Below are 136,875 nucleotides of genomic sequence, written 5' to 3'. Positions count from 1 at the left end.
CAGCAGAGAGTTGTGGTTCCGTCTTGGCTGCTTCGTAGAGAATCTCCGCTGCTCTCAAGTCGTACGTGGCTTGTTTTAGAAACATCTCACCCTTCTGTTTGTCAGGAAATGGAGTTGAACGTGGAATAAGTTTACCACTTCTGGGGAAACGACGAGACGGAACTGATGTTCTCAGAGAAGACAGAAACAAATCAGTGAAGCCAGATTCGTCATGTAGTCTCACATTTTCGTTGATGAGTTCAATGACTTGTGAAGCGTGGGGGTCGTTTGCCCTACTATACCATTGACGGTACAACCTCTTGACCACTCTTCTCGTTCTTTTACGCGGCAGTCTCCACGCCTCTTCCAACTGGTTCTGAACGTAATCGAAGGGCTCGGTTTCCTGTGAAGATGCCGTTGATGGACGGAGTGCAAAGATCTGATCATGACTTTCTAAATCTTGGACTTCAACGTCATCGAACGAATACAGATCTAATGCGGACACCGTCATCGTTTCGTCTTTTCCGATATCAATGACGTAGTTGGTATGTAACGTTGAGTTTCTTGTTGCCAAACTAGTAGTGCCGTTGCTGCTGCTGTCATCGTAGTCTTTATGCACAATCTTTGCGTAAACAAAGTGTTCTTCTCTCGATTCGTACGCAACCCAGTTATCAGGACGGAGGACGGTATCGTCGAGTGCCTGGTTTAGTAGATCTCGGTGGTCGCAGTGTACTGGCGCTCCAAGCATCACTTGCTGTTGTGTAACATTCTGATCGGAAGCGGGCACGTCTTGTTTATCATTTCCTTCATGAATGTACGCAATGTCGATACTCTCAACAACTTCGCGAATATCAGCAGGATCGTCACACTCCAGAAGAACCATTAGCTCCGATTCGAGCGATTCTGTTTGTAATAGTATCTCGATTTGCTTTGCCAACTGCTTGAGAAAGACGGTCACATGACATCGAATTCGTCCGTCAGAAGAAAAGACGTTTCCGGACAAGTAGAGCGTTGCACCATCGTCGTGTTTGTCCAAGAAACAGTTGATGGTTCTCTCACTGTTTTCGATCACGTCTCCAGAGTCGATGTGCTGCAAACATGTTCTAATCTCATCAAGACATTTGACACGAAGACATTTCTGTAGCATGGCAAGGCCTTGCTGTACAGGGATGGGTAATTGCGTAGTTCGATGCTTGTTAGTGAAAATACTGTAAAAGCCTTGAGCGAAATGAGTGGAAGATAGTAGATTGCTGTACTTTTCTTCTACTTTTTGAAGCCGTGGATCTTGCACGTCATCGTGCATACAATCAGGATGTAATACTTCTTGCACCAGCGCACTGAATAGTTTCGGTCTAAGACTCGGAGGAAGTAAGCAAATAGTTCGCTCTTTCAGTGGCGGTAGATGGCATGTTTGAAGATCCAACAAAAAATGAAATTCGGTATGCTCTGTGTGTTTCTCGAATTCAGGTCTGTCCAAGTAGACCAAATCGGATGACAGTTGCAGGTGCATGGCACGATCAGGCAAGTACAAAGGCGACAGTGATTTTATCAACTGATCCTCACTGTCTGTCGTTTGGAGCTCATTCGGGCGCGTCTTACACGTTTCTATGCCTAAACCGGTTGACGTGCTTGGTAATATCAAGAAAGACAGAGAGTCAAATAGACCGTAAACTGCTTCCTTGATAACGGTATCAGTATTGCCGGTTTCGTCCAGACTCGTATCATGTATGTTTCGGAGAACTTGAGCGTAGCTAGCGGGCGTCACTCTTTCCGCAACCCCGAGATTTAGGAGAAAGGACTTGTACATTTGTAGATACGGTGGAAACTTGAACAGATAAGGCGGTATTTCCTTTTTCAATTCAATTACCACTTGTTGTGGTTTGACAAAAAGTTGTTTTGATGGAAGAAATATGCAGAAATAGTCACTCAGTGCATCGACAATAATCTTCATTTCCTTTGTCGTATTACCGTCTCTGTATGATGTATACGTATATAGGTGTTGTCTACTATCCTGGAAGAACTTTTCTAGATATTCGAAGACTTGGCACACTACTCCCTCGACGGTGCGTGTACAGATATCCAGCTTATCTCTTTCGATGACTTGTTGCGTTACGAAATGAAAATGATCGAGAACAGACTGAACGTTTGGTGTAAGTTTCAATCCTAGAGCTTGGTCGGCATCAGCAGAAGAGGGGGGAACTGCATAATCAGGAAGTATGGCTGCACTGGTCCAGCAAAGCTGTTCGTTTTCTGGTGACGGCTTGATAGCATCACCGAAGCTTGTTGCGTACTGCTGAGTGTTCCGTTTGTAGAACGGATCTGCGAGGTCGCAGAGGGAATTACTGATTTCCCGACACGCAACAAACTTTTTCTCTCGTAGCCACTTGAAGCTGTGTCTGTATTCATCAATCTTTGAGAAAATATGTCGACACAGTAATTGAGACTGTCGGCTCCAGTTCTCCACATTGGCTTGGTCTAAGTCAGTCCATGAAAGTGCGACTCTTTCCATTCGATCAGCAAGCTCTTCGAGAACATTCTTGGGGCAGACAGTCTTTAAACCGAGACTGCGAAGAAACTGCAACCAGTCGTCCTCGTCCTCATCGGTACAAGAAGGCAGAGGAGGGGGAAAATAATCTTTGGGGAAGATCGACTTGAAAAAATTATCCATCGGATCGTAAAAATGCCCAATGGGTTCTACTTTGCCGCGAAAATCAAAACATCTCGTCTCTTGAAGCTTTGCTCTAACATCGAGCCAGGAGTGCTTCGGGCAATCAGCTAAATATATGAGATGCTTAATACGTTGATCCATTGTCATTTTGGGAAAAGAAGGTAAAATGCAGTCAATATAGACTTCCTGACATGTTTGGTTGCTTTTGAGCTGCAATTGACTGTACAATGATTCAAATCGAGGCTTGTATTTTAGAAAGACATGATTTCGTCGTTTGGTCCAGATTTTGCATCCATCGAGGACAATGTCTTGCGGCATAACGTAGCACGTCATGTCCCCAACAGGCGACAGTTTACCTTCGGCTGTTTCAAACAATGGAAGACGTTTGATGAGATGTAACATCTTGTTCTTTTGTAGAGTCGTAACGGCATTGTCGATGTATTTCAATATTCGTTCTGCTGTCTCCACATTCATGGAGGGCCACGACGTCCCGTCTAGATAGAGGTAGCTGAGAGCTTTTAGTACAGACACGTGATTGTCGAGTACGGCAACGTGATCCTTTACTAACGAGTGTAGTCTGGCAGGTGGCTTTTTCGTACGTAGATTTAACACACGGCTGCTGCATCCTGCGTTCATGAGTTCTACATCTATTTCCTTCACTCCTAGTTGTCTAAGTATTTTCACCATGTCTGCGTCGTGGTCTGGTGTATACATCGAGCCAAAGCAGAAGAGCGAACTAAGCAACGAAGCTGGAACAAGTAAAGTACCATGCTGCGCTGGAACGACAGGCCAAGGCTTTAGTAATTCAATAGCATTTTCTTGTAATCTTTCCGGCGACGCCAAATAACGCCAGAACGTCGTTATCCACTCCTTTGTTGGCAATCGGTCAACCGTCGAATCGAGCCATTCCACGTACCGGGAAGTGATACATTCCCAATTGCAGCCGTAGATCCCAGAAGAAGGCAAACACTTGACTAGCTGGTCAAGAGAGAACGGTCGAACGACACTTGCTTTTGCGATGGAATCGTCTGCTTGCGTGAGTACGTCGTAAATATCTGGGTGTACAAATAATTTCTGATGGTTTGGTAACAGAGAACTGTACTGCGATACGTAGACGGGTGACTCTGAAGCGAATTCTCGTACACAATCATCTGCAGTCAGCAAGAGTGGTGCACCCTCCAACTCGTCGACTCGAAACTTATCTTTAGACACAACGTACTTCAACAGTATCACTGCACTGTCTACAGTTCGGAGGATCGTGTTAACGATTCGTTCTACATTCAGTTTGCAATTGACTTCCTGACTACGATGATGACGCAAGAACAGTAGTACGACTGCAGGATCAATTGTCCGCGCTCCAACAGACTGTCCAACAAGTTGTAGACTATTTCGTACGGAAGCGGAAGATGCAACTATAGGAATGCCAATGTCGAGCAAAATTGTCTTCAGCATGTAGTTGTCTACTCTTTCTTCGTCGGAATTGCTGATCGTTGATGGAAAAAAGTAAGAAGGTTGAAGACCCAACCAATTCTCTGGCTCGATTGCTAGCCAACGAATCGTTGATACTAGTCGACGTCTTGTCTTGTCAAAGTCGGTCAACCGCTTTTTTTCCGGGTTCGGTCGGTCTTGCTTCAATGGACTCAGTACAGGACGGTCTGATGGAAGAGAACAACCGACGTATGGAAATAAAGCCAATTTTTGATTTAGGATGAAGTTGTAGACTTTACGAGACAACAATTGCCAGTAAGTATTGGAAGACGAAACGTTTCTAGGAAGTAGATGGTTGAACCAGTCGAGACGTTTGTTTAACTCTTTTAGCATACTCTCGGATTTACTGTCTACTGTTTGCGGTGTAACAGACCTGGTTGCGTTTAATAGAAAATGGCAATAGGCAGGAGCGATTACAAACTGAATGAGGTTGTTATTCCATGCTTGTCGAGAAGAAAGTGGCACATGTTCTCCTTCCCGTGAGTCTTGCCAGAGAGAACGTCTAGACGAGTCTAACGCAAAATGGCCATTGACATAGACAGGTAAACTTGGTTGGACAGATTTAGGCAATGGCAAGAAACAATAGGCGCGACTCTTACCGGCAGGTAGTTTTTCGTCAAGTGGAGCAGCTATACCTGCTCTTGGAAGAAGCGCCAGTTCGCTTTCTCTAGACCAACCATCAGACTTACTACCGATGCACTGATAGACGAGCCATTGCCGGCGACTCCTTTTGTCGGATGATTTAACAGTCATGGAATAAGAAGCTTCTTTGTGCTGTGCTTCTTCTGGTGACCATTTTGCAATAGCAGCCGCCAACTCAGATCGCTGCCGTCTAGCATCTAAGTCAATTTCTGCAGAAACTTCAAACGAATCAAAAACGTGACCTTGTTCATCAACGACAGACAACTTTATTGAGCAAATGTGGTTTAGAAATAATAGCATGTCCGCTGCACTTTCTTTGAATTGCTCAAATAGAAGCAATATGTCTGTCTCCTGAACGGGATCTTTACTGATTTCAGACCATCTAGCCATAGATTCTGTTCGCAAAGGAAATCGAAATAAAGTACCGTTTACGAGTTTTACGTCAGGCAAATTTTTGTAGCAGTGTGTGATGTCGCGGTATCGACTGACACTCCAGACGTTCTTTCTTACGTCGTGTATCAGTCGACCTGGCTTCTCTGGCGTAGCTCCAGGCATAAATCTACAGTGTGGGTCTAAAACACAGAGAGTTTTGTTGTCGGTCACAAACGAAGGGCAATCGGTCAGATGGTAGACGGCATTAAATCCGATGCCATATTGACCGGTGAGGGTGGGGTCTTCGCGCTTGCTTCCTCTGCCCAAATTCTGAATGCCTTCGATGTCCTTGTCTGTAAAAACTCGATCATTGTAAACGCATAGGGCTGGTCCTTGCAGATCTGTCCATTCAGGGCTAAACACAAAGGACGTGCCGTGCTCACGCTTGTCATATATGACATGTAGTAAAGTGGCTCCCGCGTCGTCTGCGTTTTGCAGCAATTCCTTTAGAATCTCCTCGCCTTTTGGATAATCTCTCAAGATAGTGTTAAGCCTATCCGTGAGTTTCTCTGTCTGTCCAAACGCTTCTCCAGGAATGTCAGTCGATGACTCAAGCAACTTGGCGTCTTGCGCAGATCGTGCACCAACATGAAGGAGCGAACGACGAGTAGCGTCGCGTACGCCTAAAGCACAAGCGGTAGCATGTGACACGTCACGATGAATCAACTTGGCTGTCAGCTTGCGATGTTTGCCTACGTCGAGGGGGCTTGTAGCATCACTGTAGATTACTGCAGAAACTGGAGCTAGTTCCAGGTAGTCATCAGGTCCATCAACTGGTACGTAGACTTCACTTTGCACAGAGACTGGAATTTTGTTGTTGTCCTTAGTAAGCAATTTTAAGACATCTAAACAGAGAAGCAAGTCTCGGCGTGCTCGAATTTGTGTGCGAGCTTTGGGCTCGGTGGAGTGGAACTCTCTCACGTCTTTCAGCAAGAACATTAGATCTGAGTCGCTCCACGTTCTTTTCATACCAAGATCCGTGAACAGTGGCTCACAGTCTTTGAGATGGCTAAAGTTTGATACTGAAAATCTCCAATCTTCCAATCTCCAATCATTAGCCTCCAAGACCAGTTGAGATAACTGAACTAATCCATGTGTGGTGTCTAACCATATCCAAGCAATGCCTTGTGAACTCCATTCTTTCAGTTGGTCGAGCACAGACTCAGGTCGAGGTTTAGGTGTACCTAACACATTTAGTATTGCTTGCATCATCTCGCCAAACTGTTTCCTATCATCTTTATCTGCATTCTTGGCATTCCAGCAATGGACTGCTGTTTTTAGATGTCCTAAAACCGTATCGTACGTCAACGGGGCAAATTTGAGAATTTGCACTGTTTCCTCTCTGAGTGTCATGTCTAGTAAGACTTGCTGACTGCCGACCAAGTTACAACATTCGGCAGTAGAGCAACCAGAAGGAACATAGAGTGTTTCCGACGGCTTACTCGTCTGTGAAACTGCTTTCCAAGGAACCGAACTCGGATAGCCGGACGGTCGTTTGGTAAGACACGGTAACCAAGCTATATTCGATAAAGCACTTGCAAGATCTGGATACTCTGGCTGTAAATTCTCTTTCAGTTTGTTGTCCGTCCACGTCTCATTGGCTAGCATTGTCATCAAGCCTTTTGATTTCTGATTATCTCCTTTACTGGCGTCTTGAGCAAGTGACAAAAGCTCACGAGCCGTCACGGAAGATATGTTTTTGAACTCTACAGGACTAGAGCGAATCAGTCTCTCAAGTTCATCGTCTGAAGATAACATTCGTTTGTCACTGAACAGCTCAGTAACGTACGGATCAGCGCTATCAAAGACTTCCGCAGGTGACTTCAACCGTTTTGATGTGACGGGAACAAATTTCAAAGTATTCAATTTCTTAAATATTTGATCATTGGCGAGGTCTTGGTGACTTAGAATGTACTTCACTAATTGTATCGTTTCGTCAATGGTATACACCCTCCTAGGGATGTCAGGCAGCACCACGTTCTCAATGACATGACTGAAGGATAAGTAGCTGTAACGTGACCGGTCAATACATGTGAGCACCTTTTTTTCTTCTGGTCCAGGATATTTAATAAACTTCCTTTTGACAGGCAAAGAGTTCGGTAGATGAGCTAGTTTTGGAGCTATTTGTGAACATTGCTGTATCGATGTTGTGCATTTCTCCCGACTGTTTCGGAGTTGGAACAATGGAAGTCTCCACAGAACATCTTTCTCATCTTCACTTTCGGGTTTGTACATTTGTAGCACTCGAGCCAGGTAGAGGAGTAGAGGTTGTCTTGCTTTGTGCGGCAATTGTGCGACGACATCATGATCAGACAACCTTGCCAAGCAAGACAAAACCTGACATGGCAGCAAAATGTAGTCGGTAATCCTAGGATGGAGTTTCAAGTCGTATAGGTTACTCTGTACAACAACACATCCAAGGCTTTGAAGGCTCTCTACCACTTCATCTACAAGCTCCAGGTCATTTTCACGTTGTCGTCGGAAAATAACAGGCTGGTCTCGAGCCAGCTTTACGAGGCAGTTGTTTGGAGTACACGGAACAATATGACAGTCTTCAAAAGAGACAAGATTTAAGGGATGGCGATGTAGCCATTTCCATAACTCAGACAGCCAGCTGTAGGTTCGAGAACGCAGTGGAGACTCTATCGTGAGAGATCTATTTTTAGGCAGAATTTTCTTAATCAATTTGGGAACTTCGTTAGGTGACAAGAGTTGTATTTGTGTTGTGCTTATCATCTCGATACTCTTCAGGTGAGCAGAGAGGTCGGCATCAATCGATGGCTTTAAGAAGTGCTTCTCAAGACCAGGAAACAAAGACAACGGGCATTCATTAGAACTGACGTAAACAGGACTGGCTGTTGAATGTCTTGTTTCAAACGTCTCCATTGTACCATCAGCCATCGGCAGCAGTTTCACGTCTTGTAACTCTGAATACGCTTTATCCTGAAGGATATACTTCAATAGTTTGAGCTGATGGGTAGGAGGGGTTGCATAGGGAAAAGGGCACACGTCGCCACGCAGATTATTTCTCACGAATTCCGGGCTGAGCCGTTTTACCAGAAAATATTTTGGGTCTGACAAACATTTTTCAACATTAGGCGGCACAACAACGACACAAATGTTTCTAGATATCATAATTTGCTTTGCAATCTGCTCCGATGAATCGTGCGACGACGATGACAATATGACCGCGTCCTCTGCTCGAATCCACGTTCCGCCTTGTGCCTCTGTATACAAGATGCGTTCACGAGAGAGCATTGAAAAGAGCTCGGGCAGGACCTTTTGCTTCCAATGCTCTCTGACATCTCTTGGAACGGGCCAGGCATTATAGACGTCGTGTCGACGAATGTCCCACTTTGATTCTGCTTGACCGGTGCAAATGTAAATCAGACTGGCGTAGGCGACTGGAAGAACACGTTCTAAGAGAAGATAATTCCACTGCGCTTTAGGGTCGTGTTTTCTGTCTCTGGCAGGCCAACTAAGACTTCTGCGGTTATCGGCTAGGGCAAAAGAGCCGTGGACATGGACGGGCAATCCACTCATACTGCTATCGTCATCGCTGGGGGGCAGCGGAAGAAAGCAAAATATTTTTCCAAGGTGTGCCGCATGCTTCGTTTCTTGCCCGACTGGGATAGCGAGTCCAACCCACGGTGACAGATGCAAACTCTCTGCCATTTGTCGAACATCGCTGTCCGTATTATCAATTCTGTGTAACACCATCCAACTTTGTGTGGCTGGAGCCTTTCCTCGATACGTACACATTACTTCCGCACGGAAACATTTCTCTGATGATTGATTCACCCAGAAATTCTGCAGAGCTCGAGGAAGTTTTCGTGCGCATTCCAGTAGTTCACCTCTCTTTGTGCGCACTTCACGTATTGTTCGGTGAGATAGTTCCGTTGAAAAGATGGTGTGGGGTTTTCGGTTAGGTGGTATCCAGTGATACAACGATATCTTCTCTACCGACTTCAAAAATAACAAAATGAGATGAGCATCTTCTTGGAAAGACTTGCATACAACATCCAGTACTCTGTCTGTATCCCACACACTAGAACTGATCTCCGAATTCGAACCTCTCTGTCTCAGTGGAAAACGGAAGAGAGTTCCGTTGTAGGATTCTGATTCAGAGACATTGCATCCAAGAACATTTAGTACCGCAAACTGAGACTCTAGTTCGGGTATCTTTGTTATCCGAAGAGGGTAACGCTTACCGCTCTCTCCAGGCCATAAGCGTTTGTGTGGATCTAGAAATCCAATCGTGTCACCGCTAGTGATTGTGGGAAAATCTGGCAACACAAGCAACACCATCGTTAACTAATTAATATCAGTTGACGCGTGTGGTACCTGTCAGGTGGTACACGCAATTGAATCCAATGCCAAATTTTCCAATTTTTAGAGGGTCTTCTCTTTTCACGCTGCGGTAGAGAGACCGAATACCCGACCAGTCTTCCTCTGTAAATGCGGCATCGTTTTGAGCGTACAGCGCTGGACCTTGAAGGAATGAGCCAAACGGGATGGTCCAAGAGGTACCATGTGCCTGACTTCTACTGTCAAGAAGGAAATTCACTTCCTTTGCACCAGCGTCGTCTGCATTTTGGATCAGTTCCTAAAGTGACATTCTGCATTGTAATGGACTATACATGCAGAAGTCAAGCAGGCACGTACAGAAACAGACAGGTAAACACACTAGCAAAAGGCGGCTGCCCATACAGCAACTCGCAATATTGGGGAGCACCGAGCTAAATGAACGATTAGCAATTGATATGTATGCAGTCAACACTCATCGTTGAGTTAATTGTTTAGTTATCGTCGTTTATTTTTTAGTATTACAAACACAATAACCTACTTTTAAAATCTGTCCACCGACGGGATACTTGTCCAGAATACTTTTGATGAAATCGCACAGCGGTGGTTCGGTCTGTCCAAACTCGATTCCATCTGGAAGTAGTCTTTCAGTATCTACAGAAATCGAGTCTAAAGCAAACCAATCGAAAACGCAAAAATATTGTAAACATTTCATGTTACTATAGTGACACACGTTGCGCTCGTGTACAGTAACTGGGTCAAGGGTCACGTGGTACTAGTGCACGCTACCGACAAAATATTCTGCTGCTGTCTCTCGACACCATGTTGCTCGTTAGTTAATTCTGCTGCTATTACTCATTGGTGTTGTGGCGTCTCGTTTACGCAATATATATCAGAATTTTGCCAGCCCAAGGAAAAGTGAGTCGAAGTTTCCCATAGATAGGCGGATCTATACCATTTTACGGCGACTTGGGCGTGCGTATCACCTCTTTTAGACCTCGTTGATATCTATATTTTGTCATAAATAATTTGTTTGTAGCACATTATGTAATGATAAATCGGAGCCGATCATAATATTGAGTCTATCACAGGGGCAGCCGACCAATATTGGGATTTGGGAGGCGTCACCCGTCCAATCTTGGATGATGATAGAAGAAAATACTTTGAAAGTTTTGTTGCTTGCAAGTAGAAATTATCGTGGGTGGTGTTGCAGTTGACTCGCTTGATACACATTGTCGTGATCATTTGTGTGCATGCTGCTCTGGCTACTTCTGTCACAGATTAGAGATGCCCACTCACGATTCACCGTGCACGTGCAGACACACCCACGCAAACGAAGCAGAACAAGGGAACATGTTCGGGTGCACCTCGTTCTATGACATACAGTCTCTAATTAGACTCCTACTCTAGAGAGAAGGCGAATCTCGTTCTCGGCAGTTTCGCTACTCGGATTTGACGTTTCGATAAAGCTAATGACAAGTGTGCTAGATTCTATATCCACACATTTAGCATTTACCAGTTTGATAGCTTGCTGTTGAACGACCAATCGCTTTCTCAATCGTTTTCTTGTTGCACGTGACCCGGAAATGGACATTGTCGTACTATCGTGATGGCATCCGAAACTCGGAGAATGAAAGTAGCCACAGAGACGTGCAGGACGCCGCCGACAACGAGGATCGCGCATCTCAGAGCTCTGTACGGCTCTGGCGCATCTCAGAGCCCTCTAGGGCTCTGGCGCAGCTGCTAGCCTCGAAGTTCCAGACCCATTTTCGGGTCACGTGCAACAAGGAAAAGATCGAGAAATCGCTTTGTCATTCAGCAGCCACTACACTTTTAGGCTTTAAGCTTTGTAATCCAAGACATCTTTTGTCGTCTGAGACATCTTGCTAATTAGCTAAGGCACGTGGTAATTAATTAAGCTAGGTAGGCGGTTCCACATGCATCTTTGAGGGGACCTGATCAAGTCATGTTCTCTTAGCTACGTATGATTGTTGTGTGATCTACCTTGAAGACCGTATCTTTGATCATTCATGTCTCTCTGCAAACGATTTTACTTGAACTGTAGCTCTACGAAGACAAACTCACTAGCTAGAGGATCAGACGGCGCCGTTCTAGCGGATTGCTTACTTTCAGAGCAAAAAGCTGTACTCTTCTGCAACCGGTACTGCTGCGACACACATGCATGTGTATGCGCCACCAGCATGAAAAGTAGGTTGTGGGAGCTATACCACGTGAGCATGTTACCACGTGACAAACCGGAAAATTGCTGCTGGAAATGCAATTGACTTCTAATAGCTGTACGTGTTTACGACTAAATATTTATTTAAAGCAATTTCTAGTTTGGTTATACGTACAGTACTGCTAATTGATCTAGTGGCAGTAATTAAAAAATTAAATTAATTTTAGTTAGCTACAGATGAGATCTAAATACAGAATTTTACTCAAAAGTTTAAAATTAACATGGATCGTGTAAAATTAAAACATTTATGCTACTATATGCAAATTTCAATGTCTACACGTTTACTGTACCAAAGTACAATCACGGATTCTATAAATTAGTGTTCTGTTTGTACAAAATGCTCTACCTACATACGGTTTTTGTCCAAATGCAGTCAGAGAACGGATAATGCCGCATTGCCGTCAGAGCCATATATATATATATATATATATAGGGCTCTGATCGCAATCACGGCTCATTGTGGTTAAAGCTCTCATTGCGGTTAGAGCTACATATATATATATATATATATATATATATATATATATATATATATATATATATATATGCGCAGCTACTAGCCTCGAAGTTCCAGACCCATTCTCGGGTCACGTGCAACAAGGTAAAGACCGAGAACTCGCTTTGTCGTTTAACAGCCACTACACTTTTAGGTTTCAAGTTGTGTAATCTGAGACATCTTTTGTCGTCTGAGACATCTTGCTGAGGTACGTGGTAATTAATTAAGTTAGGTAGGCGGTTCCACATGCATCTTTGAGGAGACCTGATCAAGTCATGTTCTCTTAGCTACGTATGATTGTTGTGTGATCTACCTTGAAGACCGTATCTCTGATCATTCATGTCTTTCTGCAAACGATTTTACTTGAACTGTAGGTCGACTTCTAGTGCGCTGCAGAGATGACAAACTCAATTTAGGATCAGACGGCGCCGTCCTAGCGGATTGCTTACCTCTCAGTTTGCCTTCTGCAACCAGTACTGCTGCGACAGACATGCATGTGCATGCGCCACCAGCAGGAAAAGTATGTTGTGGTCGCTATACCACGTGAGCATGTTACCACGTGACAAACCGGAAAATTGTTGCATAAACAATCAGCTGGAAGTGCAATTGCCTTCTAATAGCTGTATGTGTTTACACGACTCTACGTATTTAGTAAATATGTAATTTCTAGTTTGGTTATACGTACAGTACTGCTAATTGATCTAGTGGCAGTAATTAAAAAGACTAGATTAATTTTTAAATTTTGTTAGCTAGATAAGATCTAATACAGTATTACACTCAAAAGTTTAAAATTAACATGGATCGTGTAAAATTAAAACATTTATGCTACTAAAAGCAAATCTCATTGTTTAGACGTTTACTGTACCAGAATAGTCTCGTGTAGCCAGACCATCTCCACCTACATCTCTCGCCGGATGGATGTAAACGGAGATGGTCTGGCTGTGCGAGACTAGAGTACCTCACGGATTTTGTATATTAATGGTCTGTTTGTACAAAATGCTCTACCTACATACGGTTTTGGTCCAAATGCAATCAGAGAACGGTTAATGCCGCATTGCCGTCAGGGCCACACACACACACACACACACACACACACACACACACACACACACACACACACACACACACACACACACACACACACACACACACACACACATGTATAGAGCTCTGAACGTGGTCACGGCTCATTGCGGTTAAAAAGCTCTCATTGCGGTATCGCCCTCGGACTGTATCGATTATAAGAACGACATGGGCTAGCGCGCTCTATGTCGTACGGTATGTCGGTAGACAAATAGGTTCGCGCATATGTACGAAAGCGTCAGTCTGGAAACTTTTTACCACAAACGGTTGCGTGCTTGTGAGAGGGCCTCGATTTCGGACATGCCACTTGACGCTGGACAGCAGACTATCTCAAAGACAAAGTAGGGAAAAGAAGCGTATAGCTGCACGTTTACCCTACAGAACGAATGTCTGCAAAATCTTTCTGCACAAGTAAGGTTTGATGTTTACTAGAAATAGATAGACATACATATAGTTGCTACAATTAATTAATTTTAATTACTGCATTACATCGTTTTAAAGTTTGAAGACGCCGAAACAATTTGAATTTGATTTTAATCTGAGTGCTAAATTTCTAGCAATGAGAAAAAATAACCATGCAAAGTATACTTACACAACTGACTGATAAGGTTGAGGTCGAGGCGTTCCTTACCTATCTAGCTTACCTAAGCGCGCCTAACACGTTTCTTATAATTACTGGTAAATAAATTGCACCTTATTTTAGGACACTGCATGCCGTTTGATGAGTTTGTGACCAGGACTTCAAATCAATACAGTATGATTTTTTATTTGCAAAGTAATACTGCAGCTGCAGCTGTAGATGATTGTTGGTTCTAATGTTGGTAATACTGCTTAGGAAGAAAAGTGTTATCTCAGACCATTAGGAGACGACCACAAGAAGGCAAGTGTGTGTGTGTGTGTGTGTGTGTGTGTGTGTGTGTGTGTGTGTGTGTGTGTGTGTGTGTGTGTGTGTGTGTGTGTGTGTGAGTGTGTGTGTGTGTGTGTGTGTGTGTGTGTGTGTGTGTGTGTGTGTGTGTGTGTGTGTGTGTGTGTGTGTGTGTGTGTGTGTGTGTGTGTGTGTGTGTGTGTGTGTGTGTGTGTTGGTTACAATGTCGCACGTTAGGATGTTGGGGTCAATACGTCGATCTACAGTTCTCAGAGCTTGCAGGAGATCTTTCTATTCCGCAATTGTTTCCACAAGAACGGTTTTTGTTCAGCTTAGCTAGCATTAGGCTTTGCAAGGCAAATTTCAACATTAGACTGAGATTGTTTCATTGCTGCAGTGTGCTGCACAAATTATAACTACGAACATTTGAGACGCACAATTGCACACAAATACCACTGAAAAACAAATGTTCACACAAGCAAGGAATATTGTTAATTGATGCGGCAAAGCAAACTAATTATTAGATGAATGTGTATACTGAAGATGCTATGTCTCTACTTGTCTACGTCCTAGAGTGTCATGGTCGTGAAATCTTGTTTAAGTTAATTTATTTGCTCCTGATCTCCTCTATTGTACATGTTCCTTGTTGTAAGCTTCTCTAATTACTACTTGCGTTGCTTGTAGTAATCTTTCAGCTTGCCGATGGCTATACAAATCTCCAGGGACGCAGCATGGGTGGTGGTAGTCCGGATAACGAGTACCCAAGTAGTAGTCTCCTCTTACCACGAGAGCATGTTTGTACAATGCTTTATGTGAGAGGGTAGTGTGCAGAAAGCAATCTAATTCGTGTCTCTTTCTTCTGAAGTCGTTGATGCCTTCTTTAATAAACAGAATTCCTTTAAGGGTTTTCTCGACTGCTTCGTGGCAGTGAAAGCAGACGGCAGCATAGAGTTGCCGGTCCATCCCGGCTGCATCGTAGAGAACTCTGGCTGCTTTCAAGTCAATCCTAGCTTGCGCTAGAAACATCTCCCCTTTCTGTCTATCAGGAAATATGGAAATTGAACATGGAAGAGCAACAGACATCATAACTCTATTTGAGGAACGATGAGACGGAGCTGCTCTTCTCAGAGAAGACAGAAACGAATCAGCGCGGCCAAGCAAGCTTTCTTCCTCGTGTTGGCTTACATTTTCTTTTATTAGTTCTATTGCTTGTGCAGCATTAGCATGAAGGTCGTTGGCCTTAGTAGACCATTTCCAGTACATTCTCATGATTACTTTTCTTCTCATTTCACATGGCAGTCTCCTAGCGTCTTCCAGCTGCCTGCGAAGGCAATCTATAGGCTCGTTCTCTTGTTGACATGCAGCTGACTGACCGAGTACAAGAATCTGGTCTTCTGAACTTTCGAGTTGACGATCATCAAATGAATACAGATCTAATGCGGACACTGTCATCTCTTTGTCATTTCCAATGTCAATGACGTATTTGGAATGTAACGCTGAGTTTCTTGTTGCCAAATCAGTGTCACTGCTGCTTTCATCGTAGTCTCTATGCACAACCTTTGCGTAAACAAAGTGTTCTTCTCTCGGTTCGTAGGCAACCCAGTTATCAGGACGGAGGACAGTATCGTCGAGTGTTGGAAGCATTTGGCCTCTGTGTTCATGTTGTACTGGCATTCCAAGCATCACTTGTTGTTGTGTAACATTCTGATGGGACACAGGCAGCTCCTGTTGATCATTTCCTTCATGAATGCACTCAATGTCAAAATTTTCAAGAGCCTCAAGGATATTGCTAGGATCATCACATTCTAGAAGAATCATCAACTCTTTACCAGGTAATTCTGTTTGCAATAATTTCTCAATTTGTTTTGCCAATTGCCCGCGAAAGACAGCCAATTGAAATTTAGGCTGTCGGTCAGAAGAAATAAAGTTTCCGGACAAGTACAGCGTCGCGCCATCGTCATGTTTCTGCAAGAACGATTCTATTGTTCTTTCACTGTTTTCGATCACAACTCCGGAGTCAACGTGCTGCAAATGTGTTCTAATCTCGCTAAGACATCTGACTTGGAGACTATTCTGCAGCACCTCAAGTCCTTGCTGTACGTGGGTAGGCAATTTGTCGGTTCGATACTCGTTTGCATAAATACTGTGAATATATTGAGCAAACTGGTAGGAAGACAATAGATTGCTGTACTTTTCTTCTACTTTCTGAAGCCGTAGATCTTGCACGTCATCGAGCTTGCAAGCAGGATGTAATACTTCTTGCACCAATGCACTGAAAAGTGTCGGTCTAAGACTTTGAGGGAGTAAGCAAATAGTTTCTTCTTTCAGTGGCGACAATTTGCACTCTTGGAGGTTTAACAGAAAATCAAATCCAATACGTTGCGTATATCGCTCGAATTCAGGTTTATCTAAGTAGACTAACTCTGTTGACTGTCGCAAGTGCATGTTACGATCAGGCAAGTACAAAGGAGACAGTTCTTTTATCAAATCCTCAACATCTGTCTCTGTTTGGAGTTCATTCGGGAGCGTCTCGTGAGCATCTAGGTCAAAGCCGGTTGGAGTGCCTGTTGATATCAAGGAGAACAGACCATTAACTGCTGCCTTAATAACAGCATCAGTATTGCCGGTTTCGTTCCAACTCGTATCATGTATGTTTTGGAGAACTTGAGCGTAGCTAGCGGGCGTCACTCTTTCCGTTACCCCGAGCTTTAGGAGAAAGGACTTGTACATTTGTAGATACGATGGAAGCTTGAACAGATAAGGCGGTATTTCGTTTGTCAATTCAATTACCACTTGTTGCGGTTTGACAAAAAGTTTTCTTGATGGAAGAAATATGCAGAAATAGTCAATCAGTGCATCGACAATAATCTTCATTTCCTTTTTTGCATCATCATCTCTGTATGATGTAGAGCGTCGTGTATGTATACCATCCTGGAAGAACTTTTCTAAATATGCGAAGACATGTTGCACCACGTCCACGATAGTGTGTGTATCCAGCTCATCTCTTTCGATGACTTGTTGCGTTACAAAACGAAAATGATCGAGAACCGACTGAACGTTTGGTGTAACTTTTAGTTCTAGAGCTTCGATGGCATCATCAAAAGAGGGAATTGCATAATCAGGAAGTATGGCTGCACTGGTCCAGCAAAGCTGCTCGTTTACTGGTGACGGCATGATAGCATCACTGAAGCTTGTTGCGTGCCGAGTGTTCCGTTTGTAGAATGGATCTGCGAGGTCGCAGAGGGAATTACTGATTTCCCGACATGCAACGAACTTTTTCTCTCTTAGCCACGTGAAGCTGCATCTGTATTCATCAATATTTGAGAAAATATGTTGACACAGTAATTTAGACTGTCGGTTCCAGCTCTCCACATCGGCTTGGTCTAAGTCAGTCCATGAAAGTGCGACTCCTTCCATTCGATCAGCGAGGTTTTCGATAACTTTCCTTGAGCAGACAGTCTTTAAGCCGAGATTGCGAAGAAACTGCAACCAGTCGTCCTCATCAATACAAGAAGGCAAAGGAGGGAAATAATCACTGGACAACATCAGCTCGAAAAAATTATCTGTCGGATCGTAAAAATAGCTGATGGGTTGTACTGTGCCTTCAAAATCAAAACATGCTGTCACTTTTAATTTAGTTCTAACATTTGACCAGGAGTGCTTCCGGCATTCAGCTAAGAATTTGAGATGCTCAATACGTTGATCCATTGTCATTTCTGGAAAAGAAGGTAAAATGCAGTCAATATAGACTTCCTGACATGTTCGCTTGTTGAGCTGTAATTCACTGTACAATGATTCAAATCGAGGCTTGTATTTTAGAAAGACATGATTTGGTCGCGTCGTCCAGATCTCGCATCCATCGTCGACTATGTCTTGAGGCATAACGTAGCACGTCATTCCCGAAACAGGCGACAGTTTGCCATCGGCTGTTTCAAACAATGGAAGGCGTTTGATGAGATCTAACATCTTGTTCTTTATTGGCATCGTAACGGTATTGTCGATGTACTTCAATATTTGTTCAGCTATCTCCACATTCATGGGGGGACACGAAGACTTTCCTGTAAAGTGGTAGTCGAGAGCTTTCAGCACAGACACGTGATTGCTGAGTACGGCAACATGACCGTCTACTGACGAATGTAGTCTGGCAGGCGGCATTTTCGCATGCGGAATTAACACATAGTCTGCGTTCATGAGCTCTACATCTATTTCTTTGACTCCCAACTGTCTAAGTACTTCCTCCATGTGCACGTGTGCGTCGTGTTCTGATGTATAAATCGAGCCAAAGCAGAAAAGTGTATGAAGCAACGAAGCTGGAACAAGTAAAGTGCCATGCTGTGCCGGAACAACAGGCCACCGTTTTAAAATTTCCATAGCATCTTTGTGAGATCCTTCCGATGAGTCTAAATAACGCCATAGCGTCGTTATCCACTTCTTTGTCGGCAATATGTCAACCGTCGAGTTGAGCCATTTCACGTAGCGGGGAGAAGTGATGTGTTGCCAATTGCAACTGTAAATCCCAGAAGAAGGCAAATGCTCGACTAGATGCTGAAGAGAAAACGGTCGAACGACGGTCGCTTCCTCGATAGAAGCGTACGATGACATCAGTATGCTGTGAGTGTCGGGGTGCACAAATAATTGCGAATGGTTTGGTAACAGAGAGCTGTATCGCGATATGTACACGGGTAACTTTGAAGAGAATTCTCTTACATGGTCATTTGCAGTCAGCAAGAGTGGTGCACCTTCCAACTCGTCGAAGTGAAAATCATCTTTTGACACAACGTACTTTAACAGTATCATTGCACTGTTCACTGTTCGAAGGATCGTGTTATCGATTCGTTCTACAGTCAGCTTACAATTGACTTCCTTTTTACGATAGTTACGTAAGAACAGTAGTACGATCGCGGGATCGATAGTTTGCGCTTGAGCAGACTGGTCAGAAGGTTGTGTAAATGGAGGTTCGATTGTTTGTGCTCGAACAGATTGATCAGCAGCGGTTTGTAAGCCACGTAGTACGTGAACTGAAGATGCAACTAGAGGAATGCCGATGTTGAGCAGGATAGTCTTTAGTATAAAGTTGTTTACTCTTTGTTTGTCTGAAGAGTTTATCCTAATTGGTTCAAAAAAGTAGGAAGGTCGAAGGCTCAAAGAATTTTTCGGTTCGATTGCTAGCCAACGAGTCGCCGGTACACTTCGACAGCATGTCTGTTCAAAGTCGGCCAAACGACTCTCTTCTGGGTTTGGTCGGTCATCTTGCGCTGGACTCAGTCTAGGACGGTCCGATGGAAGAAGACAACCAATGTACAGAAATAAAGCTAGTTTCTTACTTAGAATATATTTGTAGACTTCACGAGACAACAATTGCCAGTAAGTTTCTGATGACGAATCGATCCTAGGAAATAGATGGTTAAACCAAGCGAGACGTTTGTCTAACTGTTTCAGCACATCTTCCGTTTTACTCGCTGTTTCCTGCAATGTAACAAACTTTCTTGCTTCTAGCAGGAAGTGACAATATGCCGGGGCAAGTACAAATTGGATGAGATCGTAATTCCATCGTTGTCTTCCTGGAGGCGGGGCATACTTCCTATTTCGTGACTCTTGCCAAAGGGAACGCCTACTCGAATCCAACTCAAAGTGACCATTGACGTGAACAGGTAGTTTCGGTTGGACGGACTTGGGCAATGGCAGGAAACAGTAAGCGCGACTCTGGTTTGCATCTAGCTGCTCGTCAAGAGGAGCAGCAACACCTGATCTCGGAAGAAGCGCCCCTTGACTTGCATAATAGAAATTTTCATTGTACGGATTACCAATACATTGATAGATCAGCCATTGCCGAGAATTCTTTTCTCCGTCTGAGACAACCGTCATACAGTAAGAAGCTTCATTGTGACGTACTTCGTGCTCTGCAAGTGCTGACCATCCTTTAATAGCAGCCGCTAGCTCGGATCGCTTTCGAGTAGCGTCGAGGTCGATTTGGGCAGAAACTTTGAACGAATCAGAAATGCTATTTCTTTCATCAACGACATACAGCTGTATTGAGCAAATGTTGTTTAGAAACAACAGCATATCCGCCGCACTCTCTTTGAATTGCTCAAACAGACGTTGTACGTCTTTGTCTCGAACGGGACAATTACTTATTTCGGAAAATTGAGCCAAAGCGTCCGTTCGCAAAGGAAATCGAAATAACGTCCCGCCTTCGAGTTTGACCCCGAGTATGGTTTGGTAACAATGTGCAATGTCTGAATATTGATGCCAAAAGGTCTTATTTACGTCATGTATTAGTCGACCCGGTTTCTCTTTCGTAGCTCCAGGAACATACCTACAATGTGGGTCGAAAACACAGAAAGTTTCGTTGTCGGTCACAAACGAAGGGCAATCGGTTAGGTGGTAGACGGCATTAAACCCGATGCCATATTTTCCCGTGAGAGTAGGTTCCTCGCGCTTGCTTCCTCTGCCCAAATTCTGAATGCCTTCGATGTCCTTGTCTGTAAACAGTCGATCATTATAAACGCATATGGCCGGTCCTTGCAGATCTTTCCAGTTATCGCTGAACAAAGAATGCGTTCCGTGCTGACGCTTGTCGTAAATGACGTGGAGTACGGTAGCTCCTGCGTCGTCTGCGTTCTGCAGTAACTCCTTTAGAATCTCTTCTCCTTTTGGATAGTCTTCCAAGATATTGTTCAGCCTCTGAGTAAGGTTTTCTGATTGTCCGAACGGCTCTCCAGGAATGTCGCTGGATGACACACGCAGTAATTCTTGCCTTATCGGTCGAACACCTAGATTCAGTGCAAGTCGAGGAGGAATGGTGTCGTCAACAAACGTTACGTCATCCGCATTGTAAGTATCCTTCATCCATGAAGCATCATCGTACATCAAACTAGTGGCAGGCACCAAGCATTTGTCTTTTGAAAGCAAAGGAACGTCAACCGTTTTCCCCAGTTCTGACACCTCTGAGATATAATTAGATGCAAGAACGCCGACTATTTGTTGTACACAAGACAGATCGTCTTCGTCAAGAATGTCACCGGACGAATTCTTTTGCATCTCTTGAAGGGCCCAAATGAAATCTTTACAGCCAAACGTATGTTTTACACCAACGACTTGGAGCAGTTGTCGTACACTTCTCATGGTTTCAGGAACCTCGTAGAGGTACGGTTTTGCTTGGTTTGTGCATTGAAACGAAAGCTGATGAGGCTTGAGTAAACGGTTTTGCACATATATCCAAGGCCGGTTTTGTAGATGATGTACAATACGTTTGACGTCATCTTGGTTCCAGGTAGCTTTGCCATTCAGAATAGTGTAAATGTTGGAAACCATGTCTACCAATTGTTCATGGTATTGTGTGTCTCTCCTATCAAGGGCTTCAAGAACTAGATCTAGTTGCCGAAGTATGAGATCGACTGCGGGACTGCGTAGAGGCTGCAGTGTTCTTGGTAACTTCAACTCAGCAGCCAAAACAAGCGCCTGTGAACCAACGACGTTCCAGTATTTATTGAAAAACAATGTTTCTGCATTTGCAATTACTTTACGACAAGAGTCTGCATGCCATTTGTCTAATGGATAATCGTTCGGTCTTGGCATGACAGGAAGAAAGTCTATTCTCTTCAGTTTGCGAGCTATATCACTTGCGCATGGATCAGGCGTTTTGTTTTCCAAAATCGTGACCAGTTGAAGGACCGCATTTATCCTGCGTTCTCCAGCAGCATCATCTGTTCTAATTAACTGCTCTACAGTTTCTGCTCTGTTCAGGCAATCTCTCCAAGTCAAATCATTTATGGTTTTCATTCCCAGTTTCTTCAGCGCCCACAGCGTAATTCCACGGTCATTGGACGACTGTATAAGGGGAAAATATTCAGCAGGATAAAGCTCGCTAGTCACATCACAGCGCTCAAGTAACTGCTGAGGACTGCGTAGAAGAACTCCATTAGGTAACGTAGGAACAAATTTGGTACGTTTCAATACTTGTAGTAGTGATTCATTCCCGATCACGATTCGTTTCAAGAGCTCAGTGGTGAGGTCGTTCTTTTCACGCAAAGTTACAGCAGTCGTATCAGCGCCACTTCCAAAGACATTGCTAATGAATTTAGCTTCGTCGTTAGTCAAAGAATGCATTAGGAGTTTGTGCGTTGATTGAAGACTGCCGAATACGTGAGCAGGAATAACGACAAAGTTTTCGTAAACACGTGCTGCAATAGAACATGCATGAGGAAGCGTACTTGCAGAGTCAGAAAGAAATAGACATCGACCTAAGGGAAGCCAAGACGACGGCTTCGTGGCTGTACACATCAGTGAACACTCACTAGACCTCAGTTTGGTATAGAATTCATGTACGAGATTTGCCCACATGATAGACATGTTTTCAGAGTTCGGCCACAAACTGTAATAGTTCTCGGTACGAGTTTCTATGATTATTTGTCGTAGCTTATCCATTCCTTTGATAAGCGCTGTGGCGACTGCGTCTTTGATGAGAGCATCGTTCCATTCAGGTTCGAAACTTCTATGACGATCTGAATGTTCCTCAGAGTTGTACCACCACAATCCACGTCTGTTGGCGAGAACAGCAAAGAAGCCGTTAACGTGAAAGGGAAGGTTGGTCAAATTAGACAACGGCAAGCCACAAAATACTTCTCCTTTGGTTTCTTTCGGTACAAAAGATTCGTCGAATTGTTGAAGCTGTATCGCTACACTTCCAAGAGGCATGCAACCTACCTCTTTGCCCTTGCTGCTACTTGCGATCTTCATTGCTTCTTTGCGTCCAATGGCTGTGCACACTAAATACAGCTCAGTTTGTACAGGCTTGTCAACTGGCAGTGTTTTACTGATTTTAATTACAGCCGCTGTTGTGTCTAAAGATGGACTGCTGGCCGACAAACGTTCGCCTTTTATCAGTAACTGGCAGCGACGAACAAGATCTTGGTAAGAAGGAAGACCGGCAAGTTTTGTCAATTGCAACTCCTTAGATTCGACATGTATTAGGCGTTCCATGTGGTCACGACGTAATTCGAACACCTCTACAGAGCGAACGTGATTTAGAAAAAGAAGGAGCTTATTGGCAACTGCCTCTAAATCTCTAATCAGTTGCTTCACTTTTGTGCGGTCACACGTTTCCCTTTTTATCTCGCTTACTTTGGCTTGTTTTTTGGTGCGAAAGGGAAAGCGAAACAGAGTGTTTGTATACGGTACCGAGGAGTCTAGAGTGCAGCCAAATATTCCACAATAAGGTGCAAATTGATCTGGAAAGCGAACGCAGAGTGGCGTCTTTATGAAATCAATTTTCGCACCCGGCTTGGCAGGATTTTGAATATACTTTCCCAAATGTTTTCTGTGAGGGTCGAAAATAGCAATATACTTGCCACTGACGATGCTTGGCACTTCAGTCAAGTGATAAACAGAAGAAAACCCAACCCCGAATCTTCCGATCTTGCCGAGATGTTTACATTTTGTTGCAGCTGCCAATTTAGCTATGTTGACAAAATCATCGTCTTTGAAACTCGCATTGTTATATGCAAGTAAGGCTGGGCCCTGGCAATCAGCCATTCCAGGAGAAAGAAGAGAGGACGTTGGGTGTTGCCTCCAGTCTACCAGAAACTTTACTTCAGTTGCACCAGCGTCGTCAGCGTTTTGAATGAGTTCTTTGAAAATACTCGAGTCGTTCTTGTATTCCTTTAAAACGTTGTTCAAACGAACAGTAAGCGGTTCATGTTGGCCAAATTCTTCGACTTCGAAGTCCAGCTCTTCGGAAGGGGCCAATCGATGAATGAGAGATGGCACACCCAGAGCGTAAGCGGTATCGTGAGGTACTTTACGATGAATCAACTTACAATTACCTACTAGCTTGTCGTGTTTGTCTACTTTGTGAAGCCATGTGGCATCGCAGTAAGTTACTTCTGAGCTTAGAGCCAATTCCAGTCGGTCTTCGGGGCTGTCAACAGGAACGCAGACTTCTTTTTGCAGGGCTACGGGAAGCACGTCTTTGCCTCTAGTTAGCAGATTCAAGACGTGTAGAGACAGACGCAAGTCTTGCTGCACTCTATTCTTTGTAGGAACATGGCATTTTGTAGAATAAGACTTCTGTATTTCTTTCAGTAAAGAAAGTAAGTCCCAGTCTTCCCACCGGTCTTTCATACCAAGGTCTTTGAACAGTTGCACACAGTTTCTAAGATGACTAAAATTTGATGTTGAAAATCTCCAATCTTCTAGTCTGCAGTCACTCGACTTCAAGACAAGTTGAGATAATTGAACTAATCCATATCTGGAGTTTAACCATATCCAATCAATAGATTGCGAATTCCACTGTTTCAGTTGGCTTAGCAAGTACCTATATTGAGGCTGACTCTGTGCTGAACCTAGAAAATCTAGTATCGTGCACATCATGTTTCCAAACCGATCTTGGTCATCATGAGTAGCCACTCTTCCAGCAGCCCAACAATCGACTGCTGTCTTTAGATGCTCAAGAATTTTATCATACGTTAGCGTAGCAAATTTCAGTTTTTGTACTGTCTCGTTTCCGAGAGGCACGTTGAAGTCGGGAAATACTTGTTGACTGCCAGCTATACTAAACATTCGTTCTTGAAGACGTGAAGCAACATACGTTTCGGATGGTTTACTTGTTTTGATGGATTCTGCTTTCCATGGAATCGAATTTGGGTAACTGGGTGGTCGCTTCGTCAGACACGGTAACCATGGTATCTGAGAAAGAGCAGCTGCAAGACTAGAATATTGTGAATATTGCGTCGGTACTTTCTCTTGCAGCTTGATATTCATCCAGGTCTCCTTTGCTATCATTGAAATCAAGCATTTAGCTTTCTCATGGTTTCCTTCACTGGCTTCGTGAGCAAGCGACAAAAGCTCATCGGCGGTTATCGAGCATAGCTTTCTAAAACGCACAGGGCTTAAGTGAATTAGTTTTTCAAGTTGACGATCGGAGGACAGCACAGGTTTTTCACTAAAAATTTTGGTAATGTGCTCTTCATTTCTATCAAAGACCTCTACAGGTGACTTCAAGTCTCCCGATGAGACAGGAACAAATTGCAACCTTTCAAGTGTCTTGAAGATTTGAGAATCTGAGAGGTGTCGATGTTCCAGAATATACTTTGCTAACGTTAATCTTTCAGGAGGCAAGTAGCTATTAAAACATGGTAACACTAGACTTTGGATGACATCTTTGAAAATTAAGAATTGTGATTGAGCAATAGATCTCAGCACCTTGCTCTCGACTTCATTGGGATATTTGATCAACTGCTGTTTGACAAGCAACCGGTCAGGTAGATCAGCTGGACTCGGAGCTATTCTTGCACATAACTCGATCGATGTTCTTTCCGAGCTGTTTCGGAGTTGAAACAACGGAAGTTTGTACAAAACCGATTTCTCTTCGTTACTCATCGACTTGCTGATACCGAGTATCCGAGATAAGTAAGAAAGAAGAGGCTGTCTTGCTTTGAGTGGCAGTTGTATCAGGGCATCCGAAGTGTTGTCAGGTAGTCTAGCCAAGCAGGACAAAACACGATATGGCGGCAAAATGTAGTGGTTAATCTCGGAATGGTTGATCATGTATTGTACGCAGCTGTCCACAACAACACAGCCAAGGCATCGAAGTCCTTCTACCACTTCGTGGCCAAGTTGTAGATTTGTTTCACGTTGTTGTCGAAAAATGACGGGCTTATCTGAAGCCAGTTGCACGAGGCACTTGTTTGAAGGGCACGGAATTATATGGCAGTCTGTAAATGAAGAAAGAATCTCTGGATGGTGATATAGCCATTTCCATAATATAGAAAGCCAGCTGTCGGTAATAACGGGATTCTCCGATGGCCATTCTATTCTGAGCGATTTGCTTAGAGGCAGGATTGATTTAATCAGAACTGGCACTTTGGCAGATGATAGCTGGCGAATTTGGGTCGCTTCCGTCATCTTGACATTGGTCAGGTGATTATATATGTCACCATCGACTGACGAATCTACGAAATGTTTTTCAAGACCGGGAAACAAAGACAAGGGGCATTCATCAGTGCTGATGTAAACAGGGCTGGCTGTTAGATGTCTTGTTTCAAATCTCTTCATTGTACGATCAGCGACTGGCAGGAGTCTCACGCCTTGTAACTCTGAATACGCTTTATCTTGTAGGATATACTTTAGTAGTTCAAGCTGATCGGGACGAGTAAGAGACAGAAGGCTCGTTTGGCCGCGTAGATTATCCCTAACGAATTTCGGACTGAGCCGTTTCATCGAAAAGGTTAGGTCTGACAAGCATGCGTCAACATTGTGCGGGACAGAAACAACGCAAATGCTTTTAGATATCATGACCTGCTTTGCAATTTGCTCCGCTAAGTCGTGCGATGATGCAGCGTGTTTGCATGCATGTACGATCGCTTCCTCTGCTCGAATCCACTTTCCACCTTGTGCATCAGTATACAAGATGCTTTTGCTAGAGAGCAGCGGAAAGAGCACGGGTAGGACTTTTTGCTTCCAGTGCTCTCTGACATTGCTTGGAACAGGCCAAGCACTGTATATATCGTCTAGATCGATGTCCCAATCTGTACCAGCTTGACCAGTGCAAATGTAAATCAGACTGGCGTAAGCGACTGGAAGAACACGCTCTAGGAGAAGATAATTCCATTGTGCTTTAGGGTCGTGCTGCCTGTCTTCTGCAGGCCAACTAAGACTTCTGCGGTCGTCAGCTACGCTGAAAGATCCATGAACATGGAGAGGCAGGCCACACATACTGCTATCGTCATCAGTCGGGGGCAGCGGAAGAAAGCAAAATACTCTGCCGAGCTTAGCCGCATGCTTGGTCTTTTGTCCGACTGGAACAGCGAGCCCAATACACGGTGTCAAATGCAAAGTGTCGGCCATCTCTTGAACATCACTGTCGCTGTTATCAATTCTATGCAACACCATCCAACTTTGTGCGACCGGATCCTCTCCTGGATACGTACAGATTACTTCTGCACGGAAACAATTCTCTACGCAGGTTGTTTGCATAGAAAGATTTTGTGCGCAGTCCAGTAGTTCACCTCTTTTTGTACGCACTTCATTTCTGTCAGATAGTGTGGTTGAAAAGATTATGTGGGGTTCCTGGTTGCCTGGCATCCAGTGATACAACGATATCTTCTCTACAGACTTCAAAAACAACAAAGTGAGATGAGCATCAACTTCGAAAGACTTGAATACAACATCCAATATTTTGGCTGTGTCCCACACACTAGAACTGATTTTCGAATCCGAATCTTCTTGTCTCAGTGGAAAACGAAAGAGCGTTCCGTTATAGTATGTTGACTCAAAGACGTTGCATCTAAAAACGTTGAGTGGTTCGAACTGAGACTTCAGTTGGGGTATCTTCGCATCATCAAAACTGTAACACGCACCACTCTCTCCAGGCCAAACGCGTTTGTGTGGATCTAGAAATCCAATCGTGTTACCACTAACGATTGTCGGAAAATCTAGCAACAAAAACAAGACGATACCCTTTCTTGTTAACTAATTAATATTTCAATCTCCAATAGTTGAAGCGTGCTGTACCTGTCAGGTGGTACACGGAATTGAATCCAATGCCAAACTTTCCAATTTTCAAAGGGTTTTCTCTTTTTACGCTGCGGTTGAGAGACTGAATGCTCGACCAGTCTTCACTTTCAAATAGAGCATCGTTTTGAGCGTACAACGCTGGACCTTGAAATTTAGCAAGAGATGGATGTAACAACGTGGAATTCCCATACGCGTCACTTCTACTGTCAAGGAGAAAGTTCACTTCTCTTGCACGAGCGTCATCTGCATTTTGAATCAGTTCCTATAAAACGACATTCTAAACTGCATGACTACATTGCAATTAATCACCTAGCAAGCAAGCAGGCCCACAGACAGAACGATAGACAGACTCTAGAGAAGAAAAGGGTACGTGTACACACCAACTTTCAACATTGAAACATTTCCATAGTAAGAGGTCAGCAATGAATGGGTAATCAACACTGCGTATAATATTTATTATACATGTTAGAGTAATTTATTTGCTATGGACTATGAGTATACACAATACTTACCTTTAGAATCTGTCCTCCGACGGGATACTTGTCCAAAATACCTCTTAGAAACTCGCATAGTGGTGGTTCAGTCTGTCCGAACTTCTTTCCCTTTTGAAGTAGTTTGTCTATATTGAAAGCAAACAAATCCAAAGCGCAAAGAAAATTAAATTATTTAAATTATATATATATATATATATATATATATATATATATATATATATATAACATGCATGCTACTACTGTGCATGGTGACACACAAGTGTATAACGTGGGCTCGTGCAAAGTAAACGGGTGACATCAAGTTCGAGTCAAACTGGCGCTCTCTAAGAGGTTTTTCGTGCTCCATACTGGTAGTTGTGCTACACTAAAGTACGTTCATTGAATCAAGCATTGCTGAAGGTGTGGCAAAGTTTTTGATCCTGAGCACAAAGAGCGCTCTAGGGTAGGCGTACCTATTGTGGACACTCCCCTGTAATTTGAGTTTCACAATCACTGTTTTCTCTGGTAGCCTGCACGTAGAGACGGGAAAACATGTCCGATCTACGCACCAATGTCTAGGCTTTGTAACTGTACCTGTACGACTAGAATCACACAACGTCAGCTAGCGCACTAGCACAATATATGGGATAACGTCTGTAAACAGCCTGGACGCGGGGTGTATCCTAATTGTGGACATCTTTTTCTCCATCACAGAAAGCGACTGAGCCTGAGTAACAGCTGGACTAGATACCTGAATGGTTGCCTCACAAGCTGGTATTTTGGGCCGCGATCAAAACCATTTTCTATGGTGTATTACCTCTGTGTAAATGGCGTCGTGCCTTTCAAATTTTGCAGAAACCAAGTGTTCTGTCTACGATACAATGCAGCAGACGATCAATCATGTTTAGCTAAATGAACGTCTGAACTGTAAACTGTGGTTCTAGCATCTTTTTGCGTTGCTGGTGGAGCTGATTCAGACGAGGTAGCTTTGACTTTCCACCTATCCTAGGTGAGTTTCTAGGTTTTCATTTTGTGTCTTATTGTTGCCAGATCTAGTAGCAGTGAAGACAGTCAAATGATTACTAATATCGCTGATATTGACATTCTACCCACTTTGTTCGTTCTCATGTCATACCCCATTGTGGCCAGCTGTACTACAGTGTGCGAAATAACGGCCGGACATCGGACATTTACTGACCAAACGAAGCATTTGTCCGGCCATTCGTGATTTCGCCGGACATTTTGGCCAGTGGCGTAGCGGCAGGTGTGGAATTCCGTATGAGCAACCCACTTCCTTGCACATTCCAGTGTCATGTCAACAAACGTAGTTTCCGCAGTTCGCACACGAAACAAACGCAAACAGCCACGCGTCGTAGGTATACTGTACTGTATAGCTGAACGTGTATTTTGTCAAATCCCGGATGTGGGCGCTCAAGCACACACGCTGGGGCTCCGAGGTGCGCAACAAAAATGCAGCGGACAGGCACGGGCCGTACACTGTGAACGCGGCAGGATAGGAAACTCAGAGATACTTGCGTGGTATGTTTGCTGTAGGGGCTATAAGAACCTGAAGATGACTAGGTTGATAGGATAGCAAGAAGTCCTTGAACTAAATAACTGCCACTAGCGTAGCGTAGTGCATGTTCTTGGAACGATTGCAGTTTTCACGTGTAGAGGTATGGCGTATATGCGGATGAAGATGACGTTCCAAAACTCACTGGGTAGAACACGCCAACGGAAGTCAAGAAGGAGGAGGGGCTGGCTGTGCGAGACCGGGCACGCAGAAATTTACGCGGATGGGTTTGTAGCCATGCAGGGCAGAGTCGAGGAAGCGATGAAAGTCTGTCTCTCTCTTCATTGCTATCTTAAACAATGGCCACTTTGTAGTCAGACTTTTTTAGTAATTGTCAGGTGGATTGTACTAATTGCATGCATATGACTCTTTTATCAAAAGCATGCAACATCAAAGAAACCTAGCACTTGGTCAGGCATCCTCGAGCTAGCTGCGGTGGCAAGTGTCCTTTAATTAACAACCTGTTCGTGCAGTGTATTCCAAGAGATTTCGTTTGGCAACACAAATACATGGAAACGTGTACAAACCTCGAATTACTGCGGCAACCCATGATAATTGTCACGAATTGATCCACTACAGTAACCATCAACTACAGATCTGAATGGGGAAACATATGCCTCCACTCAGACCACTTTGTTCCTTGTGCTTGTATACCCAGTGTGGTGGACTCAGATGTTGGAAAAAGATGTGGTGGGATCAGTGTGTGTACACGTTCCCTTGAACATGTCATTGCTACACTCCTCGAGGAGGTGTTGCAAGGTCTTTACTCCCAAGCAGGTGTCCATTGGACCCGGCAAGAATGTATATAACCCTTGTGGTTGAAACTTTTGGACTTTGGTTGTCTCACAGCCTCGACGTTTCGAATCAATTGCACGGAGATCAGCACTGCATAACCACGTGACCGTTAGCCAAGCCACCTCACACCTCCATCAACAGTTGTCCATCAAACTTTGGCTTTATAATTCTAAGATGGTTTAGAGAGACTAGCATTAGAGAGTAGGAAAGATATTTTTGGGTTAATTTGAGATAGTTGTGTTGGGGTTGAGGTTGGGAAACTATAGTAGAATAGAGAAAATGTATTGATAAAAGAAAAAAAAATATATATATGTATATATATGATAAATTGTAAGTGATAAGTAGTATTTGCCAGGATTGGAATGTCCGACCAGATGTTTCTAATGTCCGGCAAATTTTAAATTGACAGGATATGATGACCAGTGGTCAGTCAAAGACTATTTCGCACACTGTACTAGCAGTGAAAACAGCTAGATTTTGAGTGGATTACTGATGTCTAGATCTAGTATGAGTGAAGATATTCAAGTGTTTACTGGACTGAAATTACACGTTCGTTCCATGCACATAATGCGCTTCTCTAGCACGTTAAATTAAAGTCAACGTAACTAGACTCAAAACTTTACCAAGGTACTCGATAATTGCTTAACTAACGTCAGGGCACTTTCATGATCCAACAAAAGATCGATTCGTATACTTCGAATTTGTGGACGTGATGGGAGGAACCTTGTAGGTTCTAACAGTTTCGCAGGTGAATCGTGGTGACACACAACAGAACATGGTTTTGATTGCGGCCCAAAATACCAGCGTGTGAGGCAACCATTCAGGTATCTAGTCCAGCTGTTACTCAGACCCAGTCGCTTTCTGTGGCGGAGAAAAAAATGTCCACAATAGACGATATTCGGGGGGGGGGGCGGAGCTTCTAGAGCATGCGCAATCTCGAGGGTGACACGCTGTACACAAAGTCCACGTTTCCGGGTCTGCTTCTGAACCGTAGATCATCTTGCCGTTGACTAGGCTTTGTAAGTAAGTTCACTAATTACTATTTCGTGCATCTTGTGAGAGACTTTGCCTGCGTAGAGACGCGTAGGAAGCCAATTCTTGAGTACGGCTTCTCGAGGGTAAGAGACTGCTGTTCAAGCTGAAGTCGCCTGATTCACACTCTGAACAGATATACGTGGAGTGGAAGCACAGACTACTCATTGCCTAGAGATGAATTAGTTTGGCGAGTGAAATCATGCCACCTGGGAACCCATTTCGGGTAGCCAAACATGTACGCGTTCCGCGTTGTATCTGGGCAGTCTAGCTTGCTTCTGTATATATGTGATTGGCCAAGCTTAAGTTCTTACTGTGATAACTTGCACTCGATAAGTACACTGACGCGGATAAGAGCACAGTACACGTACTCTGTAGTCTGTTTACAATTAGCACTGCCAGTCTACAAGTCCCAGCAACAGTTATGTCTAAAGTAACACAACACCTACGCACTATTCCATAGCTGTAATGTCTAAACCAGAAAGCAGAGGCTGTTCTACCTCATTTGCAGTTGATCAAGACATGTGTATAGTAGTGATCTCAAAATTGAAGATGTTAGTTGTCAAAAATGTCACTGAGGCGCTGAAGCTGACGGTTTACGTCCGATAATTGAACAGCAAGCAAATGAAATAGTGGAACTTCAAAACAAGATTAGAGTTCTCGAGCAAGACCTTGTATCTACAGAGTCTGGGTTGCAAGGAAAGGCATTCTCATGATAAAATCAAGTCTTACTCAGGTTTTGTGTAGAGAAATGTGCTTGATACAGTGTGGAGTTCGACTGAAAGCAGCCAAGACAATTTCTCTGTATAGCAAACAAAGAATCAGGCCAAGGTACATCAACTGATGTGTAAGCTCATGAGCTCACCGCCTTCCATGACGAGTTGGATAAGCTAGACAAACTTTTGCTGACTCTAGTTCGACAAGATACATAATTTCACAGTTCCACAGTTCAAGTAGTTTGCTAGATGGGGGAAAAGTACTAGTTTCAGCCACACAGACAGTGACAGTGCGTCACGTTCGGTTACCCCGAATGGGTTCCCCTACCACACAATCTTCATCTGACAAAACTTCCATCACTAAGCAATGAGTAGTCTGTCTTTCTACTCCACGTGTATATGTTCAGAGTGTGAATCAGGCGACTTCAGCTTGAACAGCAGTCTCTTACCCTTGAGAAGCCGTACTCAAGAAATGGCTTCCTACGCGTCTCTACGCAGGCAAAGTCTCTCACAAGATGCACGAAATGATAAGTAGTGAACTTACTTACAAAGCCTAGTCAACGGCAAGATGATCTACGGTTCAGAAGCAGACCCGGAAACGTGGACTTCGTGTACAGCGAGATCGGTGAAATGTGCGTGTTACCCTCGAGATTGCGCATGCTCTAGAAGCTCCGCCCCCGAATATCGTCAATTAAGGAACACCCCCGTTTGAGCTGTTCCCAGACGTTATCCCGTATATTTCGCTAGTGCGCTAGCAGACGTTGTGCGATTCTAGTCGTACAGATATTGTTCTAGAGCTTAGACATTGGTACGTACATTGGACATGCTTCCCTCTCTCTCCGTTGCAGGTTACCAGAGAAACAGCGTTGTAGCTCAAATTACAGGGGAGTGCTCACAATTAGGCACACCTACCCTATATTACGCGTGCTGTTACTGTAGGTGATGTACAGCGACGAAACGGACATCTTTCGAAAGCACGTGAGTAGGAAGAGCCATGTGCTGAATGTAATACGACTTACAGTCTGTTCACATGCATAATTCGCGTTTTTAGATTCGTTGCCGCCCATCTAATAGAACACACCACACCTCCGTTAGATCCTATTACATTCCAAATGTAACACGAAACCGGGTTGAAAACAATTCTTGAACGTACCTAGCTTAGTCATTGTGCTATACTAATTGTGTTTTTTTTGTACGTATATACATTGCACTAGCTGTCGAAGCTACACCTAGATCCAGGCTGCTTCGCTTATGGAGTGAGAGTAACAATTACACGATGCTACTCTATCGGTGGCAGAAAGGGGCTGGATGGTACATATAATCTACACAATGCCGGTATAACACACTCAGAACTCGACTGTAATTACGTAAATTGCAGAATGAAAGAACACCAGTCTTTTTATTTAGATAGAAATCCGAGACATCTTGCTGAGGCACGTGCTAAGGGGTTCGACCCCACGCATACATCTTTGAGGGGACCCGATTGAAGTCATGTTCTATAGCTATCTACCCATGTTGTGCGATCTACCTTGGAGACTGTATCTTTGATCATTCATGTCTTCTGCAAACGATTTTACTTGAACTCTATTGCATTTGTAGAACTGTAAGAGACGACAAACTCGACTTAGGACTTTAGATGGCATGCTGAGTAGTTGCAAACGAATTGCTTACCTCTCAGTTTACCTTTTAGAACAAACGCTAGAGTCTTCTGCAACCAGTTGTCTACTGCTGCGACACACACGGTCTGGTAGACCACGTGAGAATGTTACCACGTGACAAACCGGAAAATTGTTGCACAATTGTATTCTATTATGTGTTTACACGGCTGTACGTCATTATTAGTAGCCGGAAAGTAATTTAGTTTTGGTCCAAATAGTTATACGTCTATACAAACGCATGCATGCAGTATATGGCTGCCAATGTTTTGTTGCGTACAGATGAGATCTACTAGAGACTTTTTCACTCAAAAATTTATAATTAGTATGGATCATGTAAAATTAATTAGTGCTGTAGTATACGTTTGACTAGGATTTACAGGGTTTCGGTAGCCTAGATATCTTCATAGTCTCGCATGGCCAAGCAAGACTAGAATCTCGTAGATAAATAGTGCTATCATTGAAATTTCAATGTCTACACGTTTACTGTACAATCACGGATTTTGTAAATTAGTGTTATGTGTACAAAATGCACTTAGAAGTCAGAGGATGATCGCGTGATCGATCTAGTGATGGCCGCAGGTGGAGACGACGTCTGGGAAAGGCGTGTAATGAAGAAACTTTGAGACTTGGTTAAAGCCTTACGTCCAAGCCTTCTGTTAGATCATCTACGTGCTCGTGAACTGCTTGTTCCTGAAGAGTACCGTAGACTACAAGCAATATTTATTACTAATGACGACAGAAGAAGAACGGTCGCGTGAGCTTATCTTCCAACTAAAGGAAAAACAGCATGCTCTGATTTCTGCAACGTTATGAGTGAAGTAGAAGGCCAAAAGCATGTTCTAACAGATATACTACAAGAAAGAATTCGTCCTAAGCCTGCCAAGCGTAAACTGTCACCTCAACGGTCATCTTTTGATTTCAGACAAACTCGGTCTCGAGCAGCCAAGATCAGCAAACCATCCGACAAAAGGGCAACGTTTGACTTCAAATCTGAGTATGAAGCAATAGTTAAACCTCGAGAAAATGCTCTTAGAAGAGTATGCCAGAATCTGTTTGGCACCGACCCAAACGAAGAAGTTCGTGTATGGTGGAAGTGGAAACATTGAAGACAGCCACTAGGTATCTAGCATTAATTAGTAAAAGAAATTTACTACAATCACATAGATAGTAGCGTAGACGTAACAGTGAGAGGTCGACAAAGTTGCATCATAACCCTAGCGGAGTGATGAGAGATTCTGGGAACTATACTACAGTACTAGATCTGTTTACCATGTGTATTGGTGTTTTATTTAAAATTAGAAAGTTATAACATGTATAGATATTAAAGCGTATCTTCTGTTTCTACTTGTTGTCTCGAGTGTACATACTAAAAGTTTTGGTGGTGGACAGCGGTACCGCCCTCGGACTATCGACTTCATTTAGGCGCGACCCATGGGCTCTAGCGCGCTTTATTCTCTTGACATAATTATGGCAGTTGACAAAATCGGTCCACGTTTACGAAAGAGTCAGTCGGGAAACTTTTTCTGAAGAAACATGCCATAAATGGTTGCCTGCTGTGCCTCGATTTAGGACACGCGACTTGACGTTGGACTGCAGATTATCTCAAAGAAAAAGTAGGGAAAAGCTGCACGTCTGCCCTACAGAACGAATGGACTTTGTCGGCAAAAAACTCTCTGTACAAGTAAGATTTGATCCTATGAGTCCTAGAAATAAATAAATATATTTACTAGTTGATTACAATTAATTAAATAATTATTGTATTACGTTGTTTTATACAAACTTATCGCTTGCAGGCACAGATGCAATTTGCTGTTTTTGTTAACACTTTAACCCGAGTGGTAAATTTCTGACACCAAATTAATAATTATTAGTAATTAGAGTACCTACACATTTATGTGTAACTATTTTACTGAGGGGTAAGTATCCAGTCAGAAGGCGTGCCTTCTACCTAGAGTCCCGGATCTAATATCGGACACTTCCTAGTCTCGGTCACTCGTTCTCTGCCAAAGAGCTGCAGCCAGACCTAGCTGATACGCTAGCGTCATAGCCCTACTGGATAGCAACTAGGTAGAGCGGGTCACGTCAGCATCCGTCGTAACGTTGCTGCTGTAGAACTTGAAAACTGATCGCACCTATTCTCGGTCACAGAGTATCATATCTCGGTCAATGCTTGCCATCTCGTTTCTACAACTCCGTTTGAGACGCAAGTCATCTCTGTCGATTGGCTCACTAGATGGCTTCCTTTCGCCAAATTGTTGGTTTTGTCTTGTCAACGTTAACCTCTACTCTCGCAGACAACGAAGATGACTTACGGGACATAATCTCGGTCACCTGATCTCGAGTGATTTTCTCTCTCCAGACGCAGATCTGAGGCGGTCTTTTGGCTAATGTTATAGTCATCACCGCTGGCTACTATACCTACGAGGTGATGTTGTTGCTCATGGTACTGTTGCTACGGCAGAACGTGAAATGTGAGAGACAAATACTCGGACATCCGGGATCAGTCGCTTTCATCGCGTTTCTACAAGCCGAATTGAGACGTTAGTCATGTCTGTTGAAAGGTTCGCTTTGGATGTTTATGCCACTGAATAGCCGGTTTTGTCTCTTCAGTTTTTACTGTTGCAGGGCGGTGAGAAAGGTGATGGCGTACGGGACATAATCTCGGTCAGGCGATTTTGAGAAAGACGGGTTCCTGAGTAGGTTGTATTGTGCGATTTTTAGTCTACTGTTGTTCTAGAGCTATATTGTCACGAATGTGTCTGTCTAACTTACTATTTTTAGCACTTCAAACATACAACGTGATGACTCTGAATTTTCACATTTTGTTGGCAGTTAACCAGACAGTATTCCTACCTGTTTCTACATTCTTGACTGGCAGATATAATGATTCTTTATCTTGGATGAGATGATTGATGATTTTATCAAGTAGAATTGCACACAAACTCCTTTTTAACATCCCTAGGAGAGGTATGCTGAGAACTTATGAAAATGGTGACATGTTGCCAAAGAGAAAACAATCTTTCTCATGACACAGTTCTGAGTCTCATGACACAGTTATGAAGTTGTGAGAGAGAATGATAATTAGTCCAGTGAAGATATCCAAGGAACCATCCATGTATAGAACTAAGCAGTGCATGTTGTTGATAATAACTGACGTAGCTAAAATCTTACAATCAACAAGATCGTAGTACACAAGTTTACAAGTATGCAGAGTCCTGGCATACTGAAAAGGCATCTTGTGATATTCAACTCGTGCCAGAATGGATTCAATGTAGACTCCATGATGCTAATCTACCAGTCACAAACTTTGCTAATTAGCACTAAACCAGATGTAGTAAATAAAGGTTATCTTAATTATTATTCAAAAACATAGTTTAGACAGAACAACTAACGTTTGCCAACAGAGTCTATCTAGTAGAATCTGCTATAGTTCTACAAATTCACTACAAAATATTTTCAATCAGCCTTAGTCGACTGCGACCGTAGGTACAATGCCCAATGAAGGTAAGACCACTTACCTGAAAGCTGTAGAACCCAACAAGTGCGCTCATACTGTGACCGAGATTATGTCCCGTAGGTCGATCATCTTTTTCACCGTCCTGCAACAGAAAAACTAAAGAGACAAATCCGGCTATTCGGTGGCCTAAACATTCAAAGCGAACCTTTCAACAGACATGACTAACGTCTCAATTCGTCTTGTAGAAACGCGATGAAAGCGACTGATCCCGGATGTCCGAGTATTTGTCTCTCACATTTCACGTTCTGCCGTAGCAACAGTACGATGAGCACTAACATCACCCCGTAGGTATAGTAGCCAGCGGTGAGGACTATAACATTAGCCAAAAGACCGCCTCAGATCTGCGTCTGAAGAGAGAAAATCACTCGAGATCAGGTGACCGAGATTATGTCCCGTGAGTCATCCGTCTTCTTCGTTGTCTGCGAGAGTAGAGGTTGACAAGACAAAACCAACAATTTGGCTAAAGGAAGTCATATAATGACTCTTTCCATTTGATCAGCAAGCTCTTCGAGAACATTCTTGGGGCAGACAGTCTTTATACCGAGACTGCGGAGAAACTGCAACCAGTCGTCCTCGTCCTCATGGGTACAAGAAGGCAAAAGAGGGGGAAAATAATCTTTGGGGAAGATCGACTTGAAAAGATTATCCGTCGGATCGTAAAAATGACCAATGGGTTCTACTTTGCCGCGAAAATCAAAACATTTCGTCTCTTGAAGCTTTGCTCTAACATAGAACAAGAAGGGCTTTGGGCAATCAGCTAAAAATCTAAGATGCTTAATACGTTGACCCATTGTCATTTTGGGAAAAGAAGGTAAAATGCAGTCAATATAGAGTTCCTGACATGTTTGGTTGCTATTGAACTGCAATTGACTGTAAAATGATTCAAATCGAGGCTTGTATTTTAGAAAGACATGATTTCATCGCTTGGTCCAGATTTTGCATCCATCGAGGACAATGTCTTGCGGCATAACGTAGAACGTCATGTTCCCAACAGGCGACAGTTTGCCATCGGCTGTTTCAAACAATGGAAGACGTTTGATGAGATGTAACATATTGTTCTTTTTTAGGGTCGTAACGGCATTGTCGATGTATTTCAATATTCGTTCTGCTGTCTCCACATTCATGGAAGACCACGACGTCCCGTCTAGATAGAGGTAGCTGAGAGCTTTTAGTACAGACACGTGATTGTCGAGTACGGCAACGTGATCCTTTACTAACGAGTGTAGTCTGGCAGGTGGCTTTTTCGTACGTAGATTTAACACACGGCTGCTGCATCCTGCGTTCATGAGTTCTACATCTATTTCCTTCACTCCTAGTTGTCTAAGTATTTTCACCATGTCTGCGTCGTGGTCTGGTGAATACATCGAGCCAAAGCAGAAGAGCGAACTAAGCAACAAAGCTGGAACAAGTAAAGTACCATGCTGCGCTGGAACGACAGGCCAAAGCTTTAGTAATTCAATAGCATTTTCTTGTAATCTTTCCGGCGACGCCAAATAACGCCAGAACGTCGTTATCCACTCCTTTGTTGGCAATCGGTCAACCGTCGAATCGAGCCATTCCACGTACCGGGAAGTGATACATTCCCAATTCGTCGTAAATATCGGGGTGTACAAATAATTTCTGATGGTTTGGTAACAGAGAACTGTACTGCGATACGTAGACGGGTGACTCTAAAGCGAATTCTCGTAGACAATCATGTGCAGTCAGCAAGAGTGGTGCACCCTCCAACTCGTCGACTCGAAACTCATCTTCAGACACAACGTACTTCAACAGTATCACTGCACTGTCTACAGTTCGGAGGATCGTGTTAACGATTCGTTCCACATTCAGTTTGCAATTGATGTCCTGACTACGATGATTACGCAAGAACAGTAGTACGACTGCGGGATCAATTGTACTCTCTCGAACAGACTCTTGTACGGAAGCGGAAGACGCAACTATAGGAATGCCAATGTCGAGCAAAATTGTTTTCAGCATGTAGTTGTCTACTCTTTCTTCGTCGGAAGTGCTGGTCGTTGATGGAAAAAAGTAAGAAGGCTGAAGACCCAACCAATTCTCTGGCTCGATTGCTAGCCAACGAATCGTTGATACTCGTCGACGTCTTGTCTTGTCAAAGTCGGTCAACCGCTTTTTTTCCGGGTTCGGTCGGTCTTGCTTCAATGGACTCAGTACAGGACGGTCTGATGGAAGAGAACAACCGAGGTATGGAAATAAAGCCAATTTTTGATTTAGGATGAAGTTGTAGACTTCACGAGACAACAATTGCCAGTAAGTAAAGCAAGACGAAACGCTTCCAGGAAATAGATGGTTAAACCAGTCGAGACGTTTGTCTATCTTTGTTAGCATACTCTCGGATTTACTGTCTACTGTTTGCGGTGTAACAGACCTGGTCGCGTTTAATAGGAAATGAAAATAGGCAGGAGCGATTACAAACTGAATGAGGTTGTTGTTCCATGCTTGTCGAGGAGAAAGTGGCACATGTTCTCCTTTCCGTGAGTCTTGCCAGAGAGAACGTCTAGACGGGTCTAACGCAAAATGGCCATTGACATAGACAGGTAAACTTGGTTGGACAGATTTAGGCAATGGTAAGAAACAATATGCGCGACTCTTACCGGCAGGTAGTTTTTCGTCAAGTGGAGCAGCTATACCTTCTCTTGGAATAAGCGCCAGTTCCCTTTCTCTAGACCAACCATCAGACCTACTACCGATGCACTAATAGACGAACCATTGCCGATGACTCCTTTCATTGGATGATTTAACAGTCATGGAATAAGAAGCTTCTTTGTGATGTGCTTCTTCTGGTGACCATTTTGCAATAGCAGCCGCCAATCGCTGCCGTCTAGCATCGAAGTTAATTTCTGCAGAAACTTCAAACGAATCAGAAACGCAGCCTTGTTCATCAACGACAGACAACTTTATTGAGCAAATGTGGTTTAGAAATAATAGCATGTCCGCTGCACTTTCTTTGAATTGCTCAAATAGAAGCAATATGTCTGTCTCCAGAACGGGATCTTTACTGATTTCAGACCATCTAGCCATAAATTCTGTTCGTAAAGGAAATCGAAATAAAGTACCGTTTACGAGTTTTACGTCTGGCAAGGTTTTGTAGCAGTGTGTGATGTCGCTGTATCGACTGACACTCCAGACGTTCTTTCTTACGTCGTGTATCAGTCGACCTGGCTTCTCTGGTGTAGCTCCAAGCATAAATCTACAGTGTGGGTCGAAAACACAGAGAGTTTTGTTGTCGGTCACAAACGAAGGGCAATCGGTCAGATGGTAGACGGCATTAAATCCGATGCCATATTGACCGGTGAGGGTAGGGTCTTCGCGCTTACTTCCTCTGCCCAAATTCTGAATGCCTTCGATGTCCTTGTCTGTAAAAACTCGATCATTGTAAACGCATAGGGCTGGTCCTTGCAGATCTGTCCATTCAGGGCTAAACACAGAGGACGTGCCGTGCTTACGCTTGTCATATATGACATGCAGTAAAGTGGCTCCCGCGTCGTCTGCGTTTTGCAGCAATTCTTTTAGAATCTCCTCACCTTTTGGATAATCTCTCAAGATAGTGTTAAGCCTATCCGTGAGTTTCTCTGTCTGTCCAAACGCTTCTCCAGGAATGTCAGTCGATGACTCAAGCAACTTGGCGTCTTGCGCAGATCGTGCACCAACATGAAAGAGCGAACGACGAGTAGCGTCGCGCACGCCTAAAGCACAAGCGGTAGCATGTGACACGTCACGATGAATCCACTTGGTTGTCAGCTTGCGATGTTTGCCTAAGTCGTGGGGACTTGTAGCATCACTGTAGATTACTGCATAAACTGGAGCTAGTTCCAGGTAGTCATCAGGTCCGTCAACTGGTACGTAGACTTCACTTTGCACAGAGACTGGAATTTTGTTGTTGTCCTTAGTGAGCAATTTTAAGACATCTAAACATAGAAGCAAGTCTCGGCGTGCTCGAATTTGTGTGCGAGTTTTGGGCTTGGTGGAGTGGAACTATCTCACCTCTTTCAGCAAGGACACTAGATCTGAGTCGCCCCACGTGCTTTTTATACCGAGATCCGCAAACAGTGGCTCACAGGTTCTAAGATGGCTAAAGTTTGATACTGAAAATCTCCAATCTTCCAGTCTCCAATCATTAGCCTCCAAGATCAGTTGAGATAACTGAACTAATCCATGTGTGGCGTCTAACCATATCCAAGCATTACCTTGTGAACTCCACTCTTTAAATTGGTCGAGCACAGACTCAGATCGAGGTGTAGATGTACCTAACACATTTAGTATTGTTTGCATCATCTCGCCAAACTGTTTCCTATCATCTTTATCTGCACTTTTGGCATTCCAGCAATGGACTGCTGTTTTTAAATGTTGTAAAATCGTGTCGTACGTCAACGGGGCAAATTTGAGAATTTGCACTGTCTCCTCTCTGAGTGTCATGTCTAGTAAGGCTTGCTGACTGCCGACAACGGTACAACGTTTTGCAGTAGAGCAACCTGGAGGAACATAGAGTGTTTCCGACGGCTTACTCGTCGTTGAAACTGCTTTCCAAGGAACCGAACTCGGATAGCCGGACGGTGGATTGGTAAGACACGGTAACCAAGCTATATTCGATAGAGCACTTGCAAGATCTGGATACTCTGGCTGTAAATTCTCTTTCAGTTTGTTGTCCATCCACGTCTCATTGGCTATCATTGTCATCAAGACTTTTGATTTCTTGTCATCTCCGTCACTGGCGTCTTGAGCAAGTGACAAAAGCTCACGAGCCGTCACGGAAGATATGTTTTTGAACCCTACAGGACTAGAGCGAATTGAACTCTCAAGTTCATCGTCTAAAGATAACAATAGTTTGTCATTGAACAGCTCAGTAACGTACGGATCAGCGCTATCAAAGACTTCCGCAGGTGACTTCAACTGTTGTGATGAGACGGGAACAAATTTCAAAGTATTCAATTTCTTAAATATTTGATTACTTTCAAGGTGTTGGTAACTTAGAATGTACTTCACTAATTGTATCGTTTCGTCAATGGTATACACTCCCCTAGGGAGATCAGGCAGCACCACGTACTCAATGACATGACTGAAGGATAAATAGCTGTAACGTGACCGGTCAATACAAGTGAGCATCATTTTTTCTTCAGGTCCAGGATATTTAATAAACTTCCTTTTGACAGACAAAGAGTTCGGTAGATGAGCTAGTTTTGGAGCTATTTGTGAACATTGCTGTATCGATGTTGTGCATTTCTCCCGACTGTTTCGGAGTCGGAACAATGGAAGTCTCCACAGAACATCTTTCTCATCTTTAATTTTGTGTTTGTACATTTGAAGCACTCGAGCCAGGTAGAGGAGTAGAGGTTGTCTTGCTTTGTGCGGCAATTGTGCGACGACATCATGATCAGACAACCTTGCCAAGCAAGACAAAACCTGATATGGCTGCAAAATGTAGTCGGTAATTCTCGGATGGAGTTTCAAGTCGTATAGGTTACTCTGTACAACAACACATCCAAGGCTTTGAAGGCCTTCTACCACTTCATCTACGAGCTCCAGATCATTTTCACGTTGTCGTCGGAAAATAACAGGCTCATCTCGAGCCAGCTTTACGAGGCAGTTGTTTGGAGTACACGGAACTATATGACAGTCTTCAAAAGAGACAAGATTTAGGGGATGACGATGTAGCCATTTCCATAACTCAGGCAGCCAGCTGTAGGTTCGAGTACACATTGGAGATACTATCGTGAGAGATCTATTTTTAGGCAGAATTTTCTTAATCAATTTGGGAACTTCGTTAGATGACAAGAGTTGTATTTGTGTTGTGCTTATCATCTCGACACTTTTCAGGTGAGCAGAGAGGTCGGCATCAACCGATGGGTTTAAGAAGTGCTTCTCAAGACCAGGAAACAAAGGCAACGGGCATTCATTAGAACTGACGTAAACAGGACTGGCTGTTGAATGTTTTGTTTCAAACGTCTCCATTGTATCATCAGCCATCGGCAGCAGTTTCACGTCTTGTAACTCTGAATACGCTTTATCCTGAAGGATATACTTCAGTAGTTTGAGCTGATGGGTAGGAGGAGTTACATGAGGAAAAGTGCACACGTCGCCACGCAGATTACTTCTAGCGAATTCCGGGCTGAGCTGTTTCGCCACAAAATATTTTGGGTCTAACAAACATTTTTCAACATTAGACGGCACAACAACGACACAAATGTTTCTAGATATCATAATTTGCTTTGCAATCTGCTCCGATGTATCGTGCGACGACGATGACGATATGACAGCGTCCTCTGCTCGAATCCACTTTCCGCCTCGTGCATCTGTATACAAGATGCGTTCACGAGAGAACAGTAAAAAGAGCTCGGGCAGGACCTTTTGCTTCCAATGCTCTCTGACATCTCTTGGAACGGGCCAGGCATTATAGACGTCGTGTCGACGAATGTCCCAATTTGATTCAGCTTGACCGGTGCAAATGTAAATCAGACTGGCGTAGGCGACTGGAAGAACACGTTCTAAGAGAAGATAATTCCACTGCGCTTTAGGGTCGTGTTTTCTGTCTCTGGCAGGCCAACTAAGACTTCTGCGGTTATCGGCTAGGGCAAAAGAGCCGTGGACATGGACGGGCAGTCCACTCATACTGCTATCGTCATCGCTGGGGGGCAGCGGGAGAAAGCAAAATATTTTGCCCAGTTGTGCCGCATGCTTCGTTTTTTGCCCGACTGGGATAGCGAGTCCGACCCACGGTGTCAGATAACTTGCTGCCATTTGTCGAACATCGCTGTCCGTGTTATCAATTCTATGCAACACAATCCAACTTTGTGTGGCTGGAAACTTTCCTCGATACGTACAGATTACTTCCGCACGGAAACATTTCTCTGATGAAAATTTTTGCAAAGCTCGAGGAAGTTTTCGTGCACATTCCAGTAGTTCACCTCTCTTTGTACGTACTTCACGTATTGTTCGGTGAGATAGTTCCGTTGAAAAGATGGTGTGGGGTTTTCGGTTAGGTGGTATCCAGTGATACAACGATATCTTCTCTACCGACTTCAAAAATAACAAAATGAGATGAGCATCTTCTTGGAAGGACTTGTATACAACATCCAGTACTCTGTCTGTATCCCACACACTAGAACTGATCTCCGAATTCGAACCTCTTTGTCTCAGTGGAAAACGGAAGAGAGTTCCGTTGTAATCTGCTGATTCAGAGACGTTACATCCCAGAACGTCTAGTACCTCATATTGAGACTTTAGTCCCGGTATCTTTGGTAAACTTGTACGAAGAGGGTAACGCTGACCGCTCTCTCCAGGCCAAAAGTGTTTGTGTGGATCTAGAAATCCAATCGTGTCACCGCTAGTGATTGTGGGGAAATCTGGCAACACAAGCAACAAATTTGTTAAAGCGACACTGTCAAGATTTTAGCCTCGGATACCTAGCGTGTGAACACCTCCGCAAACTTAGATGTAGAAATTTTCAAGTTCTCCAAAACGAGGAATCGTTGGCAAGTGCTATTTCACCCACAGTTATATTGCGTTATCTGCCACGTTTTAGCAATAGATCAACTTTTGTCGTGCTTTGAGTGCCTGACTGCCGTTAGATTAGTCTTGTTTAGCCAGACCTGACCCCGCCCTCATGCTCATGTCGGAATGTTGAGGGCGGGTTAAGGTCTGGCTACGCGAGACTCATCGTACCGACTAGGTCATTGCGCATCGATTTGATATGTCCTGTAAGTTTTGCAAATATAGAGCAGGCATAGCTTTATTTTCGACTTCAAACGATTCCTTTCTACGCGAAAACGGGCCCTTTACAAGCCACCAGTGATGGACAAGAGAGTCCCGGAAGTTGTCACCGATAGGACATCGGTATCTCAGAAGAGAAGCCACGGAGGTGCACGTCAAGGGGCAGGACGTTGTCGCAAGTGCACAGCAAGTGTTATGAAGACCATTCTAGTACGCGTAGTATCTAGTACGCGTTCTATCGCCACGAAACGCCATTCATTACACTGTCCTAGGAGTCCCGATGTAGGTTTGAGCGAAGTGTGACACGCCTAGAGGGCACAAGCATGCGCACAAATCTTGACAGTGTCGCTTTAGCTAATTGCCGAGCGTAGTTAATATTAAACCATTATTAGTTGACGCCTGTGGTACCTGTCAGGTGGTACACGCAATTGAATCCAATGCCAAACTCTCCAATTTTTAGAGGGTCTTCTTTTTTCACGCTGCGGCAAAGAGACTGAATACCCAACCAGTCTTTCTCTGTAAATGCGGCATCGTTTTGAACGTACAGCGCTGGACCTTGAAGGAATGAGCTGGTCCAGGAGGTATCACATGCCTCACTTCTACTGTCAAGAAGAAAATTCACTTCTTTTGCACCAGCGTCGTCTGCATTTTGGATCAGTTCCTATAGAACGACATTCATCATTGTAATGAACTGCATGCAGAGTCAAGCATAGAAACAGACAGGTAAACAGACTAGAAGCAAGGCAGCTGCCCAGCAACTCGGGGAGCATCAAGCTTACTGAACAATTAGCAACATACAGTCGACACTCAATAGTTAATTTGTTAATATATATATATATATATATATATATATATATATATATATATATATATATATATATATATATATATATAGAGAGAGAGAGAGAGAGAGAGAGAGAGAGAGAGAGAGAGTAATATATATTCTGAACACAATAACCTACTTTTAAAATCCGTCCACCGACGGGATACTTGTCCAGGATACTTTTGATGAAATCACACAGCGGTGGTGCAGCCTGTCCAAACTCCATTCCAACCGGAAGTAGTCTTCTAGTCTCTAAAGAAATCGAGTGTATTTGAAGAACTGCTTTATTTAACAATTTGTCTGTCTGTCTGTCTGTCTGTCTGTCTGTCTGTCTGTCAATACATATATTTTCAAACATTGAACTATATTTCTGTCTGTCTGTCTGTCTGTCAAATAACATTTATTTTAAACATACTTCTGTAATACAATGCTAGCAAGGTAACTATATAAAGTTCTGTAACTACGAGAGTTTACTAGAACTAGATTTCAAAAACAAACAACATGTAACACTTAAAGGAGAACTCTCACCAAATACTAAAACTTGTTGAAAGAAAGATACAAAGCCTGGTATCTTCCTGCAGAAAACCTACGGTCCAGACAGCCACAGAAGCTGAGAATCGGCAACGAGTTGTTCAGACGATTCCCCGTATGTACACCAGGTCTTACTCTCTCGAAGTAACTACGTTAGGTTTAACCTTACCAAGTGCTCCAACGCACCCAAAATTTAGCGAGATGTGATCTATGAGCTAGTCTAAGAAGGGCCTCCTTCTGAGGTTGTATTGCCACAGTCAATACTTGCCTGATAACTTTGGGGTCCCAGTTTGCTTTAGTCAATAAATTACAACTTGACACTATATGTCTCACAATTCTTACCTTGAAATGTGCACAGATATCGGTCTTCCTTGCTAACCAACAATCAAAGGTACGGATATGCTACATACGGGTACTAAACACGCCTATGCAGGTAATTTCAATGCTTTATTTCTTCGTTACGGTAAACTTCTGCAGTAAACGATTGCAAAGGGTTGTGTCATGAAGTGGCAGCTTTCATCTGAGAGATTGTTGATTTTGGTGAGAGTTCTCCTTTAAAAGAGAAGAATGCAGACTACCTGGAGTCAATTTAGTGGCTGAAAAACTGGGTAGAGCAATCTACAGTACAGTCAATGTCATTTATGAGAGCTAAGATTTTTCTCATGATGACTTTTGCGTTGCACTTTTGAAGTTGAGTTGAGAATCTCTTTCTCCAGATGTCCAGAAACCCAGCAGCGTTAGGTCGACCAAGTTCATCACGTGACTTATGTCTGTCTGTCTTGTCTTGTCTGTCCGTCTGTCTGTCTTTCTTTCTTTCTGCAGTTTGTCTAACTGTTCATATAAGAATCCAGAAAAAGGTGCATCTACGGTCAAAAGAAGTGAGACCTTGCAGCTGTAGTTGCAATTGCCATACACCGCGTCTGCAATACCAGCTATTAGAGAGGCATTTTCAAATCCTTCTGTTTTGTGTTTGAAGTGTCAGAAGCCCTTTCACTTGCAGTGCGTCAAGACAGAAAATTTGCAATCAAGCACGTTTTGCGCACATTTGCCGACATGGATAGTGTAGTGGTAGCTATGCATGTATAGTTAGATCCCGGATAGATACTGGGGTTGGGGAGTTCTCATAATCGGAGTTGGCGCACATTGTGTCTCGTCTGCTCTCAACAACGTTCACACTACATGGTAACATAAATGGGATCCTGAGAAAGTGACAGAAACGGATGGCAGTGTCGGGTCTCCCGAGAAATTTCATTTCTCTCGACCAGATGTGTGGCCTAGGTGGATCAAGCGATTTGAGTGATACCGCGTCGCGTCATGCAGGTCTAGACGAGAAAGATGAAGCCGTGTAGGTGAGAACATTCATTTACTGCATGGGAACGGAGGCTGAAAACATACTCAGTAGTCTGCGTCTGTCTGGGAAAGACAAGACGAAATACAAACATGTGATTGACAGTTTCGAAAGTCACTTCGTGCCACGTAGAAACCCTTTCTATGAAAGAGCTCGTTTTAGCCAACGCAAGCAAGAGCAAGGCGAAACTGTTGATAATTTCCTCCACAGTCTTGCAAAGTATTGTCAGTATGGCGACATGAAAGAGGAGATGATCCGGAATCGACTGGTGGTAGGCCTTTTGGACGCTAATCTATCTGAAAAGCTACAACTGCACGCAGATCTGACCCTCGCTATCGCCGTGAGGCGTGCGAGGACAGCGAGGCAGTCATTAGCGCCAACAATCTATAGTCCGAGCATCTCCACAAGCAACTGACACACAGACTGCTGTTTCTGCGGACGCAGTACAAAGCCAACGGCCACGTTACAGCAAACCCGAGTCACAACATCGACAAAGGGCTAGGGATAGGTGAACAAACGCCATCAGATAGCCAACCTTCTTCCTCACGTAAATGTCGTTGGTGTGGCTATGATCGACACCTCAGGCCAAAGTGTCAAGCAAGAAACTCAAAATGCCTTCGGTGCGATAAACTGGGTCACTTCGCGACAGTCTGCCTTTCCGCATTAGTGCACTCAGTAAGCGAGAATCCGATGGACGACGCATTTCTCAACATTCTGGACTCAGGGGCAGCTTGCACTCAATTGAAAAGTACTTTTCGGGGACATCCCAGCAGTTATGAAAATGCTCCACCATGAGCGATTCAGTCAGACATATTCGCCATTCTCTCGACCCCATCGTGTTCTTCGAGGTCCAGATGGGAGAGAACTTCCGGTGATAGAATATTTCAAGTCTGTACTGACTAAGTCGTCCGACGGTAACATGTCTACGTCGTACGAGACTTGCAAACACGTCTTCTGGGCTGCCCTGCCATTCACGCTTTGCGCATCTTTAGTCAAATGGGATAAGTGCAAGAAAGTACAATTGCCCGTACGCTGTCCGGTATTAATACTCTCTTCCCTTCACTGTTTGCGGGACTAGGAAAATTTTCTGGCTTGCCTCACGAGGTCTCACTTCAAGGAAACGCCGTCCCATTCTCCCTGTCGGTACCCCGTCGCATACCACTGCCACTTATGTCGCGAGTGTAGGCCGCTCTAGAGCGCATGGAGCACCAACACGTCATTAGAAAAAATAGAAGAATCAACTGACTGGTGTACGGCTATGGTAGTCGTACCGAAAACGGACGGGAACGTTCGTATATGTGCCGATTTTACTCGACTGAACGCGAGCGTACGTAGCGAAAGACACATACTACCGAGCATCGAGCACCTTCTTTCAAACATACAAGGAGCCCGGTAATTTTCCAAACTAGACGCCAACAGCGGATTTCACAAAATACCCCTGGAGGAAAACTCACAGAAACTTACCACATTTATCATCCCTTTCGGGCGCTACTGCTACTGTCGCTTACCGTTCGGCATTGCGTCGGCCTCAGAGTACTTCCAACGCCGCATGTCAAACCTACTCGAAGGCCTGGAATGTACCATCTGCTTAATGAATGATGTTTCAATATTCGGTTCAACACAGAAGGAACTCGACATCCGCCTTACAGCAGTCCTGCGCCGCCTAGAGCAAGCAGGAGTCACACTCAATTAAAGCAAATGCCAGTTTAGCTAAAAGGAAATTCGTTTTTGCGGCCATCTAATTGATGGGATTGGGATACATGATCCAGTTCCTGACAAAGTTCATGTCATCACGTCGATGCCAGCATGCCAAAATGTCGCCGACGTTCGGAGATTTTTAGGTATGGCAAATCGCCTTGGCCGATTTTCTCCACGGTTAGCGTCTTTAACACACCCGTTGAGGAGCTTGCTCAGTAAAGATAGTAGTGCCTGGGTATGGGGTCCGCAACAGCAACAAGCACTCCAGGATTGCAAAAGGGAGTTATCAAGCACCACTGTTCTCGCACCTTATGATGTCAATTTTGAGACGTGCATCTCCGCCGACGCCTCATCGTTCCGTTTAGGTGCTGTGATATGTCAAAGTCAGCCGTCAGGCGAGTGGCGCCCCATCGCCTATCAATCACGAGCCATGACTCCAACGGAGGAAAGTTAAAGTACTCACAGATTGAGAAAGAGGCCCTCGCGGTAACGTGAGCCAGCGAACGCTTCAGCCATCATCTCGTGGGTGTCACATTTTCAATCGAGACAGACCTCAAAGCGTTGGGGCCACGTTTGTCCAGAAAACCTTTCGGCATCCTCCCCCCGTATAAACAAAATAATATTACGGTTTCGCTGAAATTGATGAGGTACCACTTCAATATCTGTCATGTGCCCGGGAAAGATCTAGTTACAGCGAACGCGCTTTCGCGAGCTCCCTCTGGCACTAGTCTACCACATAATCACATACTACAAGACGAAGCGGCAGCCTGCATGTCCGTTGCTACGGACTCCCTTCCGGCATCAGACGAACGCCGTACTGAATTGGCAGCCCACCAAAAGGACGACTCGATATGCAGGGCCATTGCAATACTGTAAGGACGGCTGGCCTCTTGCCTCTGACCTACCTGAACTTCTCAAGCCCTACTGGCCAAAGAGGGGAGAGATCACTAGTAGTCAAGACGACCTACTCCTTTCGGTTCCAGAATTGTGGTCCCAGCGACGCTACGCTTACAGATACTAGAGCAGTTGCACCGAGGACACCAAGGAATAACCAAAACTCGGGAAAGAGCAAAGCAGTCACTATGGTGGCCGGGCTTGAGTAGCCAAATAGAACTCTATATTCGGAATTGTCGGGTCTGTGCACAGAACCACTCTCCAACCACAGAGAACCACTTATCACCACCCAACTTCCTTATCTTCCATGGCAAAAGGTAGGTGCAGATTTTTTCGAATATGCGAAGAGGAGCTATCTACTCGTTATCGATTATTACTCCCGTTTCATTGAGACCTGTTCCATGCCCACTATGTCCTCTACTCACACGATCCAGCAACTTATGTCAATTTTTGCCCGTCACCGATTGCCCGAAGAAATTATTACTGACAACGGCCCTCAATTCTGTGCGAGAGAGTTCTCAGAGTTTACTTCAAAATATATAATTAGACACAACACAAGCAGCCCCCAATTCCCACAGGCCAACGGAATGGCTGAACGTGCTGTGGAGACGATCAAGTCCCTACTGAGTTCCTCACCTGATGCGGATACAGCTCTGCTCTTCTACCGCTCAACACCAATGAAGCACGGTTAGAGCTCTGCCCAGTTACCGTTTGGACGGCGCATCCGATCCACCTTGCCTATGACGACAGAACAACAGCGTCCAACACTACCTGACACCAAGATTTTTCACAACAAGGATAATGATCTCAGATTACGCCAACAATCTAACCGTGACGACCGTCACCGAGCTCGTACGCTTCCTCCACTATCAGAAGGTACCCCCGTGTTCACACCTGATCGCCAGGAAAGTGGCCATATTGTATCTCAGCTCGCATGTCACTCATATGTGGTGTCTACCCCAAGTAGAGAGTTTTGTATAAATCGACGACATATCAACACGTTACCCCTCACAGACATAGAAGACGAAACGGAGTCTTCCGAGACACAACAGGCATCACGTGACAAGGAGAATGATGGGGCGCCAGGAACACCCTTGCACACAACACCCCAGGAGCAGACTGTTTCTCCTCCTGTGACGATCACTCGCAGTGGACGTGCGGTGCGACCGCCCTTCAAACTGGACTGGTAACAATCAATTAATGGAGATGGTGTTGGACAGACGTTGTTGTAGAAGTAAAGTTTGTTGTGTTTTTATTGCGTAACTGTAAGCTTGTAGGTAAAGTGTTGTAATGAACAATAATATGGTTCGGGAGAGAGATGTAGTGTGGCAGCTATGTATTTACAGTTATATCCCGGATAGATACTGGGTTGGGGAGACAGAGTTTCCGGAATCGGAGTTGGTGCCCATTGTGCCTCGTCTGCTCTCAACAACGTTTACACTACAGATAGCGCATGATTGTTTATTCGAAGTTGACATGTTTGTTTGTTTGTGACAGCCGATCGACGTATACTACCATGTGGTATTGCCGTCAAGATTTTATCTAGTTAAAGTTACACACAGCGATAGCTATAGAGTTGTAAGCTAGCGCCTGAGCAAGCATGTGCCTCAATGACTTGCAGTGCTCGGCTTAGAGGGACTGTAAATCGCAGAACGAAAGAATACCAGGCACTCTCTACGACATCTTGTTGAGGCACGTGGTAAGGACTTCTACCCCACGCATGCATCTTTGAGGAGACCTGATCGAAGTCATGTTCTACCGTAGTAACGCCCTGGGCGTATAGAAAAGAAAATTTTTTCTGGGCGTATACTAGGGCATGGGCGTTATTTTGGTTCTAGGCGTATAGATGGTCACAAAATGCTGTCATTTGGCCAGTCATCATCTAGATACTTGAAGACAGAAATACCACAAATGCTTGCAATTATCCATTTGCAAGATCAAAGGTACTGGTATCCATACAGCATCAACATACACGCAGAGACTACACACTATACACACGTGGTCGCCCTGGAGCCTGTCAAGAGCATCAGGGTCGGTAATTGCAACGAAGACACGAGTCTAGCGGCAAGCACTTTCACTCAACATTGACACCAGCTCATCAAACGCACACAGACGAAGACGAATGTCTGCGGACCCGTTTTGTTTTGTCTGCGCATGCGTATCCTGGGCTTATACGTGGGCATGGGCGTATACGTGGGCATGGGCGTATACGTGGGCATGGACGTATAGTTGGGCATGGGTGTTTTTCAGGCTGAAAGTTCTGACCTGTCGCACAAGGGCGTATATACGGGCATGAGGGTTATTTCAGTATGGGCGTTATTACGGGCGAATACGGATATCTACGTATAAGATTGTTGTGTGATTTACCTTGGCTTTGATCATTCATGTCTTTCTGCAAACGATTCTAGACAGACGACAACTCGTTATAGGATTAGATGGCATGCTGAGTAGTCGCAAGCGAATTGCTTACCTCTCAGGTTACCCTATAGACAACAAACACTTCTTCTGCAACTTGTACTGCTACGACGCACATGCATGCACATATGCACATGCATGCGTCACCAGTTGTAGCCGCGTCCCCAGACTCACGTGAGCCTGGCAGTGTCCGGTTCCCGTATGAGACTTTCAGCTACGTTAGGCTGAAAGTCTCATACGGGAACCGGACACTGCCAGGCTCACGTGAGTCTGGGGAGGAGGCTAACCAGTTGTATGTGTAGCTATAGATAAATACCACGTGAGCACGTGACAAACCGGAAAATTGTTGCATAATCAACTGGAAGTGCAACTGCCTTTTAGAAGAGGTGTTTACACGACTGGACAAAAGCAATTTATAGTTTTGGTCCGAATAGTTACGTAATTACGGAAAGCATTATGATACGGCTGCATAAGTAGTCTATTGGCAATGAGAGCAGACGTTCACTTCAAAATTAAAATTAACAGGAATCATGTAAAATTAAAACACTTATGCTACGTTTGAAGGTAACAAGACAACTAGTCTACTAGACATGATAGTTAGCTAGACGACTCTAATTAGCTAGACGACTGTCTAATTAGCTCGATCGCATGTATTCGTACTGTTGTCTCTACAGTCTCGTGTGGTCAAGGGAGACTACATTTAAATTTAATGTCTACACGTTTACTGTACCAGAGTACAATCGCAGATTTTGTAAATTAGTATTCTTTGTACAAAAATGCAGTAGGGAGTCAGGTGATGATCACGTGATCGAACTAGTTATGGCCGCAGGTGGAGACGACGTCTGGGAAAGGAGTGTAATGAAGAAACTTCCACAATTAGTTAAAGCCTTACGTCCAAGCCTTCTGTTAGATCATCTACGTGCTAGTGAACTGCTTGCTTCTGAAGAGTACCGTAGACTACAGGCAATGACGACAGAAGAAGAACGGTCGCGTGAGCTTCTCCACAATTATCTTCCAACTAAAGGAAAAACAGCATACTCTAAATTCTGCAACGTTCTGAGTGAAGTAGAAGGCCAAACGCATGTTCTAACAGAAATACTACAAGAGAGAAGTCGTCCTAGGCCTGCCAAGCGCAAACTGTCACCTCAACGGTCATCTGTCGATTTCAGACAAACTCGGTCTCGAGCAGCCAAGATCAGCAAACCATCCGACAAAAGGGCAACGTTTGTCTTCAAATCTGAGTATGAAGCAATAGTTAAACCTCGAGAAAATGCTCTTAGAAAAGTATGCCAGAATCTGTTTGGCACCGACCCAAACGAAGTGAAGTTCGTGTATGGTGGAAGTGGAAACATTGAAGACAGCCGTCCATGTCACTGCGACGCCGAGGTGAAGCTACTAAGTCTGGTGATTTATGGAGTGGCGGCAGAGAAGGTGCGAGAGATGCGAGATCATTTGATCGATTGTGTAATGACATTTTTGAGGAAAGAGAAAGTAGTAGTGGATCGTAACGACGTTGAATTTCTGGAAGCGGCAGAGAGCTCGGCATTCGTTGTACTGCGCATGCCCTTTAGTGTCTACTTTCCTCTACTGTGCATCTTTGCAGAACCAGGTAAAGAGCACCAATTTGGTAGCATACTTCAAACTCTCTTTCCTGATATGACAAAGGCAATGCTTTGTGTGGGAGGCTTGCCTTTCATTCTCCTACAAGGTGAACGTCCAAGTCAAACAACGTCTGCTGGTATGGAAGTATCGGAACTACCTAGTGAGCAGAAGACAGCAAGTGATTACGAGCAGTCTCTTACGACTTCTCAGCATACGACCAAAGTAGTTGCAGGTTTCAAGCTTGAACGAAGTGATCACCACAGGGAGCGTTTTGAGATGCTGCCTCCTATAGCACGAGACATTGCAATCAGTCAGTTACCCGAAGAAGTCCGTCTTTCTCTCACTAGAATCTCTGATAATAGTACTGCAAAGAATGAAACTTGCCAGCGTTATTTGATAGATCATTTTCCAGACTACTTTGATACCGAGCCTAAGAGACTAAACTTTGACCAACGTCAAACAGGATTTATGGATGATTTGATTCGATTTCTAGGAATGACGGTCAACGGTTCAATAGAAGATCTGTACGCCGTGCTTCACGATTTGAGATGTACAGATGCATGCCATGTACTGCAAAAATATGTAACAGGTACAACAACATTGTGCGTCGTTTCTATGTGGATATGTTGCACTAATTAATTAAGTAATATTATTTGACAGGCCACAGCACGTCCGTGAAAGAACAAGAAAACTACATTGTATTTGTACGTCTGAATGACTTTATTTCACAAAAACATTTTTGACAATTTTATTTTTTAGGATTGCGTTGAGAAACTACCACACGCCGTCACACAGAGACAAGATGAGTTAGCGATGGTCAGAGAAGGATTTGACAATCTTCGGTCGCAGTTGGGTGAGCACAGTTTACACTACGTGTGCATTACTGGTCATCTAGCTTCTGGCAAGACAGAGTTGGCTCGACAGTATGTCAGCTGGTTGCTCAACAGGTGGAGAACAGACGCAGAAACAGATGGCAACAATCGATATTTGGCAGTCATACTGAAATCGAGTTCATTGGAGGAGTTGGAGTCGGGTCTTTGTTGCTTTTGCTACCAGATGGGATGGCCTATCGTTGCTGAGACGGTGGGACGCATAAATAACAAAGTCCGGAGAATCAGCATGTTGTTAGAGAACGTCGGTCACGTGTTTCTTAACAGTAAGGAGTGGATTCTAGTTCTCGATGATATGCAGCAGTCCACGTGGGATGCGATATCTCCACTGTTGCCTCGTCTCGGATCCGACTCTTGGGGCAACGGTAACGTCTTAATTACTACAGAGAAAGCACTTGGCGATACCGGAGACAGAATGAGAGTGACGGAAATAACTCCTAGGATAAAACACAGTAATGCTGTTCAGCTGTTTACTTCTCTATCGGGAGTAGCAGACAAATCGTTTGCAGAGAAGGTAAGCAACTTGCTAGATTATCACGTCGCGGCGATAGCCATTGCAGCGCAGTATTGTCGTCGATTTCCCGAGATATCACCCAATCAATATATCAGTTATCTGGAGAACGAAATCACGAAGACAGAAGAAGATACTGTTCACGAATTACCGCGAGTTCTCCAAGCGTCGTTGAAGCTAATGCTGTCGGCAGCGGCTGAAGCGGACGACGCGTTTCGGTCCGTTATACAGTTGTTGTCGGTTACCGGTCCGTATTTGATGCCCAACAAGCTACTTGAAGAGTTTGTGCGTCAGTGGCGTCCAAAGGGCATGCTACCGGCCTTGCTGCGATTCGTTCAACGTAAAACGGTGGCCGGCGACATGGAAGACTACCAACTGTTTCTACGGTCTCGTATGCCTTTTGATGCTAAAGAAGCGGACGAGTCGATTAGCGCCATATCTCTGCATTCGTCGACTCGCCATGTCGTGAACAAAATCGAAGAAGAAAACGATGCAGAGACCGATCGGTACAAACTCTGGCTGTCGGCAATTCAGTCATCGGTTCAGTGCTGCGATGTAGTCGATCTGATATCGGGTCGAAATAGGCGCGCCCAACTGCGCAGACTCCTTCTCCCGCACATGCTACACATGCTCTCATCGAGTCATTACGACGCGTCCACTGCAGTAGAAACCGTGGGAGATGCATGGCTCATATGCGCGGCAGGAATCGAGGCTATGGGAGGGCCGTGTAGAATCGGTCACTGGACGACGGTCGAAAACAAATTGGAACAACAACGAGATTGCATCGAGAACGCGCTGGCAGTCTACGACAATCTGACCGGTATACTTCCGGCTAAAGTAATCGAATGTCACCATTTTCTGAGCGAGATCTACGAGGGGTTGTTCCAGATCGACGAGGCTAGAAGGCACGCTGATATGGCCGTAGAACTGAGCAGAGCCGGTCAGAGCACGCTGCGCCCTACCAACGTCGCTCGGGCGCTGAAAATACTGGGACGGATCAATTTGGACATGGGAAACAGCGAAGAGGCCGTCACGTACCTTCAAGAGAGCAGACGGCTGTTTCGACGACGACGGAAAAACCTTCAAGAGGCATCCGTCGTCACACTCACGGCCCGTGCTTATCACGACTTAGGAAAAAATGATGTATCCCAGTCTCTTCTCAAAGAGGCGAATACATTGCTAGCTAGAACTAACACAACGGCAGTCGACGAGACTTCGCTTTGGATTCGCTCTCAAATTCTTGCCAGTCTCGGACGATCCTACTTGGAACCGGATTTCACCGAGGCTGCCAAAGCCATCGAATTTTTAGAAAAGAGTCTCGACATCCGACTGCGCATGTACGGATATCAACACTCGATGTCAGCATTGGCAATGACCGCGCTAGGCAGAGCATATTTAGTAAACCAACAGCATCTCGTTGCTAAAGCGAAACTCGAGAGAGCGCTCGAGATTCAAAACCTCATTCTTTATCCGGGCCATCCCGACAAGGCAATGACGATGCAAGTGTTGGGCAACGTCGAACGGAGATGCGAGAACTTGTCCGAGGCGGTTCGCCTTCTCAAGCAGAGTCTGTCGATGCGACAGCGGGTCTTCGGTCCGTCTCATCACGATGTGGCGTTCGTCGAGACCGATCTGGCCGTCGTTCTACTGGAGATGTCAAAAACGGCGGAGGCTCTTACCCTGTTGCTAGACGCACTCAAAATTAAGTGTAATCGTTTCGGAGAGCGTCACATCGAAATGGCCATCGCGTACGGTTGTCTGCGAGATGCGTATCAAGCGATGGGAGACGAAAAGAATGCACAACGGTGTAAAGACTTGCATTCAGACATCATGCAACAGATAAGAAACGGAACGAGTAACACCTCGTCATAACAGAGCACATGTCTAGACGCCATTTTAGTGATGTTCCTTATTGTGGAGTGACGGATAGACACGCAACATACATTATTTTGTAAAACCGGTTTTTTGAAGACAACATTTTATATACTGATGATGTCACAATTTACTGTGACTGTGTCGTTTTGTCTATTATATTTTGGCTGTATTTTTCGGCTGTTGCGCAGACTATGTTACTATTTCTATGCGATGTAGACGGCGTTTGTACGGCTGTTTTGATGCCGCAACGTAGAACGATGAAGAAATACGCAGACAAATACGTCGTCGTTCCAATTTTTTTATTGACTAATAAGATATGTAAGATACGGTGCGTCTGTGTAAGTGTGCTAAATTTAGTTTAATATGATTGCGCATAATATCATACATCGGAGGTGGCTTGAACCCTCGTGCACGCGCTAGTCGGTATCTCGCGATCGGTACACGTACACGTACTTACACCGGGTGTCATGGTGCATGATTTGGTAGTTTGGTGCCCGCCGGTGTTTTGGTACCTAGGGTACCATATTACCGGTGATATGGTACCCACCAAAGTGCTAAGAACAGTAGAGCTGTCCCAGCAGGATGTAGGCGGAAGGGTCAGGCTACTTGAGACAAGCTTGTCGGTACCGGAGGGATGAAGGCAGAACAAAAATGCTTTCAGAGTACAGCCAAAGGCAGCTTGATGGAAGGTATAGGTTTCTAGCAACGTCGCATATTTTCGCACAGTGACTCACAGTCGATCACTTTAGAATGAAAACAGGAGCAAGTTACGTAATGAAGAGAAAGCCCAGAGAGATGAACATGACGTGGAGAAATGAACGGATGAACACCATCAGACGTTGTAAATTTGAGTTGCAGAGTCTATCTAATAGAAGGTACCATTTTACAATACCGCGTGCACGTGGTATACCGTTTGGGTAGCATAGTACCGGAGGCGCTTACTACCGGTATCTGGTTGGGACTCCAAGGCACAACGGCGTCAATGGTTTACCAGAGCTCTTGGCGTTTCCTGATATTTTCTCTGAGGTGAGTACGACACTTTTTCCCTTTTCTTGTCGCAGAGTCGAATGCGTTTTCTTGTAACGGTATTCTTGTTCTAGTGTCGCTCTGTATGGCTCTCACGTCGTTCTCATCAATCTATCGAAGGACGACAACGACCGTGTTACATTCAACTCGGCTACCGTCGTCTTGATGATCGAATTCGGCAAGGTGACTGAACTGTGTCTAAAAAGTCAGATACCACGTGCACATATGCATACATCCTCTCTACTATCACTAGTTTATCTCTTCTCTGCTGGCGTATTTGATGGAGTTGTTATGGATGCCGGAAAAGTCGACGTCCAGACAGATGTGGCAGCGTGTAGCACCTCTGTTTGATGTTGCCAGTTGGATTCCTTATGTTGTCCCGGCTGCTCTTTACTCTGTCAATAACAACCTTGTTGTACACATTCAGCATTACACTGATCCGGCGACCTTTCAGGTACGCAATGTGCTTTGGTTTCAATTTGGCGGGCTTGACGGTATCTTTTTCCTTGTTCCGGTGATGTGAAGGTTCTCAGTAATATGAAGATCCCGACGACTGCTTTGCTCTACAGACTGTTGACTGGACGGTGAGATGATGTGGTACTTAGTTGTTGTTTGATTTCAATTGTATCTAACGTATAGTTTCTTATGTTTGCATTGATCTACAAATGTCTTGATCTTGATCAGTTGGTCAACGTTATAGGAAGATACCTCGCAATAAACAGGTCGCTCTTCTATTTTTGACTATTGTAGGAATGAGCTGCAGGTATTAATTAATTAATCAAAGATGGTTTTGTATGTCAGTTGAAATAAAACTTTGTTGTGTTTAGTTACTCTGGTATCCAGGCTGAAAAGGAGATAACCGCTGCTAAAGGATACGAGGACACACATCGGCAGGAATCAATGAGGCAACATCTTTCTCTTCTAGGTCTGCTCCTAATTTTGATCTATTCATTGGTGTCTGGATTTGCTGGCGTATCCATAGGTGAAAGTTTAGAAAAATTTTTTCGTGTTGGAATATGAGTGTGATTTGATTGGTTTTAGAGATGATAATGAAGAGGAGAGCTCATGTACGTAACGGCACCAGTGTTGCTTGTATATTGCTAATAGAATATGATTTGCGTAGATAAATATTAAAGTTCAAAATGTTCATCTTGCCTCTTTCGGGATCATGATCAACCTATTGATGTATCTGACAACTGCTGATGCAGGTACACATAGTAGGTAGATAATTTTTGTCCATCTTTACATTTTGATTTCTTAGCATCATGTAGCCATACATACTACACTTTCCTTTTTGTTCTTGATCTGGCATGAAGGTGAAGGTGGGAAAGATGTGTGTAGTATGGCTGCATGACACTAATGATTACTGACATATATCTACAAATTAGATTTCCGGATGAGTAATAGATAATCAGTTATTCTAATCTTGGCCAAAGTTAACCAGCAATACAGTGACACTTTGTTGTTGGTTGAGGTATATTTGAGAATGCTTTTGTAGAGTTGTCGTTCTTCAGTGGCTATAACATTTGGACTGCCTTGATTATAGTAACACAGGTTGGTATACATGTCAGCACAAAAGCTATTGGTCATGTTTGATATCTTGAATTCTCGGCCTGTAGATTGCCAATGGAATGATCATCTCATTTGTGTTGAAGCATTTGGGCAATTTGACTCGATTGCTCATTATTTCGTGTTCAGCAGTGGTCACAACATTTGTGTCCCATTTTCTATTTGAATTGTCTCTAGATCTCTACTTTAATCTCGCCGTTTGTCTATTATTTCCTACATTGTATCTTTATGGAAAAGACTGATTCCCACCCTTGATCATTCACGTAACACAACAATGGAATGAGGCTTTTACTTGATACAGAATATTTTAGTTAATATATTGAGGCGTAGACATTCAGATGTATAAGATGTCTGCTTGTGTAGTTCAAATGTGTGTGCTATGTCTCCAGTTCCTCGGTGAAATCAGATCAATTGATGGGGTCTTTACATATATTTCACATCAGTGCAATAAGACTATTAAGTTGTTTCCTTTACATCATGTTTGGGCTATTTTGTTGTCACGCTGTTTGTGTGTGGGCGGCTATTGGTGTGATGATGTTCATCAAGTGGACAGGTTGCAGCAATGACTTTATTATGCACTATCCCATATACACACATCTGCACACCAGTTGCTTTGCAAGAATACTCGGATTTTGATGGTCTACATGCCATCCAATGTATTGCAAATACCTGCTTTCTGTGGTCATCTAATTCAACTAAAGTGACTAGAGGTGCTAACTAATATATTTCAAAAAAAGTAAATTTAAAAATTTCTAAACCTACATATAGTTTTGGTTACTGTGTTAATCATGCTCATGCAACTTGTAGAGCTATGCATAGAAAATGACGATGGATAATATAAAAATATATAATAGAATATAGAAAATGCCAGTATTGGTTCGGATCTGAAGAATTCTTGTCAACAATTCTATTAACTGAAAGAGCTTAGCAAGGCATTATTTAAAGCAAACTGAACAACTAATGAACACCTAGGAGTCCAAGCTGTGGCATACCGTATAATAACTAACTGTTAGAACGTTTTCATTAAACTTACTTTAGTGGAAAAGTCACTTTAAGTAGGCTGACAGCTCTCTGCAATGCTGCTGCAGCTCATCTAAATCAATGACAGATACGGTGTGAATAAGTTCATTTTCCAGTTTGCCGTACAACTCTCGAAGAGGCGGAACGTCCTCACAACTTGGTACGTTCAGCAGAGAGTCAAACACGTCCAGCCACACTCCACGTTGCCAATTCCTAAGGAAAACAACACGCATTGACTTCGGTAAACTACATGCTAGCTGTTTGGCTACCGTTTGGGCTTCTTTGTTGTCACCCAACGACCGGTCTGTGGATGTTGGTATACTGAATCTGCTTTCAGATACTCGTTGTATATCAGACAGTGGATTGTTGCAGCGATGCCGTACATATCGAACTGCTCATTACGACGAGTGAGAGAAAGGAATCGTGGCACTAAGATTGTATATTGTGTACCTGCTTAGTCCATGGCATGTTCTGTCTCATTTCAATGCATTCAAAGTCGTTGGTACCTGCTTGCCCACGAAATGTTGTTCCAGCAGGAAGACATTGCATGTCTATAGCTCGACCGAAGTCTATGAGTTGGAGGCCATGACCTGCCCAGCCACTCGAGCCGTTCGAGCAATAAGTTTCAGACCAACTGGAACAACTATGTACAACACAGCGTAATGACAGTGTAAGCACATCAATGTTTTTGAAATTGCTCACTCTCTGTCGTGAATGATGAGGAAATTGTCCGGCTTTACGTCACAATGAAGTATCCCGCAGAAGTGAATGACATCAATAATCTTCAGTATTTCAATTGTATAAAACATCGCTATTGATTCAGGTATAGTGTGAAGATTGCTTCGGTAGCAGTTGACAACATCCTGTAATCAAGGCATTTCGTCACTCGCCAGAGTCAACTAGACAAGCAACCTTACCAGAAGTGTTCCATACGGATAGAACTTTGACACAAGAAAACTGACATTGCTCAAAACTGTAAACGATTGGACAGACATGATACTTTGTCTCTAGACATTTCAACATTATTAAAGGGCAGTTTTGAAAGTAACACAACGCATGTTTTATCGTATACCATGTTAGTAACACACTGGAGTGTCTGGAGTCGTTCTTGCAGTGTTTCAAGGACGTAGAATTCGTATGAATGTGGAGGCGTCTGAACCTTCAACACAAATTCAATATTAATAGCAACAATAGATGAGAGTAAAAAAGCTGCAGTTGACGAAGACTTAGACATATCTATCAAGTCTTTCTTGATCTTGATTTGGACTAGTTTACAATTTCAACAAAAACACCCACACTTTTTGATAGTTCGGATGATGACACCAACATATATCAATGATATTCTATTCTGCTCATGATAGGAAAGCACCTACACAGACATGTGCAGAGTAGCATCCCGTATAGACAAAATTTGATTTCTTTTCTTCTGTAACAGTATCTGACAGTGTTCCTTTGCCAGTTGTATCTTATCCCCTAATGGTGTACATAACGTGTACAAGCAATTATAGTAGTTGGGCAATCTATATCAAGGGCCAGATCCACAACCTCATTGTTATTACGTTACATTACATTGCATTACTATCTCTGGCCACCGCAACTTCAGAAAACGAGACATAGTAGTTAAGTTGATTATGTCAATCCCTCCCACAAGCATTAATTTGTCTGAGCATATAGCTTTGGTCTGTTACTCAGCACCAACCTTTACTGCTACTTGGTTGTCTTCATATTCATCCTTGTTATCATTTTCGACCACTTTTGCCAGGTATACAGAAGCATAACGACCCTTTCCAATCTTCTTTTCAATTTGGCACATTGAGTCACCTTAAACAAACAAACTAGACATACTAAAGTACTCAAATATATTGTCTGCTTTACCCAAAGTAATGAACGTTCCCTCGTCCAATTTGTTGAGGTGTAAGTCAGACTTCCACTCCTCACAATTGTAATACTTTGTGTTGTCTTGCCAAAAAGTTCCAGGTATCGATTCAGTCACGTTTGTTAGAAACGTTTCACTAAATGGGTTGATGGGTTGAGGTGAGTCACTTAGGGATTTACTGCTTGAGCCGCTGCTGTTCTCTTTGCTATCTACTTCAGGAACTGGACTCAGCTGTGGCCCAGTGTAAGCCCTTCGTTTATCTACAACATCTGTACAAGCTTCCTTTTGACTTTGAATTCGACTGATTGACCAGTTCATGGCAATATTCACATCACACGGTGTTGACACTTTAGGATCACGAATTGAAAGCTTGGTTTCTTCAAAGGGTTCATGATTCTCAGCTGATACAACAGACGTTGAAGTGTCCTTGCCCTGAGAAGACATTTTTCCGGCTAAAATTCTGTTTTTAAGAGAATAGTTAGACATGTCAAATTTTTTTATACCAGTACAGTTTTTGCTTTATTTGTTTTTTTGCATGTGTATTGCCCATTGCTAGGATGTTGTTTGGTGACCCAACTGCATTAGCATTATTCCTATATGACCATCAATAGTGGACTTGTGCCTGGTGTTGCCACGAAGCTCCTTCCTCCACATGACATTGAAACATGTTGTAGACACTTTCCTGCGTGACCTACTTACTACCTGACATAACACTTCACCAACCAAACCAGAAGGAAACCCTTGCCAACATGCAACAAATAGTAGATAACTGATATTCATGTTCATTGGACCTTGGTCATCAGAAGCTTTCTTCTTGATAATTAGCTTCGACTAATTATTCACCCGGGAAGCCCCTCATAATCAAACTGGATAAATTAACATCTCCCTACCATGGGTTAGTTAACTTACACGTAAAGGACTACAATATGTAGACTATGAAATCCTCTTGTAACTTTATGCTCACTGTTGACTCAAGCAAATTTGGATCTCAGTTGATATTGATGTGATTTTGAGATGTACATTTATTGTTTGTGGACAATGGACACAACAGAATGCATGCAATGGGATTGTGCCAGTCCGAGCCAGCACATCAAATCTCCCCAAGCCAGGCCAGCATGGCTCAGCATGGCTTGGCCCACAGTCACATAACATTCTGAAACCCTGTCGACCCACACCAGCCAATGCTGGCCTGGTTGCCTGTGCTTGTTTGAATGGCTATTAGCTGGTTTCATGTGCTTAATTAGAGGATGATGTGCTGAAAAATCACTTTATTAAATGGTGATAAGTCGAATTTCACTGGCAGTAGGTCATCACTATCAATTAGCCAATTTATTAATTAATCTGCTTTAATACCTGGATGGTCTGATATCCGTGACATTTCCAATTGCTGTGCTCCTGTCATCGTCTCCTTCTTTGTCACAGAAAACAGAAAACACTGGTGGATTAGGACTCCCTACCCTCTCTGATAGCTTGAATTGGTCCTCAAATGATTTCTGTTCTTCTGTTAGTGCAGCTGGTTTGTCAAGAGCAAGAGAGCAATCAAACATCTTCTGAACAGCTTCCATAGCATTGCGAGTGTAGATGGTCATTGTTGGTGATTTCTCTAGATTTGGGCTCATTTCCTCTGACATTTGGTTAGGTTCTTTTGGGACTTCCTCGGCTCTCTCAGACAAGATGGCAACTTTTTCTGGAACAGCATACTCGGGTGGATTTGGGATGGATAATTTACTACTGGTCAGCTGTTGGGTAGATAGATTGAGATATGAATCATCGAGTGTTGGATCAGCTCTCACACCAGTACCGTCTTTGTTCACTGACACTGAGTTATGCAGCAAAGTAACAAGTTCCCGGTTACTACTATTTTGTTGAGAATCTGTGTGGCAAGACACCGGAGATGGTTGAACAGCTGTAGTCGATGATGGTTTACTGAGACAGCTTGCAGTGTCATCATCTTTGAATTGCAAGCATCGTGTAATAGTCCCTTCCCTAATAGCAAATAGTCTTCAATCAGTGCATTTGATGACTAACTTTATCCAAGAAATTGCTTTTCAAGTTAATCAACTAATCAGCAATACTAAATTATCTTGTGTCTAGAGTGTATAACAAATATGTGGAATTTATAAAAAATAATTTACCACCCTTCCATTTCAAGAAACAATACAGCCTATGTATTAATTGTCTGTCTCTTATAAGAACACTTCGCCACTGGTAGAACTTTAAACTAGCCATAAGTACAATATACTTGATATCTTTTTCTGTCCTCAGTCCTACCAAAGTTATTCCCTCAGTACGTTATCTCTAAACAGTCTTGGTAATGTGTGACTGCCTTCTAATGGCATCACACAACTGGTAGTCAACGAGTTCGTGCAAAAACTCAAACCCTTCCTTCCTACTAAACGCCTTCATCTGCTTGTACTTTGTGTCATAGTTACATTTATTTTTAAACTACATGACTGCAAACAATGACTCACATTATATAAACTACGTCTGCGGCTAGTCGGTAGAGTCACATACCTGTGTTGAGCTTGAACAGCACATGGGATTTCAGTTGGGTTGACTTCTTCTATTTCAACATCACTGCCAGTCTCTGCATCTTCAGCTTTCTGCATTGTGCCTACTACACACGTGAACTCCAAACTGTCGTCGTGCCTCTCAACTGTGTCCTCGTTGTACGTGTACTTTGGCAATAATGCTCTTAGCTCTTCAAAGCTGACTTCATCGAGTTCAGGTGGGTGAAAAATAATTCCTCGTCCTTGAGGGTAAATAACTTTGTGGTCATAGGCAAGACAGATGTCTGACGGTAGGTCCATCGACACACGTGTGTAGCCATAGTCAGGCTATTGACAAGACACAAACGGTGTGTTCATTACCATAACTGACCAGTTTCCAGCCATGTTTGGTGGCAACCACAAATATGGTGTATACTTAGCACATGGCAATATAAAGTTTTTTTTTCTAGAAGCGACTCTGCAACACCAAATTGGCTTGCTTGACATTCCTGGTGCTACCTACATTCTATTGGAAGTGCAGCAAGGCTTCAAAGCTTCACACGTAGCTTTTTGTCTCGAGACCCATTTGAGTGTTACGATACTTAGTGCAAGGCAAAATGTATTTATTGTTTAACAAAATGCTGTAAATCAATAAATGTTCGTAAACTATTTAATTTTGTAAATTTGCAAAGAATTTACTAACTTATTAAATCGCTTACTAACTTTCATAGCCCAAATATCCATGCACATTTGGTAGCCCAAATATCCATACGGATGCACATACAATGCTGTCTGAATGATTGCCTTCATTGTTTGGGTTGGGCAGAAAGCTTTCACGGCTCAGGGTAGTGTCCTGCCAACAAATTGGGTTTGCAAGCCAAGAAATCAGAGACATATTGAGAATGAAGTAGGCACCACGTTGACAGACCTACCTGGATGTTGATTGAACCTCGTCACGTCCACACACGTGTTCAAGACGCATGAGAGAAGTTTACAAACATTTATTAATTTACAGTAGCTCGACAGGCAACACTAAAGAACTCAAAGAGAGCACGCCACACAGACGTGGAAGGTTGCTGGGCATGCAAGCAAGGGTGTGTTTTACAACCAAATATGGTTACTACCAAACTACCAGGAACTGGAAAGCGGTCAATTAGAATAGTACTGTGTTGCATGTTTGCCCTATTTGTCAGAGATGGACACAAATTTGGAAGACTGCAGCGCATGGAATAGGTCGTATACGTATCAGTACATCTTTGTTTCTTACATGAAAATACACTTCATTGATGAGTGGGTTATTTGGTACTGCTGGTAGCTTTGTCTCCCTATAAATGAGATGTATGATTTTACAACAGCAAATACACACACACACACACACACACACACACACACACGCATGCACACACACACACGCACACACACACACACACACACACGTGCACGCACACACACACACACACACACACACACACACACACACACACACACACACACACACACACACACACACAGACAGACAGACACGTGCACGCATGAGTATTGTGAACCATCTGTGATATTCATCCACTACATCGATCCATCCATCAGTTGATCTATACTATAACTTTCTTTTCGTGGGGAAGCCCACACATAGTGTACTCCAAAATCATCAGCTGTAATTGTCTTACTAGTGTGGCAGCCCAAAGTGTGTAAATTAGACTCTTACTTGAGCGCTTTACATTGAGAATGCAGTTTTGTCCCTACAGCTGCTCTGTGAAGAAAGAAATGTTTACACTGACCACAGTTCATACAAATCATATTAGACGCATTTGTTTCCTCACTTGCCATCGTTCTCTTCCGGATCTTTGTAAGCCTGAAATCCCGTTGAAATAGATGGTTGTTTCACAGGTTGTTGATTGGCTCTCCCAATCTAGAAAAGAGCACAGTGTCTATTGCTCATTGTGATGATGTTGACATTAATACTTTAGCCTTTGGCCATTTGCTGGGCTTCTGAGTGTTCTCTTTCGTGTGACTACTGTCAGGAAAATGCCTCATAGGCAGTCGAGGCAGCTGTTGTGGCTGTGTCTTCATGTTTTCATCTTGATAAACGTGTAGATTGTGAGACTTCTGCTTTGAAGCAGCAGTAGGTAGTTGCTGTTGGGCAGTTGATCGAATGCCACCTTGTCCAGCTAAGGACACAATATCTACATTTAATTTTCTAGTCACTAAATAATCAGGCAGTTGTATACATATAATACCAAACTGTTGGCACATGTGTGTGTGTGTGTGTGTGTGTGTGTGTGTGTGTGTGTGTGTGTGTGTGTGTGTGTGTGTCACTGTGTGTGAATGTGTACCTAAAGTTTCATCGAGTGTCTTACCACTAACTGCCACTCCAGTTCTTATCGTTCCCACATAACCTCTTTTGGACATTCGAAGGTCTACCAATGTAGATCTCTCATCTCTTCCATCAGAGACGACAGGTTTTGCTTGCTTTTCTTCCATCCTTTGACTTTCCCTCGCCATAAATTCACTAAATACACAACACACTTCACCTTGCATAACTTATAGTATGTACCCTCCTTTCCTAAGTTATCGTTTTCTTCTTGTGTTTGTTGTGAGACAACAACTAATGCACAACTTCAATACTGCAAATAATTTCCAGATCACTGTGCATTGGCCTTATGTTTTGGAAACAGAGCAATCTGTTGTGTAAATGTATTCAGATGGTCACAAATGGAGGTTAAATTGTACAGGAAGACCTACTGATGTCAGAGTAACAAGGAAATATTCTCTAAGGCAAGACAATGTCAAGAATACAAAAACCAATTTTTTCAGAACAAAATGACTAATTCATTACTATTTGATACTCAAAGCAACAGTAGTAATGCACTAATTATATATAAATAGCATAAACATCAAATACGTGTGTTTGCCCCAAGATGTGAACTGCACCAGTACAGTGTACCTGGTGTGATGGCATTTGAGTTCACTCTGCTATGCCTACACAACTTACTAGTAATGGCGCTGAAGTCTTCTGGTTGGTTCCGCATTTCTGTGAATGCCTAGACAATAAATTTCTTTGGCCCGCGTCCAGTTATGCTTGAGTTCCAGCACAGCAGCCCACGACTCATAAAACAAAGCTAATTCCTGAAAATATCCATTAGACTCAAGATAGTCAAATATTTGTAAGGGATTTTGTTTCAGGTGAATCTACGAACACGCACCAATGTCTTAGACACAGGAAAAGAGTGCATAGCTTTGAGTCTTACAAATTTCAAACAGATGTTGAGAAATGTATGAGAATTCTTGAGTTTTTCTGGTGCTGGTTCCAATCGCATGTACCCTTTGAGACACCGAATAGTCGCTGTTTCCAGTTGTTGTCGTCCACCATTTGGATATGCTTGCTCTATCCAAGAGAGATATCTAGGGATAAACACTATGTTGCCCCTTTAAATGAACACTTGTGACAAATAAAGTTACATTCAAGTGTGACAACCCTATGTTTTAGAGTTCCTACTCAGTGCAAGCTCGTCTAGCCATGTCAAATAAAGAAATCATAGAAATGTAAAGAAATGTTGCACAAGCTATATATAGTCATGTTTATAGCACACCCTCAGGTGCAGTTCCATTACTTTCGATTGACAATGTAAGGTAGGTGTCACTCAATCATACCAACACACACACACACACACACACACACACACACACACACACACACACACACACACACACACACACCATGACAATAACATGGATGCATACAACACATTCACACAGTGACATGCACACAAACAGACATGCAGAGAGTGAGACAGACAGACACATAGAGTTATTTTAGTTTCTTTAAGTTTTGCTTTGAGTTTAGTTTACTTGTACTTCCGGACACTGATAGTTGGACAGCATAGATAGACTTAAATAAATGTGATTGACAGACAGACAGACAGACAGACAGACAGACAAACTGACATACACACACACACACACACACACACACACACACACACACACACACACACACACACACACACACACACACACACACACGCACAAACATAATTTAGCTCCTGAATAGCGAACCTCTCCCAAGTTGGCAAAGCATGGACATCTGTGGAACCTTGTCTGAAATCATTAGCAAGGGCGTCTTCAAACTGTCTAAAAGACAAGTTGATTTTGATCTCGACGTTCAGCAGAACACTTGCGGCGACCTACTTCTTCGTTACTTCAATCTTATCATCGACTTCTTGATTGCTAGACAAGCCTGCTGACAGGAGGGCCATTTTCCGACCTTGTTTGAGAGGTCTGATGTTTTCCTTCACCTTCTCCCAATCGCCGTTCATTTCCTTTTGTGAAGCCCGATTTCAAACCTATTCCGCGCTTGATTTTGACGCATGCGCATAATCAAACAACCTAAATCTTTATACAACGCGTTTAAACTTTAGTACGATTAAACTTATCAAGTTTTTGCAATTGTCTTTTTTATGTAGCATCCGAGTAAAACCGTTTCTAAGTGCACTGTAGATCTCTTGAATATGACGAAGATACTCCGAGGCCACGATTACCACAGCGACGCGCAGGCGCACAGCGGGACGTGCAAACCCGATGTCGTCTCTCGATAACTTCGGTCGAATAAGTGGCACAAGTCAGCGCGTCTACTCTAGAACGTCGAAGCGAGCAACTGCGTCCTCAGAAAAGGTGGGGCACGTGCTGTCGGAGCCATGAGGAATTTACGGTTGTAACGAAGATTTGATCGATTGCCTCATTTGTTGTTGGTAGTTTGGCTGTCAGCGATACGGGGGCGGAGTTAACTTTGTGTCGCCTTCTACTCAAGAGCCAGTGACCGGTATTGTTACTGTTTGTTAGCCAAACTACATTGTTGGCTAGAAAATGGCTTGTCTGTCTGTCTGTCTGTTTGTCTGTCTGTTTGTCTGTCCGTTTCACGGTTTGTCTGTGACAGTGTCTATCACCACATTCATTAATTAACCGATTAGTCTTGTTTAATTAATAGTTTTAAATGTGTGATACTGTACTTTAAAGTTTGAGTTGTAGTAAAGAATTCTGTTATGCTGTCTGTCTGTCTGCTTGTCGAGTACTCCTGCTGGCCTGCCTTCCTGCCTGCCTGCCTGCCTGCCCGCCCGTCTGTCTCCCTGTCTGTCTGTCTTGTCTAGCCTGTCTGCCTGTCTGTCTGTCTGTATGTCTGCCTGCCTGTCTGGTGTGGTCTGTCCGTTTATGCTTCCATGTTCATGTTGTATTGGAGAAAAAGATTTTCTACAATTCTGCAAAGATGCAATGCCAAAGTTATCGTTAGAAAACTTTCAAAACTGTCACCTAATCATGGTGATTTAGATAGATTATTTGATTTTGACATTCAAAGTCAAGTCCATTAGTTAATAACTTTGTTGTTTGCAACGACTGATTTGTATTTAAGAATCCTAGCATATGTACAAGTAGAATCTGTATGAGAATAAATTATCTGTCTGTCTGTCTGTCTGTCTCTCTGCCTTCTTGTCTTTCTGTCAATGGTAGTATATTTTCATAAATCGACACCAAAACATCCACATATCATGAACTAAATGTCCAGCAACTACCAAGTCCACAAACAAAACACAGCTATCTAGCTAACAACTGCTCAGAATACGAGTCAAACTCTACATGTCCAAGACCAGAGAGTTCACTGAGTTTTCTGTCTGTCTGTTAGTCTGTCTGTCCTTTCGTTTACTGCTATACCTGTTTGTTGATTTCTGTGTCAGTTTACTTGCTGTTTTCATGCTTGATTGCATTACACAAAACCTTTGTACTAATCTTTTTCCTTTCTATACATACTTAATTGTCTGTAAGTGACATCTATGATGTTTAGCTGTACTTGATGTTGCTCGTTTTGAGCCAGCGGCGAAAACAATTCAGCAATGGTACCGGAGAGTGATTGCAAAGAGAAGTGAAGCCAATCAACAGATAAAGGACATGCTGAAGAAAAAGCAATTTCAAAGGGCATCTGATATGAGATTATCAAGAAGCATCGCAAATCAGCAAGTAAGTAATCAGCGTCATTTGAATGTCCGATCATCATATAAATGTTATCTGGCTGCATGTCTATTGCCTTTTCAGTGTTTACTGGTCGCATGTTGTTAGTGGAGAAGGATTTGTCGTGGCAATGTTGTTTGAGTTTACATTGAAAATTAATGCTCATTTAGTCAGTCCTTCTAAAGTTGATTAAGTTGTTGAATTGCCTACTTTATAGTTGACACATGGAATTGGGTCTACAAATTACAATACATTCGAAGTTTATTAGCTCATTTTACAAATCTTGTTTAGAGGCTTTTTTTTGTGCTCTGTATTTTTACTTTGTTGTATTGGTTGAATGGCTAAACTATGTAGTGCTAGTTGAAGCACATGAAAGTCAGTCAAGGCGATTTTGGGCTTTTATACAGTATAAACAGAAATCATCTCAAAACCTTTTTGTTTGTGGACCTTTGTCAGTGAATACAAAAGGTGACTTGTACAGTATGCAACAAGTAACCCGGATAGAAGTACATTGTCCTGTATAAGAATCTACAAGTGGATCACAAGTGTCCAGGATATTCTGAAGTTGGTATGATGTCCTGTTTACTCGTAGCTTTATATACGGGAAAGTTACTTCTATCAAGGGTACATCTTGTATCAGGGTCAACAGAGCCACTGCAGCAACCATAGGCACCCCACTTTGAAATTTTGACCTTAGCCAGTTATCTATTGTCTGATATTTTAGTCTTGGAAATAACTGATTAAATAGAATAATATATTTAGAGATTTACCTAATGGTGTTTTGTTTTGAAGTTATGTAAAAATGTCCTCCATTTACCTGAATGACTGCTACTTTGTAGTAGTAAGTCCTGTTAATTAATTTAAGCAGCTGCTTGTAGCATGCATTAAATTATGTCCTTTTAATGTATGTTAGGCCTCTCCACTTTTAAATTGCTTTTGTCTGCTGTGTGTATGCGTCATTTATATCACAACAATGAGGCTGTACAACTTTACAGACATATGAAGCTGTTGCAGCTAAATGATACTTCTTTTTCTACGTTGCTTTTACTCTTCTTGTTGACAAGTGTGTGTGTGTGTGTGTGTGTGTGTGTGTGTGTGTGTGTGCATGCGTGCGTGCGTGTGTGTGTGTGTGTGTGTGTGTGTGTGTGTGTGTGTGTGTGTGTGTGTGTGTGTGTGTCATGCACAAGAGTGCATTTGCAGGTGTGTGCATGCATCCATTTGTGTTGCCTACTCTGTTTACTCATATGGCTGCTGTAGTAGTAGGGATTTTATTTATTTATTGTTTTAGAGGAAGGCAAAGGAAACCAGTCGAAGTGAAAAGGAGCGAATGGCTCGTCTTGCTGCCATTGAGGAGCTAAAACGAAAACGAGAAGAGAAACAGATAGAACAAAGAAAGAAGGCTGAACAGGAAATGGTGAAATTCGTAGAATAACTGATCAGCACAGAAAACAACATTTTTGTATTAATTTCTCAGGTTTATCTTGAAGCAAGTGGTAAAGTAAGGAAACAGCCTGTGAAATGGAGAACAGGTAAAGCTACAGGGAAACAAGTTTATGCTAATTCAAGGTCAAGATTACAACAAAACAAGAAACAAATTCAACCGACTGTTGATAAAGTGACTGAGGTCATGTTGAAGACAACCAGTAAGTAGACTGTTCAGTATCATTTTGTTGCTTTCATTCTATTTGTTTTAGTGGTATTTTATGTATGCTTGTTCTCTCTTATCTTTCTGTTTTATGGTGTGTGTGTGTGTGTGTGTGTGTGTGTGTGTGTGTGTGTGTGTGTGTGTGTGTGTGCGTGCGTGCACGCGTGTGTGTGTGTGTGCGCGCGTGCGTGTGTATGAGCATCACGTGCCATTGCGTCTTACTGGGTATACGTTTGAACATACAGATGAGGAATCTGAGCCAACAGAAACTGCACTGGAAGAGACAGCGGCGCTTGATGGAGAGAGTCAGAGTGATGCACACAGCATTACTAGTGTTTATTCAGACATGAAGTCTCAAACTTCTAGCCACTCTACCCTTCATGAAGCTCTAAAATTGTTGGAAGCTGAGCCTGAGCCTTTAGAATATCCCAATGCAACCAATCATCAGACAAGTGAGCTGTCGCAGTGGATGGACAACAAGGGAGGACTGTCAAGTGGAAAGCTTGGGTCAGTGTGTGTGTGTGTGTGTGTGTGTGTGTGTGTGTGTGTGTGTGTGTGTGTGTGTGTGTGTGTGTGTGTGTGCGCGTGCGTGCATGTGTGCGTGCATGTGTGTGCATGTGTGCGTGCATGCATGTGTCGAATAATGAAAATTCATTGGTTGGAAAGAGTGACAAGCATAGAAGTTTTGCAGAGCTGAACTAACAGGAATTGAATACATTTTGACTCGACAGCAACTAAAATTGGTAGGTCATGTTGCAAGAAGATGAGAGACGTTTACCAAAACAAGTGCTATACGGTCAGTTGTTAGATGCACCGAGAAAATCTGGTGGTCAGAAGTTGAGGTTTAGAGACATTCTAAGACACAATTTACAGAATGTCGATATTGATAACAAAAATGAGAAATGATAGCATGTGACCGTTCAATGTGGAAGAAAAATTTAATATTAGGTTTAGATCGTTACGAGGAAGGTAGAATTGATAAAATTGAAGAAAAGAGACTAATGCGACACAAGTATACACCACAAAACGTGACTACTGGTACAAAGAACGTTTGAAGTATCTGTCATTGAGTATGTCGTTCTAGAATTGGACTCTTTGCACATGAACGTGCTCATCAAAGACAAATTTTAAACAACTGCTGAATGGAAGTCGTGGACTCATTGTTGAGTAGCGAAAAAGAAGTGTGTGCTCGCGTGCATGTGTGTGCATGCGTACGTGCACAAGTCTGTGTGTACATGTGTGTGTTCTTTGTTTCTAATAAACTAGATATCAGAAGTGTCATTGTTATACAGGGGTGTTCCCAGGATTTCTGTAAGGCACGGCGGAAATAACCACGCCCACCTTAAATTTTGGCCCCGCCCATTCCGATTTTTATGATCAACCCACAAAAGCTTTGATGCAGGTTTGCTTATGCTGACATGCCACTAACTGTTGTCACAGAATGCTCAGGCACAAAAGGAACGAAGTGGTTTATCTTTTTAAAAAAGTTTCTCTCTGTCTCAGTTCACTGTGCTTGACCACATGATAGCTATATTAATGCGAGTGAGAAAATTTCCAGACCTCAAGAAGTTGAGAACCTCCCTTTATATAGGATAGGAAGGCCAGATATCTACAGACTTCATTTGTTACCATCAGATACTGACCTAAATAGTGGGCAGAGTGCAAGACAATCACTGTTGAGCTCTGAGTGCTTGTATTACAATTAAGTTCATACCATATGGCAGCCTTTGTCCTAATTGGTCTTATCTTCAAACCAAGCATCCCAGGAACTACTTGTTAGCCTGAAACAACTTCCCACTTTTCAAAATACAAATACAAGTCCATTGTCTTCATAGCTAATCACTGCCTACTCATACAGCAAAGCATGACGGGCCTGTACCAAGTGGAAGCCAAGGCATGGGGGAGTGCCGGTCCTTTTGTATGCTGGGGACAACCTGTTATACATCTTTACGCTATTAAACATCAACAATTTTGTCAATGATTCTAAGAGAGTTGGACTATGCACTAAGTATGCAGACTTAGATGCTGTGTTCTTGTTGATGTGTTTCATGTCATTTTAGGAGTATATTAGACTTTTTGGCAGAGGTGGAACGAGAGAATCCTTCTCCTATACCTTCAGATGTATATCAACAAACTTTGCTTCTTGTGTGACTTGTGTGTATATTGTTTGGTGCATTATTTAGTTGAGTCGAAGGTCTATGGTGGTTGAGGAGGATACTCAGAAAGAGTGAGGACGTGTGTCACATTTGCTGGTTGTGCTGGCAGTCAATGTTTCTGTGATGTCATTAGACTGGATGCAGTATCTGCTGTGACAGCTGACATAGCTTCAACAATGTGCAGTCAGAAGGAAGCTCTGGATGTGACGAGGAAACGGCTGGGAGCCGTAGAGAGAGAAATCGTAAGTTTTGCGTGTTTAGTCAATACGTTGCAAGGGAGGGTTAGAGAGTTTGTTGCACTGTTGATGTGTTTTCTGTAATTTGAACACTCAATGCTTACTTTCTTTATTATTAATTTACAAGCACAAACTGCACAGTATTGACACTACACTGAATAGAGACAATTATCGAAGCTCTTGTAGTGATGGCATTTAGTTTTTTGTGCTAGATAGTTTTGCATAGCTATGGGCACTTGCTATGGTGGTTCAAATTGATTGCTGACTGTCAACTAATTAAGCAGTAAGTTTATGTGATGTGAGGTATTATTAGTACTTCAAACAGTTGGAGAACTAGAATAGTGTTATGTCAACGTTTGTTGAATGTGCTAAGCACATTTAGTGTTGTTACGAAGTGTGCGCGCACGTGTGTGTGTGTGTGTGGGGGGGGGGGGGGCGAAAGTCCTCTCACTGAACCCTCCAAGAGGGTACCCCACGGGACCTTGTATTTCTGGTAGTTCTCTGGCCAGGGGGAGGAAATGCATGCTAACTTCAGCTTTGGCAAGCTGAGGATGGTGTGAGGCTAGGATGCGCTATCCCAGCAAGCTAGTCATCTGACTGTGTATTTGCTACTACTTGCAGAATAGAGCGCGTTCTTCTTGGCGAAAACTTCTGCAATGCTGAAGCCCATAGTGGGTATGGCGGAATTCCAGGTTCCAGGTGTGTGTGTGTGTGTGTGTGTGTGTGTGTGTGTGTGTGTGTGTGCACGTGTGTGTGTGATTTAGTTTCATTGTCAGTTTGACAGTTATGTTACTTGGGCATTGGAAAAGGTAGGAGGTCATTAGACATATGGATATTTAATATGTTGAATATCGTGCAAGTTAATGGTCTAGCATGTTGATAAAACAGTGCAATGAGTGAGTAAATTAAATGGTCAAGTGAGGCAATAGGGGATTGAATATTACTTAATCGGTTTTTGTGATGTAGTGACTGTGATTTACAGGATGAGCAGCGGCAACTGAACATGTATCAGATGCAGCAACAGCAGAGAGAACATAAGCACAAGCTCACACTACAGAAACAGGAATACGAGCAGCGTCTCGAAGGATTGCAAAAGGTCATCGATCAAGTAAGGGATCAGTGTCTTGTTCAGGAAAGCTGCGATTCATACATTCTGTCTGAATTGTTTAGCTTGTTGATCAGAACGAAAAGTTATCTGCTCAGTGTGAGTCTCTACTGCAAGCTATGAAGTCGACCGACCAGAAATACACTCGTAAGATCCACGAGATGGAAGAAAGGTTTGTGGTCACGTGATGTTTGGTTGCATGCATTGTGATGCTTGATATGCACTTGAATCATAACAGGGTGTTAAAGCTTCTGTTACAGCTGAGACATTTGTAGATTTATTCATGTCTATAACTCAGATTTGCTGTCTTATTATTATCTTATTGGATTATTCATCTTTATGTCTCAGACAGGAGCACATGTGCAAAGAGCCAGTTAAAAGAACAAAAAACTGATGATAATAAACAACACTTAGTCAGACTTTGAGACTCTTTAATACCCATTGTAGTCATCCAGTGAACTTGTTTGCTGACAAGAGAATATTTCATGCAGTGTTTGTCAATTTTGTATTTTGTCTACAGGCACTGGTAATTGAGTTTATCTACTGGGAATAGTTTGAGTTATATTTGCTTTGTATGGATAGTGATTTTTTATGATTTTTCTGTTTCTGTATTCATACGAGTAACTTTAGTTGTTATTGATTGTGGTAGCTGTTGGTTTGGCATCATTACTTGTCGCTTAATTTGGTCTTCTTCTGCAGCCATGCTCGCGAATTAAAGCGGCAGAAAGATATTGATGCTGCTGCAGAAAAACTGAGAAGAGAAAAATGGATTGATGAGAAAACTAAACAGATTAAGGTGTGTCTTGCTTGCATGTCAGTTGGAGGAAACACAAGCAACATTAGATTGAGCGCTTACTTTTTATAATCTCTTTTGACTTACAATTTTCATTTGCAAAAGTTGTTATTCATTGTTAACAAAGGATATGACAGTCCAAGGACTGGAACCGGAGATTCAACGTCTCATATCCAAACACAAAACGGAGATGAAACGAGTGTCTGTCATCCATCAAGACGAGTTGGCAAGAGCAGATGAACGTGCTAGTAGTCGCTTTGTTCAACAGACTGAAGACTTGCGAGAGCAGCTTGCCAGAGAGAAGGAGGCTGCGTGTCAACGGGAGAGAGAACTAGCGAGACAACGATATGAGAAGCAAGCAGAGCAAGATGAAATGGCACTACAGAAAGAGCGACGACGGTTACACGATGAAGTGGAGCACGAGAAGCAGAGGCTTGCCGATATGGTACGACAACAAAAACAAGAAATAGATGGATTGAAATCGAAATTACAGACACAATATGAGGAAAAGTTTAGTGCAATAGATGAAGACAAACAAAGAGCTTTAGAAGAGCTTGAAAGAAGACACAAAGTCAGTCATTATCTAGTTAGTGTGATGTCCATGCATCACATTGCTTTTTTATCTTCATGATGGCAGTCTGAGCTTAGAGAACTGAATGAGCGTTTAACAATAGAGAAAACTGCTTGGCAAGAAAACATGATCAAGAAACAAGTATTTGGTATATGTATGTGATCTCGATGTATGCTTATTTTGGTTTTGGCAGGATGACATATTTGCTACTAGAGAAAGAGAGCTGAGGGAGAGTATGCGGAAAGAAAGAGATAAGGTAAGATGTAGATTCCTAATTTTCTTGCTGGTGTGGGTCTTTCTGTGGGTAGCTTCAGTGTTAAATCAAATTTGGTATTTGTTTAGGTGTAATACCTACTTTATTATTACCGGACTGGCTTGTGTACTTGATGGCAGGCTGATTGATTTTGTGTCTGATCTTGTTTTACTTTACTGTGACTTGTGGCTTTGTTGATTAATTTATTTTTGTGGGTTGCTTGCTCATAAGTTGGTGTTGCCTGATTGTTGTTTAGGATTCACGATTTTGTTTATTTGGTGTTGGTAGGAAATAGAGATGGTTATTCAACATCTGGAAGCTGAAACTCGTCACAACCAGGAGGACATGGAGAAAACTACAGAGACAAGAATTAGGTGGGTATTATAGTATGTCTCTTTATGTCTTTTTACTAAAGAGAGTCTACTCTACATTAGCACGTCCAAATATATGACTGTGTGCATGTCCGTTGTTTCTCTGTTTTTCATGTCACTGTCTGTCTTATTGACTTGCCATGATGGCTTTATGCAGGAGAGTAAGAGAGAAATATGAAAGTGAGTTGAAGGAGCTAGAGCAGTCAGAAAAGAGCACAAGACAGAAGTTCTCTAAGATGAAGGTCAACCGTTTGCACTACTCCACTTTCCATAAAGGCAACATTTTGGTTTCTAATATTATAAAATCTACAGGACCAAGTGCTAGAGTCTCAGAGTTCAGTTTCACAGTTAGAATTGCAATTGAAAAGAAAGGAGAGAGAATTGGAGGATTGCCAGGAAGTGAGACAAGCAAGGAATTTGTTGTTGTTGGTAGCTGATACATCGATCTACACACAGGTGTCCAGCCGTTTGACCAATGAAAGAGATCACATGGCAGACATCATCAGACAGGAATTTGTTGATCGGTAACTGTGGCTGTATTCTTATTCTGTAGTAGCAGGAAGCAATTGTGTGCCAAAACTTGTGTGTGTGTGTGTGTGTGTGTGTGTGTGTGTGTGTGTGTGCGCGCGCGCACGTGTGTTCATGCTTGCACACATGTGCTTTATGCATGCTTGCACACATGTGCTTTAGTTTCTCCAATTAAAATTTTTGGTATGCTACATGTGTCATAATGTTGGCCAGCGTATCTTAAATGAGTACATATGTGATAGTAGAAACAGCGACTACAAATTCTGACTGTCATTTTTGTGATGCTTTTCCTATGACCATTGCACGTATTTTTCTGACCAAAGGTAAAAGTTTGTTTTAGAATAAGATGTGGGCTGAAAACTTGTAGACTACACATAGTCTTGCTTACCCATTTTAGTTAATTTATCCCGTGCAGTCAAAGCCACAAGCTGCATATACTGCATTCATAGATGACAACCACTGTATGCACATATCAGTCTGCACTTGTATAGATGATGCACGGCAAGTGTTGTTTTACCTTGATGTAAGTAAACCTTCACTATTATTCTTGTTAGCTGGGCTAAGTCGAGTACTATACTTGCTTAACTGCATTACATTGTTTTCTATCCATTTGATTGATACCTTCATTGCCTGTTTGTCTACTAATATTGTTTATTGATTACTTGAAATACTTGTATAAAAATAGTAATTTGGGTTGAAGTCTATGATCCTACTGGAGTCTGTTGATTGTCATTATGTGGCCTTAGCTTGGTAGCTACTGAGGAAGAAAGCAAACGCATGAAAAGTGAGATGAGTGAGATGAAAGCTCGACACAAAGTTGAAATGGAGCAAGTAACTAAAGACAAGGAGAGCGAGTTGAACGAAATACACGATAGGTACACGCTATGGCAATCTGTTTCTTATTTGTTGTAGTCTACATCTGTGTGACTTCATAGAGTAAAGTTAGCTCTTGCTAAGAAGGAAGAAGCCATTAAATCGATGAGAGAACAATATCAGGTATCTCACTGCTGCCTTATATATCATTACAGTTAATGGCTAATACACAAACACGAGTACACTTACAGTCTTAATTTGAGAAGGGTATTCGGATACATACAGTATGATTACCATTTACATGTATATTAAGATGATAATACTATGTTTGGTTACAGGCTGCTGTCAAGCGATCAGAGCATTTTGAAATGCTTCTCAAACGACAGCGACAAGAATTGACAAAACTTCAATCATAGTGCTTAAACATTATTACAGCAAATTATGGCCAGTTTATTGATTTTGATGGCAAACATTTTATAGTAATGGATTTTTATGACCTTTATGTGCATGACAATATTAAAAGCATTATGAGTATATTACAATTGTTACAATGTGGTAAAGTTTAGTGATCATTAGGGTATAGCTGCTGAGATTCAGACAGTACAGTTGTTTCAGCAGTGCTGCTTGGTGTGTTCAGTGTCCTTGTACTTAGATGCATATATCATCTACACATTTAGTAGTTTATGTTATGATCATGGAGAAATTGTTATACCAGGGTTTCCAAATAACTGATTTAGTTAATTAATATAACAACAAAGGTTGTCTACCTAGATATGAGTTGAGTTTAGAGTTATGTATTCTAGTTTTATTTATTTAATACACAACTTATTTCAGTGTATCCTTCTGATTCTAGGCCTATTCTGTGGTAGTTTTTTTCTAGCTTTTTTTTCTAGCTTTGTTTTCACTTTGTCATAACTCGACTGCGTTTATTTACCATTAGCGTTGTAGGTGAATTTCAGCAGTGCCTTCATCTTTGCTTGCATGACATCATTCCAATGAGAAACATTGCACGTTATTGTAATTGTACACATACCTGTCCAACTCTCATGATTTATTGGCGTGAGTTTCACTCAATTTTGAAAAATTACATTGAGTAGGTCTCACAAGGTGTCTTGATCTCATGCAAAATTCTGGAATTCGAGTATTTAGTAGAATATGTTTTGTTCTAGTCATGTGAGCGGAATACTAACCCAGTCAGGCCGCCTATCTAATTTAATTCTTCCTGTCTAATCAATGATGCTGGGCAAGTTGAACCCAGCAGCAAGTGTACCGGCTTCTAAAAGAATTTACTGCAGTTATCAGCTTGTAGATCTGCATTAATTAAACAGCACTAATTGCCACAAATGATGTAGTCTGTAGAGAAGAGTTGTGTCTGTACTTGAAAGACAAACAATCACATCAGTACAGTAGCTAGTCTAGAATTTAACTTTGAAGTCATTTCCGTTCTCTATTGAATTGAGAGTCGAGAATAGCCTACAGTTGACAGTCTAGAATAATTTCCCTTGTTTCCATACTGGATGGCAAATTGATTAGATATACTCGATGAGAAAGACTGCATGCTTGTTGTCCCTATCGAAATTACGTAAAGCAAGGGAAATACCCGACTAGACGGATTTCAAACCATTACCGAGAAAACCGGCAAATTTTCCCCATATGCCGCACTACTATACTTTAAGTTGGGCTGCAAGTTACGTACAGCATTTCTCTCGTCTTGACATTCTATCGTCTTAGCGTCACGCATGCGCAACTGTGTAATGGCGGAGATATGTGTTTGAAACTCAAGACTGCTGTTTTTTGTTTGGAGGCCAAGAAGATTAGAGTTGGATAAAGAAATGCAAGTTTGAATGGAGGGAGTCCCAATAGAACAAATTGGTTTGACACGTGTTGTGTTGTCGAAACCTACACATATTGCACCAGACAGTCTCGCTTACATGTTGAAATTGGCATTAGAGAAAGGCTGTAAAGTACACGCAGAGTGTCAAGAGCGCCTGTGTGTAGATTACTCACAAAACGAGAAGGACGTTGCATTGGACGGTTTGGCTGCTGTTCATGTTGTGGATTGTGAACCTGTAGACAAAGGGATACTCTGTCTTAACACAGAAGTGCGAGTAATAGATATTAATGCAGAGACTGAAAAGGAAAGGAGTAGACCAGGGGATGTTGACAGCGTGAAGACTTACAGCTCTGTCTCATCCTCATCATTTTGTAGTGCTAGTTCATATGACAGACGACAATCTAGCGTGTGCAGGCTGCCTTGCTCGTTGAAACCTTGGCGAATTTATGGGTTGACAAAAGCTATGAAACAGCATCTAACAGATGAGCTCAAAGTAAAAGCAGATAGTTGTCATGTTGTTGGATTGAGACAGCATACTTTGGAGAGACTGGGACTAGAAGCAGGATCGTGGGTTGTTATTAGTGCCACTACAATTACAAATGAAACTCCATGTAACAGTTTTGCTAGTGTCAAAGAAGAAGATCCTCGTTCGGAATATACAGAACCGGCGGAATACACAGAACAGACTAGAGATGATATGACAAGTAAACATTTTGTTCAGGTCTTTTCTATTCAGAAGTTTGTTCCTAGTCAAGACCAAGCAGTGAAACGTTACAGATCACGTTCAACAACTGCACGAAACAGCATAACGGGAGACCTGTTAGCTGTAGGGGATGATATCATCTATCTCAACGCTTATCTCTATTTCAACATGACATCGGCCTTCCCAGCCATTCTTGATAAATTTAGAGTAATTGTTGAGGTTTGTGTTTATAGATTCATTTCTTGTACCTTGTAGTAATGAATCTTATAATTTGTTGTAGGATGCTCGAAGTGTTATTACTCCTGGCTTTGGTATATGATAGTGTTGTTTAGTATAATTACTTTAGTTCAAGTCTTGACTTTCTAGAACACGTTATTCCTCCAAAGGCAACTGAAGTTCATTATGTACTTGTCAGAGCTCCAAATTCAGATATCACTACAGACTACAGTGAGCACGTTAAAGCATTTTTCAAAACTCAAAGGTATGATGAGTTTGGTGACATTCTGTTGTTGTTGTTTGTCATGTGATTGATTTTATTGGGTTAATAGGATGCTGAATCAAGGAGATGTTTTCTGTGTACCAGTAAAGGGTAAGTGTTATGCGACAGTCTTAATGTTTTTGTTTGTACAGTACAACCTCGATTATTCGGACTTCTCCGGAGACAGGTTAGAAGTCCGGATAATCAAAAGTTGATAAATATCAACTAATTTTTCTCCACTGTACACTGTACGACCACACTCTCACATTCTGTTTCCACACTTATGTAATGTACATTCATGTCACTAGAAGAGTCATTAACAGCTGCCTATTTATTAGATTATTGTGTTGTCTGTTATGTATTCGCTCATTGTGAGATGCTGTACCTACACTGTATTAGTACAAAGTGAAATTGGATTCTAGTAGTTCTTTATCCGGGAACGCAAAAAGTCGGGGACACAGAATTTGTCCGGATAATTGAGGTTGTTCTATAGCCAACATGAATGGAAGTAATATCATGTACTGCAACTGTAGGGTTGCATTTTTGATACTCTATATATTATTTAGCTTGCTAGTTGACTAGCCTTCTAGCTATTCAGTGCTAGTGTACATATCTGGCTGAGTTGACCAGTTGCTCAGAGTTGTGGAACCTTGATGTGATAACTATTGGTGACTAACCCAGTAGGTGCTATTATCAATGTGGCCGCATGCGATAGGGCTTTACATAGAAATTAAAGGCTTGAGGATTTCAGAAAGCGAATGCTGTGTGAAGGTGTTCATCACTGTCAAGGCAGTTGTTGGTGATGTACAGCTGTTTAGTAATGCTAATTGCACTAACTACTTTCACTCTAACACCAGCTATTATTGTATTGTGCAGGTATTAGAGATTGCCTAGTGGCAATACCTTCTAGTGGCAATACTAGATTTACATCCAAATTATTTAATTAATTAAAATTATTGTATTCATTACCTTGTACGATGGATTTTGTGATAAGATGATTTGTGTTTCTAGAGAGGAACAGTATTTATGACAGTGCGCAGCATTATGCAGGGTTTGCTGCTTTCTTGTCTTGTTTTTATAAACTTGCTTTATGTTGCTCTCATTACCATGTGTAGAAATCTAGTCTATTTTCAAGTTCAAGGCATTGCTCCTGTTACAGGTGGCTTTACAACGTATTTTGTGGACAATGCATGTGATTTCAAGCTGGTGAAACACGATTACTCATTCAGTTGAAACATTGTCACAAACAAGTGTTTGTTGTAGGAGACTAAACCCACCTATAGTTACATTCCTGTGTCAATGGACTGTTATTTGTGTCCTCCAGAGAATGAAAGTTGGTCGTGCTATGATCCTCCAGGCATGTTTGTGATACAGTTTTGTTGTGTGAGCTATCTATGAGCCACACTGTTGTCTTTTTGTTAGACCTTTGGCATGATGATGAACCAGAAGGGCTGCAGAGAGTAGTCTGTGAAATTAGAGACATAATTCGGCCGTCGATGTTGCAGCTGTATGTCAGTTGTAGCTTCGATGATGTTTGTTGTGTGAGTGGTGTTTGTTTGTAGAGCAAACTCAAAGCCTATCCATTGTAACATATTGATGATGGGACCTCTTGGTGTCGGGATGGGTACTGTAGTTAAAGCTATAGTCAGAGGTCTCAACATGCATGCTGTGGAAGTACGTGGCAACAGTTTCCTGATTGTGACGCCAACAGAGTTAGTGTGTAATTAGGCGGACTGCTATGAGTACTGCTGTGACACACCAGCTGCTACGGAAGCGAAACTGTCAGCTCTTTTCTTTCGGGGTGAGGTTTTTATTTACTAATAATTTTTAGTTCGTCACTCAGTTGTCTTATGGTGATAGCCGCACTTTGTGCACCATGCGTTCTCTTGCTGAGTAACTTTGAGGCTTTAGGAAAAGATAGAACGGGATTAACTGATGGCAAGTGAAGTGTGAATGTTACTCACAACATTGTGACGTAATTTTTATTAACAGAGCCACGAATCGCAACGGTTTTGGAAGCAAACTTGAAAGCATTGGAAACATGCAGGTGTGTGTACATTGAAGTCGGACTTTGTTTGTTGTGCCAGTTAGTTTTAATTACATGGAATTGTGTTTGAATTGCTTTCAAAGACGATGGCCAGTGATTGTGATCGCAGCATCTTGTAATCCAACGGCTATATCTGTAGACATGCATAGCTTGTTTCTACACGAGGTCAAAATGGAGGTACGATCGTTTAGTATCCATATACAATTGCTTTGTGGTTAGTTTTTGTTTGAAAGTTTCCTTATCCTTCTATAGATTTGAGTTGTTTCTTTGTCTGTTTTTTTTTTGTCTCAGGGTGTGCAATGTCTCCACTAGAACTTAAACATGTTAAACAGTTTTTAAGTATAAATATGTTTGAGCCTGCGGGCTTTAGACCTGTTTAACTGAATCTAGATCAGAGGTCATTTAACTTAAATTGTTTAGGTTTACTTTACTGTCACGTGATGCTAACATGTGCCACTCAAGATGGACCTTGATGCATTTGTCTTGTTTCTTACTCTATTCCTTGTTCTTTGGAGGATGCTTGAATAATATAAACTCATTTCTGGTATGAAAACCAGTTGTCTTCCATTACCGTAGACGCATCATTCCAAATTGGACAGTTTCTGCCCGTTTTCTCAATCCTTTTCAGGTTTCATTTTGGTTCCGAATGTTTAAGGAGTCGTGGTCTCTTCCTGGGTTCATGCAGGTAAACGGTGCCTACTTCCCTAAGAATTTTTCTTTCCTACTGTACATCAGTGACGTCACTGTTTCTTCTATCATTGTTTTGATGCAATCCAATGCATTGTCTACCACGTTTAGGCCAGAATTCTCGATGCTCATGAGCTTGATCAAAATAAAAATTGATGTGAGCATGCGCAGTGATATTATGCTTGCTGTAAAATGACTTGTTAGTCTATATATCCTACAATTACATATCAATGACTCCACAAGTGTTGATAATGCATGTGGTCCAGCGACTGTTACCGTGTTTTGCTTGGTATCAGCTTCTTTTGTTTTAGTGTTCGTTTTGTCATCTCAAATTTGTATGCAGTGCAATGAAAACTGCACATGCTCAAAATGTGACACGGTCATTACTTTTAATTTCTTTTGGTCTGTCCAGGTTTTATGTCCAAATATTTGATCATCAAATAATTTAGTTGGTCCAACCTTACACGTACGTATGTTCTGTGACATGACAAACGAAAACATCCTGGAAGACTATATCAATGTCTGGGACTAAAGTTGTAAGTTGAGACCCTTCTTTAGGTTTAAATATGTATTATGTTAAACCAGTTTAGAGCACAACAAGTGGAGATGCATCATTAATTTAAAAAGTTTGTCTGTTTGTTTGAATAGAGGCACAATAGTGTAATCAGTCTGTTTGCTTGTGTATCTAATTGTTTGTCTACATTCATGTTGGTTTTACATTAGATCGGTGTGTTTGTTCACTAGTTTGTTTTTTCTCATCTGTCAAAATACCCGCTTGTTTGTTTGTCTTTGTTTGTTGTTCAAATTTGGTTGTGGTTGTATAGGCTCCTAATGCCGACGAAAGAGGAGATATGCTGATGGCTCTTGCAAGTCGTGTACCTCTTCATAAAGGTTTTGTCAAATTCACAGTTATTGTAGTAGTTACTTCAGTTACATACCAATTTCCAATTGTTGGACGGTACTTGCCAGCTAGATTGTCAGATGTCAATGAATTTTATTGTTAATTAATGTGTCCTTTGTTATGTCTGCTAGATGTGTCTCTAACTGAACTTGCTCAGCACACTGCTGTGAGATACATGTGGGTAATTTTGCATTTGGTTTCTTACGATGGTTGTGTAGGGCATGGTACTCGGAGATCTATTTTCTCTCTATTCTCATGCAACACGTGCTGCATATCAGCGTTTAACCAAAGAATGGTGCCCAAATATCTTTAAATTAACTAGTTCAGCAACATTTAATTGGTGTATTAAATATGTGTGCAGTGGGCCATCGTTTAGTGTCAGGCCAGAGACCAAAGGAGGACTCTTGAGTGTCGAGTCACGAACTGAAGGACTTTCCTGCAGTCATGAAGAATCTATTTGTAGTGCGAAGGCAAAACTTAGAATGCGAGACTTTGAAGAAGCTCTGAGCTTATTGCAGGCAGCCCATTCTGATGCAATTGGGGCCCCTAAAGTTAGTACTAAACAGAATTAGCAAGGTTTTATGTTAGGAAACGTGTTTGTTGCATGAAGGTGCCAACCGTGTCGTGGGATGATGTCGGTGGTTTGGCCGAGGCAAAACAAGAAATCTTTGAGACAATACAGCTTCCATTGGATCACCCTGAGTTGTTTGCTAAAAGCCTCAGGAGATCAGGTATTTAGTATGGGGAGTAAGCCAAGGTTGTTCTAGACTCTGATGTGTTGTATAATGTCAAGGTGTTCTCTTGTATGGACCTCCAGGCTGTGGAAAGACTTTACTGGCGAAGGCTGTTGCAACCGAGTGTTCTCTCAACTTTCTCAGGTGTGGGAATTTACGATTTAATTACAATGTAGCTTGATGTTTGCGGAACGCTGCTATGTTGTTTGACCGTATGCTCCTTGTTCCGAATGACTTTATTACTATTGATATCAGGAATAGAGGGAATAACAAACATGCATTTAATGTATTAAATTATAAATCAATAGCTAGCTAAGTTGTGTGTAGTATCAGTGCTGTATTGAGTAATGGTTTGTCTGTGTGCAGTGTCAAAGGTCCGGAACTTCTCAATATGTATGTTGGTCAGAGTGAACAGAATGTTAGAGAAGGTAAAGTTGCATATTTCATTGCTAGTTTTTGTGTGCTATGAGTCGGTGTTGTTTTTATTACTGTTACTTGCTGTTGTAGTGTTTGGTCGAGCTCGTGATGCTAGACCTTGTGTAATCTTTTTTGATGAATTGGATTCGTTGGCTCCCAACAGAGGAAGAAGTGGAGATTCAGGTGGAGTGATGGATAGGTAATGTTTTTGTTAGTGTCTTGTGAAATGTCACTTGAAGTTGGTCTCAATGACAGAGTCGTTTCTCAACTGTTGACTGAGTTGGATGGCATTGACAAGGTGGAGGACGTGTTTGTGATTGGTGCAACAAATCGACCGGATCTCATTGATCCCGCACTCTTGAGACCTGGAAGGTCAGTTACAAATGACGCAAATGTGCATTGTGTTGTTGAGTTGTTGTTCTTGCTGTTGGTTGGTTGGTTTGTTATTATTATTATTATTGTTGTTGTTGTTGTTGTTGTTGTAACTATGTGAGTGGACAATTGTTGTTTACCTGATCCGTGTAGGTTTGACTGCCTCATTTACCTGGGAGTACCAGACTCTTACAAGGCACAGCTCAGTATTCTAATTGCATTGACTAGGAAGTAACGTGGTGACATTGTTCGTGGAGATTGTAGTGTCAATTAGGTTGTGGTTTTGTAGATTTAATATCGAGGAGAGTTTTGATCTCACTGAGTTTGTCAAATTGTGCCCAATGAACCTCACAGGTGCTGATTTCTATGCCCTCTGTTCTGATGCAGTGCTCAATGCTATGAAAAGGAAAATCGAAGAATTTGAAGGTCATAACATGTAGCTGTGTGTGAACAGGCCGATATGTGTTTGTGTGAGTTTTAACATTTCTATTTCCATGTTTGTAATAGAATCACAAGAAGGGGAAGAAGATGAGGAACCAATCATTGTTTCCGAGAGTGACTTTATGATTGCTTTGAAAAACTTGCAGCCATCAGTCAGCAAGGAAGACTTGCAGCAATATGTGGAAATGAAACAGAGAATGAAGGCAAATAGATTACATTAAGTAATTTTTAATTAATAGAGAAACACACACTCAAATTATGACAGCCAACAGCAATGAAGTTGTTTTTTGTCGATTTAGAATAATGTACTGCAGCAAATGTGTTTTCTTATGTAACTGACATTAGTATAATATATATTCATATTTAAATTGGTATGAATCAATGTGTGTGTCTATTCTCTGAAAATGTGTGTGTTTATTCTCTGAACCGGAGATGAGTACACGTGGGAGATGGTCCGGCTACGCGAGGCTTTCTGTAGATGCCCGTATCTAAACAGCCATGGCTAGAAAAATGGATGAAATTCGGACTCGCATCGAACTAAAATCTCACAACGTCGAAAATGTGAGTACTGATTAAATGCGATATATGGACGTAGAAAACTATGCACTTGTTAAGTTGTAACTTGTTGCAGGCTAGCACTACAGATTATCCGGGCAACTACGTTGGATATGATGATTCTTGGAGCCTAGAGAAATTTAAAAAGGTAAATAGTAAATCACTCTAATGAATTGTCATCAATACGAATTATTTTGATGTAGAAATTTCGTGTTAATATTATTCATCTTACTGATAATGAAATGGAGTTTGACATGGTTGGAATAGATGCCTCTCTCGCTAACGCATTTAGAAGAATTCTTTTAGCGGAGGTGAATGAAGCAGAAAGTACATAAAATCGCACAACTAGCATGGATGATTTGTGTAGGTGCCAACAATGGCAATAGAAAAAGTCTACATGTTCAACAATACATCTGTCATACAGGACGAGGTGAGATGGCTTTCGAATCAGATGAAATATGAACAATTGTATACTTGCACTTTATTTATTTGTATGTTGTGTAGTGGTTGTTAATTTAGATCATGGTTTAATAAAGGTTTGATATTTGTGTGACTCAATATATCATTAGGGTCTTCTAAGCCTGATCTTTAAATGTTGAAACCCATAACTTCAATTGCTCAACTTCAGAAAGATGTGGCTACTTTCATGAGTATAACTTACTTACACCACTAGTATAGGGATATAGACATATTGTAGCTTGTTGTTTACATACAGTCGCATGTCACTTATCGGATCGACCCCCTTGGAACCAGACCCCTGTTGGATACCTGAAGCTAGTACAAACTCAACTGTTGTTCATATTAGACGGCATTTTTTCCACATTAGTTATACTGAAATGTAGATGTAGAATGAATGTAGATGTAGATGAATGTAGAATACAACGAGAAGAAACGCTTGAACTCACTCTCAAACTTGTTTCAAGAAACAACTGACATGCATGTGGATGTACATGTACGTAAACTAACGCAACTGACCAGCCACGTGATCACCCACGTGACAAGCTTAAACTGTCGGATAAGTGAACGTCAGATAAGTGACACGCGACTGTATTGGTAAGGATGCCAGTTGAAAGAATGCTATATTTCAAGTTGGTGTAGAAGAGGTTCTGGTTGTAGTAGTAGAAAAATGAAATTTTATTTGTGCTGCATTTTGTTTATTGCAGATTTGTTATGGAAATGCATTGAAGAGCTAATTAATTGTTGACATGCATATTCAAACGCTTTTTGAAGTTAATTAACACTGCAAACATCAGTTGTATGTTACAAAGGGAGACTTGTTCTACTTATTTAAAAAGACATTTTGTCTGGCAATCTATGTTACAGTGGTGAGATATTTGTTTTATTCACAACGAAATGTTGTTGGTATACCGTATTTCTTAACACTGTGGCATTTATTCTTAGCTATGGTTTCACTGCAGTGTTTAAACAAGGGCGTCGTTTATTCAAGGGCAGAGTTTATTTGCTAAAGGCTCTCCCTGTCTGTGCTTTAGGAGTGTGTACGTGTACACACTGTATGTTTGATATCTTTTCAAGAGCACAACACGTATCATACTGGTGTACACATTTCACACTTTGAGACGTAATGCGATCAAACAGTATCCTGCCTGGTAGTCTAAAGAAATGTTGACTCACACACGCCTCCGATCTTTCCTTCAAACTTGGAGCAATACATCTTGGTAGATATATTGGAATTCCTTGAAATGTGACGTTTATTTGAGGCCGGTGTTTATATTTTATCTGTACTTTCAGCTGTGGGGTTAAACGAGGGCATCGTTTAATGGAGAAATACGGTAGGCCATAGTGCAAACACAGTTGTTGAAGGGCTAGTGCAGTAGGGTGGGTATCACATTGCTGGAATTGTCAATGTGGGACAGTACTTTCATATGGCGACTTTCCAATAATGATTATTTTGTCTTGTTTGTCTGTTTGTCTGTAGTCTATGTCTGCTTGTCCTTGTCTGCTTGTTCTTTGATGATTGACACATTAGATAGCCATTCATTTTTACACTCTTGTTTACACTGTAATTTTTTCACTCGACTGTCTTCAATTCAGTATGAATGTTTATATGTTTAATAAGTTTTAATTAATTAATTAACAGAAAGGTGCATCAACTTGTTATCTTAGGTGGGTAATAAGTAATTATGATAACTAAGAAAGACATAGTTGAAGGTACAAATGTATGTTTGTAGTTTTCTGTATGCATTTGGTGCCATGTTTTTTTGTTTTTTTTTTGAACCAGGGCAATGTCCAACTTATAGTCATATCCAGAAAGGGTATAAGTCACCATAGCCTGTCTGTAATCAATTTTTTGCTAGCTTCCTATGTGTGGTCATGGGTTTATTAATTGTTTATGTTGGTCCCCGTTTCTATGGGAGGAAAATGCATCTCTTTGGTGTTGGTGCCAGACAGGGTTTCCATCTCTTTAATTAATTATCTGATAGGGTGATGAATGTACATACTGCAGTTGAGTGCTGTCAGAAAGTGAGGCTTAAATGGGATTATGGAGTGTAAGCAACATGATGAATGAGTGCAAGCTGCTGTGGTGCTAATTACATTGAGGAGGCACAGCTTGTGATTTGATGGCCTGTTTGTCTTGACAAGCAAATTATCAGTGTACAACATGCACATATGCCAGTCTTCATTGCATGCATTACTCTGTGTGTAATGAGGATGTTGTCATGAAGAAACCACATTTATTTGGTGGTTCATGTTTACTGAACAAACACCCAGGAATGGATGCTTTTTAGGGTTAGTAGTAATAGGAATACATTTTTGGTACATGTTAGACTTCCTTTTATGAATTGTTATCATTTCCCTACTTCCCAGGGATGAATTATGTTATTTAATTAGGTTAGCATGCTTGACAAACAATTTCCCAACAGAGTGCATTCTTATTAGCCACATGTTGGTTTTGTCAGCTGGGTAGGGTATGAATGAATGAATGACATAACAGTTTGCAATGGACACTGTTAGTAGAGAAATTTCATTGTCATGATTGTAGTGTCTTCATGTATTGTTATGATTGAATGAATGGTGCATGGGGAGCAGTGCAATGTTTTATCAGTGGAAGGAAAGGATGAAACGTGCTTGGCTTGATACATTATCTTGTCATCTTGAAGTAAACGGGTGATGGCCCAAGCAACTGCATGCTAAACCTACTGATAACTGGCACTGTTTTTATTGCTTTTTCTAGGGTTGATTCAAACTCAAATTGTTATCATTTTGACTGCATACATACATGCTTATAGAATGAGAACACTGAGATGGTTAAAACTAAACTTTTGAGCATTGCCAGCAAGAAAGCAGGACTAAATCATCCTCATCTTCTATTAAATAACTTTAATAGCACTTGACTGTGTTTGTCACAACAAAGTCTATGAATGACATAGCGCCCAGTATTGGAGGGGCGATTGCCCCCTGTGCCCTCTGTTCCACCGCCCCTGCAGTGAAGGTTTCTCCGAAATCAGATACTTAGATACTAAGTTCCTAGCAGCAATTTGCTTCTTGCACTTTCAATTGAATTTGGAATGGGTTCATGTTCAGACCTTGATAGATGTGATATGTATGTAGCTAGCATGTATGAAAGACATGTCTAGAGGCTCCAATGTATCTTGAAGAGAAATTTGTGTGTTTGTGTCATTCTGTCGTTTTGTGTTGTTGACTTGCTGCTGTCGTACAGGTTCTTGCTCACAGACTTGGTCTTATTCCAATATATGCCGATCCAGAAAAGTTTGAGTTCCCGTCAAACAATAGCAGAGGTGCAGTTCGGTGATTAATTAACCATTGTGATTTTTGAATTTGCTAACAATGTTTTAGCAACAGATGGTGGAGAGAAGGATATGATTGCGTTTACTTTGAATGTCAAGTGCAGTAAGAATTCACGAGCTTCGAAAACGGCAACAGATCCGACCGATCTGTATCTTCATTCTAATGGTACGTAATGTATAATGCTTGCATGCTATCAACGTGTATTCGTTCTCTACGTTGACTGAACTATTATTGCTACCTGCTTTTACTGCGCATGCGCATCAAACTGTTTAAATATGCATTCAGCATTTGAGACAGTCACAATGTGGTTATGCAGCAAAATTGCAAGAATTCCCAACTGCTACGCATGTCAATGTGCATGCTGACTCTCTTATGAATTACCATCTTGACCACTGGCCTATAAGGCCACTGTAAGGCCTCTAATGTATTGCCAAGGTGGTCCACCTATTAGTGACCTTTACAGGATGTGCACAACTGCTGCTTTACCACATTTTCTAACCATCTAAATTAACGCACCTACATTTTGTTAGTGACATCTGCTGACCTAAAATGGTGTCCCATTGGCAGACAAGCTGAAATGGTAACATTGCCTTGGGAAATTCCTCTCCCTTACTGAATAGTCATGTTGAATTTATTTATCTAGTTCAGTCCTAACGAGATCAGACCAGTCCATGATGACATTCTGATCGCCAAACTGAGACCTGGGCAGGTAGGTAGTCCTGAGCATGGACACCTGATGCTTTTTGTGCAGTAGATTTATTCAATAGGAAATAAACATGAAGGTTCACTGCTTCAAGGGAATCGCACAAGATCATGCCAAGTTTTCGCCAGTCTGTTAGGCAGTGTTATTGTTAGACCTTTGTATCCTATTAAAAACTCACATATCTGTCCGCAAGGCACCGCTTCCTACCGTCTACTTCCAGAAATCGTGTTAACGTCAATTGTCGAAGGAGACAAGGCAGAACGACTGTCCAAGTGCTTCTCTTCTGGAGTAATAGAGATTGAGGAAGTCAATGGTGCGTATGTTTGTTGGGTGTGTGTATCCAGTTGTTGCATCGAGTTTCGTTTTCAGGAGTCAAACGAGCTAAAGTGGTCAATCCGCGGTTGGACACGTGCAGCAGGGAAGTCCTACGGCATGATGTAAACATCGCTTTGGTGTCGCTTATTTACGCAACTGTGTGAGAAGGTATTCGACTCTTGTAGGATCTCAAGGACTGCGTGCGACTGCATCGAGTGCGCGACCACTTCATATGTGAGTCTCGTCGCGTTTCCTCGTACCAGTTGGCCCTCTCGGGTAGTCTCGAGAGACCAATTATCGTCATTTCTCACCCGCCTCGTGTTAACCTGATCCGCTTGTGATTGCCAACAGCGCTCGTTACGCATGCATGCATGTAAACACTTTCGTGCGCCGTGTGAAGCATTGCTCCGAGCGTTATGCGACCCTATTCGCATACCTATACCTATACAATAACTCAGTCTCGTTGTGTTACAGTTTTGGTCGAATCGACGGGTGCCATGCCTCCGGAAGTCATCGTATCTCGAGCTATACGGCTGCTGGAGAAGAAATGCAGTAACTTTTTGTTCGAAATGGATAAACCTACGACAGATGAAGACGAGCAATAGCTTTAGTAGTGTAGCGGATATTGCCTGTGATATACTGAAGCAGCTGTGAGTCAGGTGGAGGTCTCTGGTCTCAACCCAAGGGGCGATGCACGTGTCGCTCGCGTCACTGATTGGTCGGGCGTAAACCTAATTATATTCTGATCGTAGTGATTGGTTCATTCATGCCTATATAGCTACCGCGAGTTACATCTGTCTGTTGTTCTCATCGACCACAAGTCGACTACGAGCATCGACGACGGACGGTCGACGATGCTGCTCGTGCTCTTGGTGAACGCGTTATGGCTTACAGGTGAGACAAACATGCATCGGTACTCGTTCTTAGCAGCGATTCGATTAGAGATTGTAAACACCGATCGTGGGTGCAATGATAGCGGTGTACATACAACCATCGAGGTGTCTCCCTCTCCCAACTTAGTTCTAATTCTCTCGTTTCAGCGCTGACGTCGTGTGGTGAAACGTTGAGGCCCGACAAGATCATACGACATCCAAGAAACGTGACGGCCCGACAAGGCGACGTCGTCGAGTTCTCCTGCACAGCGGCTCGCAGCCCCGACGTGACCGACTCCCCTCTACTTATCGTCTGGAAGCTAAACGACTCGTTTCTCGACCTCCAGGATCCTGTCTTCAATACGAGCGAGTCGCATTCGCCAGACGGCTCGCAGACGACGGCGATACTGCGCATTGCGTCGGCCAATCGAGCCCGAGACTCGGGAACATATCGCTGCTCGGCAGTGAGCTACGACACACGCGTCGTGGATAGCCATTCCGCTCGATTGACTTTCGTGAGAGGTGAGCGAGTAGTGAGTGTCCTGGTTGTTGTTGCCGGATGTGTAGATGTACAGTGTGTAACATATGGCTATACCCATGGGGATAGGGATCTACGATGTGTATGTGACATACGACTATACCATGGGAATCGGGATCTACAATGTGTATGTAACATATGACTATACCCATGGGGATCGGACACTTTGGCGGATGCAGTGTTGCTACATTGAACACCTGGACGGGCACGTGTCGATAGTGCCGACTTGCCGAGTGTACTCGCAAACTCGTGCGTTTCTGTGTATCTTTCTACTTGACTTTCCGCCGTTCTGCTGGGAGACGGGCGTGGTCATCGCGATTCTAATTATTCAAATGTTGTTCTAGGTCTTCCCGCTGCGTTTGTCGAAGACCCGTCGGATGCGACTGTAACGCCAGGAGCGACGGCAACGCTTCGGTGCCGCCCGCCCGTCAGTCTGTCGACGTCGACCGTTCGATGGCAAAAGGACGGACACGAACTCGTCGCCAGCAACCGAATTCGATTTGTACCCAGCGCGGGACTGCACAGATTGAGGATTAAGAACGCGCAGGTTTCGGATGCCGGAGTTTATGTTTGTGTTGCAGCATCAAGCTCCAGCAAATCCGCTACCATATCGGTTCTAGAAGGTCAATTTATTTATTTATTTATTTTTTTGTCGGCCGGTGGTCGGATGTGTTTGTTAGGCTTGTAGCACGCTAACCATTGGTCTGCCTCAGTCAGTGTCCATTAGCGGCTCAGAATAAGTGACACATCACTTTGTGTTATCATTGTTGAAGTCTTGGAATGGGAATGAGGTCATTTCTTTGTGTCCTCGGTTTTCGGATGTGCTATGAATTTGTCATTTTCCACCTCCATAAGGGAAATAGAATTGCTCTACAGTGTTAGCTGCAGAGACTCCACAGATTATATATATGGAATGGATGAAAATACGATATGTTAGTAGGGGGAAAGAGGGGGTTGCCACAGCTTTCTCTTGGGTCTAGTATTTTTATTTTTTCTCTATATTTTTGTTTACACCATGTGTGGCATAGCAATAACAAATATCCCACTTTTGTATTTTAGATATGGTCAGGACACCCACTGTGTCTATGTGTCAACTGGTTGTCAGTCCGACGCGTGCATTTGTGACCAAGGGTCGTTCGGTGTCGTTCAAGTGCATGTCAGAGTGCTCGAGTAGTGTCGAGTGGTTCAGAGGCGACGAGAAGGTGCATAGCAGCGTGAGAATCAGCGTCAGTCAGGCATCCGGTCTTCTGGAGTTTAGGAAGGTGGGCAAGGGGCAGGTGGGAAACTACACGTGCAGAGATGTCAGCACGTCGAGATCAGTCACCGTTCAACTAGCGACTACACGTGAGCTCACTGTGAGACAAGGTCACCGAGTGTGATTACATATAATTTATGTATTTTTAGGTATTGGCTTGATGAAGGGTGGAGGTGTTAAGACTGTTCCCGATGGCGACGGTGTTAGTCTCGAGTGTTCTCCACCTAAGGGGTATCCACAACCAACGGTCACATGGTTGTACGAAGGACGAGAACTTTTGGCTAACAGTTTGCACATTTTTAAGTATACTCAGTACGAGGGAGGGCTGTTCATCGACGCATGCATGAAGGAAGATTCGGGGACATACGAGTGCGTTGCATCAAACGAGGCCGGCTCTCGGAATATTACGTGGAAGCTTAACGTTCACGAATTTTCCGATGACCCCCCAACATCCGTATTTTCAGGAACGGAGATTTTAAGTAAAATCGTGTCACCAGTGTAATAGGACCGAGTGGTAATTGTCTTTGTGATCTTATAGGTTTATTTGCGTACAAGCCGTACGATGTCACCGTGGGATTATTCAACGCATTCAAGTGGGATTGTCAGATTCAGCTGAATCCCGTTTCTGTGACGTACACGTGGATGCACGGAAGTCGTACATACAGCAACGATGTTTCCGGTCGTATTCAGGCGTACTCTAATGGATCGTTGGTTATCAATGCGGTGAAACGAGAAGACAGTGGATCGTGGACGTGTCGAGCCGACTTTGAGGAGGGATTGACTTTTAATGCTACAGCCATCGTATCCACACTCGGTAATCAATTGTATAGCAGTGAATTGTTGTTGTCCGTCTGAGTGTCTTGTGCTAGAACCGACCGGTGCTGTGTCTTTATGGTTCGATCACGGCGGGAAGCCTCCATCAAGACTTTACATCGGTCGACGCCAATCTCACAGCCTGCTGTGTAAGGCATGGTCGGCGTATCCTCCGGTTACCTTCACTTGGTTGAGGAACAATGTCACGATTAAGAGACTCGTGTCGACGACCGAATCGGGAAGCAATACGTTGACTATTGTGAATTTTGAGAAGTCGGACTCCGGATTTTATGTTTGTGAGGTTCGAGATAGTACGAATTCAACGATTTACAGTCGAACGAGACTAATTGTTTTTGGTGAGTGTTCCTTACGCATGCACGCGTGTGTGCGCGTGCGCACACACACACACACACACACACACACACACACGTGCGCACGCACACACACACACGCACACGCACACACACACACGCACACACATACACACACACACACACAATTCATCAATTTCAGCAATGCCAGCTCACACACACACACACACACACACACACACACACACACACACACACACACACACACACACGCACGCACACACGCGCGCGCACACACACACACACACACACACGCACACAATTCATCAATTTCAGCAATGCCAGCTCACACACACACACACACACACACACACACACACACACACACACACACACACACACACACACTGTTTATAATTATTAGTGACGAATTTGTCTGTTTAGATCTGCCGGTTATTACTGTTGTGTCTCAAGTTGTGACTGCTAACCAACGTGAGGATATCGAGTTGGCATGCGAAGTGACATCAGCAGAGGATGTCGTTACGTGGACTTGGCGTGCGACTGGGTGGCCCGGTCTCCCTCAGTCTGCCGCTCGTCGCTTTGTTGACTATGGTAATGGCACTCTGTTGATAAAGAATGCCAAGACGTTTGATACCAATACATACTGGTGTGTCGCATCGAACGCGGGCGGAGACACCATGAGGTCGGTTAACGTGACTGTCAACAGGGTCGTTAACAAATGTGAGTGAGCTGTTTATGTAGAGAGTGTTATGTACACAAAGGTTGTATATCATGTTTGCTGTGTTAGCAAACGAAGTCGGCGGTGGTGGTCTCGACTTGGTACCGATTGTGGTTGTTGTTGCAGTGTGTGGGGTCGTGTATATAGTACTGATGGTGGCTCTCGGTGTATGGTGTTATCGAAGATGCCAACGCAAAGGGGACACGAAACCGTGTCCAAGCAGCGACGTCGAGGTGGCTACACTTGATGATGTGCCCCTCAGCGAATTCGAAATAGGGCGGAGTCAGTTGGAAAGAGGGAGTAACAGCTTGGTCGGTTCCGGTTGGTATTGGACGGTGTACAAGGCTGAGTTGAAGAGACAGAAGACAAAAGGTGACAATTCTGTCACCGTTAGTGTGTTAGTGAAGGAGTTCCATGAGAAGGGGTTCAGTCGAGATAAATTTATGGCCGATGTGATGGCAGTAAAGAGTCTGCAGCATGCAAGCGTGGCGAGGCTTGTTGGCGTTTGTACTTCCAGGCTTCAGCCGTATTTGATGGTGACAGAGAATTTGGATCAGGTGAGTGACGTAGTCGAGTTCTTTGCTGGATTATTAGTGCGTGTTAACTGCTCTGTAGTCAAGCCACACTACATGGTAAAAGGCCTTTTCACACTAGACTCCAAAGCCCATTGAATGCACACAATGCCCATTGGTGTTTTGACACCTAATTCGTTATGGGCATTGTTATGCCACATACTGAGGTGGTTTGAAGTGGATTCAACATGCATCGGCTGCTGCAAGTGGCACCGCTTACCCATGCAGCTCTTCATGTCGGTATAGGCAGGAGTGTATCTTCATTTCATGTGCTTATTGCATAGATGGACGTAGTGTAACCAAAGATAGAGAAGTCTCTTCACGAAGAGACTGATAGCCATGATGACCGTGGGCTCTAATGCACACACACACACACACACACACACACACACACACACACACACACACACACACACGCACGCACGTGCGCACACACACCACATGCACGCATTTTTGTAGTATGAATTGGGTCAGTGTGCATCCAATTCACATCTGCAGAGTCGATTGAATGCAGTTTGATGTGTGTCAAGTGCGAAAAGGCCTAATGTGACCACTGACTTTTACATACAACACAATACAATCCCCCCTCCATCCTATTTTACACGCTGAATGGATCTCATGTACTGCTTGCACTGTAGCACCTAAACTCGTTTAAGTATTTTAATTAATTAATGAGAGTGGGTTTTGTTGTTGAGAAACTTGGATTCTATCAGGATAAGCGTGTGTGGTGTGGAATCTGAGGTGAATGTATCCGATGTGCGTGTGCAAAGGGCATGTTTCATTGTTGAGCAACTTGAATGTGGCACTGTGTGTAGTCTCAACAAATGTATTTGTAACATTATCGAGGAGATAAAGCCACGTCAACATGATTTGTTGTTTCACGGGCTCGATGGACCTAGAATTTTGTTGCCAACAAAAAATAGAATTACGTTATTAAGTCACTGGGCTTAATTAATTTAGGCATGCATATTTCTTTAGTACACGGCTTCTTCTGTGTTCACTTGGCCAAGTGTCGCCATCAAACAGGGTGGGAAAGTTTTAGTGTCATGCAAGGTAGGTCAGGTGCGAATCAGTCAATGGAAAGCTTCGTTTGTCAGATACAATGTACGTGGGCGGTTCTTTTCCTTTTTTACAAGCCAACTGACCGACCCTAAAACAGCCTACAGTTGGTCTATAGGCACACAAAACCGTGAAGACTTGAGTCAGCTGGCTTGTATGGGTTGATTGTCGAGGAATTTTGAATTCTGTCACAGTAATCAAGCCAAGTGTGGCACAAGGTGGAGTCTTACACTAACTGAGTCTGTGCTGTTGCACTTAGTAGGTGGAAACTATAGAATAGTGAGACGTGCAGTATGCTGCTGTGTGTATCAACTGTAAGCAAAACTTGGAATGTAGCATGTACGTGTGTATGGCAACTTCAACCAAGATAAGCAAAGGTCAATGTTTAGAAAGAACTGAATATCATAGAATTAGAGCACAGACGCCAGTTGGCACCCAAATTTTGTCGAAATGTTGTGCCCTTGCAATCAACCGTTCAGTTTTGAGGCGAATCAGTGTACACTGTACATATGCTGAAAGAACGACATGGCTATTAGCTATGCCGTTCTGCTTTTGTCACTGAATGTACATGTTTTATAGGTGTGTCTGTAAGAAAATTGCTAGTGGTTTTTTGTTTGGTGACCTTCACAGTAGTGAGTGTGGTTACTTGGCATTATCGTTGTTCTTTGTTTCAGGGTGACTTAAAGAAGTACTTGACAGAAATACGTTTGTCAGAGGGGCATCTCACAATGTCTGATCAAAGTTCGCTTCTACGGCAGGCAGCCGCTGGCTTTCAGTACTTGTCTGATCGCAATCGTATTCACAAGGACGTAGCCACTAGGAATTGTTTGGTGAGCAGACATCTATTGATAAAGATATCAGACTTGTGTCTTTGTGTCGATGGATACGAGGACGACTATGTGCTCGAGACGCCTGCTGTGTCTGGCCAGTATCGCCCATTGCGGTGGATGTCTCCAGAAGCCGTTTTTAGAGATGAATTCACAAAGGAAAATGATGTCTGGTCGTTTGGTGTATTCATGTGGGAGGTCACTGTGTTAGCAAGACAGCCACACGAAGGACTGACAAATGCCGAGGTGATCACAGCCATCGGGAATGGTCGGGCTCTTGAAAAATTGGACAGTTGCCCGGATGATCTGTATGAGATAATGCAAAGTTGTTGGCTCAAGGAGCCGGTAGATAGACCAACGTTTGAACTAATATGTGGTCTCTTATAGAATAGAATAGAATAGTGATATTGATAGGTTGGCGTTGCTGTCAGATTGCCTTGCCTTGCCCATGACAGTTGATTGATACTGTAGCTTACATTTCTAGTATATATCGCTCAGTCTGATGACTGTTAGTATTATATCATTTATACAAATTATGAAACACTCGTTTATGACTAGAGTGACGAAAGTGCAATTGTTTTCCGGCATGTGTAGGAGCAACTTTGTAATTAGTACGTGCACGTGTGTCTTGTCATGCGAGTCTAGCTTGAGTGAGTAGCACTTTTAGTGCAGTTTTTGTTTGTTTGTTTGCTGGCAATTCGCGAGACCTGCAGCAATCGGCTAGTTGATTTGTGGAAAATCTTGTGGTTAGGCGCCGCGTTTAGCTGAGAGAATGTCCGTTTTCCGTCTCAGGGCGTACCCCGCATGACCATTGACCTCAGATATCGATAACTACAAGCAGACAACAGATACTAGCACATGCGTTGTTCATAACTGTACTTACACGTCGTGCCACGTGTTAGTGCCTTCGACTCAGGCGTCTACAGTTGTGCTTTTCTTGTATCCTAGTGTGTTCAATTGTTTCAAGGAGACCCGCTTGGCAGCTGAGTTTACTGTCATCAAGGCGAGAGTACGTACTACATACGGCGGCGGAGAGGCAGAATGTCTGACTCAGGTTCAGGTGGGTGACGTTGGATGTAGGATGTCTAGATAGTGTAGCTGCATGCTACTTTTTTACGGCTGTTAGCTAAAACAATAGATGCTGCACGTTTACTGGAAACAAGGATGTACAGATTTTAGATTTCTGCAGGTCTGCTTGTCTTGATACTCAACAGTGAAGAACAAAGGCCGTTTATGCTAGAAACGTCTAGAAAGTGTGAACATCTTGCGAATAGGCAGTTTACGAAGAATGTTGCGCAAGTTGGTTCTGCGTAGAGTCAAAAGTTTGTCAATCTAGCACACACGACCTACTGTGGGGTGCGGAAAAATATTGCCAGCACGTGTATTCTGCTAGCATGTCGCGTGTGTGTCTAGAAAAAGGTTTGTTCAAACGAGGACATTTATCAAGGGGAGTCATCTGCGTGATCGTATGCAAGAAATTCTTGCATCACATTCCTAGAGATAAAGCGCTTTATTAGTGCTGAAACAAGGTTAGTGGAATGCAATTAGAGCCTCATGCATGAGTCAGCAGCTGCCATCGAAAGAGTTAAAGCGTCATTCTTGTGCAGTGTCTACCTCTAGTATATACACGTATGCCACTGTGGTAGCTATACTTACCTTCAAATTGCCGCATTCTCCAAAAGGTAGACAGAGCTGTACGTCATGTATGACATTGCCTAGATGGTTAATTATTAGACTACAGTAGTTTGTATTAATAAATCGCATTACTATACAAGCGTGTCTTGAGACAAACATATAGCAGTTGTAGAGTCAAGTAGAAATTAATACATAACTACAGATAAATATTATAACTGTATTTGGAAATCATGCGAACGCATGCTGTTTGTTTCGGAACCCCAGATGAACTACGTTTTGTATCTACGCAGAAGCATTTAAAGAGAGAAGATCTTCTCTCATGATCTACGTAATTACAATCAGAGAAGGAAAGTACGGTGTACTGTACTGCATGCACCATCTTCTAGATGGGAGTCAAAAAGGGGAGGGGCTAGCTGCGTAAAGCACCACCTTATCCGGGAACTCTAAGCGTGGCGATAGTTTTCGGTCCTGTTTGTACCCTAATTGCTAGTAATTTGGTACCAAGTGAAGAGAGTGTTTTCAAACCACGTTCACATTTATAGGGTAAAGTCGCCTAAACGTGAACACCCCTTAAAGGTGGACAGTTGAAGTTTCACTTCTTACCACGGAACGAATTGGTCATCAACCGCGACGCGGTTTGTTGTAGTAGCAAGCACTGCGTCGTGCCTTCTCGAGACAGGACGCTCTTCCAGTTGACGCCGCGTTTTCTCACTTTTCCCGTATGTTTAGACAGTAACCTCGACTATCCTGCCAATACGAAATCATAGCAATCGTGCAGCGCTAGATATTCAACGCAAGCAATCACCGTTGTACGTTGGTTGCACAGCCTATGCCTTACTCTACTGTACCATGCAGATTTCTTTATTCACCTCTATGAGCAACGGCTAGTAGAATCGAGCAACTTGTAATCAAAAGTGGGCGGGTCTGGGAAGTTGCACTTTAAACCTCAACATACATCCATGCAGAGAAAGATAAGCCACTTTTTGCACATCTCTTTGCAGCACAGGACTCAGATCCAACACAAGGACAGAACACAAGAGACAGACGACTGCTGCCATCTCATGTAGGTGAAATTCTCACTGCAGATTGATTTATAGAAAAAAACTGAAGGTTAAAACCGTACAGAAAGTGGCAAGAAAGAAAAGCTACAACGTCAACAAACTCGCCTAGTATCAGGGAAGTCCAAGACAACGTTTGCAATGGGAGTGGCTGGTTCAAGCGTCGAAGCAGCGACGAGAATGACTCCTTTTGTAGCAGTTACGGTCAATCGTACTACCAAGACTCAAAGACAGATAAAGAAGGATGGATAGGCAGCGACAATCCCGGCTGTAGCCATTGGTTCCACTTTGAGTGCGCCATGTTCGATGAGATGCCAGAACCTAGCTAGCAAATGCTGGTGCTGTCCAGACTGCCTAGACGTCTACGAGACACGAAAAGCTTGTTGCAAGCGTAGCTTCCAGTTCCGGTCCTGTTTACCGTAATAGATCGTTGATTTAGTGCGAAAACGCCGCTGTCCACCATTAGCAATAGTAGCGTTAATATCAACCTCTTTAGGACGTCACGTTCTAGTTGAATAATAATAATATCTCAACGAATAGCTACAGACTGGCAAGGGCGTAACTAGCATTAAAATTTTACCGAGGCAAGTTTGTATAAATTTGTTAATTAACGTCTAGGTTTCTCAGTCACGTGAGTGGCAAGTGCTTCAGGTGCGGCGAACGTGCGCTAGCTAAGTGCGAGAACGGTGGTGAAAGAGGACTTCTTCTGTTCGGTAACCGCGTGCAGAATTCCCGGTCTTTTCTGTTATCTACTAACTGATACGTCTAGCAAAATTTTGCTACGCCACACCCATTTTATTTACCGAGGCAACTGCCTCGGCTGCCTCATGCCTAGTTACGCCACTGACTGGAGAGTGAGCCTGCGTGATCACCAAGGGCCAAGGGTAAATTGCGTTTCTAAATGAGGTTGTCGTAAGGCTTCTGATCGGAGCTATTCTAATTACTTTGAAGGGTGTCCACGGTTTGGCAACTGTACTCCTACGCGACTCGTACTAATTAATATGATTAGTTTACATGATGACGCAACTCAAGTCACGTGCATGTCAAGACTTGGGCAAACTACTCCAATCCTGTGGCTAGAGTATAACACGTAATAAAACACCTCGCATCGCAGACGTTTCGAATAGGGTCTGTCATGCTCGTGGCGAACAGGTCGGCCAACTTATCGACCGCGCCCACCGCAGTCAGCTGTAGAGTCTACTGCGCATGTGCAAATATATTTTACATGTTTTAGTTTGGTTTTCTTGAGTAGATGAGGATGCAGGAGAAAATTTTGGTCAGGAGGTGCCGCCGCTGGTCCATCTGCTGAAAGATATATTGGAACGCTATCCCGAAGGAGGACAGATTTTGAAGGTTTGTTCTTATCGTTCAAATCGTTCTACGTACAGACTAACTTTGTTCTATCTGATTTCAGGAGTTGATACAGAATGCAGACGATGCCGGAGCCACTGAAGTGAAATTTTTGCTTGATGCAAGGGAGAACGTTTACGGTACAGAACGTCTGGTGAAGAAATCACTGAGGAAATATCAAGGTCCTGCTCTATACGCTCAGAACAACGCTGTGTTTGAACGCGAGGACTGGGATGGCATCCAGAAACCATACCGCAGTGTGAAGAAAGATGATCCCATGAAAGTTGGCAAGTTTGGAATTGGATTCAATTCAATCTATCATCTAACAGGTTAGGATGGAGATAAATCATGTTGAGAAAACTAAATTTTTTGATACATCGAAATGTGTGGAGTCTAATTTAGGGGTGCGTTCGAATACTAGTTCTAGAACTGGAATTGGTGGGGGAGCAAAGTTCTATAGCGTTCGATTGGTAGTTCTGACAGTTCTAGAACTGTCAGTACAGTTCTAGCAGTTCTGCCTAGCGAGCTGGAATTGTTGGAACTGTCACATCCTAAATTCAAATTCCCGGAGGCTGCTGAAGTGAAATGGCAGGAACAGCTGCTGAGGTCGTTGTGGACCTTCTTGTTGGTTCTAATGAATACTTGTGGTGACCATCGGCTTGGCAGACAGCAGAAGGAACGACATTTGGAACTGATTACAGTGACCTTGGCGAGCAGCTCCAAAAAACTGAAAGCGAAATCCCTGCTGATGTTCGAGCAGACTACAACAAGTTAGTGGAGTAGAAACGTCACTCTATTTATTGTGCTTACCGGAGGTATGAGCCTTTGCGCATGCTCAACTTGCTGACAGTTCTAAGTGTTCGTTTGCTAGCAAGGGTTCCAACAGTTCTGACAGCTCTGGCAGTTCCAGTTCTAGAACTGGAACTAGTATTTGAACGCATCCTTAAACACAGACATATTAACAGGTATCCCATAGGTCTGTTAATTAATTAAGCTACATGTATACATGTATATGGTAAGAATTGCTTGGGTCTGTCACTTACTAGGATATTAATATAGCACAACAGTGGGGACACAAATTCATGCACTGCAAGGCATGTAAGTCATGAACATCAATGATTATCTATAAAATATAATTATATCAGATATCGGTTATTGGTATCGGCTCTTTTTACTTGGATATCGGTTATTGGTATATCGGCCGAATACCCTTATCGGTGCAACATTGTAATGGTAGCTCAAAGGAACATTTCGGCCACATGAGCTAGTAAATTGTGCCCAGCATACACCTTTGATTGTTGGTTGCCGCATTTGCATCACGTGACATTGACAGCAGTCGGTGAAGTGCGGTGGACGCCGAAACAGATCCGGATGACAAATACCGCTCGCCTCTTTATCCTTTTAGTTGTGTTCATGTGTGACAGACCACGTATGAACAGCTGTTTTTACCACACACCAAAGGGGGCCCTGTCATAAAACTGGACTCAACTGTAACTTTGCGTTGCAGTTCTTGTCACTTCCATCAGCGCATGCTGCCATTGCTTTTTGCTGCAAATGTACATTAGCACGCGTCTCTGAAATGTTGCGTTAATGCAAATCTCCAAAATGTCTCTTTAATCAATTGTAAATTAGAGCTTGTGTATGGGTATATGTACTATAAGTGGCGTGTGTGAACATAAAAACTATGAAAATTTAGTTATGAAACTGTAAAATGTAAAACTAGGAAAAATTTTTTAGTACTGGTACTTTGGCAGGAACTGAATTTTGTGTCAAAGAGAAGCCTTATAAGCAAACCTAATTGCTGTAAATCAACAAAATTTTGTAAGTGTAAAACTTGTGTAAGTGAACAAATTTGCCATTTTGTAAACAGCAAACTTTTGTAAGCGTTGATCATAATGAAGTACAAAATTGTGGCTACATTATACTACACCCAGCTCACGGCGAGGTCACTTGCTTCCCTCGTGCACAGTAGACACTGGATACAACATCACCTCTTGGGGGCTCATAAACATGTCACTAAATCCGAAGTTGTAGAACCTTTAGTGTACATTTACAGTGCATGGACAGTCTTGAGAAGCTAATTGTCAATGTGGGTTTGTTAGACATAGCCACTTTTCTGCACTTCTGTGTAGAACATCAACAGGAAATCAACAGAAAATCAAAACCACAGCACCACAGCACCACGCTGGCATGCATAAATAATTGCTAAGCCCATATGAATGTGTTCTATCTCAGTGTTCATCTGACTGGCACCGGTGACACGTGATAATTATGAGTACATTGGAAAACCCACTGTTATAGTAAGCATTTACCTTTAGTAAACCTGAGATCGCTTATGAAATTTACAGAAGTTAGATGCTTACGAAATTTGTTGATTTACAGTACCTCATTGTCAGTACTTATCTGCTGTATCAGTATGTACAGTTGACACTATCTTATGGAGATTCTTGTACAGATCAGCTTCTATTAGTATGCTCTTTAATTCAATTCAGTTGGGTTCAGTGGTGTCAGAAGCTTGTTGTGCTGCTTACAGTCTCCTCATTGGTTGTCATCATGGGAAGCTAACATCTAGGGCACATTTCCACTAGTGCTTAAACTGGTTTAAGAATTGCCCCTTTCCATCTGCACTAAACCAGTTACCGTATTTCTTCGAATTGTGGCCACGGCCTCTATTTTGGCAAGGTTAGGGAACTGTGGCCTCTAAACGAGGGTGGTCTTTGTTTTTAAGTCTCTACATGTTGGTACCTGGATGTCACGTTTCTTTCTATTGACATAATTGGACACTGTAAGGTGTCAACTACGGTAGTTTAGCTGTAAATGCCACGACTATTATGTTATAATTGATAGAGGTGTGCATGTAATAGGATGAAATTGAAGCAGAGCACCAAAGGAAGTGATAGGGCGTGGTGAGTAACTTGGCAGACTAGTGCGGCCTCGATTCGAGAGCAACCTCTATTTCAACAAATCTCTTCAGTTGCGGCTTCTAAACGAGGGCGGCCACTATTCGAAGAAATATGGTATATTCTAAACCTAAACCAATTTCTTACTAGTTTGTAGTAGGTTTAGCCAAGTGTTTTACGTTTAACTATCGTGTGACAGTGCACGCTTGCTTAGATGGATTCTGACAACATAGTTTTGATGATATTGACTATTTTGCTGGTATAGGAGTACCTTGAAAGATGTAACGGTCATTAATTAACTAAAGGAGAGAATCAGCAGCTACACACAGAGAGAAGACGGTGTCCTTGGTCACTCATGCAAATTCTTAGTAGTAGATGCTGACAACAAACAGTTGCTCTGATTCGGTGACAGAGCAGCCCAGTACTTTAAAACGAGCCTTGCTCGCTGAATACTACAGTGGGCCAAGACGGTTTGTCTTGCACTTCCCGGATGTGCAAGTTCCCAGTTGAAACAGTTGCTTTCTTGAACTGGTTTAGTTTATAAACGTGTTAAGCTAACTAGTTTAAGGTGCAGCTAGTGGAAACACGGCCCTAGTGCTACTCCTGATAACGAGACTTGGTGTAATGAAGTTATGACTGATATTTTGCAAACGAGGTTTTTGCAACTCCTATTTTGTTGTTCATTGGATGGTTGTCATCAAGCATAGAATGATATAGTCTCTGCCAAATGTTGAGGGCGGGGTTATGGTCTGGCTACGCGAGACTAAGAATGATAAGATTAATTATTTCAGGATGACAAGTGTGTAATTTGACACTAATATATTGTACATTCTTAGAGGGTGAAGTATAAGTGCCTGGAATTTTAGTGTGTTGACTTGCTTGTAGTAACAGTGTGGCTGACAAATTTCAGTAATAATATCTTTGTTTTGTAGACCTTCCTAGTGTTGTTAGTGGTAACACTGTTGGATTCTTTGATCCTCATCAGAAGCATTTTCAAGGTAAAACTGGGAGAAAATTTTCATTTAGTGATGCCAGAAATCCCAAATATGCTGAACAGTTTGGTCCATATAAAGTTCTTGGTTGTGATTTGTCACAATCTGAGTACAATGGTACTTTATTCAGATTCCCTTTACGTCAAGAGCCGTCACCAGATCTGTCATCCAATGTCGTTTCTTCACAAAGAATTCATGAGCTGTTTAAGTCATTTCAAGCTGATGCTCATCTTGTCTTGCTGTTTCTCAAGACAGTGGAAATGATATCCATCTATGAGTGGCTGCCTGGCAAACCAGCTGCTTGCGAAGTTTTTAAAGTGTGTTTGTCAGAACCAGCAAGAGCAGTCGTTCATAGGGAAAGGGAAAGTATTTTGAGCAGTATATCGGCAGCAACTAGAGCTGATGGAAGAGTGAAATCAGGATTTGTTTTGTCTAGATGTTACCAGGCAAGTATTACGTGCACATTGCAACAAGTTACTATCACTCAACAGTGGTTAGTCGAAAATTACATCAGCACGACAAACCCTGAAGTGCATTCGATGGCAGCCAAATTGGCACAAATTCCCTGGGTGGGACTTGCTGTTCCAATTGGTGGCAAAACCAAACATGGGGAAAACTTGGGAAGAATCTTCTGTTTTCTTCCATTGCCACCCAGTGATGATGCAGATAGTAATAGTGGTCTGCCTGCGCATGTTCATGGTTCATTCAGTGTGGCTGATAATCGCAGAAGCCTCAAATGGCCGGCAGAAGACAGAACAAAAGATGAAAAGGCAGAATGGAATCGTCTGCTAGTTGAGCAGTTGATAGCACTGGCTTACACCTCTCTGATTCAACATGCCATTGAACTCGATCGCAAAGTTGTTTCTGTGACAGATATTTATGCCATGTGGCCTGACATCGAGAATGTCCAGTATCATTGGTCACTGTATGTTGTGCCATCTCTTCTAAGCTCTCTTTCAAAGCTGAAAGTATTGCATGGTGAGAGTGCATCGGGGATCTCTTGGGAACGTGTTGGAGATGTGTTAGTTTGCAACAATGCCGGAAACACATTGAGTGTAGATGAATCAGTTGCAATTGAAGAAATGAAGAGAATCGGTCACAAAGTTACATTTCCTGCTACCAATGTTGTATCTTGTTTAGCTAGAATAGAAAGTGACTATGGAGTGAGTTGCAAGCGAATATGTCCTGAGGTGGTCAGAGTTGAACTGAAAAAAAGCAATCGTTATCAGAATATGCAACCACACAATAAAATCCGATTGTTGAAGTATGTATTGAGTGATCATAGGTTTAACAGTTTGGTCGGCTTACATCTACTACCATTAGCTGACGGAACGTTTACATCATTCTCATATCAAGGTTATTCAGCAGTATATCTTGAATCGTCATCATGTCCAAGGTCATTGTTTCCTGGTCAAGATGGAAAGTTCTTGGATCAGGATATCGACAGGGGTGTTTGTACCATCTTGAAAGATGTTGCTACCACAAGTCATACACAACTGAAGAACATCCAACTTAGTGACGTTCCACCTCTCATATCAGAAGTGTTGTCATCAGTGTGGAGGCATGGGTGTGGAGCTGTGATTCCAAGACCTCATACAGTCAATGGAAGATTAACTGATGGCTGGCTAGAAGAACTGTGGGGTTGGATCAATCGAAACACGTTCAACATTCCACTAAGTAAGTTTGAGCACATGTACGGGTATATTATTCCAGTTACTTCAACAAGTGGGGTGAAGAATCTCATGAAGCTTGCACCTCTTCCTGCACTTTTTGCTGAAGTACCTGGTGTCGACGTACGGATTAGCAAGGAGTTGGCAAAAGGATTGGAAAGTTTGGGTTGTACAGTTTTGTACCAACCATCTAGCTACCTTGTGTCTTGCAGTCATGTATATAACTACATCTGCAAGCCAGTGCAAATACTTACATGCATCTCTCGAGCAGGCGTTTCTTCTTCCAAGTACCAATCGTTGGCTCTTGCGCAGAAGCGTGAACTGATGAGTGTTGTTTCTTCTGCTCTTCAAGTTTGCCATCCTTCACGTGCTGAAATTGATGTTCTAAAATCTCTTCCTGTGTTTCGTGTATGGGGTGGACAGAATCTTGTATCTTTGTCTCATTGCAGTCAAGTGGCTCCGGTTAACCTTGAGGAGACTCTTCCCATTGTTGCAAATCTGGTTGCCAGCCCTAATTTGGCGTCAAGGCTGATACTACAGTACTTTTCCAAGAACTTCAATTATTTTGAGCTTACTCTCGAAGAAGTTATGATCAAGTTTGTCTTTAATCAGTTTGAAAGGTATTCAATGGATGCCAAAGAGAACCTAATCAAGTTTTGTTTGGACAACATTTACATTATGAGCAGTAACGCTCGTCAGACTATGGCATCGCTTGCTTTTGTTCGAACTGGTGATGGTCAACTGAAAGCTCCTAATGCAGTTTTCAACTCAAGTGAGCGCCATGTTTTTGAATTATATGGAGATCAGTGTGTCTTTGCTGTTGGCTCTTTTGCCATGAACAGCAAATATGGTGAATTGCTGCATCAATATGTTGGTCTTCGAAAACTGAGTGATATTAGTGCAAACGAACTGTATGCTTTGGCTGAACGTATTGCTGCAAAGAAAAGTAAGTCGATGGGAAAAACACTACTGGAAGTACTGCATACAGAGGCTTGGGCTCAACGACTCTTATCGACACAAACATACAGACATGGTTGGATGACGTGTTCGCAGGCGTTGGCTACTGTAGACTGGATGCCAGTCATTGAACACAGTTCTTCTATTATGCCATTTGGTATGCCGTGGGCTAGTTCTAGTCCAACTTGCTTGCCTGGTGTTGTTGTTGTGCCGTCTGATGACCTCAGCTCAGAAAGGCTTCAGTTAACAGTTGGAACTCAGTTGGCTATCCTTGATTATGCATCGGTTATATCTCCAAGTATAGTCAAGTTTCTTTCATGCGCTTCCTTGAGTACCATGTATGAGGCAGTAATCAAACAACTAATTGTAGCTCACAAGCTGTGGAAAGCAAAATCAATTGAAGAAAGTGGGCGAGAAAAGTTTGACAGAATGCTTCAAGAAGTCTTCAGTACACTGGGATGTGCTTTCAGTAGCTCGTTTGCAACAGTTATTTTAGACGGTCTCAAGTCTGCACCCGCCGACTGGGTGTGGTTGAATGGATCACAAGGATTTATACGTCCTGAACAATTGGCTGTTTCCAGCGCCTTTCCCGTTTCACTTGAGCCATGGCTTTATGAGATTGGGCAGTATCCTCATTTGAATGCTTGTAGTCCACTTCTCAAGACAAGTGGAATGAAATCAAAGTTTGGAAAAGAAGACATTCTGTGTGTTTTACCTTCAATGAAAGCGTTTTATGATAGTTCTACTATCCAAGTGGAGCCCAAGAAGAGGGGACGTGACTTAGAACTGACAATAGCAATTCTCAACTGGTTGACTAGAGATGGATCAATCCTTTCTCGGAACCTTCAACAAGACCTGCTTGTTCCCGTGGACAGGGAAGACAATGTTCTAGAATTGTGTCCTTGCTCAGAATTGATGTATTGTGATGCTGAATGGCTTCGTCGTAGTGATGACTTAGAAGTTGCAGATTATCGCCTTATTCACAAGCAGGTCTCTTCTGATACTGCTTACAAATTAGGTGTGCCATCTCTTAGCAATCGTCTGGCCCCATCTGAGGAGCTACCTTTCGAACAGTTGGGACCCCATGAGTCGCTGACTCTAAGACTGAAGAATATTTTGAAAGAATACAAAGACGACGCTGGAATATTCAAAGAATTGCTTCAAAATGCTGATGACGCTGAAGCAACGAGCGTCAAGTTTCTTGTAGATTGGAGAGAACACGATCAATTTAAAAGTTCATTGCTTGCTCCAGGAATGAGGAAATGTCATGGACCTGCCTTGTGGGCTTTCAACGACTCTGTGTTCTCAGACGAGGATTTCGTCAATATCTCAAAGTTGGCTGCTGCTACGAAACAATCAAAACTAGAAAAGATTGGACGATTTGGATTGGGTTTCACATCTGTCTATCATATAACTGATGTGCCTAGTTTTGTCAGTCGTCGATATGTGGTTATATTTGATCCTCACAAGAGTCATCTCGGAAATCACATCAGAAACCCGTCTCAGCCTGGTATCAAAATTGACTTTGTACAAAGACCCATTGGCCAGCGATTTCCTGATCAGTTTCAACCTTATGTTGATGTCTTTGGGTGCAACTTGGTAGAACGCTCTGAGTTTAATGGAACTCTATTTCGCTTTCCTTTTCGAACTAACGAGCAAGCTGCTGTGAATGAAATAAAGAATGAAGCATATGATGAAGATCGAGTTAAAGCGTCATTGCGAGCATTGCAAGAAGTGTGCGGAAAGCTGCTAATTTTCCTTCAACATGTCCAGTCGGTTGAAGTGTTTGAGTTGAAGTCAGACGCAGTCAGTCCTTCAGACATGAGACAGATTTTGTCTGTCCAAGCAGGAGCAGAGGCATCTAGCAGTCTTTTGTCTCATCAGGAATTGTTGTCGTCTATATGTAGTCAAGTAGAACGAGGACGTTTTGAAAATACTGCTGGTTGTTCGTCAACTTGTGCAATCAAATGGCGTAACTTTCATACAGACGAGGTGCATAGTGCAAACTGGTTGGTGTGCTCAGAAGGCGGCAAAGGTGATGCATTTCAATTTTCGATGAAACACGGTGGTCGTGAACGTGGATTTGTTCCGTTTGCTGGCGTTGCAATTGAATTGCAGGTGGATTGTATACCTTGTGCTATAGATGGAGAAACGTTCTGTTTTCTCCCTCTTTCAGAAAGAACGGGTTTGTCTGTACACGTCAATGGCACGTTTGCTGTACTATCTAACCGTCGGGGTATCTGGTGGCACGGCACAGAGGAAACACGAGTGGGAGGCAAAACAGATGTCGAAGCAGCGTGGAACGAGAAGCTGATCAATGATTGTCTGGTTCAGTCTTACATCTCCATGTTGAAGCATTTGTCTGAGTTACTAGAATGCAGAGAAGAGGCTGATGTTAATTCATCTCGTTATTACAATTTGTGGCCCAATCAAGCGAATCGCCGTCATGCTGCCTGGCACACTTTAGCTGATCAGTTCTATGAAGAAGTTGTGAAAGGAAGCGAAAGAATATTTTGTAGCACAAGCAACAATGGTTTTAAGTGGATTTCTTTGCGTGATTGTGTGATTTTGTCTAATTCTGTGTGTGAAGTTTTGCCACACGCACAGCAAATTATGAAACAAGTTTGTCCAAGGTACGTAGAGTTGCCAAATCATGTGTTGAAAGGTCTTCACAAAGCAAACTATAGGTCAATGCAAAGTCTAACTGTTGATGAAGAGAATTTTGTTTCACAATGGTTTGCACCTCACTTACAAGAATTGGATTTTCAGATTAGGGACGATTTGTTGAAGACTCTGTTGACCCGTGTCTTCATCACTGATCATCTTATTCCGTGTTTGAGAAGCTTAGCTTTGTTTCCTTGTGGTCCGGATGGCCAAGTGCTACGTGTTGCATCAGCTATGATTGATCCCAAGTGTGTGGAATCCGAGTTATTTGAGGAAGATGAACGTAAGTTTCCAGTGAAGGGATTGTGTGAGAGAGACGAATTAACTGGTGGTTTAAGGAAATTAGGAATGAGATCTACTGGATGTTTTACTTGGAATGACGTCGTAGAGAGAAGTGCAACTGTGGAAGCGTTAGAGAGAGGTAATCATGAACGAGCGAAGCGGAGAATTAGAGCTCTGATCAAGCTTATGACTAAATTGTGTGGGAATCGGGAGAAGTGTTCAGATACGCAATTGACCCATCTTAGGAATACACCATTTCTGTTCGTAGAGGGATGTCCGAGTGATTACCCAATAGCATGGTACGCGGATCAACATCCTAATCGGAAACTAGTTACTCCTGCAGAAGGTTATAGTTGGAAGTGCAGATACATAGTCGGCTCTCAAGCATTTATTATCGACGATTTTCTTCAAATTTCTTCTTCTGCAGCGGGGACTGTGCTAGGTATCAGGTCTTTACCTCCTTTGTCAATGTTGGTCAAACAATTGGATATGCTCATTAACGATCTACAACAGGCTCGGGATAATTCGTCGGTGTTCATAAAAGCCATTGACAAATTGTATAAAGAGTTGCAGCGCAGACACAATGGTAACGAAGCAGAGGCGATTGTGCGTGCACTGGAGGACAAGGCGTGGATTGTTGTTGGAGGTTACGAAATGAAGCCGTGTCAGTTGGCTTTTCAGTGGAGTAAGAGCGCGCCACCTTACCTTTCTAAGGTTCCTAGTGAACTTTCACATATGAAGAAATTGCTAGAAGCTACTGGAGTGCGAAGAACGTTTCAATCCAGAGATTTTGTTGTTGCACTGCAACAAATTTATGGAAAAGTGAGAGGAGAACGGCTGCCGCAGTCACTCGTCAAGTACGTTAAACAGCTTTTTATTCCTGAGTTTAGTGACATGAGTGAGTTGGAGACATTTAGAGGAAGTTTGGAGGTCCCTCTCTTATCTAAAGACGAGCGTTTAATTCCAGCTTCTCAGTTGGCATACAATGATGCTCCTTGGATGGATCATGCGCTAACAGAAATGAACGTGTACGTGCACAACTGTGTGCCTCGCGCCACCGCGGAAGGGCTCGGAGTAAAATTAGTGAGAGAGAAAGTGCTTGACGGTTACGCTCGAGATATACCTGGCAGGCCATTTGGTCAGAGTGAGCCTCTTACCAAGCGTCTTCAAAACATTTTAGAGGGTTATCCAGCTGACGACGGGATACTGAAAGAACTTCTTCAAAACGCTGACGATGCCAAGGCGACGGAAATACATATTATTTTCGATCAAAGGCAACACAAGACGAAACGTATATTTACGGATGAGTGGAAGACATTACAAGGTCCTGCCATCTGTGTGTATAACAATCGACCGTTTACGGATGCAGACATCGAAGGAATTCAGAATCTTGGAAGAGGTAGTAAAGGTGATGATCCATCACTGACTGGACAATATGGAATAGGTTTCAATGCTGTCTATCATTTGACTGATTGTCCATCTTTTCTTTCTGACAACAAGACATTTTGTGTGTTGGATCCTCATTGTCGTTATGCTCTTGGAGCAACTAAAGAGAAACCTGGAAGATTGTATGATACAGATGAGACATTTTGGAGTCAGTTTTGTGATATTTGGGATTGCTACAAATCATTTGATGAAATAACATTGGAAGGTGGAACTCTGTTTAGGTTGCCGTTACGAACAAAGGAAGTGGCAGAGCTGTCGCTTATTAGTCAATGCGTATTCGACAGTAAACGTGTAGAGACGCTGATGTACGTGTTTAAGCAAAGTGCACCGAGCATGTTACTGTTTCTCAATAACGTTACTTGTATCAAGATGACTTCCATCTCTGCAACTTCTAAAGTCACTAGGTTATGTGAGGTAAAAGCTAATCTTTCGTCTGAGGCTGAAGACGAACGTCAGAGAATGTCAATGGTGATAGCAGAGAGTAAAGATAAGGCAACAGCCGACATTTCCCACTATGCGGCGGTTTATGAACTCAAAATACACACATCTGTGAAGGATCCCCACTTTTTTCCTAAAAGAAACACACCAATGGAAGGCCGGTGGTTAGTTCATCATTCCATTGGAGTACCACATCAAGACGACTTCAAGGCTATCGGAGAAGGCAGTAGGATGGCATTGCTGCCTCGTGTAGGAATAGCCGCTCCGATAGGACAGAACCTTGCATTTTCACAGACAAATTTGTTTTGTTTTTTACCTCTTCCGGTGTGCTGGAATCTTCCTGTTCAGATAAACGGTCATTTTGCTTTGGATTCAACGAGACGTGATTTGTGGTCTGATTCTGGATGCTCTGTTGGGTCCGCTAAACAGAAATGGAACAAAGATCTTATCAAATTTGTTTTGGCTCCAGCATACGCTCAATTTTTGTTAAAAGCTCGGGACTACGTGGCTTTGAATGAAGGTCACGTCTACACACATGCATGTTTACGCAAAGATCTGGAATGGTTCCATCACTTGCTACCCATGAATCTTGATAATTGTACTGAAGGTTCCTATGTGGATTTGCTACGTAAAGAATTGTACGTGTACCTTTCCGAACACAATTGCCCTCTTCTACCTTACACCGGACAGCCTGCATATTCTTTTCGTGAATATATGAGGAGAACGCCTGAAGATGAGAAGAAGAGTTTGAAGGAGATTTTTCCAACAGAGGCTAGCGATGATAAAATCATGTTTGTCAAGTGGGTTGAAATTGGTAAGAAAACGGAAGTTGGTTTGTTGACGGGGTACTTTTCCCGTTGGATGTTCAAAGCTGAACATGATTATGCACTTGAATTAATTTTATTGCGATGTGGGTTTCTTCTCGTCCTTTCACCGTATTTTGTGCGTAGTGCCATTCTGAATGCTAAGGAGGACGCAAGTGTTGAGTTTGTGAACTGTGAAGCAGTTCGTCTGTTTTTAAAAAGTCATGGAACTGCTGGTTCCTGCTGTCTCCTTCAACTTGGAAGTCTAGAAGAAACAATTTTGAAGAGTTACAGCGCTGCGAAATTGTTACTTGATTATGTGCTGAAACCGACTGAGCCTGATGCGATTGAGGATGCGAATCGTGGGAAAAGATATCTAGATCTGAGTGGTCTTCCTCTTCTTGTTACTGCTGACGGGAAATTGCGAGAGTTTTCCACGTCTTCGCCTGTATTTGTCTCTCGTGACAGTGATCTGTTACCTAGGTCGCTTGATCTGTTTGTGCATGGTCAACTCATCAGTACGTTACAAAGTTCGCAAGATCCCGTTTTGAAGAAACTAAGCCCAAGTGATTTGGCTCAGTATTTGCCAACTCAAGGCGTGTTTCCTCCTGACTGGTTGGTTAGTGATCAATACAAAGAGTGGAATCAAGCCGTTGGTCCAGATAAGAAGTGGATCACGACGTTGTGGTCTTATTTAAGGAAAGGCACAAATTTGAGCAACTTTATTGAGTGTTTGAAAGATCTACCGATTATTTCGGCGGGCAATGGTAGTCTCTTGGTTCCGTTCTGTTTGTCAAACACTGTATTTTGGTCACTACAAAGGAAACCGCCTAGACCGTTTGCAGACGTGTGTCAATCTTTGTTGAAAGTTGGTGCTGTCGAAGTGGACGATTTTATTAGAGGGGCATACAGATTTGCATCAGAGCAATTAGAGAAACTAGTACAACATTTTGCAGATATTGACGATGTCGACTCTGTTGTGAAAGCTGTCCGATATCTGTTTAATAACCGATGTCGTGAAGCAACTTCAGTGATTGATGCAGAGACAATCCTCAAGTATTTTCAGAGCAATATCAACTCTATGGACCCGTTCGGTTTTGGTGAACTAAGAAAGATGCATTTGTTTGAGACGTTAGAAGGTAACCTGGTGTCCGTACCAACATACCGTGATGCGTGTACTTTGCCAACAGATTTGATCTCTGCTGGAAGTGATATTTGGATGGCAAAAGCATTATGTACTTTCCTCAAGTACAAGCTTCCACTTAAGGATCTTTACAGCAAAATCGGTTTGCACAGAAAGGAAGCAGTTGATATCTACGTTGATTACATTTTACCTTGCTTTTATCTAATGCCTCAAAGCGTTCGTGTAGAACATCTTTTTTCACTGATGAAGCTATCTGTCGATAAAAATACGGACCTTATTAAACCTTTACGCGATACACCTTGCTTTGACCTTCAAGGTGTACCTAGCAAAGTTGCAGACTTTTATCATCCTTCTGTTCAAGTCTTTGCTATGATGATACCGAAAGAGAAGTTTCCTCCTACATCTCCAAAGTCTATTCTTTCTGTAGAGGATGTATCACAATGGTTACAATTTCTTGTCAAATTAGGACTGAGGACTGTTTGTTCTACTGCAGAATTCTTACAGTTTGCAGAGTTATTAGAGAACGAAACGTTAACTTGGAAGTTTACAGGAAAGGAACCGATCAACTACCAGAAATGGAGGATGAAATCTGATGTGATGGTGGCTCATCTTGCTGACAGTATGCAGATGTTTTGGAAAGATAAATTCTTGGCAAGTGTCGCCAAGATTCGGTTTATTCCGTCGGTTGCAGTTAGCAGCAGGAAGTTGGAAGAACTTGCTTTGCCGTTCTACAAACGTCACAAGGCATCGAACTACGCAACCAGCTATAGGGAAGGAGTCAAATTTACTTTAGACAATGAAAAACTTTGTTGGACTGCAGAGGCTTTGGTGAACAAACCTCGTTTGGTGTATCCTGTCAATAATCTTGACGTTCTTTGCCGAGGTCTTCGTATTCAAATGGCTCCCAGTGTTACATCGGTGCTCACTCATTTTAGCTTTCTGATTGAGACAGTAAGACGAAACATTCAACCCGAGAAAGAGACGCGAAAGGAAACTGTTTCATGTATGGTAGACATTTTGTCGTCGATATTCCGTCATTTGGCTACGTTTATTCCCACTTCTGTAACAGAGCTGTCGCCTTTTACTGATCTGCGTAGTAGTGTATGTTTTACAAACAATCTTAATACTGACGCTCGAAACATAGTTGAGCTCTTAACTGCAAGTCAATGTATCTTCTTGCCTGATCAACAGATGTTTGTCAAACCTTATCAAGTGGTTATTTCTACTGGTAGCACATTTCATCCTTATCTTTTTCGCTGTCCTCGTTATTTGTTAGCCTACGAGCATTTGCTGAAACGAATTGGAGTGGATGAAGAAGTACGGGTATTTCATTGTGCTAGGATTTTGGAGGCAATGCATGAACGGTATCAAGACAGTGAGGTCAACTTACCCGGAGATGTACAGATGTTGAAGCCTCTTGTAAAACTGTTGTTTACGACCTTAAAGTCTCAAGTGTCTCTTAAGACGATTTCTCCAGCCGACATTGAGAAGGCTCTTCGGTCGCTTTTTTTGCCAAGTCGTGAGATGGTACTAACGTCATCTGAAAGGCTTGTATATTTGGATCACTTTCATTTGGAGAAACATGTTGATGGTCTTCTTTTGCGGTTCTTGATAGATCTGAGACTTTGTGGTCTTTCGTCTCTCTCTAAAGAAACTGTCGATCTTCTTCCAGAAACTCTAAGACCATGCAATCTGTCGCAGTTGACTGAAGAAATTTTGGATCCTGAGTGCTGTTTAAGTGTTACAGACGAGTGTGCAGAAGAGGACGTAAGCGCTGTGGCTGCCAAGTATGAAGCTCATTTGACTTCTAGCTACTTTGTTCATGGAGTTTGCAGTATTTATATTTGGTTCAGAAATGAGCCGACGATTTCGGAAACGTTGGAACGCGGTCTCGATTTACTCAAGAATCATTTTCATGTTAAGTGTGTGCCAGAGATTCGGACTTGCTTACGTACAATAATAGACGGCAAGGTATTAAAGCTGGAGGGTAGCCGGAAGTGCTGCTTTCTTGAACGATCGCGTTCAGAAGCCACTTTGTATGTTGAAGCAAATTCATTAATGGAGAAAGGGAGGATCAAACTGTGTAGCTCAATCGTTTCTGAGCTGCAGATATTACTTCAAACAGAACTCCCTGAAATGAAGTTGCTCGTTATTGTATCTTGCCAACATTCACATTTAATACCAGACTTCCTGAGGGATGTCGGCATTCCTTACGAATATGATCTTGAAGATTTTGAAGATAGTCCACGCTGTTTTTCGTTTCACCCCGGTATGGAAGTCATTCCCGACCATCTTGCACTTCTCCGTCAATCACCTCTCGGTTACAGGTTCAACTTAGACGAGTGGGTAGCGTACGAGCTAGACGACGACCGTTTTGTTTATGCCGTCATTCTTTATAGAGCATGCAGCGACGACGAGATGGAGTCGGAGCTGCTTACACACTATGGCATTGATATCGGAAGAGAAGAGCCCGTAGTGGTCAGCGTGCTTTCACTGTATGCCATTGTTATGGACACAAAGTTAAATGACGAAGTTAGTATGGTTTTGAGGGACGATTCTCAACCAAGTAATGACTCCGCTGCGGATTCTGAAATTCCGCAAACGCTGCAAGACAAGAAGGATTTGGTCCGTCGACAATTGGAAGAGATATGGAAACTTTCCGAGTCTGATAGAAAAAGGGCAATTCGACGAATGTACCTAGAGTGGCATCCTGACAAGACGGACGATCCGGATGCGGAAGAGGTGTTCAAGTTTTTGTTGAACGAAATCGAACGTCTTGAGAGAGGAGGCGATATTTCTTCTGAAGGTGGCTCTCCTTTCTGGGGTGGTTCGTATCGTGCGTACTACTCAACTTGGAACTCCTACGCCAGGAGACACCGCAGACGTTTTCGGTCGTCTCATTCACGCAGCCGCAACCAAACATTTCCAACCTATCATCCTAACTCTAGTCATCGTCAGAGTTTCAACAACTTTGGTTATAGTGAGACAGATTTATGTCCTAACAGACATGTAGGTGTCATGTTTGTGGAACAAGCCGAGGCAGATCTCAGCGTCGCGGAGACATTGATTTCTGCGTGGTCCGATGATCAACGTAGGTACGCTGCCGTTTGCTTTTTCTGCCACGAAGTGGTGGAGAAAGCCTTGAAAGGACTGCTGTATATCCGTCAGGGCATTCCAGCGGATCGTCGGCGAAAACACAATATTGGCTTCTTTTTGGGAGCCGGCGACTTACCCGGATGTCCTAGTAGTCTGAAACGGTATGCTGTAATGGTTGACGACAATTACTACGTTGACACGCGCTATCCAGACTCGAAGAATTGTGTTCCCGCTAGCGTCTACTCTCGCCAAGACGCGGATCATGCTCTAGAGGGAGCCAGAGGAGTAATGAAAGATACGAGAACGTGCATCAGCCGTTGGTAACACGTGAATGTGAACCTGGTGAAGACCGTAATAATTTGGTGTACCAAATGTGTACTTTCTATTAAGTTTTAGTATTTTTAGTGAGTCGTATGTATACACAATGCGTCGGTCAGCTTTGATTGATTGTTAGGAGTGTAGACGAGTTAGTGTGAAATGTGCGTGTAGATGATATCGCGAACTTGACTGTTGCTGGTTGTTGCTCTCGATGGGATTTTAGCATTTTTGCGTACTTGATATTCTGTTCGCTCATTGATTTCGTAATGGATGTTATACTACAACTGTTTAACTATTCACAATGCGCTATAGTAATGTGCTATGATGTACTCGCTAATCTACAAGAGTTCATATTTGTTTGTGTGTACGTGCATGCGTGCGTGCGTGAATGCGTGTGCGTGCATGCGCGCGCGCGCGCGTGTGTGTGCGTGCGTGTGCGCGTGTGTGTGTGTGTGTGTGTGTGCGTGCGTGTGCGCGCGTGTGCGCGCGTGTGTGTGTGTGTGCGTGCGTGCGTGTGCGCGTGTGCGTGTCAGTGTGTGTGTGTGTGTGTGCGCGCACGCGTGTGTGCGTACGTGCGTGCGTGCGTGTGCGTGTCAGTGTGTGTGTGTGTGTGTGTGTGTGTGTGTGTGTGTGTGTGTGAGTGTGTGCGTGCGTGCGTGCGTGTGTGTGTGTTTGCCAGTGTAGAAAGTTATTTAGCTAAAATTTGTTTTGTTTAGCATTCTGAAGTAGAAAACATAAATGCTACTCAACTGGACCATGATTCGTACCTCTGAGTTAACAACAATTAACGATGTGTAAACAAATGTATTATACTATAGCGTACAGTAGATCGTCATGACATCTAAAAGGTACTTGCATGTGATTCTTATGCTAATTACTCGAGACCCGGATAACTGGGCTAAGGGTATAGTAGTCGGCCGACGTGCGACCGTACGACCGTATTTATACTCGATTAATGATTAGTACAGATACAAATGAAGCTATTCTGACCAATAGACGAGAAGTGGTGTCATTACCAACCAATAGAATGAATGAATGAATGAGGTCTTATTTTACGACGGGAACGTGAGTAGCATATCTGGGATTAGATGATACCATTTGTTCCTCCCCCGAATTTGCGCATCCTCGATTGTCTTCGCCCCCCCTTCGGGACTGCTCAGCCCTCGAGTCTGAGAAGATATGGAAGAGTGTCAGGCGGTATCATTTATAATCCCAGATATACATACTATACTACTGGAACTCGTGCAATCGATTCGGTCGCTCACACCGCTGGTTACGCAAGGCTTTACGATAATATTAAATTCTCCTAACGAAATCGAATAGAGGTACTCAAAAATTGATAGCCAATACGTGAAAACGAGCTCACAAAACAGATTTTGTGCGTTCTAAGTTAGGTTAGTTGCATTTTTGCAGATTCTAAGACTTCCAACCACAATTATCGTAAGTACGGTTATAAGATGCAAAGTTTTCTAAAGTTTTCTATGACTACCTACAAGTATTGAATACGTAGTAGTATATTAAATTTGTACTATCTTTAGCACTATATATAAGGGGTGACTCTTCTCTCTAAGTAGAGACTTTTCTCTAAGTAGAGAAAAGTTGCGCTCTATCAGAAAAGTATCATCTACACTAGATAGCCTACTGTCTATAGACAAAGTTGCGCCCATTTAGACAAATAACATCTCTATGGTTTAAAGCACAGAGTGTGACTTGTCTATTGGAGTGCTAAGAAATCGCGCCCTATTAGACAAACAATCTATCATAGTTTATAGCTGCAGAAGCGTGTACTATGTCTTAAGGCTGGTTCACAATAGACGCACTCATGTTCACAATATGCATGCGCTGCGATCCGATCCGACGGTGTGCGCCAACATCAAAGGATGCCGCCGTTGGAGCGCAGTGGCGCAGAGCGGAGCGCAACAATAGGATCAGCTCTATTTCGATGCGCTCGACCGGAAACGTCGTACGCCAAACAGGAAATGTAATTTACAGTTCTCCAATCACCGCACATGTTTAATTGGTCACGAGATGTAGAGTGCCATGTCCGGGAATTCAAGTCAAGGGCACGTGCCATGGACAGCAAAGAAGATCTCACTACCCACACACGTCGACGGTTGTTTGCCTTGTTGCTGCGATATCGCCGCAAAAGGCACAACAGAAGCAACTGTTTCTTTGCATTAGTAGACATATTGTGATAGTCACGTGGCTAGATATTGTCATGTGACAATTAGTACGTAATCTAATTATAGTCATCAGAGCGCAGCTCACACACGCGCTCCGTCATATTGTGAACAGCGATCCGCTGCGCCGCTCGCGGATCGGATGCATATTGTGAACGTGCATACGTCTATTGTGAACCAGCCTTTAGTAACTCAATGCGATCGGAGGGTCATCCTCTAGACCCGTTGTTTTAAAATGAACAACTCGCAAAGATCTACGAAAGCAGGCCAAAGACATCAGGCTCGAGAGAGCCTCTTGCCTGCGCAAATCAGAACTCCTGCAACTCAACTCCAAAGTTAGAGACTTGGAGATGGTACGACGAATTCAAGGTGCCTGTCAAAGTGGGCGATATTCGGCACTGCGCGGAGCTTGAGTCGTCGACAACTCTGCTCAGTGTCATGCAAAAAATTCGCGAAGAGGTCGATACCTCATTGCGAGTTAAAAAAAATTAGTCAGTATATGCAAAATCCTCTATACCGCTTAGCTGTCATAAAAAGACTTATTCCAAAATGAGACACATACCCCTAGCATCACACATCGCAAAGAAAGGTGCCGACATCTTGAACGAGCTAGATGGTCAACGAGAACAAGTGACCAAAAGTCGTAGAACGGTGACCTTCAAATTCTTCCGTGGTGTAGACGGTAGTCTTACCGAAAGAATGATGGAGAAGCTGACACTTTACGCTCAGACGTCATTCTATCTAAGACATTCTTCCACCTATCGAATTCGAAACCTCGAAGACGGTAGAGCGATGTTAGTTAGCAAAGATGTGTCCAGTAGCACTAGAATGAATCGTCTACAACAAGCCCACAACTGGATATCGAAACAAGAGAAAGTTCGACTCACCACAGACAACATAGATCGTCCCAACACCAAGTGGGTGTTTGTACGATTTATCCAAGTCCAACTGTCCATCGTCCAGACACGAGAGGCTCTACTCGGCACAGGGTCTCTACCCGAATGGCTACGCCGGAAGAAGGGCCTCGTTGCTCTTGACACGTAGACCGACAACCTATGTCGATCTATTTCGATGTCTTGCTCTACATCAAGGGGTGCGAGCAGATCGCATCACCACCAAAGCCAGAAAGCTCGCCACATTCTTTTACAATAGGCAGAGCGTTTTGCAAAGTGTACCCAAGACCAACCTAGACATTCTCGACGCGATCGAAAAACATTTCAAGTTGGGTATTCGCGTGTACCAGCCGAATGAGCAAGTGTGGCAATTCACTCGACAACCCACTCACTATCCCAATACGATGACCATCGGAATGTTTGAACAACATGCCTTCTATATTAAAGATATCAAGAAGGTGCTGGTCTCTATCTCTGTGGTCATTGCTCCCAATCCTTTACTCAAGCTTGTCATCTCCAACGACACGCCGATTGGTCTGCCCAGGTAACAAGGTTGACAAACCTCAGTCGGCCTACGAGAAGCGTTCTATCCCGAACATAACGCGAGCAAAATCGCCACTCGTTGGCTTGAGTACGAAAGTCAACAGCACGGTGTCCACACGGTGGCGAGCGTTGGATCGCAGGCGCTCCCGTCGACGAGATGGCCGGTCGAACCGTATGTTAATTCCACGGTTGCTACTAGCATGGATGCCCCAAACATCAACCCGACAAAGGGATGTACGAACAGACACTGCACGAGATCAAGCAATCCGGGACGCCGGATTCGATCTCGTGGTGATGTGGCAATGTGAGATGCCCCAAGCCGCCAAACATTTGCTAGGCTACTATGTGGACGATAGAGCCGGTCAAAAGAACAAAGCCTCCGCCAAAGGGATAAGCAAGAAGCACAACGATATCACCTGGTGGCGTTACGTCTCGACTCTCCAAGGTCGAAACCACCATGCACAAAATCGAGGCTTCCGAATGGTAGGAGGATGTATGAAGACGTACCTGCAAGATAAACTCGGTCTCAGCGCCAATTATGACAAACGCCAAGTCTTGCCGATGGTATTCACACGGAACCCATATCTAGCCGATATCAAGCCAAAGATATTTGATGTATCCTCGACGACCCATCCTCTACGCAACCATGCATATCAAAAGATGTTGTTGGAGTTGAGGGAAAATAATATGTAGAGTCTCCTCGATATCGGTAACATCCAAGACGACCATTCGCTTGTGACTTAGCGATAGGTAGATCAACAATTCGTCGACCGTTAGAGTTGTAGTTTGACGGTGAGTTTAAACGATAGCCCTTTTAATTCGGACAACTCTTTGGCGAATTTATCGTGTATCTGTGAATACATCCCTTCTAGAAACAATTTTAGATTACTACAGCCACCAACATCCATCTTCCACGACCGAAGAAAGTCTTCCATCACCCAAGCGGCGGGCTTCCAGACCAAGGGTCGCACATCTTCGTATGGTGACACAGTCATGACTGGTATATATGGGTTTATATAAAACTTATATTAACAGTTACGCGGGTAGACCAGAACAGCCGAACACGTGAACATCTGTCTAGTACGTCACATATGCTAATTATAGAACAATCGTTACAGTGTCTGTATTTGCAATCGTCGGTCGTATGACGTGCCTCATACTGTTGTTCGCCAGCAGAGAGAGGTTCGTGCGTATTGAAGCGCCTGTCGACGATGTTGTCTCATGATCTCCGTTCTTCTTGTTTTCTCATCGGTTGGTCGTTGCCCTGCGTTTGGCTAGAGTAGCTGCACTTTTTGCATCGAGAAACAAGGTGGAAGCACCCGTGCAGACGAGTTCGGTCTCAGCTGACCACATTTTCAGGCAGATAGGAGCCTAGAGTCACGTGTCAAAAGACTCGAATCTGTATCGTTAGTTCTACGAGGCGTACACAAAAGCGGAGTGACGGTGGCTGTGGTGTGTCTTGTTTCCGATCATTGTTATATCTGCAAACCCCGAGATATGAGATAACAGTGAAAACGACCTCTGTAGTTATCATGGAAGTGTGACTCATTATAAACGTGTTAGGAGACTTACAATCTATAGAGTTATAGTATGAACGTCTGCACTTACTTTCTTGCACGTTGTTCGCTTATTGTCATTCAGACGTAGAAGAAAGAATGGAAAACTTTTCAAAGGAAGTGATGGTATATGTTGGTGATCGCACAATTCCACTTGACTGAGCACGTGCAAACTAAGTTGCGCAGCCGTAACGGCCGTGAACAAGGAGTTGTACTGCTGGAAAATCGATCGATAAAGACATCAAAACACTAGAATTAAGAACATCACAACTAGCCTCAAGAAAGTGCATATATATACGTCGTTCTTATATTTATTACAAGCTTATGTTCTAGTAATAGACAGTCGTACAAGTTCTGTGTTAATTAATTAACTAAATGTTTAGTAATTGGTTATTGTCACTAATTAGGCACATTATAATTTTTTGTTCTTTCCTTAGTTAGATCAACCAGCGAAATTAAGAAATAGGCGTACCCCTAAACTATCTGTATACTCCACATATAATTCCACAACTAAACCTATTGGAAATGCTCGTTAGCGTCGTGTTAACGTTAGGCGAGCGATCTTGTGTTCTGTCTTTCGTCTAGTCGCGTAAGTTACTAACTACAAATGCATGCATGGTTGCGTTAGGTAGGAGCTGTCGAACAAACATTGGAACTTAGAAACAGACATTGAGTTGTTCTTCTTCTGCTTTTCTATTTTTGTTCAATCGTCTAAGTCGTTTACCTAGATATTTGCGGACTATAACAATTTAATTTTAATGGTCACGCTTGTCATGCATGAGCGCGTAATTATTAAGACAACAGACTTTGCTCTTCTTCTCGCCTTTTCTTTATAATCCTTTTGTCACGCCTCGGTTTCTTTTGCTCCTAAGTCGCGCACGAAAACGACATCGACACTCACTTCACTCTTCGATCTTGCCAAGAAATTATAATAGAGTTGGCTCCTCGAAAGAGCACACTTGATTCAATTTTTTACGTTCATGTTGCCGAAACAAAATTGCATTCATCGTCCTTACCAAGTTACCCACTATATTTATCTGTTTACAAATCTATAGTATGCGGTTGTTCTTTTGGCATACAGAACGTACCTTGCAAGCGTAGTAAAATGAAGAGCGGTTTTAAACAAACATAGTACGTGTCACACAACCATATGAAGATACTAGATCGAATTTGCTAACCTCAGCGAACAGTTACGTGCTTCAATTACGGCTGAGTGGAAAACGCGAATCTACGAATCCACATACAGTATATGTCAAACAGACTGCAGCGACTAGTCTTATTTCGCGAAAACGGCCACGGATCCACGAATCCACGCACACTAGATCTATAGACTAGAGCATCTCAGATTTAGACCGTTGCTCCTGTCATTGTTTGCTTTCTGCTGCGATTAGCGTATGGTGTGCCGTTTCTGCCAAAACAAGTGCATAGCGACTATTGCTCATCGTAACAAGTGCCTAGTGATGTTTGGTTTTAGAGTTACATCGTATAGCAAGTGTCTAGTGATGTTTGGTTCTAGAGTTACATCGTAGCAAGTAGGTCAGTGGATGGTCTGGCCATTTAATTTTCTACATTTCAATTTTCGTGTTTTAATTTTTCAATTTTTAATTTTTTGCTAATTTTTTTACAAAAAGTTAATTTTTAATTTATAATTTTTTACTTGCATCCTTATTAAAATTTTGTGTTTATTAAATTTTAACTTTTAATTTTTAATTTTTAATTTTCTATTTTTCTTTCTATTATTTTGTAAAATGGTTTTTCATCTTTTGATGTTTGATTGTTGTGATTTTTAGAATTATCTTATAAAGTTTGATTTTTAAGCACCTATGTGCTCAAAACTAGAAACTTGAACGCGCAGTTCGCTTTTCTATTTCTAAGATGAATAGAAAATAGAAAATTGAAATGACCGAAGACACTAGACACAGCAGGGGTCTCAGCGGGGTCTCAGCGGGGCTTCCATTCGTACACGTGTCTCAGGAGATCACATTTCCAACACAAGCATGTGTTTGTTTTTACTTTACTATCCGTCACGTGCCAAACCACGTTGGCAGCTCTTGCAACTCCGCTCTGACCAGAACGTTGTGCCAGTGAATACCGCACTCCCTAGCTGTGTAGGTACAGTGTACGTGCATTGTACACAATACGCTACCTTTACCGTAGATGAACCGATTGAAGGGGAAATGCTACGAATACGTATCGCTAGAGGCTCCACACTAGCGGATCACCGAGTTGGCAACTGTGGTGACGAAGTCTAAAGACTCGTTTGTTGTCTGAGAAAAATCGAGGCACAATTGAAACATCGAACCCGTCAACCTACTACAAGTAGTAGACTAGGCGCTTTCACGGGCACACTACACGGTACCGTACCAGGGTGGGCGTGGTATTGTATAGCAGGTCACATTTGCATGACGTCGCACAACTCCCCAAGCAAACAGACATGTACGTCCATCGTTCTAGAACTCCTTCTGAACTCTTACTTGAAGTCAACTCAACTGAACTCTATTTGCTCAACTCAACTCAATTAATTAGCTCAACTAACGTAGAACAGTGTGCAGCTACAACTGAAAGAACATGGTCATAAATGTAGCTAGTCAGCTACAGCTAGCTAGAGCTAGTTACTAAGTAGACTACTATGCCAATGCTGAGTATAGCTACTGTACTAGAGTCAATAATGCTAGACAATGATTGTAGAGTTCTACCGTGTCACTCGGTGATCTCTGGGCTGTCATTGTCGACGCGTACGTTCATATCTGCAGTCAAGATGCGTGACGAGGAGGCACCAGCACCTTGGGTTGTGGCAGATGGAAACACAATTGGTAGTTCCGTGTCCGACGAAATGAAGAAATGTGACCTGCTGTAGAGTACCACGCCCACCCTTGTACAGTACCGTGTAGGCCTAGTAGTGTGCCCAGTCTACTACTTCTAGTATAGGTTGACGGTTTCGATGTTTTATTTGTGTCTCGATTTTTCCTAGACAATAAACGAGTCTGTAATACTTCGTCACCACAGTTGCCAACTCGGCGATCCGCTAGGGCGGAGCCTATCTAGATACAGTACCTAGAGCTAGATATTCGTAGCATTTCCCCTCCAACCGGTTCATCTACGATAAAGGTAGCGTATTGTGTACAATGCACGTACCTACACAGCTAGGGAGCGCGGTATTCACTGGCACAACGTTGTGGTCAGAGCGGAGTTGTCAAGCGCTGCCAACGTGGTTTGGCACGTGACGGAAAGTAAAGTAAAAACAAACACATGCTTGTGTGTTGGAAATGTTATCTCCTGAGACACGCGTACGAATGGAAGCCCCGCTGAGACCCCTGCTATGTCTAGTTTCTCCGGCCATTTCAATTTTCTATTTTCTGTTAATCTTAGAAATAGAAAAGCGAACTGCGAGTTCAAGTTTCTAGTTTTGAGCACATAGGTGCCTAAAAATCAAACTTTAAAAGATAAATCTAAAGATCACAAGAATCAAACATCAAAAGATGAAAAACCATTTTACAAAAAAATAAAAAGGAAAATAGAAAATTAAAAATTAAAAATTAAAAGTTAAAAGTTAATAAACACAAATTTTTAATAAGAATGCAAATAAAAAATAGAAAATAAAAAATAAAAATTAAAAATTGAACTTTTTTTAAAAAGTTAACATAAATATTAAAAATTGAAAAATGAAAACACAAAAATTGAAATGTAGAAAATTAAATGGCCGGACTATCCACTGACCCTAAAGGTAGCTCTAGACGCCGTCTGTCAAGTTTCTGTGTCTTACAACCTTGGGAACGCCCTACCGTGTGCCTAGCTTAGCGTCAGCGTCAGCGCTAGCTGCAGGTTGGCCTAGACATGTTTATTTACTGTAGTGGTCTCGAACTCGCTAGCTTTTTTAGTTCGTTGAACAACTCACACGTTATTACACGTGCGCGCGTTGTCGTTAGGCTACGTTTAAATTCTCTTTTTGACATCTTTGTAAAATGTTAATTAACTGACGTAATAATTAATTAAATGGTGCTAAATTTTGCATATTATCTAAAAAAATTCGTTGGCCTACTTGACAAAGTGCTGGTTTAGTAACACATAGTGACAAGAAATTTATTTTAGTTGTTTTGATAAGATAATTGAATAATCAATGATAACCTCAACAATGTACTAGAGCTTTTCAGTACAGTGTTAGACCAGATAATGCCAAGTTCAGTTGTGCTGTTGTGCTCTTTGCAGCAGCTATATTGTATGTATTGCAAGTGCTAATGCAATGACCGTGTTCATGGCTTTTTAAATATAATATTTGGGCAGAGAATGACTCAAGAAAAATGTGCAAGCACTGGAGTGGCACGAATTTGTTTAAGGTTATTTGGAATTCTCTTGATTAACAACACAACCTGTTTATACTTTTATCTAGATAGCTCAAAACTGCTGTGTGAAGTCAACTTTGCAAATAGTTGTCATGTCACTTTCTATAATTCCAAAACAAGTTGCTCTAACAAAGTAGCAACTCTGCAACAACTAAACTACTATATAGTCTTTAGACATGTTGTTAGATGATAATTCCAAAGTGATCTCTGAGGTAGTGCTTGTGCACTGGCAGTAGACGTGCCTTAACATCTGGTGGTATTTCGATACAATTCGGCTGAAAAGCAGGATGCTTGATGATAATGCATGTTGCATTGCCATGGTAGTGTGCATTGGTGGATTCTTTTGAAAGACTTATCATGTTGTACTATCTAGATGCTTTCCTCGTGCACAATGCAAATGTCATATAAGGTGGATCTGTTCGTCTTTGATATCCCTGTCTGCAACCTGCACAGACCTTGATTTGATTAGTCAAGAATTTGAATTTGAATGGCTTAGGAACCATGTCCTGTGGACTTATAGCAGATGCTGTAGCTGTCATTGGTGTGAAACTCACAGGGTTTGGGTTTATGCTGTGCATCAGGGGTGGTCCTGGCCAAAGTCCAGGGTTGTATTGTTGAGGTTGCCCATACAGTTGTTGTGCGTAAACTGGATATCCAGATGCAGTTAGTTGTGATGGTGTTATTTGAAAAGGTAGATATGCAGTAGCTGATGAACCTCGAAGAGAGAATAATGTACTGCAGGTCTGAACAGCTGTCATCGACTGTTAATTAACGTTTAATGTACCTTGTGATGGTGCTGCCATTCGAAAAGGTTGAGATAGTGTAGCTGATGAACCTTACAGAGAAACATGCATTAGAAGTTTGAACAGTCAACTGCTGTAGTGTACTTGAGAAATTCCAATTACCTCGTGATTGTGCTGTTATTAGAAAAGGTTGAGATGTGGTAGCTGATGGAGCTTGTGATGATGATGTCCGTTGAAATGGTTGAGATACGTACAGTAGTCGATGAATCTAAAAACATATCAGTGGATAGCAAGTTTGAATTAACTGCTGTACATTACTTGAGGGATTAAAGTACCTTGTGATGGTGCTGTCATTTGAAAGCATTGAGGCATATTGGGAGATGAACTTTGAACAGAACCATGCATTGCATGCCCAGACTGCCATGATGTACTTGACGAGGAGCTAGGCAATGTAGTGTGTAGCCTTTGTATAGTGGTCCAGGTGGTGCTTCTGCTTGCTTTTGTCTGTATTGCTCTCGCTTGTTGGGTTTCTTGCCTGCATCACGAGGCATGGTAGCCATTGCAAGTGCAGTCAAGTTTCCTGTGGTTGTTTTCTGCAACAGCGTTTTGTAACATATTCAACAGCTCACCATTGTATTCTGCTACAGCAATCACATGAGAATATATTTTGTAAGCAGCCCAAGAGCCACATGAAAGTTCACATGAGAATTGACCACACATATTCCCTGTTGTTACTAAATGTGGCCTCCCTGGTTTGGTGTTGCTGATGACAAAGTGTGATCGTTTGTTTGGACGTGGAACAGCAGTCACGTCTGTTTGTGCTTGGAGCAGTTTCTTGGCCTTGTCAACCATACCAGCAATTGTTGCACTGGGCACTCCAGGACAAGCTTTCATGATAGTCTCTAGAGATTGTGAAAGACCGGTGGTATTTGTAGTTGGATTGTTGGCTTGCTTACTGCTGGCTTCCGGTTGGCTCTTGTCTTTGTTGCTATTACCATCTCGTTGTTGAGGACAATCACTACTTTTTAATGTGTTCTTTCCTTTGCTCAAGATTTAAATCATTCCACTCTTGTTCTTGTAAGTACGGATGCTCAAAGCCAAGTGCAAATGTGTATTCACCAATTCCTCAAATGGCCTTTTCTACTTCTTCAAATTGTTGTTTAATAAGGTCTTTCATGTGCTTACAGAATTCCGCAATATATTTTTCTTTGTAGCTAAGTGATTTCTTGATGGTGTTGTTCATTGCTTCATTTCTGTTTGTGCTGTAACGTGTAGGTGGTTTTCCAAGTCCAGCTTGTGTACGGACTGCTGCAATCATGGTGGCTTTCATACTATTTGCTTTGTACTTCAGGAACCATGAATAAAAATTGGGCTGTATGCTGTTCCACTTGTCTTTGAGACAGCTCAGCTTTTGATTAAAATCTGACGCCGATTCACAGTCTATGAGTCCTTCTTCACAAACTTGCAATTCTCACAGCTTTCTTCCAAATACGTCTGCTAGTATTTCATTGGCAGCAACAGGTGTTAATTTCATTTCTGCAAGCTTTTGTTTAACGTTTCGTTCTGCATGAATAGAGCATTGGACATGTATGCCATCTTGAAAGGTTCTTTTCAGCCCTTTCACAAGGTTGTCTTTCCGTCTGTTCCAAATGAATGGACTCCAGCTAGGGAGGGGCGGCAGTTAATTAATGTGTTCCCCAGAAAGCTGTATGAAGTTTCAAGCTCTTGTTGATGTATTAATAGTGCTCCAATGAACGTTGGGTTCTTTCAGTGTGAGTTGTTCAGCAGTAAGTGATTGTACGTCGAAACTGTTACATAGAATTTCCCACAATTGAAGGTGGGATCTACACCCAAGATGCTGCAATTGGGTGAACAGTCAACACAGAAGCGTTCCATGTCTACAAGTTGTTGTTCAGTAGCTAATACACACATTGGTTCTGGAAAGGCAGTTACTGCCCTGACAAATTTGTCTGATGGACTTTGCGCTGACTCTTCCATCATCATAACGTCAAGGAGCAGATCCTTGTTGACAGCTATGGCAGTGCGTCCAACTCCAGATATGTATCGTCTGCTGTCCTTGACTTGCTGTTGCGATCTTGTCAGTTGACTAACTGATTCGGTGCTGATTCCACCTCTCTGCTGGTAAATGTGTGAGGCTACTTGCTTGGGCTGTATTGTTTGTGAAGTTGTTTGAATGTCTGTTAGGGTGCTTGTCTCAGTGTGGACATACGGCTGGTTTCTAATCTTCCGATATCCATGCTTTTGTACATTCAGCTTGTGTTCTCCATGGAGAAAGCAGTATGATATCATGGAGATACCAAGCTGTGTTTCAAACCCTGTGTTGTCTGCAGAAGATATAAACAAATAAGGTTTTTGTATTTTTTGTGTAAAATGTTGTAGCTGCCTTACCAATAGAAAACACAGTGTAGATAATTCTTCTAAAGTCTGCAGAAGACTTGTTCTTAGCATATTTTTTGTGGACTTTGTGTGTTGCTTTCTTTGGAATCATTCCTTCTTTTTTCTTTCCACATGGACGAATTCGCACTTCTCCTTGAAGGTTGTGTTTCACTTGATAAAAGAGTGAAGGGCATCCTTGACAATTCCAAGCTCCCAGATCATCTGCAAAAAATGTTGTTTGGGTGGGAAAGTGATGTCATATCAACGAGGAAAGCACAGTTATGTTCAACACATTTGGGTGTAGAAACACAACTGTTGAGCTGGAGCAGAGAGGATTCTTGCTAAGGCATCTTCAGCTGTAGAAGATGTACCGCCATGCCAGCTCCATACAGGCCAACTTCTGTTGTTGCTATAAAAAGGAGAGCCATGGACATCTCTGAAATGCAGTGTTATGTTATTTAGCTTTATTTGATAACTTAGTTAACAAGATGAAGCTTACCTTGTAGACTCTCTATTTGGTGTGGCGATATTGGTAGAGTTGTTTTCTTCTGTTTGTTCTGCTGAGGGTGATGGTATTTCTGCTGAGAGTGATGGCAAAGATTCTAAATCAGACTCTGTGCTTGAAGCAGTAAAAACACTGTCTAACTCTTCCAAGTCATGATGATGGGAGTGTGTTTCCTGTATACACCATACTTATTATTATGCACTGTATATATAATGACAGAAATGAATGAATACATCTGAATGCTGTATTTGTGATGTGCAGCTCATCATTGACTGCTGTATTCCAGTTTGATATGCAGCTTCATCATCAATGTCAGGTGATTGAAATTTCTCAAACCACAGTTGATTCACTGTAACGTCTTCACAGGGTGACAAGAACTTTCAACACGGCCAGCAGCGTTTCTATTTGTGTTATCCCATGAGTCAAACAGGTCATCTTGGTCCACTTGCCACATATTTGGCTTTGATCGCTTCTGACGACTCATTCTGATACTCTTACTTGCAAGGATGACTTGTTCTAGTGAGATGTGCTTATTTATACCATCAATACCATGCCACAAGAGGGAAGGCTCAAAATATTTTTACGTTATCTGTAGTGTCTATACCCTTATATGACACATACGCACTGATTCAGACATGGAACACTGAACGCAGACTATGAGGACTAAACACAGACAAACTAAAGACGTATTGTCTCACAACATATACGTAGCTAATCTCATTAGTATACTATAGGATTGTACTGTGCAGGTGGTTTTCTGTTTGTCTCTCTTCAGTTACTGCTGTAGACGGTGGTATCTGGTGAGACTGCTGGGACATTGGTGTAGTCTCAGTGAAGTTTTCTCGTTTTTTTTTTGCACTGTTATTATCTTGAGAGGATCCTGATGATGTGCTTGTGGATGTACTTGTAGTACTAGATTGATCTTGTCCTTTTGCTTGCTGTTGCCATTGTCTTGGTTCATTGTGGGTACAGATATATCTCCTGTAGGTTCCCATGTGTACTCTGAAAAGGTTCTTCCATCACGCTCTCTCAACTGGTCAATATGGGCATACCTTGGTCCTCCTTCAACACTTACAAGATAGGTTGCAGGCCCTAAACGTTGGATAATGACCCCACATAGCCATTTCCCTCTGCTATCTTGTCTTGGATTTGTAACACTGACTGTCATTCCTGGCTGTAGCTGTCGAACCCGACCAGATGCAGTGCCATATTGTTGACTCTGAGCCTCTCTCAACTCACTGTCAGCTTCAGGATGTAATATTGATAGTCTTGTTCTCGGACTCCGCTTCAACATCAATTCGGCTGGTATCTTGCCGGTTGTGCTGTTTGGTGTTGTCCTGTAGTGCAATAGAAAGATTGATACCTGGTGACTCACTGACCTACCAGTTGGCTTTGTTTTTAGAGACTTCTTAAACTCTTGCACCATTCTCTCAACCTGTCCATTTGAGGCTGGGTGATAAGGAGGAGTTAATTGATGTTTTATTCCATTCGCTGACATAAAGTCCTTAAACTCATGTGAAGTAAATTGTGGACCGTTGTCCGTCACCACTCGTAGGGGTAGTCCATCATAACTAAAAGTATGTCTCATGCATCAATAGTTTGTGCTGTGGTTGCATGAGTACCTAGCTCATGTACTTCAGGCCATTTACTGAATGAATCCACCATAAGCAGGTACTGTTTCCCAGCGACTTCACAAAAGTCAGCGTGTACTCTCTCCCATGGCTTCTGAGGATAAATCCAAGGGTGTGGAGGATCAATCCGAGCCGATTTGCCTCGCAGACTTTGACA

The 136,875-nt window shown here is 42.7% G+C and overlaps 12 protein-coding genes and 2 long non-coding RNA genes across 16 annotated transcripts in view; 8 read left to right on the top strand and 6 right to left on the bottom strand.

Moving 5' to 3' along the window:
• The window catches only part of LOC134179658 (sacsin-like), an 11,926-nt gene extending 343 nt beyond the window's left edge, over nt 1-11,583 (bottom strand). The window contains exons 1-4 of the mRNA XM_062646594.1: nt 11,519-11,583; nt 10,056-10,168; nt 9,554-9,815; nt 1-9,495 (exon numbers count right to left, since the gene is read on the bottom strand). The exon at nt 1-9,495 is cut by the window's left edge and continues 343 nt beyond it. Coding sequence (XP_062502578.1) covers nt 1-9,495; nt 9,554-9,815; nt 10,056-10,168; nt 11,519-11,546 — 9,898 coding nt within the window. The 5' untranslated portion in view covers nt 11,547-11,583. The remainder of the gene's footprint in view (nt 9,496-9,553; nt 9,816-10,055; nt 10,169-11,518) is intronic.
• Nucleotides 11,584-14,647: 3,064 nt separating this feature from the next.
• On the bottom strand, nt 14,648-18,438 carry LOC134180338 (sacsin-like). The gene has a single exon (XM_062647473.1). The coding sequence runs from the start codon at nt 18,386-18,388 to the stop codon at nt 14,825-14,827; it is 3,564 nt and encodes a 1,187-aa protein (XP_062503457.1). The 5' UTR covers nt 18,389-18,438; the 3' UTR covers nt 14,648-14,824.
• LOC134179657 (sacsin-like) lies at nt 18,400-34,009 on the bottom strand. Its single transcript, XM_062646593.1, has 6 exons — nt 33,830-34,009; nt 28,225-28,331; nt 27,710-27,974; nt 20,770-27,630; nt 18,536-20,718; nt 18,400-18,459 (listed from the first exon to the last, which is right to left on the bottom strand). Exons 1-6 carry the CDS (start codon nt 33,942-33,944, stop codon nt 18,400-18,402), a joined length of 9,591 nt encoding a protein of 3,196 aa, XP_062502577.1. The 5' UTR covers nt 33,945-34,009.
• On the bottom strand, nt 31,650-32,922 carry LOC134180455 (uncharacterized). The gene is made up of 4 exons (XR_009970002.1): nt 32,850-32,922; nt 32,451-32,791; nt 32,318-32,387; nt 31,650-32,263 (listed from the first exon to the last, which is right to left on the bottom strand). It is a non-coding gene; the product is annotated as an uncharacterized LOC134180455 (long non-coding RNA).
• A 19,549-nt stretch (nt 34,010-53,558) lies between the features above and the next one.
• On the top strand, nt 53,559-54,909 carry LOC134179656 (uncharacterized). Its single transcript, XM_062646592.1, has 2 exons — nt 53,559-54,822; nt 54,875-54,909. The coding sequence occupies exons 1-2, from the start codon at nt 53,559-53,561 to the stop codon at nt 54,907-54,909; spliced, it is 1,299 nt and encodes a 432-aa protein (XP_062502576.1).
• On the top strand, nt 54,881-58,113 carry LOC134180084 (uncharacterized). Its single transcript, XM_062647163.1, has 3 exons — nt 54,881-55,101; nt 55,173-55,216; nt 55,272-58,113. Exons 1-3 carry the CDS (start codon nt 54,981-54,983, stop codon nt 57,783-57,785), a joined length of 2,679 nt encoding a protein of 892 aa, XP_062503147.1. The 5' UTR covers nt 54,881-54,980; the 3' UTR covers nt 57,786-58,113.
• A 637-nt stretch (nt 58,114-58,750) lies between these two features.
• Nucleotides 58,751-60,820, top strand: LOC134180269 (probable UDP-sugar transporter protein SLC35A4). Its single transcript, XM_062647384.1, has 10 exons — nt 58,751-58,814; nt 58,889-58,997; nt 59,068-59,268; nt 59,340-59,398; nt 59,515-59,577; nt 59,642-59,796; nt 59,856-59,881; nt 59,938-60,022; nt 60,313-60,368; nt 60,434-60,820. The coding sequence occupies exons 1-10, from the start codon at nt 58,771-58,773 to the stop codon at nt 60,623-60,625; spliced, it is 990 nt and encodes a 329-aa protein (XP_062503368.1). The 5' UTR covers nt 58,751-58,770; the 3' UTR covers nt 60,626-60,820.
• A 342-nt stretch (nt 60,821-61,162) lies between these two features.
• On the bottom strand, nt 61,163-70,119 carry LOC134180377 (uncharacterized). Its single transcript, XM_062647526.1, has 19 exons — nt 69,957-70,119; nt 69,825-69,899; nt 69,017-69,170; nt 68,761-68,957; nt 68,126-68,277; nt 67,731-67,936; nt 67,589-67,677; nt 67,474-67,518; nt 67,036-67,093; nt 65,794-66,116; nt 64,633-65,265; nt 63,279-63,739; nt 63,103-63,224; nt 62,476-62,562; nt 62,321-62,410; nt 62,106-62,266; nt 61,854-62,046; nt 61,673-61,794; nt 61,163-61,616 (listed from the first exon to the last, which is right to left on the bottom strand). The coding sequence occupies exons 1-19, from the start codon at nt 70,082-70,084 to the stop codon at nt 61,430-61,432; spliced, it is 3,483 nt and encodes a 1,160-aa protein (XP_062503510.1). The 5' UTR covers nt 70,085-70,119; the 3' UTR covers nt 61,163-61,429.
• A 206-nt stretch (nt 70,120-70,325) lies between these two features.
• On the top strand, nt 70,326-80,862 carry LOC134179711 (centrosomal protein of 131 kDa-like). Its single transcript, XM_062646643.1, has 22 exons — nt 70,326-70,439; nt 70,521-70,587; nt 71,602-71,774; nt 73,054-73,179; nt 73,240-73,408; nt 73,656-73,917; nt 75,471-75,531; nt 75,594-75,637; nt 75,700-75,808; nt 76,785-76,910; nt 76,973-77,079; nt 77,607-77,703; nt 77,828-78,271; nt 78,338-78,412; nt 78,465-78,527; nt 78,813-78,898; nt 79,053-79,137; nt 79,208-79,294; nt 79,352-79,419; nt 80,170-80,298; nt 80,359-80,419; nt 80,575-80,862. The coding sequence occupies exons 1-22, from the start codon at nt 70,347-70,349 to the stop codon at nt 80,650-80,652; spliced, it is 2,610 nt and encodes an 869-aa protein (XP_062502627.1). The 5' UTR covers nt 70,326-70,346; the 3' UTR covers nt 80,653-80,862.
• A 1,124-nt stretch (nt 80,863-81,986) lies between these two features.
• On the top strand, nt 81,987-89,226 carry LOC134180496 (peroxisomal ATPase PEX6-like). Its single transcript, XM_062647662.1, has 25 exons — nt 81,987-82,992; nt 83,054-83,084; nt 83,140-83,254; nt 83,322-83,362; nt 84,263-84,302; nt 84,367-84,457; nt 84,515-84,608; nt 84,674-84,758; nt 84,814-84,925; nt 84,980-85,052; nt 85,112-85,189; nt 85,244-85,298; nt 85,382-85,475; nt 86,810-86,876; nt 87,018-87,052; nt 87,105-87,181; nt 87,248-87,437; nt 87,497-87,617; nt 87,680-87,764; nt 87,987-88,048; nt 88,128-88,236; nt 88,293-88,409; nt 88,563-88,640; nt 88,699-88,835; nt 88,917-89,226. The coding sequence occupies exons 1-25, from the start codon at nt 82,081-82,083 to the stop codon at nt 89,069-89,071; spliced, it is 3,054 nt and encodes a 1,017-aa protein (XP_062503646.1). The 5' UTR covers nt 81,987-82,080; the 3' UTR covers nt 89,072-89,226.
• Nucleotides 89,227-89,302: 76 nt separating this feature from the next.
• LOC134180497 (DNA-directed RNA polymerases I and III subunit RPAC1-like) lies at nt 89,303-94,875 on the top strand. 3 transcript variants are annotated; one of them, XM_062647664.1, is made up of 13 exons: nt 89,304-89,411; nt 89,482-89,553; nt 89,609-89,716; nt 89,773-89,835; nt 93,085-93,163; nt 93,228-93,338; nt 93,704-93,753; nt 93,817-93,882; nt 93,941-94,007; nt 94,070-94,189; nt 94,246-94,313; nt 94,377-94,425; nt 94,666-94,875. In XM_062647664.1, the coding sequence occupies exons 1-13, from the start codon at nt 89,349-89,351 to the stop codon at nt 94,794-94,796; spliced, it is 1,047 nt and encodes a 348-aa protein (XP_062503648.1). In that variant the 5' UTR covers nt 89,304-89,348; the 3' UTR covers nt 94,797-94,875. The 3 variants fall into 3 exon arrangements, with proteins under 3 accessions (XP_062503649.1, XP_062503648.1, XP_062503647.1); XM_062647663.1 differs by having other exon boundaries at nt 93,222-93,338; XM_062647665.1 differs by lacking the exon at nt 94,377-94,425 and having other exon boundaries at nt 89,303-89,411; nt 93,222-93,338; nt 94,246-94,359; nt 94,666-94,778.
• A 46-nt stretch (nt 94,876-94,921) lies between these two features.
• On the top strand, nt 94,922-101,735 carry LOC134180495 (inactive tyrosine-protein kinase 7-like). Its single transcript, XM_062647661.1, has 10 exons — nt 94,922-95,085; nt 95,232-95,585; nt 95,946-96,224; nt 96,661-96,945; nt 97,006-97,335; nt 97,395-97,670; nt 97,726-98,025; nt 98,425-98,721; nt 98,789-99,276; nt 101,025-101,735. Exons 1-10 carry the CDS (start codon nt 95,046-95,048, stop codon nt 101,562-101,564), a joined length of 3,189 nt encoding a protein of 1,062 aa, XP_062503645.1. The 5' UTR covers nt 94,922-95,045; the 3' UTR covers nt 101,565-101,735.
• A 483-nt stretch (nt 101,736-102,218) lies between these two features.
• Nucleotides 102,219-122,209, top strand: LOC134179655 (sacsin-like). Its single transcript, XM_062646591.1, has 4 exons — nt 102,219-102,237; nt 105,123-105,223; nt 105,285-105,549; nt 109,053-122,209. Exons 1-4 carry the CDS (start codon nt 102,219-102,221, stop codon nt 121,934-121,936), a joined length of 13,269 nt encoding a protein of 4,422 aa, XP_062502575.1. The 3' UTR covers nt 121,937-122,209.
• A 9,217-nt stretch (nt 122,210-131,426) lies between these two features.
• Nucleotides 131,427-136,670, bottom strand: LOC134179961 (uncharacterized). Its single transcript, XR_009969915.1, has 7 exons — nt 135,321-136,670; nt 135,082-135,260; nt 134,595-135,018; nt 132,521-134,530; nt 132,348-132,453; nt 132,227-132,277; nt 131,427-132,157 (listed from the first exon to the last, which is right to left on the bottom strand). It is a non-coding gene; the product is annotated as an uncharacterized LOC134179961 (long non-coding RNA).
• Nucleotides 136,671-136,875: the final 205 nt, after the last annotated feature.

The sequence above is a fragment of the Corticium candelabrum genome, chromosome 5, assembly GCF_963422355.1.
Source record: "Corticium candelabrum chromosome 5, ooCorCand1.1, whole genome shotgun sequence".
Classification (NCBI taxonomy): Eukaryota; Metazoa; Porifera; class Homoscleromorpha; order Homosclerophorida; family Plakinidae; genus Corticium; species Corticium candelabrum.
Note: the sequence above shows the minus strand (reverse complement) of the source record. Positions and strands in the feature narration are given on the sequence as shown.

Coding starts and splice junctions, on each gene's coding strand:
- LOC134180338 (XM_062647473.1), bottom strand. CDS start 18,388: ATGAACGCAGACTATGTGTTAATTCCGCATGCGAAAATGCCGCCTGCC.
- LOC134179657 (XM_062646593.1), bottom strand. CDS start 33,944: ATGCCATCTAAAGTCCTAAGTCGAGTTTGTCGTCTCTTACAGTTCTAC. Junction 28,332..33,829: donor TCAAAGATACAGTCTCCAAG/GTAGATCGCACA, acceptor CTTTCAATATAG/ACAAACTACTTCAAAAGGGA. Junction 27,631..27,709: donor TTCCGTGTACCACCTGACAG/GTACAGCACGCT, acceptor TTTTGTTGCTAG/ATTTTCCGACAATCGTTAGT.
- LOC134179656 (XM_062646592.1), top strand. CDS start 53,559: ATGTATTCGTACTGTTGTCTCTACAGTCTCGTGTGGTCAAGGGAGACT. Junction 54,823..54,874: donor AGCACGAGACATTGCAATCA/GTCAGTTACCCG, acceptor CTCTGATAATAG/TACTGCAAAGAATGAAACTT.
- LOC134180084 (XM_062647163.1), top strand. CDS start 54,981: ATGGATGATTTGATTCGATTTCTAGGAATGACGGTCAACGGTTCAATA. Junction 55,102..55,172: donor ACTGCAAAAATATGTAACAG/GTACAACAACAT, acceptor ATTATTTGACAG/GCCACAGCACGTCCGTGAAA. Junction 55,217..55,271: donor AAGAAAACTACATTGTATTT/GTACGTCTGAAT, acceptor TTTATTTTTTAG/GATTGCGTTGAGAAACTACC.
- LOC134180269 (XM_062647384.1), top strand. CDS start 58,771: ATGGTTTACCAGAGCTCTTGGCGTTTCCTGATATTTTCTCTGAG. Junction 58,998..59,067: donor TGATGATCGAATTCGGCAAG/GTGACTGAACTG, acceptor TACTATCACTAG/TTTATCTCTTCTCTGCTGGC. Junction 60,023..60,312: donor TCTGACAACTGCTGATGCAG/GTACACATAGTA, acceptor ATGCTTTTGTAG/AGTTGTCGTTCTTCAGTGGC.
- LOC134180377 (XM_062647526.1), bottom strand. CDS start 70,084: ATGAACGGCGATTGGGAGAAGGTGAAGGAAAACATCAGACCTCTCAAA. Junction 67,937..68,125: donor AACTGGAGTGGCAGTTAGTG/GTAAGACACTCG, acceptor TTGTGTCCTTAG/CTGGACAAGGTGGCATTCGA. Junction 65,266..65,793: donor GCTGTTCAAGCTCAACACAG/GTATGTGACTCT, acceptor ATTTGCTATTAG/GGAAGGGACTATTACACGAT.
- LOC134179711 (XM_062646643.1), top strand. CDS start 70,347: ATGTCGTCTCTCGATAACTTCGGTCGAATAAGTGGCACAAGTCAGCGC. Junction 78,528..78,812: donor TGCGGAAAGAAAGAGATAAG/GTAAGATGTAGA, acceptor TGGTGTTGGTAG/GAAATAGAGATGGTTATTCA. Junction 80,420..80,574: donor CGATGAGAGAACAATATCAG/GTATCTCACTGC, acceptor GTTTGGTTACAG/GCTGCTGTCAAGCGATCAGA.
- LOC134180496 (XM_062647662.1), top strand. CDS start 82,081: ATGGAGGGAGTCCCAATAGAACAAATTGGTTTGACACGTGTTGTGTTG. Junction 84,759..84,813: donor CGGCCGTCGATGTTGCAGCT/GTATGTCAGTTG, acceptor GTTTGTTTGTAG/AGCAAACTCAAAGCCTATCC. Junction 87,438..87,496: donor ATGCAATTGGGGCCCCTAAA/GTTAGTACTAAA, acceptor TGTTGCATGAAG/GTGCCAACCGTGTCGTGGGA.
- LOC134180497 (XM_062647663.1), top strand. CDS start 89,349: ATGGCTAGAAAAATGGATGAAATTCGGACTCGCATCGAACTAAAATCT. Junction 89,412..89,481: donor AATCTCACAACGTCGAAAAT/GTGAGTACTGAT, acceptor AACTTGTTGCAG/GCTAGCACTACAGATTATCC. Junction 93,754..93,816: donor TTGGCAGACAAGCTGAAATG/GTAACATTGCCT, acceptor TTATTTATCTAG/TTCAGTCCTAACGAGATCAG.
- LOC134180495 (XM_062647661.1), top strand. CDS start 95,046: ATGCTGCTCGTGCTCTTGGTGAACGCGTTATGGCTTACAG. Junction 96,225..96,660: donor TACCATATCGGTTCTAGAAG/GTCAATTTATTT, acceptor TTTGTATTTTAG/ATATGGTCAGGACACCCACT. Junction 97,671..97,725: donor AGCCATCGTATCCACACTCG/GTAATCAATTGT, acceptor GTCTTGTGCTAG/AACCGACCGGTGCTGTGTCT.
- LOC134179655 (XM_062646591.1), top strand. Junction 105,224..105,284: donor AAGGAGGACAGATTTTGAAG/GTTTGTTCTTAT, acceptor ATCTGATTTCAG/GAGTTGATACAGAATGCAGA. Junction 105,550..109,052: donor TTCAATCTATCATCTAACAG/GTTAGGATGGAG, acceptor TTTGTTTTGTAG/ACCTTCCTAGTGTTGTTAGT.